This window comes from Crotalus tigris, unplaced genomic scaffold (assembly GCF_016545835.1).
Source record: "Crotalus tigris isolate CLP2741 ecotype Arizona unplaced genomic scaffold, ASM1654583v1 scf7180000018354.2857554, whole genome shotgun sequence".
In the NCBI taxonomy this organism is placed as follows: Eukaryota; Metazoa; Chordata; class Lepidosauria; order Squamata; family Viperidae; genus Crotalus; species Crotalus tigris.
Genome location: NW_024096961.1, coordinates 260686 through 386931, shown reverse-complemented (window position 1 = coordinate 386931; position 126246 = coordinate 260686). Strand labels below are relative to the sequence as shown.

General features: G+C 39.1%; 2 protein-coding genes and 1 long non-coding RNA gene across 4 annotated transcripts; 2 read left to right on the top strand and 1 right to left on the bottom strand.

The window, feature by feature from the left end:
• Positions 1 to 13844: 13844 nt before the first annotated feature.
• LOC120311350 lies at positions 13845 to 81169 on the bottom strand. The gene is made up of 4 exons (XR_005557595.1): positions 81036 to 81169; positions 72761 to 72867; positions 16900 to 17126; positions 13845 to 13946 (listed from the first exon to the last, which is right to left on the bottom strand). It is a non-coding gene; the product is annotated as an uncharacterized LOC120311350 (long non-coding RNA).
• Positions 31465 to 36866, top strand: LOC120311349 (insulin-like). The gene is made up of 3 exons (XM_039350721.1): positions 31465 to 31576; positions 34476 to 34678; positions 36642 to 36866. Exons 1-3 carry the CDS (start codon positions 31515 to 31517, stop codon positions 36767 to 36769), a joined length of 393 nt encoding a protein of 130 aa, XP_039206655.1. The 5' UTR covers positions 31465 to 31514; the 3' UTR covers positions 36770 to 36866.
• Positions 81137 to 98423, top strand: IGF2 (insulin like growth factor 2). 2 transcript variants are annotated; one of them, XM_039350719.1, is made up of 4 exons: positions 81137 to 81454; positions 90280 to 90436; positions 95312 to 95472; positions 97414 to 98423. In XM_039350719.1, exons 1-4 carry the CDS (start codon positions 81362 to 81364, stop codon positions 97651 to 97653), a joined length of 651 nt encoding a protein of 216 aa, XP_039206653.1. In that variant the 5' UTR covers positions 81137 to 81361; the 3' UTR covers positions 97654 to 98423. The 2 variants fall into 2 exon arrangements, with proteins under 2 accessions (XP_039206653.1, XP_039206654.1); XM_039350720.1 differs by lacking the exon at positions 81137 to 81454 and adding an exon at positions 84215 to 85071.
• Positions 98424 to 126246: the final 27823 nt, after the last annotated feature.

Genomic DNA, 126246 nt, shown 5'->3' with positions numbered 1-126246 from the left:
GTAAGTGGGTGTTTGTTTCTGTATGGTTAGCTACTTGTCACACTGCCTGGCTTACAGTTGTGTTCTGTATCTATGACTATTCAGGCTATTTCTAAACAGAGGTCTAGAACTCTTCTATAAGAGCATTCACTCTAGGTCCCAAAGTGACCTCACTGACATGACACAGGTGTGGAAGAAGAGTGTAGTGTGAAGCAGAAGAGAGCAACTGGTAACAAGAAAGCTCCACAGTACTGCAAAAGTGTAATTGTGCTTAGTGAGTGATTTTAGCTGCACTACCTGGAAGTAACCCATGAAATAGTGCTGAATAGTGTTGAAATAATGCCACTATCCTATCAATGGTTAAAAAGTATGGTTAAATCCCTTTGTTGGCAGAGGAGGCAGAGAATTTGTAATTCATTGATGAAAGAACCAGCAGTATATATCTGACACAATGTGACTATTGGTTTAATTCAATCTTCAGTGCTACGCTGATCATTAAACATAGGTTTGATGTTCTTTCAAAAGACCATTAAATATGCGTGTCTAGCCCAGTGGTTCTCAACCTGTGGGTCGGGACCCCATTTGGGGTCGAACGGCCATTTCATGGGGGTCGCCAAACCACGCTGTCCGCCATTTTTTTCCCTTTTCCCTAGCTGTCCTACTCCCTCTTATTGGTGGCCACACCCACTTGGGGGTCACTACAACATGGGGAACTGTATTATGGGGTCACAGCATTAGAAAGGTTGAGAACCACTGGTCTAGCCTGTCCACATAATGCTTTAAAAAAAAAAAGCTGCAGAAAGCACCAGTAAGGCATTACATGGGTATTAACATTTGTGTCTCTGTGAAAATCAGGCACCTGCTTTTTCCCACAATCTAAGCCTCTATGGAAGGAAGTGCCAGAGGAGAAAGGTGCATTTATAGAAGCCCAAAGATGCCAATAAAATCTCTTCCATGATTGTCTCAGTAACTACATTGTTAATGAAACACATTAGATCAGGGGTCCCTCAACCCCCGGTCCATGGACTGATATCGGGCTGTGGCACACCAGAAACTGGGCTGCGCAAACAAGTGAAGCCCCATCCATGGGATGCAGGCAGCACACGAAACCACACCCCCTCCAGTACACAGAAAAACCTTTCTCCATGGAATTGGTCCCTGGTGCCCAAAAGGTTGGGGGCCATTGCATTAGATAACCCATAACCCATCAGAAGAAGATGGAGAACACTTTTTTTTAAAAAAATGAAAACAGCTAGATGACTTTAAATTGCCTTAGCTGAGCGCTGGGGATGAGACTAAGGCAATAGCATAAAAATGATACACATATTGCTGGGATAAGGGAGAACATAAGTATGAACCTTTAGTAGCGTATAGAAAAACAGTCAAATGAATGTTGAATATTTGAAAACAGATAGTAAAAATATAAAAATAAGACCCGGGAAGATTGGTGATCCTTGTTTTCCAAAATGTTTTCATCACATTTCATTTAGATCTATTAATGTACCACAAAACATATTTGGGCTTCACTAATAGTTGTAAAGGATGTGTAATGAGCATGCAGTAGGCTTAGTAAGTGGGACAGGAGGAATGAGTGGAATGAGAAAACAGGCACTGAGGGACCATAGGCATACAAATATACTTTAGGATGCAGGCAGATTATTTGTTCAAATCAAAATGTTCAAATGCATGGCTGTCTTAATATGCATTCCAAATAGATCTTTCAGTCCAATTGCAGCTTGTGTGAAAAAGCCAGCCTAAGGAAAAGTGGCTCCCATTTCTTACATAAAATACATGTGTGCAGTGTGTGGACATGTGCTTTTGTGAATACACAAGAATAGACCTAAGCCTTCATCAAGAATTTACTCCAAGCCAAGTTTGTCTTTGAAAATAAATAACACAGATTCACATGATTATTTTTTTGGAGAGGGGGATGGAGGAGTTGAATGAACGTTGTACTTCATAATCTTTTCTTTAAATGGGCCAGCTGTTAAATCAGTTTCTCTAGGTGCAAGAAGTAGAAGTGTCAGTTTGTTAGGAAATTGCTATTTTTATAAGAGATCAAGAAAACAGGAAAGATTAAGCACATGCACTTAGATACATATGTGAAGAGATTTTTCAGCCCACTCATATTGTTTAAAAGGGGATTAGAGAGCTCAGATGGGGAGGCTTGAGTTTAAGAGACTGCAGAGTTAATGCTGGAAGTAATAAACATCTGCATGTCTTACAATAGGCTCAGCAGAATGCCTCTGAGGGATATTTTGAAACCTGCATACAATTAAGTGACCCAACAGCACAGCACAGTAGAGATCTTGTTTAACTTTTGCAGAACAAACCCCTAACGCTGCAGGGTTATTCAGGGCCTCCTAAAGGTTGACTGTGCATCAGTAAGAGGGAGTTACAAAGCTGGAGAGATAGAGTGAAAAAAACGATATGCGTGCTTCAATGGATTTATCCATCAGTTTTCTGTTCCCCTTTTCCTTTGGAGGAAGACTTCCCAAAATATATAATTATGAGCAGCAAAGTACTTCTAGAAATCTTGAGGTGGAATGATGGGCCCTCGTTAAGGACCCACCTCTTGGATTCATTCCCACAGATGGCAGAAACCACCTTCTTAATTACAGAAGTGTCAACTTAGCTGCTTTGCAGCCTTGGGAAAGTTAGGGCATCTCTACAGAATGGCTTGGTACCTGTTCAGGTCCATCCTCAGGAATGTAAAATTTCATAATTGCTTCTTTTTGATTTTCTGATTCCTCACAATTTTCCTGCAACTGGGAAAAAAATGGCATATATATATATTTTTACAATGCCACAGTTTTTCTGTGCTTATAAGCAATATATTCCCTCCCTCCCCCCCAAAAATCCTGGGTTCTAATAAGCCACTTTTTATCTTTAGCAACTGTTAAATGCAGTAAAGGAACAGTAATAAGGTAAATTGGATGTTTCCTTTTTCCTGCAGTAGCTTCCATTGCAGCAACATAGACATTTATTACTTTTTTTACACTGAATGGGGATGAAAGAATCTTTGTTAAACTGGAATCTACAATGGCTCAAGAGATGGGCTATAGAACAAACACCATTCTCCATACTTTCCTACTGGTCATCCAGAAGAAACACTGATTTGGATTAGGTGTGTTTTTGGTCAACTGAAATAACCACAAGCCAGTTGCAATTTATTTATCATATTTATGGAGAATATGAACATGGCCATAGTAGACAGAGGTACACTCAGTTTGTGGCCTGGTAGAATGCTTGCCCACAAATCAGAAGTTATGAGTAATGTATACACGTAAAATCTTTCTTATGAGCAGAAACACACCAAGGAAATATATGGTGGCCAGCAGCTCAGTTTGGCATGCCGAGGAGTTCTTTGAGAAATCAGAGAGAGGCACAGGATGAATCATGCATTATAATACAAGTCCTGTATTGGACATATTTATGTCTGATGTTGGAATGCGAGTATGAAAGAGTGGCATTTGTGTTATCATGTCACCACAGTGTGTCATCACATTTTCATCTTTGTGACTAGCCAGCTATGAAATCAGGCATAAATATTTTCTGTTGTTCTTGGAATAAGATGTCTTTCCTATATCCCTATTGATTGGTCTTGTCCATTCTGTATCTGTTACTGTATAGGACTCATAGTACTACTAGAAATTGTATCTACTGAACATAGGCAGTTTTGTTCCAAGAAGGATCTCTATCACCATTACTCATCAGATCTGGGCTGCAAAAATCCAGGGAATCAATACATGGTAATAGTGGGTTGAAGTTTTCTGTATCGTTCTGCAGCCAACTGGTTTTCCTGATTTTTGCAGCCCAGATTTAATGGAGGTTTTTAATCATTTGGGCTTTTTCACTTTGATTCTGCTTCCATTTTTCATTCAGATTGGTTAAGTTGTCCCAAAGGTGCTGGACTTTGTTTTTTCTTTGAAGATGTTTTACTTCTCATCCAAGAAGCTTCTTCAGAACTGGATGGGAAGCAAAACAAAGGAAAAACAAAGTCCAGCTGCCTTTTGAAAAAAAAAAAAAAGCATCTTTGGGAAAACCATGACCTGGATGATTAAGAATCTCCAAAGAGATTGGTTAAGTTGTTCCAGCATTTCATGCATTATTGAACCAGGTTCCACATCTCTTTGAGAACTCATGTTAAGTGGGTTAGACAACAACTCTCATCAACCCTAGTTAGCTGATGAACCCCACAGCTTTCTTCGATCCTGGCTTGGTAAACCTGTTCCAGACCCTGGAACTAAGTCCAGCAATTGTACAACACAATTAAAATTTTAAATACATTTTCATTCTTAAACGTGCTTGCTTAGATGGAGGTGATGGAAATCATTGTTACTTTAGTGTAATGTTCATTAGAGCCATTAGGGAAAGAGAAATAAGGCAAGCCTTAATCAAAACATTGCTTAAATGTTGGGGGAGTTATAACACATTTCAACAGCAACTGAAAAACCTGAGGCACGGGAGTTCAAGGTTACCTTCCAGATTCTCTCCTCTAAATGCTTATCATTGTTTAGAAACTTGAAGCTGCTTGCTGATGCTTTGGAGTTTTATATTTATCGGTAATATCTCTACCCTAGAGAGAGGGGCAGGTGAGTTATTCAGGAAGAGTAGCAGCCCAAGCAAAATAACATGAAAGGGGGAAAGCAAAGAAGGGACAAAGTATTTTCCAAACTGGCAGTGTCTGTCTCACTCATGAAAACATCCCAACCACAAAAATCTCTGCATTTTTTTGCATGTGCAAGCTAAAATAAAAATATCAGTTAACATGTGCCCTGTATGCTTTGAGCAAGAACACAAGACCAGTGATGGCAGGAAGAGGCAAAGAAGGAAATGTTAACAATGCATTTGCTCGCCTGGATTGTGAAATACTCTGTCCTCCAACTCACCACAATCTCCAGTAAGCCATGCAAGCCAAAAAGTCCTGTAGTAACTTTTTAAAGTGAGTCTAACAATGCTCTTTCTTGTTGCTCCCTCTGAAGGAAGGGCAAACTGACAAGCCATGCCACTCTTTTACTGCAGTGGTAAGTAGTGCTTCAGTGGTCTATCTCTCATTGGCAAGGATAGACAGGTCCCCTTTTGTCACATGTTAGAGCAGTGATGGACAACCTTTTAGAGACCGAGTGCCCAAACTGCAACCCAAAACCCACTTATGTATTGTTGGGTGCCAGGTGGGCGTGGCCCACTGGGTGGGCGTGGCCACAATGGTAATGGCAGACTGGGTGGGACTGAAAAAATTCAATCAATCAATTTCAACTTTGCGAGATCTTTTTTTTCCTGCAAGAAGTTGAAATTGATTGATTGAACCTTTTTTTTTTTGCACACAGCAGCGGAGGCCTATAAAACCCAGCTGAATGCCTAGGACTCGGGCGATGGCGCACGTGCCCACAGAGAGGGCTCTGCGTGCCACCTGTGGCACACGTGCCATAGGTTCGCTACCACAGTGTTAGAGTCTACCTACACGCAGGAGTTTTTATGTTGAATTCTGAAACTGGATGGTACAGTGCTAGGAGGTGATTTGCACCAATGTGAGATTGGTAGAAGACGTTTATAACAATGGCACATGCAGGATGGGCTCAAGAGTTTTTGTTGCCTGAGACAGTTTGCACTTTTTTTCTATTTCATTCTCTACCATACGTATACAGGTAGCCCTCGACTTACAACAGTTCATTTAGTGACTATTCAAACTTACAATGGCATTGAAAAAACTTATAACTTATAACCATTTTTCACACCAATGACCATTGCAACATCCCCATGGTCACATGATTTACATTTGAATGCTTGACAACTGGTTCATATTTTTAGATGGTTGCATTGTCCCGGGGTCATGTGACCATCTTTTGTGACCTTCTGACAAGCAAAGTCAAATGGGGAAGCCAGATTCACTAACAACCATGTCGTTAATTTAACAACTGCAATAATTCCAGAAAAGTCATAAAATGGGCAAGTGTGGTAAGAAAAGTCATAAAATGGGACAAAACTCACTTAACAAATTTCTCACTTACCAACATAAATTCTGGGCTCGATTATAGTTGTAAGTCGGGGACTACTTGTATCACAACACACCCAAACACACTCACACACACATACACAGATGTATAGAGTGGCTAAATTACATTGAGATGAGGCATGGGGAAGGAAGAAGTTGGATTTCTATATTGAATGCTTTCACCAACAAATGCAAACCACAATTATTAATTAAAAAAACCAATTATGCGACAATTTCAACAAGGCAGAATAAGATGCAATTTCATAATCCAGTGGTTCTCAACCTTTTTAATGCTGTGACCCCCAACCAGTCGTAAGTCGAGGACTACTCAACTGGTGCAGCACCGTTTGCAGAATGGGACTTTTGGTGGGCTCAGCAGGGCAGAGACAGCCTGGACAATTCCTATGGGCTTCTGAAAGCCAATAGAATTAGACTCTATTCAAGAGAGTCTATTCTATTGGCTTTCAAAAGCCAACAGAATAAAAGGGAGTAGCACAGCTAAGGAAAAGAGGAAAAAAATGGTGGACTGTGTTGTTTGGTGACCCCCGTGAAATGGTCGTTCGACCCCAAATGGGGTCCCAACCCACAGGTTGAGAACCACTGTCATAATCAAACAAACTGATGGAGGGGGCATTATGAAAGAATACATCAAAGAAGCCAAGGGGTATCTCTTCCAAGATCTGTCCTCAGATCCCATAGCAACATATCACAAAGAACTCTACAATGAAATGAAAATAAATCCCAACTACATCTATATTGAAAAACCCCAAGAGCCCCTGGTAGGCATTTTCCCAAAATATGCAAACCAGATAATCTGGGTCAGCTTATTGTCTCAGGCACTGGAACTGATAGGACTACAATATCAGTTTATGTGGGATCTGTTCTCCCAGCACTCCCAGATTGGGAGGGAGACACCATAGACTTTCTAAGAAATATGAAATTCATTAGTGGATTCCCTAACAACTCTATTTTAGCTACATTAGATGTTGAGGCAATGTCCATTAACATCTTCCTTCAAATCATAGCCTTCAAACCATCAGGAATATCATCACTTGCCACACAACAAGATGGTGTAACTTTGTTACTTACTCATGGTTACAAGATGGTGTAACTTTGAACTTACTCATAACTAGCTTGCCTTTGACATCAACATACACTTACAAAATGATCACACAGCCATAGGCACACTCGATGTTCCGAAGTATGCCAATATCTTCATAGCTGACCTAGAACAATGGTTTCGCTATTCTTACCCCTGAAGCCACTTCTTTCATTATTGACATTTTCATCATTTAGACCTATGAAAAAGAATATATCATCAATGTGGCCTCAGATATCTACAAAACAGGTCCACTGAACTGATCTTTTGGTAGAACTACACAAAGGACAAATGAACACCATGTAATGCAGGAAAACTACAGATTGTCATGCACACTACAGCTAGAAATCAAATCTATTGTCTATACTCAACAAATCTATTGTCTGTGATTAGCTCTAAACTATACTGCATTCATACTGGCCCACTTGACGGAACTGCTCAACTGAGGCAATTAACCCAGGTATTCAGGAGACTGTACTATATAGTCAGTGAGATCAATAGACAAACCAATAGAAGCAATAAATTCTCAGGGAGTAATTATTAAAATGCAGATTAAAAAAACAGAATAACAAGAAACCACTGGCTAACATCTACTGCTCAAATGACTCTAATGTTTTAATGATAAACTACATAACTCATACTGAACAATGACACTGCACTTTCTCAGCCCCGTTTTTGCATACAAACACGTAACGTGAAGCAGATTCTCAGAAACAAGAAGAAACAACAGAACAATGATGCTCACATGGAAATAAGAACCTGTATCAAACCTAGATGTCTACTCAGCCTCCACATTTGTACCACAGTACCATCCACAGCTTCAAACAGAAGATTAGAGATGTCCTCACATGCTCTTCTTCTCCCATTATTTGCTAACAGTGGCTTTCTGGATTCTATGCAGACAAACAGGCCAAACATTATAAAAAATATTAATTGACTTCAGGATTCAAAGCACGAACAAAGTAATAGCAGAATGTTTTAACCTCCCAAGATGCTCTATTCTACAAATTTTCCATTCTCCATTAAAGATTTCAAAGTAACCATTTTAGGAAAGTCATCAGCATGACAAGGAAAGAAATTATTGAACTTATATACATCAGATATTTTCAGATAATTTCAGAAGGTCTCAACAAACACAATTGGCTGCAACACTTTACAGTTCAATTCCTAAATCAAGAGGCACTTGTAGTTTGTTCCATATGTAATCTGCATTCCCTACCTTCTTTTCCTTCTTCATTTCATCCCAAATTAAATCCCATATCAATTTAGCCATTCCATGCAAATGACAAAGTGAGTTATAAATAATAAAAGCTTATGCCTTTTAATAAATTGTGTTAGTCTGAAAAGCTGCTATCATCTCTCTCTCTCTCTCTCTCTCTCTCTCTCTCTCTCTCTCTCTCTCTCTCTCTCTCTCTCTCTCTCTCTCCTACTTCAAGATAAACTTCATGACACATACTATATGTTGAGCTTTCCTTAATGAACATTTCAATATTACATTCAATGAAAAACAGCATGGCCACAGTATTGGATATTGAGCTCATATTGCCCCTACTTCATTTGTGCTTGCATCTTTTTCACTTCCAGGTCCTGTTTCAGGGACTGGTTACAAATATGTTAGCTTAGGGATAGGTGATCTGCAAACTGTCCCTTCATTAACTTGCCTTCCACTGCCAGTCACGAATGGAAGAATTACTCAACCTTCTACCTGCATAGGTCATATAATCAGTGATAACAGAAGATATTCTTAGTGGAATGGCTACCAAACTGAGGAATTCAGAGAGATGAAGCTCATCCTGACATTTTAGACTGGTGAGCAAGATGGTATTTTGCCAGAGTTTTAACTTGAGGTGACCTTGCTTGTCATTACAATACTTGTAATACTGCAATTTTCTTTTAGTTCAAGTTGAGCTCTTGCCTTTTTGAATACAAGGGATTCCTATTGGGAAAAACATCATCCAGTTATTGTTCCTTTTGTTTGAATCCACATGCAGTCTCTTTGTCTCTTTGCAAGTATTTTCCTAGATTCTATGCAAATCTTACCAGGTCAAATTCAGGTTGATAGTTTTAGACTTTGTTAATGATATATTAACATGTCTTTAGGAATGTTTTTTCCTAAATGATACTTTTTGTACCACACCACACACACAACACAACATAAAGTACATCTACTGAAATGCTGCTGAAGTCTGTTTCTGAAGTTCTTCTCTAACAGGTGTAAGATTTTCTTCTCCCAGAAGCAAGATCTTCTCACTGGCAATTCTTCCTGATGGAAGCTTCTTTCAACAGGTGTCTACCAAATTCACTGTTGAGTTCCCTTAGACTGGCAGTCAATAATTTTATTACCAAATGTTTAAATATGTATCTTTAACTTTATCCTTTCAGAAAATATAGTTTTTTGATTAATCCTGGGAGACTTTTGTTGTTTTCATAGTCTTTATTTTTATTTTGTCCTACACAGCTTTAGGAATTATAAAAATACATCTGTAAAAATAACAGGAACTTCCGGTATGGGAAAAACATTTCTGACTTCCGTAATTTGAATCTAGCATAAGCAGGAAAATTTGAGTATGTCAAGAATTCTGGAGAAAATAAATAAATTGTTGATAGTTAAAATCAGCAGAGAAGTGAAATTTGGAATTGTAGGTTTGAATCATGATGTCTAACAACCCCACTGAGCCCATTCCCATCCTTGACAATTCTTTCTTATCACATGGGATTTAAAATGTAGAAATTTTCAAATTTAGCTTCTTTGGAAATCAACATATTCTGAGGAAAGCAGAACCTTCTGCAGACATTTATGTACTGAATTACAAGTGAGTAGGGCAGGTTTCCAAATGACTACACAAACCTACAAGAGACTTTCAGAGAGGCAATTAGAATAGATGATTTTAGATTCCAGACAGAATATTCTCCTTTACCCACTTACTGTACTTCAAAATACAGGGAGCTGGTTCTGTTGCATCTGAGCTACTCTGTTCCTTATTTTTTGAAGGAACTCTTCACCTTCTTCTTCTGAGTTATGCTTTGAAGATAACACTGAATGACTATAACCAGAGTTATTAATAGATTAGCAATATAATTTAAGCAATCCTGCTTTCATCCTATCAGTTATTGCATTATGTCAGCAATAACCTCATGCTGAAATTTATTTTAAAAAAACATAGGACTACTATCATCTCTACTATACAAAGCAGCTAATAACTTATCCCATTGGAAATACAGACAGCTAGGGAATCTTGAGATAATAGATTAAAAACAGGAGAGGCAATACATCCATCAATAGCACAGAAAATGGAGGAGAGACACTCTCTGGCCAAACAGGACAATTGCAGCAAGTCTTTTGTAACCATAACAGTACCTTGGGAAAATCTACTTCACCTTTCCATCTGGCAATTGATTGCATCAGATAGACACAAACCCATAGTAATTCCACAGATTCAGGCTCCAGTGGGCATAGTAACTTTTAAGAACAGGAAAATATTAATTAAAGCCATCATCACAATTTGATGATGTTAGTTTGCAGAAAGCCTCTCTGCTTCACGGGATGCAAATGACTAGAACTGGAGGGGGGAAAGATAATTTTTCTATGGGATAGTAACGAGATTAAGACAGACAACTGGAGATGTGTTAAAATTATATACTACTATATTAGAATAGTCACACCAAAATCATTCTCACCTTTCAGAAAAAAAAGCTGCTCTATTGTAAGATAAAAGTGATAAGGTAAGATAATGCTTACATGATGCAATTTTTATATAGCTGGATTTTTTTTTTTCAAATCAATTGTTGGTTGAGGCCAGAAATAAGTTGGTGCACAAGTTCATACTAAAATGCACTTTAAAATGCAACTCGTAAGCTTTGTTTTCAATTAATTCAGCTATGTTATCATTTTTTGTGATAAACAATTCTTTTATCCAAAAATAAAAGAAATGTCATGTTCCCATTACTCACTGACAAATTTATTGTTTTATAATTTATTCAAAACATGAGAGTTTCTGGACATTCATAGAGAAAATGGGTAGTTGTGTAGATTTGTAGATAAGGAATACGAGGTAGAATGATTTGGCATGGCCAAGGGATTGAATACTGAAAAGCTGCTATAGAACAAGGATGGGCAAATCTGTTTTGTGACTGAGACTGTTATATCTTTTCAGGGAGGTTTTCTGCAAAGCAGAGGGATCATAGTTTGTGAGACAATGCCATCACTCACAATGGGAGCACCTAACCTTTAAGAAACTTTAAGCTTCATAAGATTTGGGACTAAAGGATAAAAGGGCGCATTAAACTCACAGACATGCACGGTGTCTGTCCATTTAAATGCCTCTTACGTTTTCCCCTCCCCAAAGAAACTTAAACCACTGAAAACAGACAGTTTTATTCTTGAATTTCAGCAATGCAATCTGGGAGCAGCAAAATGGGAACTAGAAGATCCATGATGTACAGGTATTCCTGCTGTGGACAAAACTAAGCTAGCTGAGCCAATAAATGGATGTCAGGCATAAGGATATAAGACCATTCCTATTTCCACGAGTGACTTCTGCAAAGTGACAAAATGATATATTTTTCCCCTCCCCCCATTAATTGTTCCGAGAGACTGAAGACTATACACTAAGGATATTTTTGTGTGTGTGTGCCATAAGCTCTTCCTGGCAGATTAAGACAAACAGTGGACAATCATAATGAGTTTACTGATGTGAGTGCATGAGATTTTTTTTGCTTTTTAAGAAAAAGGCATAAGAAGGGGAAAAAAGGGTGTTGGTCTGAAGGGAATGAGATTGGGGAAAGAAACTCTTGGCATGGTTTTGGCTCTGGGGCTGTTTTTTTTTTTTTAAAAAAAAATCTCTGAACTCTGAGCTTTCAGGAATCAAGTGTGTTGGAGCTCGATAAGGTTTGAAAAATGTTGGCCCTGAGGAATGATCAGAAACAGGATACAGATTCTGCTACCGCTATTATGGATTTCTATTTATCCTCAAAGCATTTATGGCAACCGATCAAGTAAAGCACAATGTTATTTTTGGCTGAAACCTCCAGGACTATTTTAGCATATGTGTGGACTTGGGCAAAGACTACAAATCTGTAGTCAGCCTGTTAGTAACAGACAGAAAGAAGAAACATGATTCACAGAATCAGAAGGAGATTGTCTTATATCAGCTATGAACATATACAGCCTCAGCCTTCCATAGTCTATGCTCTCCATAGATGTGTTAATCACATTGGTTATACTTGAGGGAAATGATAGCTGAAGTTATTTGAACTGGGTCAGGATGGTAACATCTGAACAAAGCAGAGCAACAGGTTATTTATTTATTTATTAAATTTATATTCCACCCATCCTGCTGATTGGGGTGATTCTGGGCACCTAACTTCATGAGCAGCTGGGAAGAGGAAGGAATGAGGGAGCTCAGTTAATTTTATTTTATTGTACTTCTTATGTAATAGAATAGTCAATTGTGAATGGTCTAAAGAGAGACAACACATCTCCCAATAGAGAGGGCAAGTGGGTAAATAAATTTTATATATGCAAATTTAGACTGAAAATCAGGCTTGTCAGATGCTATATTTTTTCTATCCTGCTCTATGGAGTAGAGAGTTGGTCTCTGACAGAAAGCTACCTGAAGAGACTAGAAGCATTTGAAATGTGGATTTACAGGCAACTGTTACGTATAAGCTGGGTTGACAAGATCAGAAATGAGGAGGTGATAAGCCGCCAAGGGAAATCAGCAAACAATTAAAAAATGAAAATTAGAATATTTCGGACATGTGATGCGACACCCAGAAAAATACGACATACTCCATTTAATCCTCCAGGGAAAGATTGAAGGCAAATGAGGTCCAGGCAGAAGAAATGGCTTCAAAATCTAAGGGACTGGTTTGGACAAAACTCAGCAGCACTTTTTCGTGCGGCTGCTGATAAAAACAGGATCGCCAACATGATCGCCAATGTCCAATAACGGATATGGCACAAGAAGAAGAAGAATATACAAATTTGTGCATTTAATTATTATCATTAAAAGAGATTTGTAATACATTATCATGGAGGGGAAAGACTGTCCCTGCTGTGTAGCTTGCTAGCCAGATAACAAGTAACATTAAAGGCCCCAAATCTCTCCCCTGATAGTTCTTTATCTGAATACCTGACTTCAGCTGGACAGCCTTTCCAAGAGCAGATGTCCATCAGCAAAGAGTTGTACAACTGGACACATGGGCAGTCTGTTATATCATCAGAGAAAAACAGACTGAGCAGCAGATTTGCAGCCAATGGCTATTTAGACAAAAGTATTGACTTTAGCCACATGGCATTAGTTAAAACTTGGATCTAATTAAGCTTATTTTATAATATAGGCATGAGTGCATGTACATTTTAGTTCTGTCATTGAGTGTTGGACCAATTGGAGGTGATTTAAGCTTCAGGAAGTTTGTCATCCACCTCTTATCCACTTAATCCCTATCAATGTTCATTGTATCATTCATGGGCCCATACATGGTAATGATTTTTTTTTCTTAATTTATGTAATTTTCAAACTGAACCTGATTTCTAATGGCACATGTAACTATAAAGCTAAACATACCTAGCTTTTGTAACCATGCCTCATAGGTTTTCTGTCATCATTTCTTATCATCAGGTGGCTCTCTTCTGAAGTCTAGTTTCTGCATGCCCCCTTAAGTGTGGTGCTCCAAACTTGACACAATACACTAGGGCAGAGCATTGTAAAAGTGTTACTTCCCATTATTTGTATGCAGTGGTTCTACTAATGCAGTCAAGATTGCATTGGCTTTTATAGTTGCTGTATTGCATGATCAGATGGTGGTCCGTTAGTACTTCTTCATCAACCTCATGTTACCAAGCCAGCTCTCCTTAATGCAGAAAGATCTCTGTAAAGTAAGGATTGTATAACATGGGTAGCCTGTTACATTATTCCCCCCCCCCAAAAAAAACCAGATTGAACAACAGATTGGGAGCCAATAGCTGTGTAGACAAAACATCTTTTGGAGAAATTTTCTGACAGTGAGAACAATCAACCAATGTAACAACTTGCCTTCAGAAGCTGTGGGAGCTTCATCACTGAAGGCTTTCAAGAAGAGACTGGACTGCCATCTATCAGAAATGGTGAAGGATCTCCTGCTTGGGTGGGGGGTTGGACTAGTTGACCTGCAAGGTCCCTTCTAACTCTGTTATTCTATTATTCTATACTCAGATTCAGAAGATCATAGCCCATAGAAATAATTTTGAATTGTGATTTTTGTCTTCTATGTATTAGCCTATCCACATCTTGATATCTGCAAATTTGACAAATATCCCTTCAAATCTATCCTCTAAGTTTTACACTGCTACTGAATAATTCTGAATAATTTTACACTGCTGTTGAATAATGTTGGGCTAAGAATGGAACTGTGGAGGGCTCCTTTTATTATCCCCCCCCCCAAATAGTGCAGAGTCATTTAGAGGCACACTTTGGGTGTGGTACTTCAAAAGGCTGCAAATCAACTGGATTGGAGCATTATCTTGTCTACATTTCTCTATCTTTTCTATATGATTATATTATCATGAGAAACATTGTGAAATGCTTTCTTCAGATCATGATGGCATTACCTTGGCCTACTACACTCTTTCCTCAATAGAGATAACTCTTTAATCTGACATGATATATTCTTGAGAAATCAGTATCCTGGACTCTGGTAGCAGTGGCCTATTTTTTCTAAATGTTCATAAACATGATTAGTGTTTATTATCTCAAATCAATAGTTAAGTCTTACTTTAGATTTTGAAAGAAAAGGAATAATTTTTAGTTCTTGGCATTTCTTCTTTTTCCATTCTTTGATCGACTTCTTTTTTTAAGAGTTAAGATAAAAGTGTTCAGTACAAGGAGCTGGAATAAACAAGACTGCATAGAGCAGTGTTTCTCAACCTTGACAATTTTAAGGCATGTGGACTTCAATTCCCAGAATTCCACAGCCAGCATTGCTGGCTGTGGAAGTCCACATGCCTTAAAATTGTCAAGGTTGAGAAACACTGGCATGGAGATTTCATTGGGGATAGAAATTCTGTCATGTTGGAATGTATTTTGAAAAATGAAATGATCACAAGTTCTGCTTTGATTTCAGATAGATAGTCTTTTATAGTGAAAGTCTCTAAATTTTAGCAAGGCCATTTACAATATTTGAATAATAATATGCATATGTATGCTTGAAAGCCTTTACAATCTCTTGACGAGTCTTATTTTCAGAGAAACATGGTATAGTCTGTGTACTGGAAAAAACTTGGAGGTCACCTTTGTTATATATTTGTTCTATGAAATTTTTGGTTATTTTTAAACCTTAATCTTTTATTCCCTTTCCCTTTTATCATTTTATGTTACTTTATATTTTAATATTTTTTTTCTGAAATTTAATAAAAATATAGAGAGGGAGAAAAAGAATAGCACTAATCTATAGTTTTACCTCACTTTGTTAAAATTATATGAAACAAATTATTTATAAAGAGTTTTGAGTGATGTTAAACATGGTATTCTTAATGGGATGCCTTCATTTCTGCAGAATATAGTTGTCTAAAATGTTTATATTTTTTCTTAAGATCAGATATGCATTAATATATATTCCCAAGTGCTTATTTTCTCTCTTTCTTAATCTTGGTTGATTTCTATTTTTGTTTATTTTTGTTGTTTTGCCTTCTAATTTTATCAGTTAAAAATACAAATTAAACACATTAAAAATAGAGATAGATTTTAACTGTTTTCCCCCCTTTGGGGGGGGGGGGGGCTTTGAGTCAGGGTTGACTTCTCATAACTGCCTGGACATGTCCCCACTTGGCAAGTTTTTGGATCGCCATTACCTCCTTTCTAGAGTGGAGAAAATGACTGGGTCAAAGTCACCCAATTGGCTTTGTGCCTAAGGCAGGACTAGAACTCAGGATCTCCTTATTTCTAACCTTATACCTTAACCACTGCACCAGATCAGCTTTTTAAAGAAAAGCGGGACTATGGGGTTTTTGTTTTATAAAAAATAAATTTTATTATCCTTGTTCTTCAAAAAATAAGGGTGTCTACTATTATGATCATTTTCCTGTTGGTTCAATTGAAAGCCAGTGTGATACAGTGGTTAAAGTGCTGGATTAGGAATGGGGAAATGCAGGTTTTATTTTTCCCTCAGGCATAGAAATCACTGCATGGTAGTTGTTTCTTCCTAGTCCTAGTCAGCATAAGCTTCTGTGACAAATTGCTGATAAACAGTCCTCCTTGTCACATCATGCATTGATAAGCTTTGCTGTAAGAACTAGATGAGCCCAGTGCAAAACAAGTGGATCCTTTAGTGGACAAACACAAAGAAGACTGACTGATGGGCAAATTCACAGAACTGTGAAATCACCCATGTTTCAGGAGAGTTGACTAAAAAAAAAATAAAAATAAAAAAACCCTGTAAAAATAATTAACTTAAAAGTCAGTTACATAATGCATTTGCTAAGCTAATGAAATGATTGCTGCCCATTTTATTTCCTTCCTTACTTTTTCACCGCTCATCAGACAGGAAACTGCCACGTTTGCACTAAAATACAAGCTGAGCGCTCTCATTTTTTTATCCTGAGTATTCAGAGATACCTAAAATTGCATATCTTTCTTCCGATCAGACAGATCTGAATTATCTGTCTGTCACTGAATTATCAGTGATCCTTCATCAGATCTTAGATTGCAGAATGCAAGCCTTGAAAATCCATCAGGAGCAAGATCAACAGCAAACACTGAGGCAGTTTCATAAATGGCATTTATTCTAAAACAAGCCAATTAAATAGAAATAAAAAGGATTGGAGCTTTGGAAAGGGATGCAAACACACCTGGAAAAGCTGATAGTGTCGTCATCTGCTGGAAAGCTTTCTTGCCTTATTATCGTAGATACACCAACAAAAAATGAGGAAGGGAGAGCTTGAGTAGAGTACATGTAAGAGATAAGAAAGAATGGAGGTCTGGGAAAGAAAACATGAGCAGTATGGATCCTAAGCAATGTGTTTTTCCAGAAATCCCCGGGAGCCATCAGAGTTTTGCAGGAACAGCATTTCGGCATCTGTGGCCAAGGACAACAAAACACAATCATTTCTGCCACTGAGCCAATCAAGTCTCCAACATCAATGAGATCCACCTAGATTCATGCAAGGGCTCATGGTGATCTTCAAGGTCTATTTGTAAATAGCCCAAGGAGGAATTAAAGTGCCACAGAAAAACTATTGTACAGCACACACCAAGCCAAGTGATCAGAAACGATATCTAAGGGATTCTGGATTGTTTCCTCATTGCTGGTTATAGTATTAGTCTTAGTTAAGTGGTCAGAGAATTCAGCCCTCTAGTTTTACTTCTCAAGAAGAAACATACACCTACATAATGACTTGTTAGAATTTCTTACCACTAGACATCTTTAAATGATTTATATCATTTGAAGGCTTCTTCTAAGGTATTTTAATTTCAAGCAGTATCAACTTTGGGAAAACAGGGATTGGGTTACCAAAATATATATATTTAAAGTACTTTCCAGTTCTTTGCTATTAACTCAGGTCATTGTTTTGGACAGCATGTAATAAAAGGGTGAGAAATGCTGGATCATCTAATTTGTTCCTAATGCATTTCAACATTTAGAAACAGAGTAAAGCCTTTGAAAGACAGAAAACCAAGTCCCCACTGCGAATGGTTGTGCTCCACATTACTATTGTGTGTCTCAGAGAGGAGTGGTGAATAAAAATGTGGCTTGCTGGACTTTCAGAGGCATAAGAAGATTCTAACCCTGGTGTTTCCACAGCAGGCCCGACCTCTGCAAAAATGTGAATTCCAATTGAATCTGAGTTCTGCCCCATTCCTGTATAAGCCTTCCCCTCATCCAAACCTCCTCGGTAAGAGTATATGAGGATACTAATGGCCTGTCAAATCTAGTAAGCTTGTTGGCCAAAGGTCTCTCCCATCACTTTAAAGTTTTTTTAACTGGAGATACAATGATAAAACTGTTGGCAAAGTGGGTGCACTGTCCCTGAGTGATGAGCCATCTCCCCAAGCAAACATGAGAATGGTTACAATAGCATATCTGTTTTGTAAACTAACTGGTGGAATATGTAGATAAAATTACTCGGTCATGCTGACTTCCTTCAACTTTCTCAGATGACCTTTGCAGGAGAGCTAAAGGTCACGCTTTTGCCAAACAAAGTTTTGGTTATCAGCCACTACTAAGAAGTGTTATCCAGCATTTGGAGAGTGTTTTGAATTAATAAGAATAAGTGGAGCAATCTCATCAGTACCCCCTTCTCCCACAGCCTGATGCATTTTAAATATTCAAGGATTTCATGCAAATGCTAAACCTGAAATCTACATGTTCTCTGGAGGAGATACAGAACAAGTAAACTCTTTAGGTAATTTGCAATGGTCTTTGATTCCCACAGTAGCTACTTGTACTTTGGTCTTCTACTTTAAATTATCCCCTGAAAGTAAAGAAGCAAGAAGGAAAGATGTCTACTTTGTAGTAGATCCCAGCTGTGAATGTTCAAGCTTTTATATAAATAAATAAGAAAGAAAGCACAAAAGCAAGCTTAAAGGCTAAAGGTGTCATTATTTGCCAGCAGATAACTTATAGCATGAAAAGTAGGTTTTATGATAGGGAATATCATAAACTCTTCTATTTTTGCTGGTAATAGAAATGTGCTCCTTCTAATTTTTAAGGCAGTCCACTTTTCAAACTGCTACTTTAGTTGAAGTCTTAACAACAGCTTGCTGAGCAGGTATGAATAACAGAATTTGAAGGATCTTGGAGGTCTTCTAGTCCAACCCTTTCTCAGGCAGGAGACCCTATAAATGGCTGTCCAGTCTCTTCTTAAAAACTTTCAGTGTTGGCGCATTCACCACTTCTGGAGGCAGGTTGTTCCACTGGTTAATTATTCTAACTGTCAGAAATTTTCCCCTTAGTTCTACATTACTTCTCTCCTTGATTAGTTTCCATCCATTGCTTCTTGTCCTGCCTTCAGGTGCTTTGGAGAATAGCTTGACTCCCTCTTTTTTGTGGCAGCCCCTGAGATATTGGAACACTGCTATCATGTCATCCCTCCTCCTTCTCTCCATTAAACTAGGCATACCCAATTCAAGCAACTGTTCCTTATATGTTTTAGTTTCCAGCCCCCTAATCATCTCCATTGCTCTTCTCTGCACTCTTTCCAGAATTTCAACATCTTTTTTACATTGCAGTATTCCAAGTGTGGTCTTATGAAATGTTTAGTGCCATGCTTCACAAAGCGTAACTAGCTGACATCTTTAAATGAGGGTCTTAAGACACCAGGCAATTCCTTTTGTTTACTTACAAATGCTACCTGTTTTCAATTATTCATATCATCCAAGACACGCTACCACTGCTTAGGTCTGCCTCCAATTAGAAAGCAGCCCTGATCTGAAGTAGGAAAGTAAGAGGAGGCACTATTGATCCAGTATCTATATCAGGAGTCTTCAAATTTGGCCCTTTTATGATTTGTGGATTTCAACTCCCAGAATTCCTCAGCCAGGCATGCTGGCTGAGGAATTCTGGGAGTTGAAGTCCACAAGTCATAAAAGGGCCATGTTTGAAGACCCCTGTTCTATATTGATCCCTCTAGAAAAGCAGAAGGGTCCAAACCTATCCTTGGGCCTCCAACATACTCCTCTGTAGAAATGGAACTTGATAATCTTCCTTTTCCAATTAAGATTTAAGCATGTGAGTCTACTCTCGATCATAATCTTTTTCCTGTGTCTGTGCCAAACTATTAATATTGCCATTATTTCTCTCACTTCCTTCCTGTTGTCTCAGAATCTTTAATGCAGAGCACAACTGAGGGTTGTTTTGATATAATGCCTTTTTATATTACAGGTGCCATCGGAAGTGGCAGAGCAACAGGATGAGCAAAAGGAGCAGCCATTATATCCTTAGCAAGTCTACTTCCCATCAAGTCTGTGACATTAGGAAAGCTTTTTCAATGCCAAAATCTATTAAAGTACTCCATCAGACATCCTGTGGTTGCTACAAAGGAATTAAAATGCAGAAGGGTCTGTAGGACTATCCAGGAAAGGAATTAGATAGCTGTTTTAAAATCCCTGCCATTATTTATGATGCCCAGATGTTTGCCGGAAAACAAGTTCTGTGAACAATATTTTGGGCAGAATTCACTGCAAGGGTGCACTTTTGAGTTTTAAAGTAAAGGAGAGGGGGGCACCAATTGACCGCCTTGTTTCGGAGACCTTAGCAGTAATAATTTACTGAAAACTGCTAGGAAGTACAAAATCCTTAATTATTATTCATTTTATTTATTTATTAAATTTATATGCCACCCATCTCACTATCAAGAGTGACTTATCATGGTCTAAGGTCTGAGGCTGATACCTCCAAAAACAATAGTTGGTTTCTATTCATTTTACAGGCTTAACAAATGAATGTTCTTTAAAGTTTCCCTTTTAAAATAGCCCTTGGTTCCATTACTGAAATGAAACTAATAGAGTTAATTTCCTCATGAATGATTTATAATCTAATTTCTGCCATCATTCAATGATCCTTGTACCGATGGAGAAGTAACAAAGGCAGCCCAGCAATGGATGAATGTTGCTAGAGACAATACAAGGACTAGCTAGAGAAAGGCCAAAGAGGGCAAGGGAAGTTTTAGGATTTAGGAACTGGACTGTGCTGTGTGAAGACTGAGAGAATATCTGATTCCATCTGAAAGTAATTTAGGATGACTAAAGGAAAAGAAGATAAGGATCTCTACAAAACTGGCACATACTAATTTGTCTCTACTACTGTGTATTTGGAGCATTTAAAATTTAATTTGAATAGAATTATCATAAGCCTCACACACAGTAGAGAAAATTGCAAACAAATGATTGACATTTGTGCTCATCCCACAATCTCAGGACCGGTATTGGAAGTTCAACATTTTCCCCATCTTAAAATTCTTTATCTTTACATCAGACTTAGTCTGGTCAGTTTCTCAAAGAACCTCTCTAAAATAGAACCCAGGCTATTTTGTAGAAAAGTGATCATTAGGCAACCCTTCACAGAGGGAAATTGTTCTTCTTAGGCAGAGCTTGGTTGTCACTGGGAAGCTGATGTGTATCTATTGCCTTCCTTGCCACTTTGGCATTTTCATCCAGAAAAGATAGCAAAACTAGAAGCATAAATGCAATCAGGAATGGAGGGAACATAGAATGGCTTTAGGCGTCAAAGCTTTATTCTCTTTGTGCTTGTGGAACTGCATGGATATATCTATCATTGCTTATCATCTAACCCAGGGGTAGGCAACCTTGGCTCTTTTATGACTTGTGGACTTCAACTCACAGGAATTCTGGGAATTGAAGTCCACGAGTCATAAAAGAGCCAAGGTTGTCTACCCCTGATCTAACCCATAATGATAGCTATGAATGAACCAATAGATGACCTTTGTTGGTAATAGGCCTCATCCAGAAGAATTTTCACTTACAAGGTAACTCAGCTGAACAGCACACACCTTTCTTTTTGTTAGGAATTGCTCTACTCAAAGACTGTGCAACATCCAAGTTAAATTGACTTTGATCCAATTAAGTAACACCTAAGCCTAATATGCAACAATGTCCTTCTTTCCATAAAAGCTCTGTAAAACAATTCAGTCTTAATGTCCCCCCCAAAAAAGGATATTGGATCAGCCACCATATAAAATTATGGAGATAAGCTGTTCCATGAGGGCTCCTTGGTGCTCTCTGAGCTTGGTTGTTTTCTTGCAGGTGTTTCATTGCCCAGACTAGGTAACATCATTAGTGCTAGTAGAGAGTAGGGCTTGCTCACAATTTCATTTCTAGTGCCTTGCCCTGTCAGTGTTGGTGGGAAAGGTCTTGGTGGTTCTTTGGTTGGGTGTTTACTGTTACTTCTACCCAGACTTGTGAGAATGTTATAGTTATCAGAACATTGGGATCAACAAAAATTTCTCCACAAATATGTACGCAGGATATTGTAGAAAAACATTCTGGTAAACGATGAGGGATGGTAGGAATTGTAGTTCAGTTTTAGTACCACTGAAAAACTGATTCATCTAACACTACAAAAGTGTCAGACGTTCTGTGTACAGGCACTGGCGAAGTTGGTGGGGCTCTGAATCCTGAATGGTTGACCACATATTTATCAAACAACTGAAATGTTTTTCATAAATGCTGTTTGAACTTTGATGGTTGATTGATAAAACTGTTTATCAAATATAAGATCCTAGACAAAAGGGAAAAAGTAGCATCATAGCAATAATCCTTCAAACAAAATTGAGCCAGATAAATCATCACTGTCAATATAATGAGAAATGCCAGACTCTGGGCAATTCTCCTCTTTGAATAGCTGACTTTCTAGAAAAAAAGGCTAAACAATTTTGGTGCTATGCCAAAGACACAGGATGGACATGCATCAACTGTTGTCTTGAGGTTAACATTTGTTAAATTTCAAATATGTACACGCAATCAAAAATTAACTATATAAGTATTACAAATTATTTTTTTAAAAAGAGCCCTGGTTGCATATAGATTTTCTCTTGCTTATGCTTACATAACTGGCTGGTTATCCAAACTTATCTAGAATGTTTATCCTGAAGAAATAATATTTGCCAACGTGGACAAGAACTGTTAGACTGTTCATTTCCTCAGGGCAGTCATTGATCATAGCTTGAACATTAATTTTTATCTCTAAACCAGGAGTAAGCACCTTGTTTTGAGGCCAGAGGCTAAACTATAAAAACCAGGGTTTCTAACCTCCAACACATCAGACAATAATGCAGTGATCTCATTGGAAAGTAGAGCTAAACTTTGTATAGGCTGGGAGTGATGGAATGGCCAGCCAAATAAATACATGAAGCTTGAGGGGAAGTTAATGGTTGGTTATTTTTCACTAAATCAAAGCATGATCCTGTCCATTAGCAACCTTCCACCAAATTTCAATGGTGTAACATTGCGGGGTTCCAAGATCCACATGCAGAGGAAAGGGCTACAACTGTAGGGCTACAACTTCTCCAGCCTTTCCTTAAAGAGTTTGAAGAAATAATTTTCAAATACATTTCTGCAAGAGGACAAGTAATGGGCAATGCATACAATTGCAGTTAGACTTCTTGCATAGAAGGAATTTCAAGAAGACAAATGGAAAATCAGCCATTTACCCAAAATCAACCATTGCCATGGAAAATACCTATGTTAATTCTTAAGTGCTAGTGCCAATTTTAGTATCAATGAATTCTTAATGTCTTAATATCCTTAAAACAAACTAAACTGGTTTCTAAATTGAGAAGCTTTTTTTCATGAATATTCCCTTTCTCTTTCCCCACATAAATATCATTAATTCTTTAAGGTAAAAATGAAGTTTCCTTTGAGTTTGACTTCTGGTAATTTCATGCACACAACAAGGTGTTTTTCTTAGTAAGAGCATGGAAATAGTTTGTCATTGCTTTCTTTGGGAGATTTTTCAACTTCCAGCCCAGTCTGAAAGGTCTGGTGGTCTCCCATCCAAGTATTAATTAAGACCAATCTTGCTTGCTATCCAAACCTCAAAAAGATAAACCCGAGACTGAAACATTTTCTTAGATTACCTCTTCCTTCTTCCAGTTCATTTTTATAATGACAACAAAAAGAGCTCTTCCTCTGTAGAATTACATAACAATAATTGTATTTATTTATTTAGAAAATTTATTTGCTGCCCATCTTATATCCAATAACTCGGAGCAGCTTGCAGCATAAAACATTAAAGAAGAAAAGACATTAAAATCAACAGTCATGGCACACAGCAGATAAAATCATTCACAATTACAAACCACTAAAACCAGATGGAGAAGGTAGGAATTGGACACACACAGGGGGTGGGAAGGTGGAATTAGGTTTTAATTAATCAACCACTTCCAGCATGAAGTTCCCCCATTGAGTCACCCAGCTATCCATCAGACCAAGTGTTGAGGCTTTTTCGAAATGTCAGGAGGGTGGGAGCCAATCTCATCTCAGGGAGTAAGATGTTCTAGAGAGGCAGAAGCCATGGCAGTGAAGGCTCTTCTCCTGGAACCTGCCAACCGAAATTCCTTGGCTGATGGGATCTGCAGCATCCCCTCTCTGCCATCATAGGCGGTTCCCTAAGTATGATGGACGTCTTGTAAAATTTGCAGTGGTGGTGCAGTGATTAGAATGCGGTACTGCAGGCTACTTCTGCTGACTACTGGCTGCCAGCAGAACTGCCAGGTGGCAGTTTGAGTCTCACCAGCTGAAGGTTGACTCAGACTTCCATGCTTCTGAGGTAGGTAAAATGAGGACCATATGCTGAGTCTGTAAACTGTTTAGAGAGGGCTGTAAAGAACTGTGAAGCGGTATATAAGCCTAAGTTCTATTGCTATTATGACTGTGCAAATCCTTCAAAAGAAATACTTCAAAATGCAAGGGAACATATATAAGTGCCTCTTTCCAAATTATTAAATAAGCCATGTCTTTTTCCAAACTTACAGAAGCTGTTCCTGGCTGTTTCCACATGCCTTTTTTTTCCCCCAATGAAGCAAAGTGACTAAGCATATGCATGCATGTACAAACTCCCCCCCCACACACAAACAATGACCAGAAGTAGCTGTCGATGCAGCTGTGCAATTCTGCAGAAAGATGCAGTTGCTTTAACAAACCAGAAAGACATCCTTTCATTTGAATTCCTGCCCATTCTGAAACAGCTCTTTGCTAGGATTTACCCTGCCTGTCCTGGATATTCAGTTATGTGGTTGAAATGGAGAGAGTCTAGAACAGGGTTTTTCAACCAGTAGTATGGGTGCCACCTGTGGTACATTGGCACCTGGCAGGTGGTACATGACCATCCTAGAAAAGTGGTAGCAGGGGAGGGGAATGAGCTGAACCGGTGGCAGCACTGCACAGGTCTGAGCGAGAGATGGCTGGAGTTGCAGGGCTGTCAGGGCTCAGTGGAAGCGCCAGAATCAGTGCCAGGCTCCAGCTGGAGCTTGGTGCTGATCCTGGTGCTTCTGCTGAGCCCTGAAGAAGCACCAATCAGCTGGAAAGCAGCACTGATCCTGGTACTTCTGCTGAGCCCAGAAGAAGCGCCGATTAGCTGGAATGTTGCAGCATCTCCAGGGTCTTGTGATTTACATTCAGATGCTTGGCAACTGATTCATATTTATGACAATCACAGTGTCCCATGTGAAGTGACCAAAACCTGCTGCAACCACCCCACAGACAGGGGGGGGGGAAATAAAAACCAAACACCCCCCACCCCCCCACCGCCAATCCTCAACAGAAATGCTCACAACCATGAAAACCTCGGACAGGAGGAAGAGCGCTGCCGGGTGGGCAGGCAGGTGTCTTGCTCGGCTGTGGCTTGGGCACTTTTTTCAGTGCCATTGTAACTTTGAACAGTCACTAAGTGAACTGTTGTAAGTCGAGGACTACCTGTACTTTATCACTTTTTTCTTTCTTTTTTTTTTTGGTCATCAAGTTTTTGACACCTTGCTAGATGACTGGTGGTACTCGGATGTTGCCATATCCTAAAACTGGTACAATGGGTGAAATTGTTGAAAAGCCCTGGTCTAGAATATCTTGGGTGACTCTGTATCTGCTTTTCAAATTGTAAAAAAGAGCTGTTGCTCTTGAAAAGGAAATGATAAAACTGAAAGCTGTTCGTTTTTGAGAAATTCTTAATGTAGCAAATCTGTGATCCAGATGCCTGTGATGCCTGATTACATGGTCTTTGCTGGATTAGTAGTAGTTTATTTTATAAAGAGCAATCAAGTCTGGAGAAGCAATGTTTCACTTTTCTCATTGCTGGTGGGAAACCGTCTGAGCTCATAGGTCATACTAGAAATGTAGTTGAATGTGGAAATGTGGGATAATGTTTCAATTCTTATATGTAGTTCACTTATTTAAATTGGGCGAAGTGTCTCTTAGCCTTGTGTAACCTACTGTATTTCAAAAGCTTGTTGGGAGTGCAGATCATTTCTGTCCGGCAGTTCCAATGTAATTAAGCCCTGCGCCACTGCATCCCTTTCCATTACTAAGCATGGCAGTTGCTAAGTGAGTCATGCCAAATTTTGCCCCTTTTTTCCATGGTTGTTAAACAAATGACTACAGTCATTGAGTGAATCATGCAGTCATTAAGTGAATCTGGCTTCTCCCATTGACTTCGCTTGTCTTGGAAGGTGACAAATGACTATCACATGATCCTAGGACATTGCAACCACTGTAAATATATGCTGGTTGCTAAGTGCCCCAATTTTGATCACGTGACTGCGGGGAGCCTGAAATGATTGTAAGTGTGAGGATTGGTTGTAAGTCACTTCGTTCGGTGCTGTCGTAACTTCAAATGGTTGTTAAAGGAATGGTTGTAAGTTGAGGACTCCCTGTATGCCATTCTAAGCAACCTGAAGAAACAATGAAATTAAAAAAGAAGAAGATAAATTTAATCATCCTCACATGGGCAAGCTGCTGGGAGGAATGAATTTAGGCAAATAAGGTACTCAGACTCAAGCTTCTGTTTCATTTTCTTGTCTTGCAACAAACAGTATTGCTTCTTTCTTCCTAGCAGGATTTCTGGGTCCTTGGCAGCCAGATTACAGGCAGAAAATCAATATGGGAAGCTTCAACTTTCATTTGCTGATAACTGTAGCTGGAGAGCTACATGCTTTTCCTTCTGCATCCTCCTGTGAACAGCTTTACAGAGATCAAAGTATTCCATTGTAAGTAATTGTATAGCATATCTACCCTTCATTCCAGGCAAATGCTAAACTGGCGTTTTGCTGAGCTTGGCTTCAATCCTACCTGTGTGCTCACTTTTAAATTGCCATTTAGAAGATTGTGCCACAAAAATCTTAAAAAATGAAAAGAAATGATGCAAAGTGAGGTTGGCCTGTTTTCCAACCCAGAGATCTTGCTCTTTATTTTAAAGCCAGAAATAGTAATAAAAGGGGGGCACTGCACCTTTATTCCTGTTCTGTGTGTCGTGCTCATTGATCACAATTTCTTTCTTCCTATTTGTTCTAACAAGTAAGATTTTACCAACAGTGAAGACAGGGATGGGGCAGGAGGTCTCCTTTTTAGTTATTTTAGATATTTCAAAACCCTGCTACCTGGGATCTCTACGTAGCTTGGCACCTGGCACCTCTTTTTCCAGGATCTAGTTAATATATTCTTGCAGATGCTTTATCCATCCAGTTTGGACCAAATTAACCCCTTAAACAAATGGCATATGTGTGTGTGTGTGTGTGTATTATGTCTTTGGTTATTCGGGTTTTCTCCCGCGTAAAATTGGAAGTTTTTTTACATGGGAGAAAACCCGAATAACCAAAGACCTACATACAAACACCCGCAAAAACCTCAGAAAACAAATATATATATGTATATATATGTATGTATATATACGGTATATATATAGATTTAAAGAGGTGGTTTTCTAGGCCGTATCACAATATAAACATGTCTAAAAATTCCTGATTTAGAGGTATCAGTGTTATAACAATGAAAACCTAGACAAGGAAGAACAGGGGGAAAAACGTTCTTTGCAATGCTGTAATCATTGATTCTGGGCTATTTTTATTATTTTGTGGTCAAGCTTCCAGCCACTTCCCTTCACCCACTACAGGTAGTCCTCGGCTTACAACAGTTCAATTAGTGACCATGCAAAGTTACAACTGAAAAAATGTGACTTATGACCATTTTTCACCCTTATGACTGTTGCAGTATCTCCGGGGTCACATGATTTACATTTTGATGCTTAAAAACTGGTTTGTATTTATGACGGTTGCAGAGTCCTGGCGTCATGGGATCTGCTTTTGCAAACTTCTGATAAGCAAAATTAATGAGGAAGCCGGATTCACTTAATAACCGGATTACTAACTTACCAGCTGCAGTGATTCACTTAACAACTGTAATTAAGAAAGGTCGTAAAGTGGGGCAAAATTCACTTTAAAAAATTCTCATTTAGCAACATAAATTCTGGGCCCAATTGTGGTCGTAAGTTGAGGACTGCCTGTACTTTTTAGACCAGTTCAGCTGGGGTGTTAGAAAAGGGCAAATATTCCTTTTGGCCCTCTTTTCTGTCCCCAAGGAGGGCTTCAGCAGAACCACTTCACCTCAGTCCCCTTGGAGCGCATCTGCTTGCCTTTTCTTCTAACTTTGCTACTGTTTCCTTTTCTGCCAAAGAGGCTTAGTAGCAAGAAACAAACCAAGATTTCTGTTTTCCAAGGCTTTTTGGATTCCTTCCTTGGACTGCTGTTCCCTAATTTACAAACAGTCAAATGGTCAGTCCTCACCCAGCCCCCCCCCCCACTTGCCATTTTGCCCAAGGACAGCTTTTTTGCAACTCAGTCCTATTCTTGATGATCTCAGGAAGGCTAAGATAAGCAAAATCTTAAGAGGACAAATCAGCACAATTAGCATTTATTCTGGGCTTTCATTTGATTTGTGTTTTACTCTTTAGTTTGAAACTTGATAAATTGCTAATTTACTAATCCATCCCCGCCCCTTGCTAAAATAATTTGAATTTGTTGTATTTATCTAGCTATTTTCTGTGTAATTTACTTGCATATTCTGTTTCTCTGTACTGTCCCTGTGTCAGGGAAAAAAAGCCCTCTTTTATTTTTTTTTATTGTGTGGGGTAACTGGGTTTATTTAATTCAACAGAATCCACTTTAGACCACTGTTTATTGCTTCCTTAGTCAATATGTATTAGGAGATGGTTCTGTGGAATTCTGAGCTATGGTCTTGAACATATCTGGTAACACTCAAGGCTCAGAAACATGTAAATATGCCAGTGTCATAAGATCCTAATGCCTGCAAATAATCAAAACAACCTAGAATAGTACCGAGGGTGTCTTAAATTGGATTAAGAAGAGTTGAGAGGTAGAAAGACTGATCATCTAACAGCATCTCCAGTGCCATGTCTAGCAGAGTCTTATGGGAAGTCAGTTAATGAAATCCATTTGACACATGGTAAGCCAGTCTTGGGTAGTTTTCATTTATTTCATTTATTAGATTTTAAAATCCTGCCTTTATTATTTTTATAAGTAACTCAACACAGAGAACTTACCTAATACTCCCTCTTCTTATTTTCCTTACCACAACAACACTGAGAAATGAGTTGGGTTGAGAGAGAGTGACTGGCCCAAAGTCACCCAGTGTCTTTCATATTGAAGACAGAACTAGAACTCACAGTCTCCTGGTTTCTAGACCAGCACCTTCACCACTATACCAAACTGGTTTTTTTTTTAATCAGGCTTCCAAGACTTTTTCCAACTCTATGATTTTCTGGTCATTAAAGTGCGTGTTCTGACTCTTGTTATTTTGTTCATCATCCACATTTTGCTTTTCTCCTGATCTCTGGCACACACTTGTCTTAGTCCACCTACCAATAGTGTGCTGTGGCACGTCCGTGCACTTCGGCTTGGGGCATGCCTTATGGGGCTTCCCTCGTTCAGCCACGGGGCAGAATCCGGGCTGATTCTCGACAGCTCAGCTGAGCATTTGGGTAGGTTGTACGTACTTTATTAGTATTCATTAAATAGTTTGCTAAGCTAATTATCCACCATGATCACTGGGAAGTTTCATTTGCTGGCAAACCTGGAAAAAGGTTATACGGCTAGTTCTTGACTTACAGCGGTTTGTTTAGTGATCATTCGAAGTTACAACAGCACTGGAGATAGTGACTTATGACCATTTTTCGCACTTGCGACCATTCTGATCACGGTCACGTGATCAAAATTCAAACGCTTGGCAACTGACTCATACTTCTGATGGTTGCAGTGTTCTGGAGTCATGTGATCCCTTTTGCAACCTTCTGACAAGCAAAGTCAATAGAGAAGCCAGATTCACTTAACTTAAGTTAGTGTTACTAACTTAACCTCTGCAGTGATTCTCTTAACAACTGTGGCAAGAAAGGAATGGAAATCTGGGTCTCAATTGTGGCTCAATATAGGACTACCTATATTCCATTCAAACATGGATTCTGCTTATTCTTGGTTTCTGTATCTCAATGGCAACTTTCCAATCCTTCTGTCCCCTTGCATGTGTGTGTGTATATATATATATATATATATATATATATATATATATATATATATATATATATATATATATATATATATATATATATATATATATATATATATATATATATATATATATATTTGTTTTCTGAGGTTTTCGCGGGTATTTGTATATATATATATATATATTAACTTGCCCATCTTTGATTCCCCAACCTTATTCTTCAACATGTCATAAAATATTTTCCTAGCTTCCCTGTAATATAAGTTGATCTCATTAATCCCAAAACGAAGGAGATATCTTGCTTTCAACACCTACTGAGGGAAAATACATTGTTCTGCCTTTGTTCAAACACTCCCTTGTTTTGAACCTGGAGAGTTGCTGTCCTTGTGTGACTTTTTCAAATATAAACCAGACATCCCTGATACTTTAGTTGAGAACATATTTCCAAATGGATAACTGCTTTATTCATTTTTCTTTCTCCTTATGTGATGGCAACAGTTGTCACAGTTTAAGGTTGTGTAGTGTAAAGAAGTTATTCATTAGATCTGGCATGAATTGCTCATCACTCAGCTTCACTGGAGAAGTTGTGATGTTATGAGAAAAAAATAGTTCCTCATTTTTCATTTTCTCCACACCATTTATAATTTGATCTAGTTCTACCATATCTGTGCATAATTCTTCTCTGATGAAAAAGATCTAGATGTTGTCACTTTCCTTGCTCCGGAGACAAATTCCTTGTGTGCCCAATCATACCTGGACAATATTTCTATTCTATTCTATTCTATTCTATTCTATTCTATTCTATTCTATTCTATTCTATTCTATTCTATTCTATTCTCAATTCCAATTCTAATTCTATTCTCATAAAGGGGCAAGAAATCCTGACACTGGAGCCTCATGACATAAAGTTGTATTATAACCTTGAGTGATTGCACGACCTGCTCCCCACACGTTTTCTTTCAAGGAAATGTGGCCTTGGTTATCCCTTGCTATAAGTATTTTTTTTTCCACATTAACACCTGGCAAGAGTAGCATCTTGTCAACAACTTTGTCCTATCACTAGTTGATTAGATTAGCTGAATGTGTTAACTTGTTTGCTGTTCCTTAATTTTGCCCTTCAGAAGCAGCTGGTGAGATGGACAGCATGGTGGTCATCCCAATCAAAGCATTGCCAATTGTCCAGCATTAGTGTAACTGGACAAGTTTAATAGCCCTATTATCTCTCCTGCTAAAAGGGTCACAACAACTCAAGGCAGAGATTCAGTGAAGCAAACACAGGTTACTGGTGAAATGAGATGGAAACAACAAGCTGTTGTTACTATTTCCCCCCCTCATCTTTAAGACTTAATGTGCTTAAATCAGCAAAAATAAATAAATAAATAAATAAATCACCATGTTGATCTAGTAAAATCTTGTCTCTCTGGATTATAAATATGGCAAGGAGATGAGACGGGAGTTACATATTCCCCTTAACTCTGAGCATCCTTGCACTGTCATCTTGGTTTGGTAAGTCTGCTCTATTTTGCCCTCAAAAGTTTGGAATTCAAATAGGCATGCAATGTATTTCCATGAATGCATGGAGTTCAGAGAGATTCTGTGGCTTTCAATATGGAACTGAGCTGAGAATTTTTGAAGTTTGTGAGCATATTCAGAGTTCTTGGGATCTGGAAAAAATAGGTACTTTCCAGTGATGCTAGGATAGGAAATGGAGGAAGGGAAAGAAATTGATCTTTTAATGATAGGGCTTATAGAACTAATCATAGCACACTGAGGGAAGAATGAGTTTTATAAATTGATTTGCTTTGTACTTGCTGTTAGTTCTGCATTATCCAAGCAGGAACTCTTACAGAACTCCAGCAAAATGAACTTTGGTTTCTGTATATTCCTCACTTCTTAGACTCTCAACCAATCCATAATCCAAATCCTTGGTTTAAATCTCACCTTTGCCATTCATTTACGCATTAGTGCTTTATTTGTAACAAAATTAGAACATTTATAACTGGAAGTGTTGTTTCTTTCTTGCCTTCCACTCCCCATTTTCTCTCAGCCTTCAGATCAAATCTTTATTGGGGTCATAGAACCAGCAATGGAGGGTGGGATGTAGACCTTAAAGAGCATAGAGGAGCAGCCTTAATTCTTAATGTTAAATTTTAGTTTGAATCAAATTCCATTTCTCCCCCTCAGCTTTTATTAAAAGTAGCCAATGTGAACCTGTTATGACTGTGTTCTGCTGTTGGGTGGCTGAGCACTTCTACACAGGCTTTGGCACTGCTCCTGGACTATCCCAGTGTTGCTTAGATTGGATAGCTGAGCTGATGTGCATGAATTAGGAGTTTTCCCATTTACTTTTTAGAGTGGTAGAACTGGAATGGTGTGGAGAATTCATGCCTTGTCCCACCTCCCACTTCCTATCTCTTTACTTCTCTCACTTCCTCACAGTAAGTGAGCAAATGCTATCACTAGTGCCTTTCAACAGACTTAAATAGATAAACCCACTCTTATCAGCCCTCCTTTGTTGAATATGTTTTGTTTTATTCAAAAGGATTAACAAGGATCTTTGGTGAGAAGTAGTGGGTGGGGTCTACTTTAATGGCTGTTTTTCCCACAGTATTAATAATCACCCAGATGGTGTTCTTTGCAACAGAAAGTTACTAGCTTTGAGACCTGACAGGTAAGGCATTTTCCAGGATTTTCATTTTTTCTCTCTCTCTGAAAATATTGGCAGTGTTGAAGTGTTTTCAGAGTTTTTTTATGATGTGGGACAGCTTACTTAATTCGATACATGTGGTATGAGTGATTTACTGTATAATATGTTAGTAAATGACTAGTTAATTTATCCACTAGGAACTTTGTGGAATTTGTAGTCTTATTTTATGTGGAATGAGGTCTAGGATTCTACCTCATTCTCAATATTGCGCCTATATTTTTATACCTATCTTCAAAATTGCTATGGTTTAAAAAAGTTTGATGTTATTTCTCTCTATTAACGTTCCTATTTCATCCCGGTCCTTGGGAAGAAACTTGGATTAGGGTTACCACATCTAGACTGCAAAAAAGAGATAGAAAACTTTTTAACTTTTTTGTGCCATCAACTGGTTGGCCAGATTTTTGCAGCCCAGATTTGGCAACTATCAATCCTTTTGATTTTTAACTTTTTTTTTCTACCTGGCTTCTTTTACTGATGTATTGCACTTTTTAATATATGGTTTTACGTTTTTCTGCTTTTAACTGTACACTGTTCAGAGTCACTCTGGGAATTAGATGGGCAGTATCTAAATTTGATAAACAAATAAATAAATGAGTGAAGAGCACTTCGCTCAGTATGCTTATAACCTAGTTCTCTTTAAAAAAAAAAACTTTATGATGCATAGCAAAAAGTCCCTGTGCTATCTGAAAGTCAACACTTTTCATTTTCTCCCACAAGAAGAGCCTTGTGAGGTAGGTAGGACTGAGAGGGTGTGACTGGCCCAAGGTCACCTAGCCAGCTTTCATGCCTAAGGCAGGACTAGCACTGTCCTGTCTATATAGATTCTCAATCATCCAGGTCATGGTTGTCCGAAGGTGCTTTTCAAAAGGCAACTGGACTTTTTTGGGGAGTTTTTGTCCTTGAAAATGTTTCACTTCTCAGCTAAAAAGCTGAAGAATTGAACTGAAGCTTCTTGGTGAAGTGAATTGTTTTCAAGGAAAATAAACCAAGAAAGTCCAGTTATCCCAATTATCTCCTGTTATCCCAATTGTCTAACCTTAACCACTAGAAAAAACTGACTATCTCACCCATGTTTTATCTTCATAAAATCAGATAGTTGGAAGGGGCTACTTAGACTATCAAGACCAACATCCATGCTCAGTCCATGACAGAGGACTATCCAGTCACTACTTAAATATATTCAGCTCACTATCTCCCTGCGGAATTAATCCCTTCCACCATCCAATATCTCTTACCTTGGAATTCTCCCACAATTCCAACACAGGCTGTTTTTCTACATCTTAATGCAAGTTTGTAAAATATTTCATGCACTTCTTTAAGATCATGTCATTGAATTTAAACTATGAAATAAATATGTCATAGCCAATAGCATTTTACCACTAAAGCTTGCCCACATCATATAAGGGAGGGCATAGCAAGTAACTCTTCAGTAGAGAAAACCCACAACCATTCAAGCAACATGCAAGAGGGCAAGTTCATTGGGCTGTGAATGGGAAGTAAAAGGGGAAAGGGAAAGAAATTGTACCCCTTTGTAGTTGCTAGGATGTTGTTCCTTATGCACCAGTCTACCCTATAACATGAAGTGGCTGGGCAATTGTCCAGAGACAGCTGCAGCATGGAAAAATAGGGAAGGTGGCAATCAATGTTATCCTTTTTTATTCTAAAGCTATGTTTTTGTTGGATTCTTCCTTTCCAAAGTTTCAGCTACATCACCATGGCTCTTTGGATCCGTTCCCTACCTCTCCTGTTGCTGCTGGCTGTTTCAGCTCCTACAATTAGCCAAGCTGCTCCCAACCAGCGTCTATGTGGCTCTCATCTAGTGGAGGCCCTTTTCCTTATATGTGGAGAGCGGGGCTTCTACTATTCTCCCAGGTCCCGACGGAACATGGAACAACCATTAGGTAACTTCTTTCTAATTTCCTAAAATGCCCTGTCTGTAGTATGACCTGGTGAATTTGTTTATAACTCACCCCCTGGTAGACAGATGGTCTTAACTAGTAAGAAAAATAGATAAGGGTGCTTATATATCAAGGATTGCTTTTGAAAACATTAGTTCCCCCATCCAGTCAGAACACGAGAGGGCCTACTTTTTAGTAGCCCCCAGACAATGAAACAAGCTGTCTCCAGAGAAGCTCTGCTCCAACCCTCCCTACCTTCCAGGAAGCACTGAAATAATTTAGTTTCAATGAGATCTTGACTCATAGGGTGGCTGTTGGCAACCCTCTGGTTCACCATTATTGCTGCCTATTTCAGTTGGGTTATTTTAATGTCTTTTTCTTGTTGCGATCCTTTCTGAGTCTTGATTGATTGGGGCAATCTATAAATATGGTAAATAGGGAAATATACATCCAGAATCTGGCAAACACTGCTCATAGACAACTTTAATTACCCAGCAAAATAATTCAGGAGAGGAGGCTATGAAAGCAAACTTCCCAAATTAGTTCTTCAATGAGTAAAAAATGGCATTTGGCTTCTTTCTTTCTCTCAGCCTTTCCCCTTCTAGATGTATTGGGATACAACTCCCATAGACATGGTTGGGGATTGTGGTAGGACACTGCTGACCAATGCATTGAAATGGGTTTGAAGTTAGGAAATGCTATTCCCTCTGTTTTAGCCAGATTGATTCTTGATTATTCCATTGTTAAATGGAGAATGGAATAGAGTGATATCCAAGATGCATACATCTCCTAAGTGGCATTTTCCATTTTTTGTCAGTGAGGCATCCTCCTGTTCATGGTCGATTGTTGCCAACTTGACAGCAATTCTCCTGTTATTTTTGGTAGCCTGGAAATAATATAGTGCTACTATGGCAATAATAATGTAACTTAACTGTTTTCCTGAAAAGTCAGTAGACAGACCAAGAAGCATCCCTGAATCAAAAGTTCCACAAGGAGTTTGCCAAGTGCTGCCAAAACCAATGCATCCTGCTGGGGAAAAAATATGCATCATATTTCTCATTTCAAATGCAGAGAAGAAGCCTAGTTCCTTCTTTACACTTCTTTTTTATGCAAACCATCTTGACTTATTACTTGTAGGCACAACATGCTAAAAAGAAAGCAGACTGTCATGTAGCATGTAAGATGAGAAACACGTCGATTATTCAAGACCCTCATACTACTGTACATTTTTATTTGTTTGGAGATAGCAAGCTAGGACAGTGATGAATCTGGGAGTTTATCCGTGGCAGTGATGAATGGAAAATAACAGCCCCATCCAACCCTGGAGATATACTCAGTTTCCCGATCTGTAAAATACTAATCCATAGTCTTTCCACCTTGTTACTATTTAGCTTTGCTTTATTGTTGCTAGCTAATCTCAGTTGAAAGTGTGCAGTGTGGAACCAGGATCTAAAACACCCAGCTCAGTTTCAGTTAACTGACTCAGAATACAATAATCTAGTACCAGGACAATCTGATAGCCATAGCAGGGACAAGGCAGGTATATCCCACAAAAATTCCCCATACATTTATCACACAGGAGAATAGGGAAGTTCCTTTAACATTAACTTTTGTTCAGCTAGGAGAAGGATGAAACTGTCAAAAATAATCAATAATATTCAACCGAAACTCAGCCCAGTGGTGGGATTCAGCCAGTTTGCACCACTTCAGCAGAACCGGTAGCTATTTTTTTGTTGCCCAGACTCAGAATGGACTTCCAGAAGTGGCATCCACACAGAGAACTGGTTGTTCACATATTTGAATCCCACCACTGACTCAGCCCCAAATGCAGCTGTGGGTGGGAAAGGCAGAGACATTATAGCATCAGTTGGGGATGCCAAATGGAAACAGAAAGTCCAAATGAATATACCTTCTGTTGAAAACACTTCAAAGGTCCATCTAATGTTGGTCTTCTCTTATTTGGTAGTGAATGGTCCTTTATCGAATGAGGTGGAAGTACCACGCCAAGAATTTCAGAAAACCAAGAGAGGAATTGTGGAGCAATGCTGTGAAAACACCTGCTCTCTCTATGAGCTAGAGAACTATTGCAACTAGAAGAAAGAAACTGGTCCATGCAGGAATAGAGAAAAAAAAGCACTTTTGCTACTGCACCTTTTTAAGTCATTAAATAAAAAAACCCTATATGAATCTATTTAAACAGTTTTTGCAGTGTTTTGTCTATGTTGCATGCTCTCTTTATGTTTGATTTGTTTTTAAATTATTTATGGGTTCATATCTTTCTTTCATTGGATTTTAAAGTTCAGAAGAAGGTAGTGGTTGCCCAGCTGAGAGATTGCTTGCTGGCTTCCAACATAGATATGGAGTACTCCTGTCTGCAAGAATTTTTCTATTCATTTCAGTTAGTAGATTTGATCTTCCCTTTTATGGGGAATGAAAAAAAAAAAATCCTCACACCAGAAGTGTCTGGATCTCCAGATAAAGATATTTTTGATCCTCAATTTTCAAGAAGAGGGAAAGGGACCTTTTATGGGAAGTTATACTTGGTATTGTTTTAAAGTAACGAGATTTCTGCACAATGAATGTCTTCCAGGTTTCTATAAACTATTACTTTAAATGTTCCATCACAAGATGTCCGACAACACACACTCAGATCCCAAAGGTACCAATATCCCTTGCTGTCCTGGAAGCTAATAGTAACAGGAAACTAGATGGATTAACCATTTGCTCATTTACATGAAGGAGAACTTGCCTTTGTGTATAACCTGAGGTAACATTTCCAATGACAATTACTCAGATACATCTGGCCAATCTGGATGCTTAAAGTGATTAGACAAAGACAATACCAACAGCTGTCAGGCAGTTTTAGTTACATTCCTAGCATATTCCAAACACACAAATACCACAGGGATGAGTATGTTATTGATGTTAGGAAAGCAAAGTTTTAAAATTGGTCTGATGATGATCACATAAGAATATGTGGGGCAGCTGCAGTTTAATAACATTCTCAAAGCCACTAAATACCTTTCTAAGCATACTTGTCATTCACGTTGCTAATTTAATCCTGTTGGCCAAAATAATAAATATTTCAACCTCATAGTAGTTTTCAAAAGTCAATAAAGGCACAGGGGAGGACACCCTTTGCTTTCTAAAATGTATTTGGCAACCAAAAATTGGTTGGGGAACAAGGGAAGAAACCAAAAGCAAAGGTATAGTAGCATCAGTGTATCCATGTGTTCCTGATAAAATGGAATGATATATCATAGAATAACAAAAAGAAAGACAGGTTCATTACTCTGAGCATTCAGAATGATTTATGCACCAAAGAAAAAAGTGTAATTGTAATGTCTCTTGCTTTTTTTCTTTTTGGTGGATTGGGAGTTGAAGAGATCTAAAAAGATGGCAAGTTCTAAGAGTCAACATGGACATTCCTGTGTATCTCCATGTTGCAATTTAGTGTCTTCCAACAAAGCCTCAAGTGGTCCATGTATTGATTTTTAGCACATGCCTACATTCCTGTGATAATTGTTCATCTTTCAAACATACACCCAAGTAGAAAGCCAAGCTATCGGCCTCCCCCATTGCATTTTTGTCTTTTTGCGGTTGGCAATTGACTCCACTCTGTCTGGAGAAGGTAAGCTGAACCAGGGACACCCTTTTGGCTAGGAATAAAGACCAAAAAACAACAAAAAAGTCAATTCTTTGCAGTTCCAAGTCTTTGTTATTAATCTTGGTCCAGTAGAGTCACCTTCAGTCTTGACAAATTACATACCATTCATCCTAAGGCTACCTAAGCACTTGCATTTCTTTCATGTTTGGCTAATTCTGTATACGTAGATCTCTAAGCAATTAAAATTTTCTGTGTATTAGTACCAAAACATAAGGGGAAAATCATAATTTTAGCCTGATCTATTGATCTGGGTGTAATTACAAGAATTTTTTAAAAATATAATTGTTTTTGTCAAATATAAAGGATGTATATTTCAGAAATTTTTAAACTTAGCTGCATTTGTTCTCTTTTTCAGCCCTCTCCCCATCCTGTAATGAGGTACAAGAGAACAGTTTAGCATTCCAGGCAGGTATTAAGAGCCCAAAAGTTTATTTTACGTACTTCAGCTCAAACAATATTGATAACTTGGCACCAGTTACTTCTGACAGTGCTGGAATCTGAACTGCTTGAATAGCAATGAAAGTACTCTATTCATTTTACTGGTGTACAGAGCAAAGAGCCAAATGCATTGCAATGATGGGAGGAGGTAGTAAATGGTCACATGGATCTTTATCCTACTTGCATCTGCATTGCTTGGTTTTGGTTGCCAGACCTCACTGGGCACGTGCGCTTCATTCAGTTCCTTTACTGCTAAACCACTTGGAGATTTCAAACCTAAGGAAGCCAATAAGAAGTACTTTCCTCCAGAGGACACTGGGATTCTGTGAGAAAAAGCACTAAGTGGTACAGTGTATCAGTTAAAGGATGGGGGGGGGGAGTACTTCCTCTGAAACTGCTGAGTAGGTTTTGTCTCTGAAGAGAGAGGAAAGAAGTATAGATTAATCTGATGGAAATGGAAAGGATGAAATAGTTGTTGCCAGCTAGCATTCCCCCATTTAGGGAGAGATGCCAGGAAATATTTTGTTTTGTTCAGCTACTGTAAAGTTCATAGATTCCTTCCTGGGTAACGTGCCTTGTAAAATGGAATGCTCAAATACTTCATCTCAAAAGGAGACTCCTGGAATACAAGACGCCCACTGAATTATCTGGGCTTGATATCATGCAGAGCCACCAAAGGTTTCATTCAAAACGGTTGATGGGTATTTTGTTCCTTTTCAGTTTTCCCAGGTAGGGAGCTATATAAACGTTTTATGACATGACTGAGATGTCTGTCCCTCTCATGAAATATATCATGCATTGCACTATTTTCGAGAGCTCTGCAAAGTATTCATAAAGATGGTGGCAACACATTGAAGGACATACAAAGCATTTCTTTTCGTCCTTTTAAAGCAGCCGTGTCATTTGTAGGCCTCAAACAAGTGCTTAAGTAGCTACTCATGGTTCTCTCCACAAACTTTTTGTGCCTTTTGAGCACTATCAAATTAATTGCAAAATGATGGGGCTGTAACTTTGACTTGTGGAATGATCCAATGTTGAGCTACATGAGATGATGCAGATGCAAAAACAAACTATATGTACCAGGATAACCTGGAAATTGGACCAGGATAACCTGGAAAAAAGGAGTTAGGTTTTCTCTTTGCACTTTTAGTTGAAATCTATTTTAGGGCTTGCAGTACAGTTGTCATTGTTTCTTACCTATGAATGATTTGAAATTATGGCACTGATTTTCAACCTACTGCAATGATATATTCAGTCAGGAATTTATGATCCCATGAAGGGTATTAAGAGGCTGCAATAGATCTCTTTGCAACGAGTTGACGTGCCCTGCTTTAACTGCTTTAATCTGTAGATGTAGATATGGTCAAATAAAAACATGGAAGGAAAATGAATGGGTAGCAATCAGAATCCAGGTTTCTATTAGTTGTAAGATACACATGACTTTTAACATTACAACCTGCTTCACTGGGATTTAGAACATTAGATATTTATGATTGCCCTATGCTCCTGTTGTAAATACAGATGCTATACTGACTTAATTCTTTTAAGTACACTGAACAACAAGTGCTGCTACACAAATGAAGACAAGTTTGGCCCATGGTATTTGGGGTCTGAGACAAAGGATAAAACGACTTCTCCTATTCATTTTAGAACTGTTGAGTGATAATAGAATCCTGCTTAATGCTTCAGCAACTAAGCTGGCTATGCTGGACCAGCTGCAGCACATTCCAAATTCAATCCTGATCACTACAACTCATTAATATACCCTGGTTCCAGCAAACATTTCATTCTAGTAATAGGTCAACCTTATTCATGGAGATGCATGAATATATAAACTTCTGCTATTTATAATCTCTCCTAACTTATTACTTTACAGTCTCCATAATTTTCAGGCATTGTGACAAAAGAATTATGGGATTTGAAGACCAAAATAGCTGGAGACCAGCAGGTTAGAGAAGACTGATTAATGTTATATTTGCACTGAACTGGGGATAGGAAGCATGGCTTGCAAGTTACTCTTATTTATTTTTTTTGTAATATTACTATTTTGCTAGCTACAGGTTTCCCCCCCTCTGATACTCATTCTATAGTTGTTAAACTTATGCAAGCCCTAAAAGAAAAAAAAATGCTGGGGAATTTTGGGAGGGCTGACTTTCAGATAAATCAACAGGCACATAGAGATAAGTAATATTTATACCACTCAAAAGAAAAAAATGAAAAAGCTAAAAAGGAAACAAGAAGAGCATAACACTTCTTCACCAGCAATTAACACCTAGATAAATGGGTTAATACTAGACCAATGGTCAAGCAGAAAATAAGGAACTACCAACTCAGACAAATAGTAAACAATAGCCTAATTAAGAAAGCAATCAAAGATGTAACCATTGAAGATGTTACCTAGTTGGGTAATGAAACAGCTGCACTAAGTAAGCCCAGAAAGCTCAATCAGCCCATGTCTTCATTTTGCTTAGTTTTTCTCTCACATCCATAATATTTTTTCCATTTCATTTCATTTCAGGTTTCTTATCAGTTATAGATAAGCTATTAGTTCTTTATTAAGGCCCTACAACACTTCATATCTGATTCTAAAAAGATGCTTCCTTGTGAGCCAAGGTGTGAACATTGTATCTATTTGTGCTTCTTTAAATCAAGCACATCTTTTCTCAGGTTTGTGTGGTAGCTGAAGAGGGTGGTCATGTTATCCTAGGAAAAACATGGATGCTTTGATGAATTGCTGACAGATGCTATGTTTGTGCTCCAGCACTTTCTGAAACACTTCTTTGGAATCAAATCTGAAGTGCTGCTTTGCCCTGTTCTTTATATATAAACCTCTGATCTTGTAGCTTGGGTTTTCTTCTTGCCATAGCAGGTGGAAAAATATATCATGGTTTTATTTGTATGACATTCATTTACAGAAGAAATAGACAGACATATATGTGAAGAAAACTATCTTATAATGAAATGTCTGCAAGAAAACAACCAAGCTCAAAGAATATCGAAGAATCCACATACAAAATATTGAATTTGATGTATTACTTCTTACATTTCTCAAAATTAGAGCCTATTTTTACTCATGTCTGAATTTACTCACTTCTGAATAAGTAGTCTTCATCTTGAATATGTATACATATTTTGTGCATGAGTGTTCATACCAAAGTATGGAGTTTCACGAGCAAAGCTGCCTGTAATCTGCAGATTCCATCTTAGTTTTTATATCCTCCATCTTCTTCTTCCAACAAAATGTGGGTGAAAGACACAACAATATTTCTATCACATTCAACACCGAGACTAAAGGAATGTGCAGGAATGTTTTAGAAGGCCGGAGGTTCCCTCCATCATCTTTGAACATACATAATGTGGCTGTAAATCAATGTGTTTGTATCTTTTCTTTGTGCTACTTCTCTTTGCTATTTGAAGGGACAATCGCCACATTATTATTACCGCATATAACACTGTAATGAAGTACTCAGAGATGAGAAATGAAGGAAAATATTATAACAACAACAAATCTCCCACTCAGTTTTTTTTTAAAAAAATTATAATATGCCAAAAGTGTTCTTCCTCTTCAGAATACCTTCTGTTTCTCCGCATTCAGAGGATATTTTAGAAAAATGAGGTATTCTTTTCTTTGTATTGTAAAGTGAGATTCTACCAAGGAGGCTTATTACTAGTGCTGTTGTTTTTCTGTTACATTTCTTTCCACCCTTCTGTGCCCTTTGTTGCTGCCCATGTTTCCTGATCTGAAAAAGCATTGTTGAAGGAGTTCCCTTGTGTGGTGTTCTCTTGAGACATCACTAAAACTTGGGAAAGTAGAGAAGCTGGTAAACTCATTTATCACATAACCCTTTAAAATGGTATTTAAAAAAAATAATAGATCCCAAATAATTGTTTCTCTAGTGGAGAAATCAGAGGTTACACACTCCCCACTGTGGCTTGTGCTCTGCAATTTAACCACTTTGTGTATCTTTAAAGGGAAAAAAAGATTCAAATTTACATCATTTAGGCCTCTGCCCACAGAGATGCTTGATTAAAACATCACAGTAGACAATCCAGTATTTTCAAGTTTGTGTTTATTATTTCTAAACTTTGATCAGATTAATTGTAATTAATGGAAATTTGAACTCAACAGCAAAGTATTTGGATGAGAGAAGCTTGTCTGCCTTCTCCTTATAATGATGATTCACATCACAGGAGAAGATCATCATACAGGACAGAAAAAATACTATAGATATGGCTTTTGGAAGTGATATTCCCCCAGATGAAGTGGACCTGTGAATCCCACAAGTTTTATTACAATTAGCTGGGTATGAGAAACTTGCTACATTTTTCTTAAAGGTGGAAAACATCCTTCTCAGCCAAATCTGCAAGCAAGTACAATTTCAATTATAAAATTAGGATAGAGATTCATATTCTAGATCAAGGGTGACAAACTGCTGGCCCGCGGGCCGGATGCATCATGAAGAAACCGTGCCCACCCCATTGCCGGCAATGGGGAAAAAGCTCCAATACATCACACAACTTCACGTGATGTCGTGAGTTTGATATGTCTGTTCTAGATGATTACTGCACTAATAATCAGTAATAACATAAACATCAAACAACTTTCCCATCTCAGTGTTTACACATACCCAAGTTTAGGAATCCAATTTTAAATTGTGGCCAATCTTAGTTAAATGGTAAAATACAGCTAGTTCTAAAATGTTTTATCAGAGCATTATTTCCTTTATTAAATAATAGCTTCACTGAAATGAGAAAATAGTTGCTGTCTAGAGTAATGATGTGGTACACCAAACAAAAAGATTGCAAGTGTCTTATATTGATGATAATCATCTTTTCTGCTACGTCTTGAGAGGAGAAAGGATCTTGACCAAGCATAGCTGTGAGGTTATGTTAAAGGATACATCATGGCAATAAAAATGATGATATTGTATTGTCAGAGAAAGCCCAGCAGTCTTGCTTAGAGTGACCTGCTCCCTATTGGAAAGCAAGGGTCAACAAAAGTTGCCTATCTGTGTAGCTGATAGAATTGTTCAAATCTGCTTAAATCTGAACACTCAATGAGTATATTCTGATTTGATGACAAAGGGATCCATTCAATCTTGAGAACTCAGAAGAAGTGGATTGGCTGTTAAAGAGTAGCACACCTGGCTCCTTTAGAAATTTGGGAGGTGGGGGTTGGGCATGACTAGCTGGATCAGAAAAATTGTCAGTGCTTCTTGTTGAAAGAGAGGGGTGTTAACTACCTTCAAAGAGATAGTAATAAGATTAGTTTTGTCATCTCTCATAGATTACTGTTATATATTCTGTATGGGGCTGCCCTTGAAATCTACTCAAAAGTGGCACTTTATAAAATGTAGCAACCTGCTTGTTTGCAAATGACAGCTCTTATTTACATATAACACTGGTGCTGTGGGTATAATTCAGTGCTATTTAAAATTACCTCCAGGACAACCTGTTTTAGTAGAACATAGTCCACAAATAATGCACTGAAAGTTTTTAAATTCTTATCCAAAACTGATTCAAGGAGAGCCAGTAGCCAATGCTTCTCATTCGCCCCAAACGTTTGGAATAGCATCTCATGGAGATCATATAACTTTTTCCCACCTGGTATTTAGGAAAGTGATAAAAGGAGAACTATTTGAAAGAAATTTAATGTTTGATGTGCTTGTTAGTTGAGAACTAATTATAACTACAATAATAGTAATGACTTATGTTATATATTATACATTATTATAAGGCAAGGTTGTTGTCATTTTTCATTGTAAACTCCCAAGAGTTCTTAGGAAATAGAGTAGTGTAAAAAAACTAACTAAATAAAATATATTATGACTATGATTTCTTTTTGTTAATGTACGTTGCAATGTGCAATATTCAGTTATTACTCAATGTAATTTTTCTGTCTTTCTTTTTTGAAGGTATGTATCTCAGGATGGGAACCCCACACTTTTCATCATGCAATGGAGATTCCAAAACAGAAGTATGTAGAACATTCAGTTATCTCCAATCTGAGATTGCTAATGCCTTTGCATGTTCCTATGAAACCATAGAGTTTCTGGCCATTAGCTCCTAACTGATGAGAATTCCAACTTGTCCTGGCTTCCAGGAGTTTCTCTCTCATCATGAATTGAAATCTCCATAGCACCCTGCCATTGTTCCCCTGTTCATTTTGGTTGGTCCAGTGGGAGGCTTTGCTGCTTCCCTGCACAATTCTTGGTGCTTACTCTCCCCCCCCCCATTGGGAAATGGAATGAATTGAGGGAAGAACAAGGAAGGAGTCAGGATAGTGATTCACTGCCACTCAACCTTTCTCACTGGTCAGTTAAAGGAGAAGTTGCCAACTAGAGGAGGAGGGAAGGTAAGGATACATGAGGAATGCTCCTTATTTTGGGACACTTAAGCTGATGACCATGTGAGAGGAAGGAAGAGAAGGACAGGAGAAATTCTCTGAGAGAGAGAGAGAGAGAGAGAGAGAGAGAGAGAGAGAGAGAGAGAGAGAGAGAGGGACTAATTTATTCTGACTCAGTACTGCTTTAAAGCTATTTTGTGGTGGCAGTAACACCAAGACAGCATGCCTGGGTAAAATATCTTGGCTTCGCTAATCTTAAAACAAATATGCCAAGGTCTCATGCCAGTGGCAGAGGGCAATTTGAAGGGAATGCAAATAAAGGCTTAAGTTCATTCATACTGTTTGCGCAGAGAGCTTGGAAGCTAATCTGGGGAGTAAGATTTGTTAGATGGAAAGCTTCAGGCTGAGGCATTGTTAGCATTGCCTAGAAAGGCCAGAAGTCCTGTTTTCCTCATCTGTATTTGCCAATGCCCACCAAAGGTAACTTCCTCAAGTTTCTAGGAAAATAGGTTGAATCATATTTACTGGTCCAAATACTGTATAGGAGTCTCTGTTGACTAATGCTGGTCCTGACAGTAGAGAGGTGGATGAAATCCAGGGTGGATAATAAAAACCTTCCATTCTGGACTTCTCCATTTGTAAAATTATTAAGGTTGGATGCATTTCCAGATAAGGCCATTGGTAAAAGAATGATCCCCAGAGCTATACCTAGAAAGGAAAAGGCAGGTTTCCAACTCTCTTTCAAATTTACTAATGTTAGCCTGTTGGATTTCAACTTGGACCAGAGAGAAATCACTTCAAATTCATCCCTAAGACTCAATTGGATAATTGCAAGATCAGCTGCTTTCTTCCATTTGGAATTACCCATTTTTAATTCAAATTAATTTCCTTTAAGGAAGCATGCAATAAAAAGTACCAGTTACTCTTCTGGTATTGTTTCTTCTCCTTAAAAGTTACTACTAACAGGAACCTCTCTGTGTCTGCAAGAAAACAGGCCATTGCAAATGACAATTTGGGTTTTGGTGGTGATTGCTTCCATCATAGTGTTACATAAGACGATACACTTTCAATTACTCTTGTCTGTTCTGGTGCTTCTTCTAACTTATTTCTTAAGAAAGCTTAAGAAAATTTCACAAGAAATGAGAAAGTAAGGTACTCTATGTTTTAGTTCAAATTAGTCAATTTGTTTTAAACAGTCTAATAAAAGCATATCACAGAATCCTGCAGGCTATAGTGCAGAATATCATTTAAGAATAGCAATATAAACATGTTGCTGCTTTAGGGAATTATGGCCATAGTGAAGGGTTGAGTTGGGATTCAGCTTCATTTGATGATCAGGTGTCATCCCTTCAAATCTACCCATTTCCTTCCTTAGAGAATAATTATTCACCAACAATGTTTCACCTCAGCAGTGATCAGTTGAAAACTCTGACAGGAGACAAACTTTTGGGAATTTTCTACCTGCTAGGGGGAAAAAAAAAAGAGAACTAGGAAGAGACCACCAATTTTTGTCAAGAGGAGGAAACCACAATTGTGGATATGCTGGTGAACCTCTTTTACTACCCCAGAAACTGAGAAAAGCAGCACAGAAGTTCCTCATGTTTGTCTGTCCCCATCAGCATGTGGTCTGGCAAGAAAGAAATTCCATCTTCTCTATTGCCCACAACTTCACAGACCAATTTGCCACGCTTAAGGAACAGAAATAACTGTTGTACACTATCCAGGTAGCTGGATGAGCATTATGAGATGAGGTCTGCAAAATGCTAGTGATTTGGTGGTGGCATTCTTATAGAATTAACTAGAAAATCCGAGGGAGAAAAGGTTGACTCCAAAGTGCATTGCACTTGTGACACACTCCTAGTCATTTGTCTGATAATAGCTTCTCCTTGTTCTATGCCACAATTGGGACATGTCAAGATTACATTGGACAGAAACTGTTGCAATAGCTCAGTCTGCAACATGAATGCTACAAAGCTGTTGGGATAAGGTTAGGGTTAGACATGGGCTGTTTTGCTCACCCCTTCTCCAACCTTCCTATGGCCTGTGTCCAAATACTGGAAGGATAGGATTCTAAAGTCCAAAGCCCATCAGAGAAAATGCTCTGCCAGCACTGTTTTTCTTTGAAATGATCAATGACCTCACTGCAGGACACTGAACATACATCTTGGGTGGCTGCAACACTTCTGTTCTCTTTGCATTTTTCAAATTACTCAACCACGTGGCTTCAGTAGCCTTCTTGAGAGGCTGTGTTGCAATTCAAGCAGCATCTCTTAATAATAGTGGCACTTGCTGCATTTTTTTTTCTTTCATAACTTTCCAGTTTCCCCTTTCAACCCCCCCCTTTCAGAATAGTATACTGGCTGTTCAGATTCTGTGATCCAAATAAACCCACATCAAGCCTCTTTGTGTAATATTACTTGTTTCTTATTAAAAGGTTAGATTTCCATCCTTTATCCTGAACTGCTCTTTCAGTTCTTTCCAAATCTGGAATAGTGTTCGAATTAATGGTTAACAAAATATGCTAATAGAAGAAAAGCATCTAGGTAAAAATTATAAGGATTAGAAAGATTTTAGGAGCAATAGACTCTAAGAAAAAAATTTTTTTTTTAATGGTGAGGTTTTGTTTCTTGTTTTTGTCTGTCACTGAGGTTTAGAAACTTGCTACATTGAAAATAAAAATTGGTAATCAGATCATGGGCATTAGATTACATTTTCTGTAAAACTTTACCTGTGGGCCATTTTAGAAGGTCAACAGTTCTCAGTTCTATGACAACAATTCTATTGTTAACACATACCTATATATAATCATCTTTTTGAGGAAATTGAGAGGTGTTACTGTCTTAACTTGATTGGTGTATTTGCAATTAATTGCTTAATGTAACCCTTTTGTTCCAATTGTTTCAATGCAACTCACTTCACAAATGTTTAGATAAAGCCTTTTATTCATCTTTTGATTATGCAAATGCATAGTAACAGCAGAGGGCCTATTCAGTTTGAAGATGAGTGCTAACAGCTTCGCCAAAAACAACATTTAGGGTATCCTATGCATCCCACTGAAAAAGGTCTGGCCACGAGGATTACAGCAACACATACATCTTATTATCCCAAATTATCAAAAGAGACAGACAATTCCTTCAACGAGTTACTCTGTTAAACTATCTGGATGGATTTTTTTTTTTAAAAAAATATGTCTCTAGTTTAAATTTGAATTCCCCTTTGAGGAATTCTTTAAAACTGCTCTGAACATACCTCAATCCAAGAAAATACAGTCTGCCTCCTCTAATAGAATAGCATCAGTTTATAGCACAGAACTGTTGAAAAATAAATTAGAGGCTTGTTTGAGAGGTTAGGCACGATCCCAGAAGGGAAGACCAAGACATTCTTGAATTGCCATCCAAGCTCCTACAAGGCTGTGCCCATCGTATCGCCTGAAAGATTTTGCCTTATCTGAGTCAGATTGTATGATTAGATTTATAAAGCATTTTCTACTCCAGAATGCACACATGGAATGACAACATTAGTGTTTGTCCACAGCATTTTCTCAGTCACGAAAATGTCTTATGCCAAGATGTCTTTTTTTCATAATAAAATCCTCTTCAGGATGTTATCTATGATGTGGAATAACCAGTCTTTAAGCAACCTGAGCAGATATTAAACAATTGTTACCCAGATCTTGCCCAGTTGCATGTAAGCATGGCATGGACATGCCCTAGCCATCCCTGATGTATCCTTAGTTCTGTGTCTAAGCAATATCTGAGGCAGGTTTTTTGGTCTTACTGTAGTGTTTTTCAACATAAGCAGCTAACAGTTACCAATATAATGCACTACCCATTTTTTTTTCAATGGAATTGCCAAGTAGCTCTTAGAATGTGGACTCTATTTGCCACTTTGTCAACACTGGGTGCCTGAAACTACAGTGTTTCAGATTGATTTTGAACATGAATGTACACTGCTTCTCCTCCAAAAGGTCATTAAACCTTTATTCAACAACAGCCTGAACAACAGGCATATTGTGTGTTGGAGGGAGGGGGGAGAAGATAAGATAAGATAACCTAGTCATTTTTTTACTGTGGGCACAACAGCACACATCAAAAAATGAAATTTAGTTGCCCGCTCCCAAAATGAAACACATACATGACACACACCTAAACATGCTATATATAACATATGTATAGACCCACACCCCTACATATGCGACCTGTTGCTTGGGCAGCTTCTAAACCTGGGAAACATATGGCAAAAGCAGCCCCAATAACAGTTCATAAGAACAGTGCAGGTGATTGTCCCACGAAGATGGAGAGGGGGGGAGGGAGAGAGAGAGAGAGAGAGGGAGGGAGGGAGGGAGGGAGGGAGAGAGAGAGAGAGAGAGATATGGTGCACTCATCTCAGAAATTTGGAGACTAAAAAGCCTCCTCTCCTCCTTCTCTTTCTGTATCTCTAAGGTCTGGCAGTTGATCCCCAGGCTGGGAGAAGTGACAGCTGAAACAGGGTATGTGTGACTGCTGATCGGTAGCTAAACTCATAGGGATATCTATCTGTCAAACCATCTCCAATCCCAATAGTGCTGTGACTGTCTGCTAGTTTTCCCACTGGTGCTGATGTTGAAAAGCAGGGATGAGGATGGCTTTGCCTGCATAAGAAAGTCCTGGTAAGACTTCATTCCAAACCCACCAATAAACTTCTCTCCAGAAATCCAGTGCACACTTAGCAGTTATCTTCAGAAGTTTAAGGACATGGCCCAGATAGATAAATAACATGTACTGATATAGAAAAAGTTATATATGTGCAGGAGACCAGCCAACAGTAGAGCACAGGGATCAAGCCTGCCCCTTCTTTCCTCCCTCCCTCCCTCCCTGACCTTTCTCTCTTGCCTTTTTTTGCATCAATGGATCTTTAACTGTCCTTCTCTTGGCTATGAAGATAGGCATCAGTGTTTGGGCAACTTTGTTCAAATTCTGTCCAATTTTAGATCCTGCTTTTCTACACTCTACACTCCATCCTTAGAGTTCCCTTGCCATAAGCCAGGACAGAAGTAATGGGGAATTAGTGATGGGGTCTGCAGATTGAGTACAGAAGATTACACCAAATATTCCTTGTGTAAAATTTATCACTCCAAAAATAGGTTGGATTTTAAAAGGCATAATAACCAAACATTTAGGCTGTTTCATATAGCAATAATAGAATGCCAAACTCTCACCGCTCTGAAAACCTGAAGTTTGGGTGAGGATCTCTTAATGATTAGTAAGCAGGCTTTGCTTTAAAGCTGGCCTAAAGTTGCCATTCCAGAGGCATCCAGTAGATGGAGGAGTTAACCAAAAAGAATTCTGTCTTGAAGACATTGCCCTAGTAAACTGCAATAGGATCTTCAATCTAACAACTGTGCCATAACCATTTTGAGTTTTGATCAGTAGCAAATGCGGAAGGACACAGCACAGGGATTTACTTGCCAGACAGAAATAAAAGCCATCCTTCATCAAAGGAAAAACATGTTGTTATTATTGTTTGGTTGTTTTTTAAAAGAGCACCCAAAAATCATAGGAAGGACCATGACTAGCCAGCTGGGTTCAATAGTTTGGATCTTGGGTTGATTCCAGCAGTGGTTTTGATTGTGCAATCATCCAGCCTCCAACATGACATTTTATAAAAAGGAGGGAATCCATTTATAACCCTCCCTTGTTTTCCCACTTTTAATCCATTCCACTTCCCAAGTTTTCTTCTGTCTTTTTCTCTCTTTTTTTCTGGTACTACAAAAAAAAAAAAAAAAAAAAAAAAAAAAAAAAACCCACTGAACATTGAACAGACTTATTTGATTGGCAGTGCCAGGAGCTGTCTGTCTGGAAGCACTCTTCTTAACATGTGCATAAATCCAGACTGGTGCCACTGTCTATGGATATGCTCCAGCAAAGCAATCTATTTGCAGGCTTGAAAAAAAAATAGTATAGTCTTCATGCAGGATATCAAACATCCTCTCTTCCTTTCTCTCTCTCCACCCTTAAATCTAGAATAAAGTACTGTGACATAAAGTAGCACCAATTAATCTTTGAAACTAGCAAAGGCTGAATAAGTTTGTAAGTAGGGAGGGGATATGTATAAGCAATGTGGCTATAGTAAAAAAAACTTCTGGAAAGGACAGTTCTGAGTGTCCTGTATGGAGGCCTATTATATTTCCTTGCACAATTGATGGTTAACCAATGTCAGAGCTGCATCTCTGCTGGGTCTGAGCATTCAGACTTTCTCTGCAGGCATGACTGATGCCTCCACTGGAGTGGGATACAATAAGGCATATTTGATCAAGATTCTTTACTCAGGCATTTACCAGACAAACCTTGGTAGACAAATCAGAGAGACAGACATAAAGGCTAGTAATTTCTACCTTAAGCATCCAGATGGTTAAGGCCAGACTTTCTTACACAGGTAGTGCTTGACTTACAATCACAAATTTCTGTTGTAAAGTGAGACATTTGTGAAGTGACTTTTGCCCCACTTTACGACCTTTCTTGCTACAGTTGTTAAGTGAATCACTGCAGCTGTCCTTGGGCAAAATGGCAAGCAGGGACGGGGGGGGGGGGGCAGGCTGAGGACTGACCATTTGACTGTTTGTAAATTAGAGAGCAGAAGTCGAAGGAACGAATCCAAAAAGCCTTGGAAAGCAGGGATCTTGGTTTGTTTCTTGCTACTAAGCCTTTTTGGCAGAAAAGGAAACAGTAGCAAAGTTAGAAGAAAAGGCAAGCAGATGCGCTCCAAGGGGACTGAGGTGAAGTGGTTCTGCTGAAGCCCTCCTTGGGGACAGAAAAGAGGGCTAAAAGGAATATTTGCCCTTTTCTAACACCCCAGCTGAACTGGTCTAAAAGGTACAGGCAGTCCTCAACTTACGACCACAATGGAGCCCAGAATTTATGTTGCTAAGTGAGAATTTTTTAAAGTGAATTTTGCCAGTTGTTAAGTGAATCAATCACTGCAGCTGGTAAGTTAGTAACCCGGTTTTTAAGTGAATCCGGTTTCCCCATTAATTTTGCTTGTCAGAAAGTCACAGGAGGGGATCACATGACCTTGGGACATAGCAACGGTCATAAGTATGAACCGTTGCCAAGCATCTGAATTCTGATCATGTGATCAGGGGGATGCTGCAAAGGCCATAACTGTGAAAAAGGGTCACAAGGCACATTTTTTCAGTGCCATTGTAACTTCGAATGGTCACTAAATGAACTGTTTTAAGTTGAGGTCTACCTGTAATTGCCTCATGGTCAGATGGGTGGAGGAAGAACCAGATGGCAATTTGCATAGCAGTTGGACATAAATGGCACCTATTGATATAGCACCCAAAAGATATGTGTGGCACGAACACCAAGCTAATTTGCTGTTTGGTCTAGTGCAGGGGTAGGCAACCTTGGCTCTTTTATGACTCGTGGCTGGCTCAGGAATTCTGGGAATTGAAGTCCACGAGTCATAAAAGAGCCAAGGTTGCCTACCCCTGGTAGTGATTAAGGCACCAGGCTAGGAATCAGGAGACTGTGAGTTCTAGTCCTGCCTTAGCCATGAAAGTGACTGGGTGACTTTGGGCCAGTTGCTTTCTTTCAACTCAGCTCACCTCACAAGGTTGTTGTGGCGGGAAAAATAGAAGGAAGGGGTATTAGTGATGTTCGTCACCTTGAGTTATTTATAAAAATAATACAAGAAGGGTAAAAAGAATTCTAATAATAGTATTTTTTTTCAAATATGATTATATTTAATAAGGCCAAGGGATGTCCATAGCAAGGGTTCCAAAAATGTCAAGATGGCTGCCATGACTGCAACCAAAGTTCTACCCCTTTTCTCTATATATGGGTTACAGCAACTGTTGCAAAGCCTTTTTGCAATTGAACAACATATGAATCACAGAAATAAAGATACCTGCAGGCCACAGTTATAACAGTTCTTCTTCACAGCATTAACACCTCTTCCTAATCCCTTCAGAAAAGTTGAACCTGCTGGTTGTTTTCCCTTTCAATTCAGAAGGCTGAAACTTCCATGGTCCAATCTGACTTCCCTTCAAATAATCAACAAGAACCTGCAAAAAAAAAAAAAAAAAAAAAAAAGAAGAAGAAGAAGAAGAAGAAGAAGAAGAAGAAGAAGAAGAAGAAGAAGAAGAAGAAGAAGAAGAAGAAGAAGAAGAGTAGAGTAGAGTAGTAGTAGTAGTAGTAGTAGTAGTAGTAGTAGTAGTTTTGGAGTAAATCTGCTAGCGTAGGAGCAACTACCCCCTCCCCTTTATCTTAACTAAGGAAAAAAACATAAATTATTAGCCTTCTCCCTAATTCATATTTTCAGGATGTGTTGTGCATGTCTAGTCATTAAATGTAACATTTCACTTCAGGAAAGGATGAATTTAACAGGCAAAATGAATGAGAAGCCTTCCTAGAAGTCTGCTTTAGATCAGAAGTTTTAAAAAATGGATGTGGCTTGGAGAAGAAAAAGAGAGCCACAAATCTTAAAAATGATTGGTCTTCCTGTGCCAGGCTCAAAGCAGCTTGACTAAGGAAAAGGGAATGAATAATATATAAGCTGGGCTATAAGTGACATCTTAATTCTGCCCTATTAGATTTTGCAAAAGAAGATACTTTCTTGGAGGCGGAAAAACCTTTAAGATAGGAAGTAGATGAGTGGGCCTTCTTCAGCTTTACATCATATCCTGAACTTTGCAAGATCCATTTGATTACAGGCAGTGATGGTGGGCATGGGAACTGTGTGCCAAGAGAAGAATGTGCTGTAGAAAATAATGAGGCCTTTCCATTCTTTTTCACCAACCTTAAAAATTAGGGTCAGCAGGCAGGACAACATCTTGTGAGACACCTAATCTAGGCTGAAGAAAGAGATGATTCATTCTGGGCAACAACAAGGATGATAACCTCTATTTTTCTGCTAATCTGGTGGGTACAAGGTGACCTGAAAAGACAAAAGTCTATGATCTGCTGATTAGGATTAGGCTGGAAACACAATGATCCTTCACCTCTTTGCTCTTCTGCACATCCTTTGTCACTTCAGCCAGTAAACATCTTTATCATTTGTTCTTCACTGAGAAAGTAAATTTGTTACTGTATTGGCCCTCAGCACAGATCAAAAACAGCAAAAAAAAAAAAGCAAAACTGTACCCTGGAGGTGTCTGTAAAACAATCGTTTTGCGCACAAGGCCGTATTAAATGCTAGCACCAAGGACAAAGGGCAAAAAGAGTAACTAGCAACAACCTGAAAAATGAAGGGATTTACGCACAAGTCGGCAGAGTACTTTAGATAAAGGATACAGCAGATTTCGGAGTTTAATAAACAGAATACAGACAACACTTCATATCAGTTTGCAGAAGCACATTCTGTGACCTCAAACTTTGACAGCAAGCAATTTTTGTAAGAAACGGATTTGGTAAATAATAAACATATCATACAAAGTAACACTGCATCCCTTTTGTGAAAATGTGCCTTGGGCTTTGGATTTTTTTAAAATTGATTGCTCCCAGTGAACTTATTTTTAAAATAAAGGAAATCTGAATGCACATATATGGTAAGTCACTGAAACAATCTGATCAAGGCTTTTTTTTTTTTTTAAAGGTCACATCTAGAGAACTTAGCATCTGTGAAAGTTAGAGGAACAGATGGTAATGTCAAGGAGAAAATCACCTTCACCAAAATCTAAACATCCTACAGAGAGGCCTGGAAAAAATGTGATGTTTTGGAGAGAATAGGTAACTCCCTGACAATTTATTCACTGTTGAAAATATTGCTTAAAGCTACACCTAGACAGGATTGCACTCCAATTTGTGTATTCACAGTGACCCACAAATGGAGACTGTATTCCATAAATTCACGTGGTGGTTAATCATACATAGTCAATGTCTTGCAACCTGAACATTTCATCTCTAGCCATCATTTTTATTTTATAAGCTTTTAAGGGCAATCCAAGAAGTGGTTCCTAGATATAGAGAGAACTCCTTCTAATATAAATGGATTTTTATTCTTAAATAAGTAGCCCACATGGTCACAACTTTCTATTATGCTAGAGGTGAAGCAAGAGAAGAAAATAAACACAAGAACTAATCTCAGAATGGGATTTAGACCTCAATTTTTAGGTCCATCCAGCATAAGCAAAAAACAAGAATATAAGAAAATCCTCTTAGCTGGAAGACCTATATATCAAATATCAGTTTTGAAGTGTGGATATATGTATATGTTAGTCTGTATACATATTAAGAAATGAGAATACAGTTCAAAGTTTCCAGGACACCAATGGCAGCACTTCAGTCTTTCATCTGCTTTCATGCATTTCTGGAGAAATGAAGAGCTATAATGCTCATTCTAAAGGAAAAGACACATCTAAAATAGGTGAAAAAACACAGTGAAAGTCCATGCAAGATAATAGAATCAGATACAATTCATTCTGTAGCTGCTTCATCTTTCATGAGAAAACACACAAGTTTTTTCCCGCAAAGAACCATGTCTGTGTGCATGTAACCTATTATAAAGAAATAGAATAGAATAGAATAGAATAGAATAGAATAGAGCTGAAATGGACCTTGGAGGTCTTCTAGTCCAGCCCCCTTCCACAAGCAGGAGAACCTATACCATCTCAGACAGGTGAATGTCTAGCCTCTTTTTAAAAATCTCCAGTGATGGAGCGCCCACGATTTCTGGGGGCAAGCCATTCCACTGGTTAATTGTCCTCACTGTCAGGAAGTTTCTCCTTAATTCCAGGTTGTTTCTCTCTTTGAGCAGTTTCCAACCATTATTTCTTGTCCTGCCCTCTGGTGCTTTGGTGAATAATGTGACCCCCTCTTCTTTGTGGCAGCCCCTCAAATACTGGAATACTGCTATCATGTCTCACCTATTTCTTCTTTTCTTTAGACTAGCCAAACCCAAGTCCTGCAGTTGTTCTTCGTATGTTTTAGTCTCCAGGCCTTTGATCATCTTAGTTGTTCTTCTCTGAATTTTTTCCAAACTCTCAACATCTTTTTGTGATATGGTGACCAAAATTGGCTGCAGTATTCCAGGTGTGGTCTTACTAGGGTTTTATAAAGCGGTACTAATACCCTACGTGATCTTGATTCTATGCCTCTGTTTATACAACCCAGGATTGTACTAGCTTTTTTGGCTGCTGCTGCATACTGCTGGTTCATGGTTCAGTGATCGTCCAGTAGGATTCCAAGGTCCCTCTCATCATTACTGTTTTTAAGCCAGGTCTTGTCCAATATGTACTTGTACCTTTGATTTTTCCTGCCTAAATGTAAGACCTTGCTTTTCTCCACATTGAAACTCATTTTCGTGGATAGGGCCCACCGTTCAAGTTTGTCAAGATCTTTTTGGATCCTGAGTTTGTCTTCTGGGGTTTTGGCTACTCCTGCTAGTTTGGTGTCCAACATAATCGCTAATGTCCGAGAACGGATATGGCACAAGAAGAAGAAGAAGTCATTGATGATGATATTGAAGAGTACTGGGCCTCAGATGGGACCTTGTGGTACCCCACTGTTTACTTCTCTCCATGTGGTTCTTTTTGTGTGAAGTACACATAGAAAGTTCAGTTGTGCAAAATTTAGCTTCTTAAAGGGATAGATATAGAAACAGATGAGTTGGGAGCTTTTCCAAGGACACCAAGCTGAAAGAGAGAACCACTTTGCTGTAGTGGCCAAGGAGCTAGGCTAGAAACCAGGAAGAAAGCAAGTTGTAGTCAAGCATGAAGCCAAATGGGTGATTCTGGGTCAGTCGACCTTTCAAAGTCCTAGGAAGGAGGCAACCAATGGCAAGCCACTTATGAAAACCCTGCCAAGAAAATTGCAGGGATTTGTCCAGGTAGCTGCCAAGAGTCAACACTGATTTGAAGGCACACACACATGCACACAAGCTGAGAGGTTCACAAAGCTGAGCTTTTGAAGCACTGTTTGTGATGAATGGGAGGTGGACAAGGGGGATTTTTTTAAAAGTAGGTCTTATTTGCAGGTCAGCATGCATAGGATGGCATCCAACATGTCTTAACTTTTAATGTTAGCTGAGCAGAGACTGACGAGAGCTCTGTCTTTAAATTTGAGCTAGAGTGAAAACATCACCTTGCCTCAGCAGGTCTAACAATTGCTTTGGTGTTAACTTCAAAGAAGCCCTTCCATTGCAAAACAGGCTCCTATTCATTCAAATCTTTCTAGTTTGCATTGGAGGTATTGTAATCTAATGGGTACACATCATTAAGCCTCAACTTTTAGTTATTCTTCTTCAAGGTTTTAGAAAAAAATAATAACCAATGATTAGTTAACTTACTAGATAACCACCAGACAGCTTTCCCTTTGATGCTACCTAGTGGATATCCAGTTTTTCGCAGTCCAAATCTGGTAGTCTTATTTATTATTGATTTTCCCCAGGATATGGAAATAGTGCAACATGACAAATTAACTCTTTTTTTAAAAAAAGCAACAATTAAGTGCCAGATTTGCCATTGGAAAACTGAAGTATATCTTTCTTTGGATCAAGGAAACTTAGAACTATAAGAAACATTGTTACTGTATCTGAAAAACCGACGCAGTAGCTAATAAGCTTGAAGAATTCCTTCGTTAAAAATTGTTTACTTATATTTTGTTTCTGTTTTCCTAGGTATGGTAATACTCTAATACATTACCTCCAACAACACGTATATTTTCCTGAACAGAAATATTAGCCATTAAAATCAAATCATGTTATTATACCGTAAAGTATATCCTCTAAATTATAAAAATTGGTGAAGCATGACATTAAATTTCAAATTTAAAAGAAAAAAAATTAAATCTTTAAACATCCAGATAAAATATTAGCTTATTTCCGGGAAGTTCAGCAGTAGAATGCTTCATTCTGGCCCTGGCAAATTAAGGGGTACTGTGGATGTTCTGTCTTGGTGCCTGTAGAATATAGAAGTTTCAGTAGAGAACAATAGGCTTCAGTTGAACCCTGGCAAGACTGAGTGGCTTTGGCTTTTTAGGGCTTTCTGAACCTACAACTTTACCACCATGTTTTGCTTCTCATCCAAGAAGCTTCTTCAGCTATGACTGGATGGTGGGAAAGAAAAACAAATCAGTCCAGTTGCCTCGTGAAAAAGCACCTTTGGGATAACTATGACCTGGATGACTGAGAATCTCCACATGACATTTTGAAAGACACATATTATACCTCTGCTCCATGAGCTGCATTGGTTACAAGTTCGCTTTCAAGTCCAATTCTGTTATCTGAGGGACAATCTCTTCCCAATTATAGCTATCTGTCCCATCAGGTCTGACAGGAGAGACATGTTGAAGATCCCATCTGTGAAGGGGTTTCATCTGAAGGGACCTAGGAAGTAAGCTTCTTCTGGTTTGGGATCCCACTCTCTGGAACATCATCTCTCCCAAGGTGAGGTTAGTCCCATCCTGTATGGCCTTCTAGAAACCCCTCATTTTTTTCTTTTTCTTTCAGTAACATGGGGATCCGTGGTAATAGGGACCTCCCCATGTTGGCTGCATTATATGTGTAATGTCTTCACACCTGTGGTCTTGCTTTATTCCTATTTCTCATTTTTGATCGGTTTTATAGAATATTTTAATTGTGGGTTTTTTATTCTATGCCAGCCAAAGTCATTCTGTGTGAGATGGCAGGCCATATAAAGTTGACAAATAAATAAATGATCAGCTCTGAAGACCAGAGGTGATTCTGTGAAAGAGAAGAAAAAGATAAAAAGAGTTTGAATTTGAGAATATCAGTTCATTCCAACTCCAAAAGGGAGGGGAAGATCCTATATTTTCCTCAGTGTTCAGGGTTTAGATCATCTATTACCATAGGCCTATTGAGACTGTTCTGGGCTTTTCATTTTCCAATAGCTGCTATTTTCTTAGCAGTTCCTGGAAAAGGAAACACATTTTCTTATGGGAAGAAAAAGGATTTTTGATGTTAGGAGTGAAGATCCTGGGAAAAAGAAAGAAATTAACCAAAGGAAAACTAAAGTACTATAGTATTAATGGCTAAGACGTTGGATTGCAATCAAGGGATCAAATTTATACCTCAACTTACAACAGTTCATTTAGTGACCATCCAAAGTTACAACAGCACTGAAAAAAGTGACTTATGGCCATTTTTCACACTTACGACCTTTGTAGCATCCCCATGATCACATGATCAAAATGAGATGCTTGGCAACTGACTCATACTTATGACTGTTGCTGTGTCCTTTGGAACATTTCGACAAGCAAAATTAATGGGGAAACCAGATTCACTTATCAACCATGTTGCTAACTTATCAACTGTAGCAAGAAAGCTCATAAAATGGGGCAAAACTCATTTAACAAATGTTCTCACTTGACAACAGAAATGTTGGGCTCAATTGTGGTCATAAGTCATACCTGCATTTCCAAAGACCACAAACCTCACCAGATTACCTTAGACCGGTTCTTCTCTCTCATCCCAATGCAGAATGGTGTTTTCTTGTGGGGATAAAATGGAAATAAAATATCCTGAGCTTTCAGAAGAAAGGAGATATGTAGAGGAAGAAGACAAGCAACAACATATTTTAAAGAATCATTTTGGAGCACCTTCAGGATTTCTTGGCATTATTTGGAAGTCAAAAGAATAGTTTGCCTTTATGATTAAATGTGGAATTGGATTAAATGCAAGTTCCTCTAATCTGGACACAATGGGGGGAAAAGGGATTCTTTGAAGAACAAGAAAGTCACCATCCTTACAATTTCTCAAATTAAACCAAGAATGTTTCAGACTGAGGAGAACAGTCATAGTGGCAGTTTCTACTGGTCCTTCTTTTCATCTGTTATCCCTAATGAGTGGTGGCAGCTGAAAAGTTAGCCCCTAAAAATGTACAGTTTCAAATGTAATGTTTGAAATATTTAAACATGTACATATGCATATTTTATAGGTATCTGTTTGACTTATTGTAACTTTTATTCTAATGAAAGACCTCCCAAAGGTGCTTTTTCATGAGGCAACTGGACTTCTTTTTTTCTCATTGAAGACGTTTCGCTTCTCATCCAAGAAGCTTCTTCAGCTCTGACTGGGTGTTCCTTCCATTCCCCACCATCCAGTCAGAGCTGAAGAAGCCTCATGAAAAAGCATCTTTGGGACAACCATGACTGGATGACTGAGAATCTCCATAGACATTTAATGAAAGACCTGAGAAACTATAGGGACAATGTTTATTAGTTTCCTAGGACTTCCAAGTAATATTTTATCATATCAATATTAGACTTTGGTTTTTAGATTCAATTTTGCCATATCCTGCAACAATTGTTTCCAGTTTCTTCTTAATAAATTATTCTAAATCCTCAGTAAAAATGATCTCTTGGTTCTTTTTAAATTTAAAATGTTTTGGACATTTTGCTGTGGAAAAGCAAGGAAAAGTACTCTGAATCTGAGCTTAACCTGATTCTAAATAACTCCAAGCATTTGCCCAACTAATAAAATGCTGTTTAGAGTGAGAGATAGGTCTTGAAATTTTGGACCCACTGCCAATAGCTCTCATGACCTCTGAAAGTTCACTGACATCACCGCTGCTGTGTCTGCCAGTTGCCTCCATCTTTTGTCCAGGCTGTGGGCTGGTTGCCCTTTGTTATTCAGTAGCACTAGCAACCTTCATTCAGACATGGCCACCTTCCTCTAGGCAGATGGGTAAGCTAATCAGCAGTATAACAGGGTGATGAAAGGAAGATGAGAAGAATAGCTGCTATCTGTGTTGGGCACCCATCATTGAGGAGCTGATTGCATAGGGAGTCCATTATGTAAGGTCACAGGTAGAGGAAGAAGCTGGCTGTAGCTGCATGAGTGCCAGTGGGTCTGTGGGGATATGGGGGTGGGGGGTGAGACAAGGCAAGGCAAGGTGACAAAATCTATCAATGCAGAGATCCAGATGGCCCTGGGAGAGGAAATTGGTAGCAGCCGGCAATGAAATGCAAAAGATGCTTTGTAACAGACTTCTGCAAAGCTTAAGATAAGGAAAGTGGCCATTCACAGCAGAAGTAACATCCCATAATACAATCAGATGATAAGTTAACACAATCATCTCACTTTGAATGATTGAATTGCCACCAATTACTGCCAGGGTGAATGGTCATTTTGTTTATATTATGTTTTATATAGAACTAAGAAACTTTTACATTTCTGGGCTTCTTTTTTTCCTTCCCAGACCTTTATGCAGAGTTACTTGCCAACTGATATGCAAATGATAACTAGTCCATGAAGATTAATTTTACATTTATAACGTAGTTTTATACACATCGACTCAGAAATAAATGCCACTCTGTTCTTACCTTTATGGTAGGTTTTTGCTTATATGGTTTTCAGGTTAATTTCACTACAAAATTCTGGGGTGTTAATAGCCAAACTAGAATACATATTTGAAATAGCAAAATCATCACATTTCCTTGAAAAAATGGCAGTGGTGTTTTGAAAATAATATTTAATTCAGAGGTCAGTCAATTTATTTCTAAGTAAGCATGCATAGAATTTCAGCCTGATTCTTGAAATCAGTGAAGGGTTCCTTATTAATGTTCCATTATCATCTTTTTTAATTACAGTCCAAGACTAATCCAAAAATTTAATCACATTATAATAGTTTAATATGAACAAATCTTGAAAATTCCCTATCTAGATCACATTGGCATCAACTGCCATGAGGATGACCTTATCGAATTATATATTTTTATATCTCAATATGTTGCATTATTTTATCTGATTTTATTTGATATGGACATTAGTCTAATCAGGAAACAATAAATTAAACTATTGGCAAATCTGAATATTATACACCCTTATCACTAAGGTCCAAAATGTAGGAATTAAAATGTGATTTCAGGACACCTGGCAAAAAAATGCTTCTAGGTGGCTGAGCAGTCTTCCTATTAGAGGGTAAATTAATTGACAGAACAGTTCTGCCTAGAGTTTTCACCTTAGAAAAACATGTTCTAGGATTTTTGACTTCACTGGAAGAGCTATGGCATTACCTAAGTTCTACCAAAATTTCTTAAAACCTATCTTCCATAAATGTTGAAGGGAGAGGTGTAATGTAACTAATTTCACTGTTAAATATTTCAGTCATTTATGTATGCAACATTTTAGTCCATATTTGTTGGAAATCACAGATTTTGGCTCACACAGTATATTGCTGGTGGAACTGAATCACTACTGTAATGATATTTTAAGATCAGAGTTTGGAAAATATTTAGAAGTAAACTATAGCATATTAGCACTGAAAATAAAGAAGAGTGATAAATGGATCTACTATAGAGTATTTAGAATAATTCCTTTATTACTAGTAGATACACAGCTTCAATGACTTACAGACGTCAATCCAAATTTTGCAATTGGCTAAATCTTTGTATAAAAAAAGGTATTGTGTAAATTGCCAATTGGATCAAGACCATATATATATAAATTAAAAATGCAACTTGTATTGCATATATGTCAAACTTTTGTTGCAATCAAAATGTGATTCTAGCCAGTTGCAAATCCTCCTTCTAAATACAGCAGCATAATAAAGGGCAGCCCTATATGTAGAGCTACCAGTTTTGTGCTGTGATTCACTTCGGTGTTGGACTCTAATGCTAAGACATCACTAGTCCTGACTGTGAACCAAGCGATGGCAAGAGACAAATAGAAGTCTCTTGTATTACTGTAAATGGGATTGTAAAAGTCACATGCACCTCAAAAGTATCATTCCCCATGTCACTCTGTGATGAAATCCAACAATGTATTTCTATGACTGAACACAATTTCTGCTTAGGGAATGGGGGAGAACCAGTGGCGGGATTCAGCCAGTTCGCACCACTTTGGCAGAACCGAGAGCTAATTTTTTGTTGCCCAGGCCCAGAATGAACTTCCGGAAGTGGCATCTACACAGAGAATCGGTTGTTCACATATTTGAATCCCACCACTGGGAAGCACTATTTTTCCCTCTCACTGCAGTCAGTACTTTCAAGGTCTGAGAATGATAATGATTGTAGTCTGCATAACTTGACATGAATATATGGTTGTTAAGGTAAGCCATCACTTGTTTATTTTGTCACAACAGAAAATCTAATACAAGTAGTCCTTGACATGGCCCCAGTTGGGATCAGAATTTCCCTTGCTAAGCAAGGCAGTTAAGTGAGATATGCCTGATTTTATGACCTTTTTTTTGCCATAGTTGTTAAGGGAATCCTTGCATTGTTGAGTGAATCATGTGATCATTAAGTGAATCCAGCTTCCCCCATTGACTTTGCTTGTTGGAAGCTGTCTGGAAGGTTGCAAATGGTGATTACATGACCTCGGGATGCTGCCACCATTGTAAACACATGCTGATTCCCATGTGCCCAAATCTGGATCATGTGACATTGGGGATGATGCAACAGTCATTAAGTGTGAGGACCAGTTTTTTTCAGTGCTATTGTAATTTTGAACAGTCATTGAATGAATGGTTGTAAGTTAAGGACTACTTTACTTGTAGACAGCCATAATTGTTCTTATCTGTACCTCCAAGTTTCTTTTTGTGTATCCAAAGTTTACTGAAAACATTTCTTTTAAATGCTTTAGAAATGTTATTCACGCTCCTGTTATTTTTGTTTCTTAGTATGGAGTGGGCTTCTCTTTTCATTACTTTCAAGGACTGTGAATCACTCAGCCTAAACATTAAGGGGTGACTGTTAAAGGACGGATTCCACAGCATATCATTTGTACAGAGAGATTTTCTTTTTTATGAAGAACAGCTTCAGTCTTCTTTGTGTGTAGATTTAAGTTTATCTTTTCTTACATCATAGTTTTCTTTTAAGCTGTTGGGATACTGGATTACGAGAGGAATTCCACCTTTGCTTTTCAGATAGCATGGTTATGATATCACCCACATTCTTTTCTATGCCCCGCACCCTGAATTCTCACTCTTCAGTCCTCCACCCAGTTCAAAATCTCATTTTCCATTTTACCCTTTCAGTCCCAAACTGACGCTCAACGGTTGCTTTTATTCTTCCACACCAAAACTCAGTAGATCATTACAGTATATCCAACACTGTACTTCTATTTTATTTGGTTTATGTAGATGCTGAGAAGGAAAGGAAGCAGGGAAAACCAGGTCTTTCTCAATCAAGATCTATATTTAAAATGTTCAGTATCAGTTCATCAATCCAGCCACTTTCTCACAGACAACTGGCATTGGAAAGGCAGCCATCTTTAATGTTATTAGTCTTTGGAAAGATACATGTGCCAAGATGCCTCAAGCCATCCTTTCTGTGACAACAATTCAATCCATTGAATTCATATAAAATTACTGGATATGTTTTTAAGATTGTCAGTGTGCCATTCATTTAGGACAGAAGTCCCCAACCTTTTGGGCACCAGGACCGGTTCTGTGGAGACAGGTTTTTCCACAGACCGGAGAGTGCGTGGTTTTGTGTGCTGCCTGCATCCTGCAGATGGGGCTTTGCTTGTTTGTGCAGACCGGTTGCTGGCATGCACCAGCCCAGTACTGGTCCATGGACCAGGGATTGGGGACCCCTGACTTAGGATGAAGCTCAAATAAACTAGGGTCCACAAAAGATCCATGCAAGAGTCTAGGAATGCATCTATAAGGAAATTCTCCCATAAGTTGGAAGTCAAAGAATTATATTCAGTTTTTAAAGAATTATAAAATAGCTATTAGACAGATGTTACAGTTGTTTCTTCAGAATACTTTCCCCTGGAAACTGAATCACTGTACAGTCTTCCAAAGAAACTGTGACATCCGATAACAATATTATATTGTTGCCTTAGTTATGAGGCCGAGATAAATCCAACACCTGTCATTTCACTATCTCCAGCTTTTTAATAAATAACATCTTCAGCTTTGTATGTGGGAGGAGCTCCCTCAAAACATCTGGTAAAACTCTTCTTCATCTTTAAAAGCACTCTTGCCTAACATTATAATAATTTAAAACCACCTGGAGAGAAACTCATATACAGAATCTTCTCATGATTATCAGAGACTCTTCTATGGCCACACTGTTTGCTGAGAATCTAGATTGGATCCGCCTTAAACATCTTGGCCCCAACATAGACGTGATGACCTAATCCCTGAATTTCATGCTATAGAGCAGTGTTGTTTTCAACTTTAGCAACTTTAAGATGTGTGAACTCTAACTCCCTAAATTCCCCAGCCAGACTTCTGGGGATTGAAATTCATATAACTTAACAATGGCAAATTTGAAAAATACTGCTAGAGTAGGACACTTTTATGCAAGAATAGGATGCTATTCCTATCACTTTCCTACCTACTATATATTGTATTAAGGCCAGGGAAATCTGCCAGAATGCCATCTGTGGTAAATAGGCATTTTGTCCTTAGGCCTCTACTCCTGAAGATACAGCCTTTAATGGTTCATTGAATTCCAACTCAGACTAGACAGAAAGAACAAGGCAGGAGGAGTATGGCCTTTAAAATCCAATAAATATTCTGGTTTGTTGGTAACTACATCAATGAAGAACCCCAAGTGATATAAAAATACCTAAAGGTCAAATAGATTGTACATATAACTATCTAAGACTAAAAATAACCACAGGCTGGTATTTGAAGACAATGGAATAGAAAGGAAAGAGATAGAAGATGCAAGTCAGGGTAATACTTGAATGGATCTTCTTGAACACATTGAAATGCACCGTCCTAACACAAAATTTTGAAAGGGTAAAATATTTTATAGACAGAAAATTGAATAAAATAAGAAAGTTAAGCCATAGGCCATTGCTTTGAGCTCTTTACTCAAACACAGCTAAGAAATTTAATTTTCATTAAGAATATAATGCTTCACTAACAAAGGCACTAACATGGTGAGTGCAGTGGTCGGCAACCTGGGGACTTCAACTCCAGAATTCCTGAGCCAGCATGGCATGAATTCCTCAGGAATCCTGGGAATTGAAGTCCACAGGTCGTAAAGGGGCCATTGTTGCCCATCCCCCACTCCAGATTAACGTTTCTGCCATTTCCATTTAGGAGCATTATAAAAGAAGCAGCTTAACTTTAAAAGGCAAAACTGACTCAATAAGAGTTATATTACTTTTCAAGCAATTAATATTTTGCTTAGCAGACTTTTAAAAAATGATATGAAAAAAACAAGGAATGTAGTAGAAAGAAGATAGTCAAATGCAAGTGAGATAATGCTCTGGGAACCATTAAAACAATCTATTCTTGGAGAAGCACCAAAAAGCAGTTGTTCTTATTGAACCAAAATCTAATCTTCTCAAATGAATTTGACTTTTGATTTTGTGGCTGCTTACAACCACCATTCACTTCATTGTTGCTGGTTTCCCCTATTCCACTCCATCTTCCAACATCTTCTTAAAAACAAAGTCATTACTAAAAGCCAACATGGGTTTGTCAAAAATAGATCATGCCAGACAAATCTTATTGCATTCTTTGACCAAGTGACAAAATTAGTGGATAAGAGGAATGCTGTGGACATAATTTACTTGGACTTCAGTAAGGCATTTGATAAAGTAGATCACAACCTACTACTTGACAAGATAGAAAAATGTGGGGTAGACAGAACCACCACCAGATGGATCCGTAGCTGGCTGACCGGCCGTAATCAGCGAGTGGTCCTCAATGGAACTGCATCTATATGGAGGGAAGTGTGTAGTGGGGTGCCCCAGGGCTCTGTTCTGGGCCCAGTACTCTTCAACATCTTCATCAACGATTTGGATGAAGGGATAGATGGGGAACTTATCAAATTTGCAGATGACACCAAGCTGGCAGGAATAGCCAACACTCCAGAAGACAGGCTCCAGATACAGAAGGATCTGGACAGACTTGAACACTGGGCACTAACTAACAAAATGAAATTCAATGGTGAAAAAAGCAAGGTTCGACATTTAGGCAAGAAAAACCAAATGCACAAGTACAGCATAGGTGGCACCATGCTCAATAGTAGTAACTGTGAGAGGGACCTCGGAGTCCTAGTAGACAATCACCTAAATATGAGCCAGCAGTGTGCTGCAGCTGCCAAAAAGGCCAACACAGTGCTAGGCTGCATTAACAGAGGGATAGAATCAAGATCAAGTGAAGTATTAATACCACTCTTCAATGCCTTGGTAAGGCCACACTTGGAATACTGCATCCAGTTTTGGTCACCACGATGTAAAAAAGATGTTGAGACTCTAGAAAGCGTACAGAGAAGAGCAACAAAGATGATTAGGGGACTGGAGGCTAAAACATATAAGGAACGGTTGCGAGAATTGGGTATGTCTAGTTTAAAGAAGAGAAGGACAAGTGGGGACATGATAGCAGTATTCCAATATCTCAGGGGCTGCCATAAAGAAGAGGGAATTAAGCTATTTTCCAAAGCACCTGAAGGAAGGACAAGAAGCAACGGGTGGAAACTAATCAAGGAGAGAAGCAACCTAGAACTAAGGAGAAACTTCCTGACAGTGAGAACAATTAATCAGTGGAACAGCTTGCCTCCAGAAGCAGTAAATGCTCCAACACTGGAAGTTTTTAAGAAGAGACTGGACAGCCATTTTTCCGAAATGGTGTAGGGTTTCCTGCCCGAGCAGGGGGTTGGACTAGATGACCTCCAAGGTCCCTTCCAACTTTACTATTATTATATTATTATCTTGCCAATCAAGGATATACAAAAAATGTGGTCGCATCAGGTAGCTAATCCAAGTTATCTACAAAGTGCAACATTGTTAGGGTGGTAAGCATTCTGGTTTCCATGTAATTGGGCCAATGCTCTGTTTTGCCCTGTGGCCTGGGGCAATCCTTTCGTGAGTGTCAACATGGAAAAAAAGGTATCTGTTCCCCACCTCAGCCACCAGCTCATTTTCCTTCTCTGACACTTGTGCCCTGTGAACAGCTTCTTCTTTTGCAAGAGGCTGTGAAAAATTATCCATGAGGGTGATTTCCACAGCTTTCCAAAATTTTAGCATAGGTCTCCTTCCCTTCCCTCCCCACCTCCTCCCATTACTCTGCTCCGCTTGCTCAATCCAGCAGAGTGAATTAATCGCTTTCTCTAAATGAAGGCCAGGGATGTCAGGGCCCACCACATATGGATTGCTTAAATTGCTTCACATGGGGGCTGTCTCTGTGTGGTAAGCCATTCATGTGGATCTTGTCACTACGAATGGCTCAAGAAGAGAGAGAGAAAGAAACCTGCAAGGATAGAAATAATTCAATCTGCATGGTGAGTCGCTACGCACAATCTGTTCACAGCATGTTGGTGACAGACCGAGTTATTTAAAAATATATTTCCCTCGCCCACTAAGATGGGAAATGACACTGCCCAGCCTTACCCAAATTGGATCCCTATTACAAGTCCTAGAATTCCCAGTCATTATCTGGTGGCTGTCGGGATGGAGAAGGTTCTACTAATCTCTGAAAGTTAAGATTTCCCCATAACTTAACACTATATCTTATTATGAAGCAATGAAACTTGGTTACACTAATTATATCCAGCTACTAGTATTATGTAGTTAAAATAAAAGTCTTCTAAAGGTGATGAACAGTTCTTGAAGTTACCTCACAGGCAAAGTCTTTTGTACTGAAACACAGCCTCCCTTCTTTCATTTTATTCAGCAAACCACTTAATGAGCGCTATAAGCTACATAAACAGGTATGCCTATAACATATAACATGATGCAGATATTAAACAGTAGTTGTCCCCAACTTCCAGAATTTATTTATTTATTTATTTACAGTATTTATATGCCGCCCAATCCCAAAGGACTCAGGGCGGCGTACAAAGTTAAAAACAATGATAAAACAGTAAAATAAAGCAGTCATACCACAGTCATACCGCGAGTCCGATCATATCCCGCCCCCCCCGGGGACATCAGCCCCAGGCCTGCCGGAACAGGAGGGTTTTAACAGCCTTCTTAAAGGCCGGCAGGGTGGGAGTTGTTCGAACCTCGGGGGGAAGTTGATTCCACCAGGTCGGAGCCACCACAGAAGAAGGCCCTTCCCCGAGGGCCCGCCAGCCGACACTGTCTGGCCGACGGGACCCGAAGGAGGCCCACTCTATGGGACCTCACCGGTCTCTGGGAACTATGTGGCAGAATGCGGTCCTGTAAGTAACCTGGCCCTATGCTATGAAGGGCTTTAAAGGTGATAACCAACACCTTGAATTGCGTCCGGAGACCCACAGGAAGCCAGTGCAGCTCGCGGGGGATAGGTGACACGTGGGCGTACCTCGGCGCGCTCACAATCGCTCTCGCGGCTGCGTTCTGAACCAACTGCAGCCTCCGAACGCTCTTCAAGGGTAGCCCCATGTAGAGCGCGTTACAGTAATCCAGTCTTGAGGTGACAAGGGCATGAGTGACATTCTTCCTCTTCCTGATCATAAAAGAATCTTTAACAACCCATACACCCTGCAAAATAATCTTAGCATAATTGAAGGTCCCTGAATGTCAGGCATGTAAGCATTCCAGAAAATGTTTGGCATAAACAAACAAACAAAACCCATCCTTGCCTTAATTACACTTTCTTTGTTTCTTCTGGTCCCATTCTGGTCCCAGCAATGTAAGAGCTTCATAAAAAATAGTGGAATTACCTTTTGCTAAAGTGTAGGTGGTCAAGCGGCATGATTCAGCTCAGCCAAAGACTACAAAAACATTTTTAAAACTGGAGAAGAAAACACCTTTTAAAGTTTCTCAAATAGGGCAACTTATTTGTGTTCCCTCTTTATAATTTGAAAAAGAAAAACATTTGTGCAATAATAGAGAAGGGTTTAATTATCAACATGAACATTTAAAAAATTAATTCACCATAAAATGTGGGCACAAACCCACATAATTAATGCTGCCAAAGGCAATATCCAAAATAACACTTTGACACATGCACACAACCACAGTCCACTTAACTCCTCAAGTATCCTTAGGAAGTTGACTTATGCGATAGTCCTGGTTGTAGCTTTGTTTCTATTTTATATTTCAGGTTTTTAAAAATATAATGAATTTAAGAACTGGGTCTTTGAAAGAAAGTGCACTTTTATACAGAGGGAAACAGCTAAAAAAATGCTGGGCACACTGAGTACACCCTTCCTTCCATATCCCTGCATGGCTCCCTAACAATCCTGAGATCCCTAATCTTTTCCCCTCAATGCCACAGATACTTTTTCTGGATGTAAAGTCCACGGAGATAGGCAATAATCTTCACTTGCCAAGTGAAGATATCTTTGATTGAGAATCAAATAAACCAACAGAGTGAACCAAGGGGCCTCTGAGGAGATTATTCTGTCAAGGGCTTACCAAATCTTGGCACCATCATTAAGCAATATGCACACATGGTGCTAAAACACAATATGTTTGGTCTTGGCTATGTGCAATAGGAGAATTCCTCTATTGTTTCTTTCTGACACATCTCATGAACTCCCAAAGAAAATTCATTATGACTTAGGCAGGTTATGGGATAGTAGACATGAGGCTATGCGTACTTCGAAGGTGATTGGAACACTTTGGATGTTGTGTAGTATAAATATAGCCCTTCTTCGATCCTCATTAAAATCAAGTTGTCTTAATGAAGAGAGGGGCTGGTCTCACACTTGCGAACCATTGAAACAATTCTTCAAAACATTTTCAGAGCATGCTCACCTCTTCTAGAACTGTTTTTTTTTTCTTACAGCGATAAGCATGTATGCTCCAAGATGACTGAAATAACTATAAACAAATCACTTATTTCTAATGACACCAATGCCATTTGGCTAAAGCAATTCAGTTACCTTGAATCTGAATGAAGCCCTTAATGGCATAGGTGCCGATTACCTGATCAATCACCTCATCCCGCTAGGACAAGCACATTCTACTTGAGCAGGCGGAGAGGGCCCAGCTTGGATCCAGTCAGTCAAAGAACTCTGACTATTGGGATCCAGAAGAAGAGCCTTCTCTGCTACAGTGCCCACTTCTAGGAGCCTCTTACTGTACCTGCCCCCACCCTCCTACCTCTCTACAAAGAACCTAAACACCGGGCTTTGCAGGTCCAAATGCGGGAGTTCCATGCTGAAGGTGGCTGCTAGATTAATGGCAGACTCCACCTCCCCACCTATGCTCTCTGCTTTCCACCCATCCATCTTTTTGGTCATCATATTGATGTATTCTCATTGTGCTCTTTTTTCATTGTTTATTTTATTGTTCTACGATCTTACTTCTCTTTTGTTTACACTCTTGATGACATTTCTTCTTTTTTATTGTTGCAAGCCGCTTAGAGTAACCCCACAGCAAGATGGGAGGGGTAAATAAATTTAACAAGCAAACAAACTAACAACAACAACAACAACAACAACAACAACAACAATAATAATAATAATAATAATAATAAACTTATGCTTCTTTTCTCAGCTGAGTTCTCAGCTACCTGTTTCCAATAGCGTGATGACCAGGCTGAACCTGAAGGCAGAGTCAAACACATCATCAGTTTGGAATCCTTGCACAGCCACAAGAGGATCTAAGTCTAATCCCTCCCCATGAATTTTGTTGACTCTTATCTAGCACCAATTTGTCTTGACTGTTAGCAGATCAGATTATTGTTAATAGGTAGCAAGTAATAAGCTTTTAATGCTTTGAACTCAACTCTTGTTCCTGGTTACCTATGCCTGACATCTCCATTTCCATTGCTTAATATTTCTTACAGATAGTCCTTGCTTAATGACCAGTCACTTAGTAATCATTCAAAACTACAGTGTAGCCTCCCCCAGTCAAACAGTATTATAACCTGGTTCTGGAGTTCAGATGGCTGCACGCCCCCACATGGTCACATGACTGCATTTTGGGTGCTTGGCAAACAGCTCACTGGGTCATGGCTGGTTGCACTATTCTGCAGTCATATGACATGATTTATGTTTTTTGATGGAAACAACCAAGGAATGCATTGATTTGTTTAATGACCACATTGTTTGCTTAAGGACTATTACAAAAACTGCCACAAAATCAGCGGAGAAAAAAACAGTGAAATTGTAGTTGTTGACCAACAGCTGTGGTCTTCCCATCTTGGCTATTACTATGGGCAAACAGTGTTTTATTTATTTTTTTAAAATGGGAAAACAAATCATCCCCTTTCATCTATTATGTTTCTATTCTGTGGGGTCCTTGGAACTCTCTGAACTTGATGGTTTACTCAACACTGGAAGTTTTTAAGAAGAGACTGGACAGCCATTTGTCTGAAATGGTATAGGGTTTTCTGCAGGGGGTTGGACTAGATAACCTCCAAGGTCCCTTCCAACTTTATTATTATTATTATTGTTGTTGTTGTTATTATTATTATTGTTACTACTACTACTACTACTACTACTACTACTACTACTACTACTACACTAGGTAACCTCATCAGAGCTAGTTCTGTTCTCTGAACACATCTCTTTTCAAATTATTTTCCAGCATCATTATAAGACTTTACTGGGGAAAGTAATCAGGTTGAAGTTGTAGATATAATAATAATCTTTGCCTCCTTGAATAGACAGAGAGCAAGTTTCCAATCTAAACTCATTCATTCCACAAGATTCAAACAACCATACTCCTGGTTTGCAAACCTCCTACTACTAGCAGAATACATTCTCCTGTTGCAATATTCTGGGGATGCATTTTAGGGTTCAGTTTTAGGAAAAGTGACTGATGCCTTGGGCTGTTAAGCTTCATTATTACCCCACACATTACAGTAACACATAACATTGGAAGAAAATATTTTACAGATACATACCTGAAATTCCAGAGCTCTTCAGAGGTATTTCATCTTAGCCAACATGTTCTGCTTTTAAAAAGCCATTAATTGCACAATCCAGATGTATCTTTAGCTACTCCACCCACCTTTTATGGCAAAAAACAAAAAAGAATACATATATTTTGTATGTCTTCCATAAAATGTATCACAGTCTAACAAACATAATCTCTCATGGATTTGTGAAACATTAATCACATTATTCTCTGAACCCCTTTGTGAATAAATAGATTGCAGCAAATACTGTAAATGTCATACTCCAGCAGAGCTATGCTATACAGATATAACTAGTTCTCTTGAGGGACAGCATCATTTTCTTTCTCCTTTTGAAAAGTCAGTTGCACAAGAAATTAGATTTCTTGTTTTTATTTTTTTTTCACTGCTAAGACTAAGGTTGTATGCTGAGCCGAGGTGGCGCAGCAGTTAGGATGCAGTACTGCAGTACTACCACTTTAGCTGACTGTGTTCAGCAGGTCAGTGGTTCAAATCTCACCGGCTCAAGGTTGACTCAACCTTCCATCCTTCCAGGGTAGGTAAAATGAGGACCCAGATTGTTGGGGGCAATGTAAATATATATATATACATTGCTTACTGGTGTACACCTCTTAGAGAGTGCTTGCACTTAAAGCGGTATATAAGTCTCATAAATAAATAAATAAATATGTCCATTCATGTCTAGTTATTTAACTATTCTTGAAACTTCAACATTTACTAATTCTTCAAATTCAGATCTGACCTTCTTCTAAGGAGCACCATAGAGCATCTCTTAACCATCTGCCTGTAATCATTCCGAAATCCAGGTATACCCTAAAATGTTGACAATGGCTTGTGAGCTGCATCCTGAGTTGCTGTTCTAAAATCAGACTGAAGGAGAGCAACCATATGAATTGTAATATTCTCATTTAAGTTAAATTTGAATCCAAGGCACGCCCAGCCCAGCTACTTACTGCATGTGGAAACCAGCATGTCTGTCAAAGATAATCGTCAACTGTAACCACCAATGTTGCTATATAAATGTTTTTTTCCAAAGCCAAACTGTGCAGTTGAGACATAGCAAGCATTGATCCACATTTTCAGATTTGGGGTGGTTTAATAAGAGCAGAAAGACCCAAACTGATCTGATGTATCTCTTAGCTTACCATTTTCTATTCTGACTTCTGTTATTAGTCTCTGAAGCAAGGAACATTTTCAACCATGTTACCAACCTATTCTAGCCAAGAAATCAGGGACTCAGCTTGCAACCTTTTGCATGAAAAAGACATACTTTACCTTTATGCTGAGGAGCTTACTTTATATGCCCATGGTTTGCCTTAAAAAGTGTCTTTTTATTTCTTGAGACATACCTGAAATATATTTTTGGGAGAACAATTTATCTAAACATATCCTTTTTTATTCTTTCTAACCCTGTGGTTGAAAGAAATGAGGCAAAGACGACTTGAACTCATAAGCAGTAGAAAGTAGCACTAGGCAAGGGGGGGGGGAGCTCAGAATGTTGGTGATTACTCCATTCTAAGCACCATTCTGTTGGCCAATGACCAGAGCTGAGTATAGGCAGCCTACTTATGCTTCACCATGCATGCATTTACACCCATGTACCCAAATTCAATATGAGGGAGAGCAGAACCCTCCAACACACACATAGTTATCTACAGACAACACATATGCCAGAGGTCCAATTAATCCCTCAGAACAAAGTTCTTGTGCAAAGACATACTCACCAGAGAGAGAGGGAAAGAGAGGGGGACAGGTAGTGGCATCTTATTTCATTACACAAAAGGAAATGCAGATACCTCTTACAGTAATTACGGATAGGGAATCCCAGAAGCTTATGACCTACATACTTTCCCTACTGTCTTTAAACAAGGACTTTATTTCATCCTCATTCATTTCTTGGTACCTTATGTTACATTCTTATAGGGCTTTTTTCCTGCTTGTAATGTAATGGGTAGATCAGGGTAGGTAAATTAATGTACTTTAAAATTTAGCTCTAGTAAGGAGCTAAATTAAGTCCAGTAAGGATGGCCAATGACAATAGGAGTTTATAGTCCAAAATATCTAGAAGGGACTAATTTATCTAATCCTAGACTAGATGCAACATAATGTATTGCAATAATGTTGGAATGCAACATAATGTATTGCAATAATTAAAAGGAATGGGCATTGACTTATGACCCACTGGATCAGTGTTTCTCAACCTTGACAATTTTAAGGCATGTGGACTTCAACTCCCAGAATTCCACAGCCAGCAATGCTGGCTGTGGAATTCTGGGAGTTGAAGTCCACATGCCTTAAAATTGTCAAGGTTGAGAAACACTGCGCTAGATGTTGCTGAACTATAACTTCCCAGTCAGCACCAATCAATGCTAATAGTTCAGTAAAATCTGGAGAGTAGGGGCTTTACCACCTCTCTTTAAACAACATTAAAGAATTGGAGCTGGGCACACATGTAAGGGAAAAATAATATTTAAAAATTATTTATTAGTATAAATACGTATACACTTTGTTAAGCTTGGACCATTATGCTATATTTATAACCAAAATGGTAGAAAAATCAGATTGCTTTCCCCTTAAACCCAGTTTTTTCCCCCATGGGTGCCGAAGGCTAAGTAATTTAGCAATCACTGCTTATGTGAGTGGAGAGAGACTCTAATTTTTGTGGCGTTGTATAATTTTGTAAACTTGGTTTCCAAACTTCCTTGATTTTTTTTTAGAAAAATAAACCACACTTCCTTATTTTTATTGTTGAAACCATTTGAACCATTTTGACCAGATGGTTAAATGTAAAAAAGCATTCTTAACCCGATTTTCAGTTTTTGTTTCTAAGTTTTCAATTTATTCCTGCCCAGGCTAATATATCTCTTTAAGTGAAGGAACAAGAGCTTATCCCTTTTGATCAATCCCCTTTTTTTCCCCTCTCTTTTTGTGCCTTTTCTTTTTTTCTTCACATAATGCTCTATTTACTTGCACTCTAGGAAAACTAAGCTGCAATTAAGATCAAAGCAACATACACAAGTAGACTCAATAACAACTTATGAGGCTAGATAGATGTCAGTAGCTGATTCTAGAGACCTTTCAGTGCTGTCTGATTTCACGTGTCTTGAAAATTAATGTTTCTTGCTCAGTGCCCTCTTTCATATCACTTGTTTAGTTGCCTGGTTATGTGTAAACACTTTGTTTTTCTTTGGACAGAACCAATCCTCTATTATGTATCCAACGTCTGTAAGAAATTGCTTATAATGTAGGGGTAGACAAACAGTTTGGGATGTTGAGCACATTTGAAATATTATTATCATGATAGTTATGAGTATGGCTGTTCATAATGCATTTATTTAACTCTCCTAACTCCCAATACTCTCTATTATTTTAATTTTATCTATGGCAGTCAAACTTCCAAACTGCTCAACATATAATGACAGCCTATAATGGGGACTTTGCTCTTCTCCTGATTATGGCAAATGGAGCACAAGTATATCTGTAATCTAGATAAGACGTTTATAATATTTGAGGTTTTATATTTCATAGTTTGTATTTTTACCTCCTGTGTTTTTATTGAAACATGACATAAACATGCCATATGATAAATAATCCAAACAAAGCACTGAGCTGTTGCCAGTTATCATTTTTATACTAGCCAACCCAATGAAGAATGTGTGAATGTGTGTGTGTGTGTGTGTGTGTGTGTATGTGTATGTATATATATAGGTTCAAATGTCCTTGTCTCTCCATCAGCAAGATAATTCTCTAAAAAGTAATGTGAGTAAAATGGAAGTTTTCTGGGGAGGGACGGAAAGGGAAGAGAAACCAGCAACAGAAAGGGTGAAAATGGGCTAGATATGGAGGAGGCAGTACAGGAAAATAATACCCAAAAACACTTCCCTATGGGAAACTGTGTAGAATTGTGTCTATTGCTCAGTTTTTAAATCTCTTCCCTCTTGGTCACATAACTAGAATGGAGCAAATGCAGCACCTCCTGAGCTTTTCAATGAATACACACACCATACACCACACACATTACACAGATGCAGAGGAAAAAAAATGCAAATACATATAGAATGCATATACAGTATATCCTTCTTGGTAACTCCAACAAAAAGGTAAAGGTTTCCCCTTGATTGACTCAAGGGGGCGGTGCTCATCTTCGATTCTCAGCCAAGGGAGCCTGCCTTGTCTGAGAGATGTTTCCCTCAGCATGTGGCCAGTACAAATGTACAAAATGCAGTAATCTTTCCATCAAAGTGGTACCTATCTATCTACTCGCATTCGCATCCTTTTGAATTGCTAGATTGGCAGGAGCTGGGACAAGTAATGGGTCTCAAATCCAGGCTGTCGGCTTTCTAGCTGACAAGCTCAGCATCTCAACCGCTGAATCATCACGCCCCCTTAAGACCATCATACCCACACTCAAACAGAGGCAACACATGTTGACCCTAAGATTGGGCCAACAAATGCAACACTTTTATCACAAAGAATGAAATACAGATCCCTTTCCCGGTTTCCCCTATCTTGTTATTCTTTCCAATGCAAAAGAATGTTGGAAAGAAATTATATAAACAGGATTTGGAGGCTGTCTGTCTCTGTGACTGTCTGTCCATCAGCAGAATTATAGTCCAGAATTGGACCAAACCAGAAAAGAAAGATCAAACTTGAAAATGAGCCAGATTGAACTAGGTGCTGCAGAGAGAGAGAGAGAGAGAGAGAGAGAGAGAGAGAGAGAGAGAGAGAGAGAGAGAGAGAGAGAGAGAGAGAGAGAGAGAGAGAAAAGAAACCAAACCAAAACTTTTATAGTGCCTCTTTCTGGGAGAGAGAATAAGGTAGAAAACTGAAATGTTGCCAATTTTTTTCATTCTAAACCCCGCCTTTTTCTTGGTCACATGACCCAGAATGGAGCTACTTTAAGAGGTTGGAAAAACTTCCAGAAGCTGAGCTCTGTATTCCCTAACTCAGAGGTAGGCAACCTTGGCTCTTTTATGACTCGTGGACTTCAACTCCCAGAATTCCTGAGCCAGCCATGCTGGCTCAGGAATTCTGGGAGTTGAAGTCCACGAGTCATAAAAGAGTCAAGGTTGCCTACCCCTGCCCTAACTGGTCATGTTCTAAAAGTGCTAGAAACTGATGGGTTTGCCTGACAGCTTTTCTATTTAATTTTGGTTAATTAAAAGAATCATTAAAAAAAATAATAATCAGGTGAGCCAGAGAACTAAGCTAGTATCAAGAGAAATGACTTTGGGGCTATTGGAATCAATCAACACCTCATTTGCTGCCATTGGGATAATGAGTAGAAGAGTATAAAATCAACACACTGTCTAAACCAGGGATAGGCAACCTTGGCTCTTTTATGACTCGTGGACTTCAACTCCCAGAATTCCTGAGCCAGCATGACTCAGCTTGGAAACCTCTCCCTTTCCCCTCAGCATGGCTGGCTCAGGAATTCTGGGAGTTGAAGTTCACGAGTCATAAAAGAGCCAAGGTTGCCTACCCCTGGTTCTAAACCAACCTTCTCCAAGCTAAAAATGTTGTTCTTCGCAATATAAGTTGTCAATACTGGCATAGTAACACTATCCAGGGATGACGAAAGCCCAAGGAGCAGAAGGTTGCTCCAAAGGGAGCCATTTACAACAACTTAGAATACTCTGAGAGACCCTTTCTTGAAGTAGTTTTTGTCATCTCTGTATACTTGTATATATGCATGTATATATGATGCTATTTTGTTCTGTCCCAGAAGATAAATGTTTAGGAGGTTCAGTCTCTTTTTTCCCCACAAATGTATTTCATTGAAGGGAGGAAGAATTCAGCTTTAGCATAGGTAAAGTTCCTCTTTAAAATAGAATTTATGTGTAAATATCAATAAAAGAATAAAAGTGTAAGATGGGACTTCAAAAAGAATGAATTTTTTTTTTAAAGAAAGTTGGCTTTTCTTCCCTATTCCAGATATTAGGTCTTATTCCTGATTATATTTACATCTTTTGAAGTTTGCTACCATTTTATCACAGAGGAGTAAGCAAGGAGAAAACCAAAGTTTTGATGCAGATACTGGAGATGCTATGTCAGCTCTGTTGCCTCTCACTTACTTCTTGATTATCTGGTCTCTCAGATATAGGTTCCAAAGAGAATGAAAATGGCTAACAGGTAAGTGTTTATACTACAAAACAGATGCTCCCCTGACTTTTGCATTGCTGTGCATTCATTTATGCAACTTTGTCTTCTGATCTGCAGCAACAGCCTTATGATGAACAACTATTACCATGAATCCAGATTCCCGCTAACACTGAAAATAACTTTAAATAGGTCAAAGAGCGCCACTGTCTGATAAAAATGTTTTATCAGTCCCAGATCAGAATCAGGAATTTCATATGGAAAAGCTTGTTTACAAGGGAATGCAACATGGAATGGATCCTTGGGGATCAATGACATCTCTCAAGTTTAATAAAACCATAGCACCTTCTCGCTTATTCACTCTCTCTGTTTTTGTTTTTTTTTGTAACAACGTTACTGGGATTATAAAGATCCATATGGATAGCCAATCATAAAGTTAATTTAGATCAGATTTCCCCACCCTACCTGGAGCTGCATCAATATATAAGCTATACATGAATGCTGAGTTATTCAACAGGGCTAACTGATTAAAGTTTTGTAGACACTAAAGATTTAACCATATAATAAATGTGGTTAATAATTCCAGTTTTGCTACTCCGAAATAACTACAAATCTAAAACGCTGCTGCTGTACTTTTAAACGGCAAGGGTAAAAAAATTACTGGGCTCCCAAAATAGGTACGTGGGTTCTTATTTATTTCAGTTAAATCTTGTTTCAGAGAGACAGAGACATAAAGACTGCAGGATAGGCAACCCTTAGCCTATTTTGAAAAAGCCAAAGATCTCTTTACAATCCTAAGGATAAAACTTTATCCCTTTAATATTATCATTGTTCAGACGGGGATGGAAAAACAGGATAGCTAATACATGGACAGCTTTTGGTAAGATCAGGTCCTCCTGTTCTATTGAACTACAACATCCATCACCCTTGGCCAACATGTTTTGGGAAATTGTAGTTGATCACATCTAGAAAGCACCAATTTGAAAATCCACTTAATGTTGGACTAGATGGCATCCCATTACTTATCCCTGAGAGCCAGGATATTATTTTGACTGTTGACAACAAGTTTGCCTTCTGTTCTCTTGATAATCTTGCTTTAAATAAATATTTATTCAGGTCACTTCTTTTAATCTGGGAGTGGAAAATTTGTGACTTCCCACATACAGCTTCCCATCTCACTCACTGTTGGGCATATAGGATGGGTCACTGAGAGCTATAATTCAGTATCATCTGGAGATTCACAGATTCCCCATCTCTACACGATGCCTTGTTTAAGACTGTCACAGATAGGATGGAGTTTGGTGAACGGTAGCCACCCTGTAACTTGTCATTAACAGTGTACTTTGAGTACTGTAGATTTGGAAAACAGGGACTTATCCCCGATGAGCTTGTCCTCAATTAGCAATTCAGAGGTGCTTTATAAAGGTAGCTCCCCTGAACACTGCATTTGCTCTCCTAGCTGTAGGAGGGCGGGATTTTCAGAGGTCTTTGCACACATCAGCCTGTTCCAGAGTAGGATGATGGTGCAGCTTTCATCTAGTGGCATCTAGTTCAGTTCACTCAATTTGCAAACACTCAGTGAAATTATAGCCTAATTAATTTCCCTTTCTATCTACCTTCTGTCTTCATTGACAGGGAAGCAAAAAAAACGGGACTGGAGAAACTAAGACAGGACCTCTCCAGGTCTCCTTGACCTGAGCTTTGAAGACATTAATCACAGGATTAATTCAACCACTGAGAGCAAAGGCAAGTATTCACTAAACATTGGGTTGCCTGAAGATCGTGGCATTTTCTAATCCCAATAAACAAAGTGGTGGGATTTATTTTAATGAAGAATGTATGTTAAAGTATGTGTGTGTGTGTGTATTTATATATATATATATATTCTGAGATTTATATATATATATATCTTGCACTTAAAAAGCAATATTAACTGCTTGGGGGGTGTCCATCTTCCTCATTTTCCCTTCCTTTCTTTGTGCATATATGGGGGGGGGAGGTAATTTTGAGATGAGGCAATAGCCCAAAAGCATACTATTGATTTTTTTTGTTTTTGCTCCAAATGGGAAATCTCAAGAGAGGGTAAAATGGGAGGAGGTTGGGGGGGGGAGGAAGAGAGACAGAGAGGGTTAGATAACCTCTGCAATTTTATTGGCTGACTTACCTTGAAGCCTGTAAGTTTGAGCATGCCCATTGGATGGGCGTATAAAAGAAGGGGCAGTGAGCGCATCGGTCTGTCTTCTCAGTGGAGCAGTTCATTGAAAGTATAGCTGCTACTAGCGGAGCTGAACCCACCAGCCCTGCCTCTGGAAACGAGATCCAAGCAAGAAGACAGCAAAGTAAACTATCCAGCTACCTACGCACGCACGCACGCACATACACACATACACACACACACACACACACACACACACAAACGCACAGAAAAAAGATAAGAGGGACTCACTAACACCAAATAGAACCAGAAAAATCAGCCAAGTCAGAGTCACCATGTCAAGAGCAGAGGATGAACGCTGCAGCAGCAACCCAGGCTTGCTCCAAACCTCAACGCCAGAAGTTGAAAACAGCCTTGGCAGTTCAAAGGTAAGGAAGAAAAACAAACCCTCTTGGATCTCTCTCTCTCTCTCTCTCTCTCTCTCTCTCTCTCTCTCTCTCTCTTTCGGAGAGGAGGCGAAGTGAGGGAACTGGGTGGTGCGTTCAAGCGGCTTTTGGCGACGGCGCTGGCGGCAGCGGCAAGCATCAGAACGGCTCTCCCAGAGCGAGGGGTCCGGGCGCTTAGGTCGCGCTGCGGGACTGGCTCCCTTTCGGCTTTGCGTGCATGAGTTCAAGGCAGGACGCCGCCTGTAAAAACGCAACAAAGCTGTTAACTCCGTTCGGGCCGGAGAGAGAAGAGCGAAAGAGAAAAAAAAATCTGGCTCTCCTTTTGAGCTCTGCTTAAAAAAACCAGCGACAAAGATCCTCCACTTGCCTCCTAAGAGACTTTTCTCTCTCCTTCTCTCTCTCTCCCCCCCCCCGTTTTTTCCCCCCGAAAGGGCTCCCCTACTTTCAGCACTCCGCCTCCGGGAAAAAAAAAAAAACAACAAGCCGGGGTTGTTCTGTTTTGCTTTTTATTTATTTTTTTTGCACACCTTTTGTCAGTCCCTCCTCTGTCCCCCACTTCTCCCGGTAAAGTCTGTGCGAAATTATTTGCCGAACAGGATCGCTTGCAGAAGCGGTCGGCAAATGGAGCGCCGGCTTCTTCAACCAGCTCCTCGCTTTGATTTTATTATTATTGTGGGGCTTTTTTTATTGTTACGATAGTTATTTTCTTGCCCCCTTTGCGGGGCAGAGTGGGCGAAGGGGGGGGGGAAGAAAAAACTTTTTTTTTTTTAGTTCTTCGTTCTGCGATGCAGATAAGTTGACACTAGAGGGACCCCGAGGGTTTGATCAGAATGCTCTGGGTTATTTTTATTTATTTATTTATTTATTGAGTTTTGCGATGATGGTGGCGCTTTTCTGCTTTTTACAGTACAGGTTAGGCGAGCGGGCGGAGGGAGAGATGCACACGCTCCTGGCTTGTGTAGCCAAGAGGTTGTATGAACGTTCCTACCCAGAAGGAAGAAATGGGTGTGTGTGTGCGCGCGGGGGGAGAGTGAGTGTAGGGGAAAACAATCGATATAAAAAGCCCCGATGAATGAGATGCATTGTAGTTCCTGAATGTTAGAAGAGGAAGCGGTGGGCAGAAGTTGTGGGCGCCTTTTCCCGCCTTGAGGTGCCTTTAAAGCAAAGCTAATCAACGACCTTCTAGCTAGCCCGGGGATACTTTTGACTGCCGAAAAGTATATCCTAAAGAGCCGGTAGCTCTTGTGACGTGTGCCGCGGTGGGAAGTCTGGAGCAGGAAATCCAAAGGTGTGCTTTGTTCTTGCCGCTAGGGGTTGAACTGCGAAAGAACTGTAGGTGAAGTCGGTAAATGTCCGGTGCGCGATTTGGATACTTGCTTGGTTTGCCTGCCCGTTTAAGGACACGCAAGGTCATGTTCTGAATGTTACGTTTATATATTTGGCATCACTTCTCTCTGCTTTCCTTAAGCTGCTTAGAGGAGAAAGCTTCTGAAGATTGCTGCGTTGTTGCAAAGAACACATCGTTCTTAAGGCTCTGGTGGCTATTAGAGTTAGAAACGCTATCGCGTGTTAGATCAATGAGGAGTGAAAACGGATCAAAGCAGGACAATAAGCCAAGAACTTGAGTGAGAAGAAAGGTCTGGCAAGAGGGTCTCCTACTTCGTGTGGCCTTATTAGGATAACTGTTATTACTATTATAGTTCCCCTGTTTTCTCTTCCAGTTTTCTTTTCTTTAGAGGAATTGTTTGGAGAAGCTTAAAAAAGTTTTAGCACTGGGTAGAGCCATAGGGATTGGAACGCAGAAGGAAGCTGTGGTTTTCTACAGCTTTCAGTGTGTCTGAATCAGCCAGTCATAGATCAACCCAGTTTCTAAGGCTCAGTTTTAAAACAAACAAACAAACAAAAAGACAAGACTGTTAAACTGGGTAGCATGAAAAGATGCTTGGGACTTGAGAATGATGCTTTAAGCCTCCCAGCTGATGCTCCTGAGCTATATAGCATATTACTGTTTATAACACGGTGCTGTGCAAACTACTAGCTTCTGTAGAAAACAGGGATATAATATAGTTGCTTTACTTGAGGATGTGTTTCTCTCTCCCCCCCCCTCCCCTGCTCTGGCACAAAAAGTTGTAGCGCTCCCCTGCTCTGGCACAAAAAGTTGTAGCGGAGAAAGAGCTGAGCCGGGTTGCCATGCAAAGGGGAAGCAGTGAAAAGGGACTCCCCTTGTTGTTGTTGGAGCCTTTATGGAAAGCTGTGCAGCTAAAGCCTTTACTTTACTGCCTTTCAAGAGGAAAACTGTTTACCTGTGCAGTCTCTGTCGACAAGGTCATTCAATATAAGAGTTGTCATTCTCGCTCCTGGAGTGATCTTGATCAGCAACATCCCAGGGAAATCAGTGAAACCTTTGGTATTCTTCTATTATGCAGCTAAATGCACACGGGTCCTGGATGGTTTAAAAGGTCTTCTTCTTCTTCTTCTTCTTCTTCTTCTTCTTCTTCTTCTTCTTCTTCTTCTTCTTCTTCTTCTTCTTCTTCTTCTTCTTCTTCTTCTTCTTCTTCTTCTTCTTCTTCTTCTTCTTCTTCTCTTCTTCTTCTTCTTCTTCTTCTTCTTCTTCTTCTTCTTCTTCTTCTTCTTCTTCTTCTTCTTCTTCTTCTTCTTCTTCTTCTTCTTCTTCTTCCTGAGCCCATTTGGGAGAGGGGGGTTTCGCTGCAGTGAGGGCAAGCTGCATGCTACTCTCCTGTTAAAATTCATAATGGCAACTTAGACTAGCTCATTTATCCCACAAGGTCATTTCAAAGCAAGTGCCTACTTCATTAGCTGTGTACAGGAGAGGAGGAGGTCCTGAAATAAGATGCTTTTAAACAAGCAGAGATAGCCAAGGGACTGTTTTGTTAAATGAAGCTGGAAAAGAATATGCTCCATATTAGCAGGAAATGCAACAAACACAAATGTGGTTTTGGATGAAGTCTGTGTCCACTTCAGTCACCTTAATTCTCCCTGTAACTGAATGATGTAATACTGTTGTCTGTAGCTTTGAGTTACTTCAGGGCTTGGAAACAAATGCAGAAGACCGAGAACAAGCTGTGAATTTGGGAGATTAAAACTGATCAGTTCAGCTGGCTGAAGACATTTAGATTTTCTTTTTTCCCCGTCTTCTGCCAGATGTTTTTCAAAAGTGAAGCAAATTTGTTTTATTATTTCTTTTTAAAACTTGTGAATATAGTCTTACTTCTTTCTTTAAAAGGCCTCCTGGAGTGGATCCTCAAAGTTCAAGCAGTTTCTTATACTCTGACGGAATGAGTAAACAGGACCAGCTCTCCCTTCTTCTGCCCTTCTGTCTATCCTTTCTTTCCCCCAGTCTAAAGGCTTAACTGATACCAATGTCCTTTTGGAGTGGTTAAGGGAATTGAGTGAACATAGACTGTATTTGTTACCAGGACAAAGGGCAAGAGAAAGAATGTCCTTTCATTTAAGTGTCTTGGCTGTCTGGAAAACTTAGAAAATGACTGTGAAGGCAAAGCAATGGCACTAAACAGCAAAAAATGGATCTTTTTGCAGTCTTTCTACAGGGTGGTCTGGCTTGCTTCTGTGTGTGCAAGGTAAGAGAGCTAGGCAAAATCCTTTTACGTACTTGCCTTTTCATTTATGCACTCCCAATTATGAACACATTTATTTATGGTTGGGATTTTGAATAGTCTTGAAGAACTCACCTAAATTCATGGTTGCAGCACCCCACCTGAAAGATAAGCTAAATAGATCAGCTCCTGCATCAATTTTCCTCAATCTGGAACTCCTTGATGTGTTGGGCAGCACATACCAGAATTCACTGCTGGCATGACACCTGCTAGCTAGGTGAACACTGTCCCACAATTTTGGGGCAGGACCTACTTTCATCTCTTTGTGGTAGGTTTAGAGAGCACTTACCAGCTCAGCTGAAATAAATCCACCAAACATTTAGCATAGCTGCTCCTTAACTGGAGAAATGTGAGCTCATTAATATATGAGTTAAAAATTGCTCTGTTTGATTGGTTTACGACTACGTATATTTGCATAAGGAAAAAAAAGTTTTCCCTTTTTTAGAAGATCCAGGCCTGTTTCACAAGAGACACTACAGCAGCAATGATAAATCAGCTTCTCCTGATTGGTCTTCTGCTTTTTGCTTTTGGAGAGTGTGCTTATACTGCGAATTTTAATCTCATGAAGTTTCAATGAGTTTGGAAAGACTGCCTGGACAAGTCCCTGCAGTTTTTTTGGCAACATTTTCAAAAGTGGTTGACCACTGCCTCCTTCCTAGGGCTAAGGGAGGCAGTGGCCCAAAGTCACCCAATTGGCTTTGTGCCTAAAGTGGGACTAGAACCACAGTCTTCTGGTTTTTAGCCTGCTGCCTTAACCCCACTAGACCAAGCTGGCTTTTAGAATATTGTGGACAGAATACTGGCTGATGGTTGAATTTCTGGGCTCGAGGAGAGGTGAGAAGATAAGACTGCAGGGAAGGGGAATAAAACAACATAATTGGAAAGTTGTAATCACACTAAAGTACACCACACTAAAACATGTTGCTGCCTATTCCATGTGTATGTCTATGTAAGATGGCAGAAGATAGTATACTGTGAATTCTTAGCCAATAGTTCTATAAAAAGCTGAGTGGAGGGACACATAACCTTCAGGGTAGAGATGGTAAACAGTGATTTAGAATACTTCATCCACGCTCTGTCACCTACAACTCATTCTTCCCTTCCATTTTTCTCCCAGTAGGGTGGGGAAACTCTCTTCAGGAGATTACCATCAGAAATTAGCTGGACAAACACACATGGAGAAAGTACCTACCTGCTGATTCAACCATCATAATTTGCACTTTTTTAAATCAGTTATGACCTAGAACAACTTATATTTGTGCTTGCTTTTCAAATGTGCAAGAATTTAATATCACTGGGGAGATTGTCAATTCTGGTTCCTCTGGAGGTGCCTGAAGATGTGCATGTCTATGTATATCAAACTTTGGTGGTGTTAAAATGTAACTGTCTAAACCAGGGGTAGGCAACCTTGGCTCTTTTATGACTCGTGGACTCCCCAACTCCCAGAATTCTGGGAGTTGAAGTCCATGAGTCATAAAAGAGCCAAGGTAGCCTACCTCTTGTCTAAACCCTAACTATTTAAAATTTATGTTACATATCTACATTCTCATGAGGCAAATAGATGCCCCCATGCTCATTTTTAATTATTTGAATGGCTTAAACACATTAATATGAAGAGATATGTGTAGACCAAGTCTAGACCACTTGATATTCCAATCCATTGACTTCCTTAGAGTGAGAGAAATTCCCAAAGATTATATGCATTTGTTTTCTGAAGCACTGAGGTTAAGGCATCTATTCAATTTCCTAAAAAGCAGCCCTATCTGTCATGCTGATCTTGGATGGACATGGAACATGTTTAGTTACATCTTGCAGTAACTCCCTAGTTTCCCAAAATGCCAGAACAGCACCTGCTGGAAGTAAAATATGGACTTGGATTTGATTTCCTAAATCAGTATCCTGATGGGACCATGTAATAACAACTTCCTTAGCAAAATATTTGAAGGACATCACATTAAGAAAACTGTCTTTCACTTCTGTGGTATATTATGAGCTGACTACAAACAGGCCCCATTGCAGCATTGACTGCTAAACCTCCTACTAAGCTTCTCTTATCTCTACTACTGCATTGTCTTGTCTTCAGTGGAGTAAAGATGCCAGGTTGGTTGTTTGTTTGCAGAAGATTCATCTGGGGGAGGGGAAAAAAAAGGAATTCAGCACTAAGCAATTAAAAAGCTCTCCTTTTTTGGCCTTGTTTCCTACCATATTACATTGACCTCTAATGATAATTGGGAGGGGGGGCAGACTCAAAATAAGGAGTAGGTTTTTAAGTGGGAGGGAGAGCTCACAGAATAAAAAGTAGATTGTGCATTGGGTTCCAGAGGCATCCATTGGGGGATGGATATCCACTATGTTTCAGAACTGTTATATTATTTTACTTGTAGATGTAAATTGAAATAGGTTGTAACTTATTATTTCATTTAAGAGGAGGCAGCTTTGTATTACACTGTGTCTGTAAAGAGTAGCCATATATCAAAACTGTTATGAATAAGTAAATTTTAATAAATAATTTTGTCAAATAGCAGAAAAAAATATTTATATGTGCTAACTATGGGTCAACATTTTTAAAAAGAAAAAAAAATGAGAATAGATTCTAACATAGAACTGGAAGAATATCTAATTCCCATTGCTGACAATAGTGTCCTAAAACTATCTAACTTCTGATCCAAAGTTTGGGTGGGCAATTACAGCATAAGAGTGGGTTGGGATTAGCTGTGGCTGCACTTTCTGGCTGCCTTTGTAAAAATACCATAGGCTTCATCTTCAAAGAAAAGAAGGAGCTGAAGAAAAATAGAATTGGTTGTGAGGACTGTAGTAGTGGCACTAAAGAGCTTTAATTTGAAGCCACCTCTTTCCTCAATGATCACTTTCATTTGACAAGTCAGAAAAAGGTCTGTGTGATTATCTTTCAAGAGCAGTGCCAACATTCTGCTATAATGGGGCATCTATCTGTATATTTTTGGCAGACGAATATGTGCCACATCACCTCTTGTTTGAATAACCCTATAGGCAGGTGAGAAGAGAGATGGAGTAATAGATCTCACAAGGGGAGGTGTCCAGTAACTATCAACTTTTGACACAGAGATAGATTTCCCAGATTTGAGTCCTCCTGGAAAAATGAAGTTTGTGTGTGTACACATACACACATAGATTTTGCCAAATATATAAAAATTAAGCAATCTTTTATGAGAAATCAGCAGGGACAGGGTCAATGACAAAGTGGTTAAACTAACATTTGAGTCTTGCCAGGAGGCAAAAGTTAATAGGGGATGGGCTTCCTGATCATAAATTTTAACCAGCACATGTTGCATTATTTAGCAGTCTAAATACTTATATGCCTATGTGATCATATGCAAATGATCTTATTAAATGATCTTAGGCAGCTGATTAGTCATGTTTGTCACATTTTCACAGCATTTTTTAATTGTTAAGAGCATTACTGATTAGTACTAGCTTATTGAATTCTTTGGACATATCTCTGTAGACTTGGAACCTGTTTGCTGGATGAATCAGAAAACACAAGACAATACTTGGAAGCTGTGTATCTAATTAGCATTTCCTCTGATAGCATTAGCCTTTACCTGCACATACAGGATTGGGCTGCTGACATGTCACCATTAGCCCTTGAAAAAGCAAGTGGAGATGGATGTTGAGATGTATTTGAATATTAGTGTTTGAATACTACATCCATTAGGAGATGGATGTTTTTATTGTACCATTGAATTTTGCTCTATGGGGAGAGTTTAACTCCTTCCTTCCTTCCTTCCTTCCTTCCTTCCTTCCTTCCTTCCTTCCTTCCTTCCTTCCTTCCTTCCTTCCTTCCTTCCTTCCTTCCTTTTTCTTTCTCCCGAACAGCCTCCATTTAGCAATGCAGTAAACTTCTTAGAAAAGCAACATAGGTAGATTATTTGGTTCTAAGCCAATGGAAGAAAATAAATTGAATCTATATTAATCAATATTAACACACAGAGAGACACACACAGACACACAGACACACACACACACATTCTGGGAGTTGAAGTCCACACATCTTACAGTGTTGCTGAGGAACACTGCACCAAAGACTTAACATACCATAAGTTACTGGAAAGCTAGTATTCCATGATAGATAGAATGGATTAATGGATAGAAAGCTGGCCTTAAACTCTGCCGAGGGTCACGTTAGAAAGCCAGGAATAGATTGAACTAGATCACTGGGATTTTTTCCAACTCAATGAAAGGTCATCCCATCTGCTTGATGTGGTTCTGATGTAGTAGTTAGAGAGCTGGTATGTTTTCTTTTAAAACAGTAATGCTGATCTGATTTAAAGCTGTCCAGAAAAACTGTCTAGATACAGAGCCACAGCACTTTGGCAATTAGCAGATTCACCAATTTTCATTTTGTATAGTGATGCAACATTCTTGTAAAAGGCAGAGTAAATCTTCCTTATTCTTTCACATGCAGCAGGTCTTTTCTAAAATTATATCTGCCAGTTTAATTTATGTGTTTTAACAAAATATAGTGCTTTGAATGATTGTAGTTAGGTTTTGAAACTAAAAATTAATCACAACAGAATTGCTGACATTTTTCATCAGGGGTAGAGAAACTTCTTTTCACACAGACTCCAGCTCATGACTTTACTTGGGCTCAAAGAGGAATTGAGAAGTTTATAATTTTGCTTTCATCTTCACCTCATCTTCCATAGAAATGCAGGAAGCTGTTTCCATCTTTGCTGACCTACATCTGGATTTGAAAATAATGAAACAGGCTTAGTATTTTGATTTCTATTACTTGAAGCAAAAGCAGAGAGAAGCTGCAGGGAGTTTTACCTGCTTTTTTTTTTAGTGTGTGTTGTGGTATTCAGAAGATACATTTGAAAAAAATATTTCTTTATGCCAGTGTTTCTCAACCTTGACAACTTTAAGGCATGTGAACTTCAACTCCCAGAATTCCACAGCCAGCATTGCTGGCTGTGGAATTCTGGGAGTTGAAGTCCACTGCCTTAAAATTGTCAAGGTTGAGAAACACTGCTTTATGCTTACAGATTTCTATAATTTTTAAGCCTGTTGTCCAAGCACTGTGTACTTGATCCATGTCTGCCTTGCTATGACTGGTCTGACAAACCCTGTTAGTTTAGAGGTCACTTATAGGAGCAGCTTTTAACATGATGGATTTTTCTCTTTCATATACAGAAAATGTGCATCTCCCGGCGGATATTGCTGCTTATGCTCACCTTCCTGGCATATACGATTGATTCCGTCTCTGCATACAGTCCTGCTGAAACTCTTTGTGGTGGAGAGCTGGTGGATACACTACAGTTTGTCTGTGGGGACAGAGGCTTTTATTTCAGTAAGTATTGGGGGGGGGGGGAGTGAAATGAGTTCAGCTTGGAAAAGTGCCAATATATCCATGCATAACAATACACGGTGTTTTGGAAATTTATACATGAAACAGCATCTCAGGAGGCCTCACCTTAGCTATATATGCTATGATAGCTTTTGTGTATTGCTGGTGGGTGGCTGGGCCTGAACTGAAAATCCATGTAATCTGGCAGATGTGATTAAGCTCTAGTTCCTATGAATCCCAGCCAGAATGGCCAGTGATAAGAAAAGCTAAATGTGGTCTAAGACTTCTTTTGTACCTGAATAATATCAGACTGCTTGGTTCAAAATCTTGTATTCTACATCTGCATGATCATACAATCACAAAATGCAAATAGTTCTATATTCCTCTTATAGAATTTGAATTGCTTACAGCAGTGCTTTTTTTGAAAAAAAAAAAAAAAGGTGTTGGAATTCACCCATGCCATACAACCCGCCTTGCCTACCCTACAAGTTTCCATCCAAAAAAGGTGCCGGAACTCCGTTCTGGGCGTTCTATGACAAAAAAAGCCCTGGCTTACAGCCAGAATTAAATAAACACTCTGCAATCCTTTATCTACTTACTGGCCAACCAACACCCTTAACTTCATTCAGACATGCTGCAAGGTAGTCATGAATACTGAAAGTCCATCTCAGACCATGTGAAAACTACTGTTGACAACACCTTAATTAAATAATACCCATTAATAAGTAAGAAACCATCCATAGTGGTGTTATCAGGAGAAGCAGTACATAAAATCTTCCTTAATTATTAGGCCTTATCTAATTTCATTTGTATCTAAAATAGTGCTTTGGGGAATGGCAACTAACTAGGATTTGGAAGTTTTACTTTCAGGAGATTTAGATTTTCACATAAAATTCTGACCACTGTGCCCCAAAGACTTCAGTGTAGAGAAAGAAAATATATGATAGTATTAGTCTTTGTTGCTATGAAGGAAACATTCTTGCAAAATTTTAAATCTTTGAAGACAGAATTCATTACTTGGGTTGTGTAAATCTCTAAAAATCTTTTCAATTTGATCCACTATATTACTAGTTGGTATCCTGGTGGATTGTTGTATGGGTTCAATCCATAGAGAGTGGTTGCAGCATATGGGGACTTTGTAATTTAATTGTTAACACAAATTGCTGAAATATTTTTTAAAATGCTAGTCGCCTTTCCTTCCTTCCTTCCTTCCTTCCTTCCTTCCTTCCTTCCTTCCTTCCTTCCTTCCTTCCTTCCTTCCTTCCTTTCATTCATTCATTTTATAGGGCCACCTATCTCACAAAATGTGAATCTAATACTCTGGCATGTACATATCCTTGGTATCCTTTTTTAAAAATATGCCTGTGTTTTAATTTTTCCTCAAGGAAATACATGCTTATTTGATCGACAGGGGAGAATTCTAAACCTTTTGCTCATTAGAATTTATTTACACCTCTATTACATCACCCTTCTCCAACCAGATATTCTTTCCAGGCATGTTGGGGTTATATCATCCAAAATTCTCACCCAGTGTGAACTTGGCTCACATTGGCTGGGATCCTGGGAAATATAATCCCCCAAATCTGGACAGGATCAAATTGGGGACGATTATTCTGCAAAGCATCCAATTCCTTGTCCTGGTTGTCCTGTCATATTGCGTCTGGCATCCTGAGTTGTCCTGGTCCCTGCTTCCCATATTGTAGGTGGTCTGAATCCTCTTCTGAAAATACTTTTAAAGGGAAGTTGCTTCTTAGTCTCTTTAATCTTCAGCTCTGTCCAAAACCACCAAAGGTCAAGACCCCAGCTGGGGCAATTCATCATCACTCTATTGAAGTCAGACCCGTAAGCTTTAGTTCTCTCTTTAGATTCTCCAATGGGGGTGGGGGAAGGCTGGCAGTAGTTCTGAAGAAGGGATGTTGAGCTAAAAATACTCCCGCTTAGGAAGTAGTTAATCAGCAACATGCCCAATAAATGTGTTTTCTAAGCATTTCTGGCAGAAGAGGAAGAGGAAGAAGTGGAAGGTGGCATTAAGGGAGATCCAGTAATAGTGATTCGTGTTCTTATACTAGTATCAGTGTGTTCTTATACTAGTATCAGTGAAGGACACAAGATGGAGTGTTTAAAGGTAGGCATAGTAGCCAATATTTGAGAGGTCTGATTCCAGCTCTTGGGGGATTTTTGAATCAGAGCAAAAAGCCAGTCTGACATAGGTAAATGAAGCTTGAATCTCTGTGTAAATCAGGAAGAGATGAGGGTGAGGGAGAGCTGAGCGAGAGTCCAGGCATCTGACTTCTGTAAACAAGGGCTCCTGTTTCTTCCTTTCTAACAGCTGATAAGAACTTAGCTCTTTCCAGCCACTTACGCTGACAAAGCACATTCTCTCCTTTCTCTCTCTCTTTTCTCTGCATCCCTCAGAATAATACTAGGAAAAATAAGGGGGTGGGTGGTGGTGGAAGGGAAGCTATTTTGGGGGAGGGGTTTGGAACAATGGATGCTGCTGCCCAGCCACTCGACAAAGGCCCTCTTGTTGGTGCCCACATTCCTTTGTCAGGAGAAGAGAGGATTGTTTACACCCAAAGTGTTCTTACGCTTGATTTGGTGCTTGATTGATCCGATGGAAGTGGTACTCAGGAGAGTGTGTATGAAGGAGGCACAAGCTGTGGAATATTTTTGTGTTATTCAGAAGTATGGCACACGCGGGGCCCTGTACACAGCACATGAACATTCCCTCTTATCCCTCATATATACGCTTGGGGATGTACAAGTGCATCTGAACTTTGACCCCAGACTTAGCCACCAATATTTATCCTCCTTGCAATTTCTGTTTAGGAAAAGAGAGAAAGAAAGAAAAAGCTAAATTGGGAAGGGGAACTAAGAAAGAAAAAGGAAGAAACTAAATTGAAGAGAGGAACTCTTATCAGTGTCAAGCCACAGCAGCCACATGTCTTGTCTTTTGCTATGGCTGTCTGTCTTTGTTGATGAACATGATCCTTGGCCCTTACCTGAGATGGTGCTCAGAGGATAACAGTGTTTATTAGACACTGATAAATAAACATGAGACTTATTATCAACTCTGATTCTCGGCAGTATCTAGTTAGGGGGGCTACTTGTGAGGAGATCCATGACATCTCTTCAAAAGGAAAAAAAAGTTGTCATTGTGCAACAGGAACTAGCAAAAAATAATGTTTGTGCAAATCCCAAAGGCAGCAATATATTTAATCAATAGTATAGTGCATATCAGGAGAGAATCAGAAGATCCTGGTTAAGGTGTCATGATGATCACTCTCTTCTTTGTTTCAGTTACTATCTCCAATTATAGGGATGAGAAGTTATACTACTACTACTACTACTACTACTACTACTACTACTACTACTACTAAAAATATTACATAATGGTGGTTTATGTAAAATTTCCTTGTCAGTTTACCTTTTGTTAGCAACAACACCTCACAGTTTGCTTATGAAGGCATTTATCAGCATTCTGGAAAAAACACAGCTCTCAGCTGAGCATTTGTTCCTGTTTTTAAATAGAATTGTATTTTCTTTCAGGAGAGTAGCATATAATTTAGAACATAGGTTTTTTTTTGTTTGTTTCTTTTTAGAAGATCACACATCAAATTGCCAGCTGTTTTGAAGTGGGTAGTGAAAGCTGTCCAGTTGCTAACAAATAGCGTATACTTGGGGAATAACTTAGAAAGAAAAAAATCACAGATGAGTAAAGGAGTTTGTTTTCATCCTAAAAAGATAGAGCTGTGACTAACAGAAAGCAGATTGGCATTTCATACATTTTTCTCCTGGATTATGTATCCCAAGCCTTGTTTTGATTACTTGCATTCAAATAAACTTGCTTTTAAATTACTGAGTTCAGTAAGCTTAGCTTACCTTAAATTTATTAAAACCCTATTTCCAAACTAGAGTTCTGAATCAAGATTTTTCTGGACTGTCGTATTTAAAGGAACTTCCATGAAACTTTCTGTTCCACCATTGCAACACATATAATAGTGGCTTGAAAATTGACCAGACCAAAACAGTGGGGTCAGAGAAAAAAAATTATGGGGTAATGACAGTAATTTTGCCTCTTCATAGATGGAGAGGCTGTGTTGTACTTGTTTGAAGGAACAAAAAGTTTAGAATACAATCCCTGCAGCACCTATCAGCCAGATTAAAAGGAAGTAGCATCAGATAAACAACCAGGGAAGAAACAATACCCTGATCTAGAACGATGGTGTGTGGGGGGGCATTATATACACAAACAGTCAGCGATTCTACTTTGTCTTGTACTGATTATCCTAGCATGGTAACGAAATGTTTGTAAGAAAACAACCAAATTGGATCTGAACAATGCATATTGTCATATATAAGTAAAATATTTAAGGTAGAGCTAAATATCTCCTCTCAAATAATTTGATGAGTGATACATTAGCATGAAACCAAAGCAGTTGCCATTAGAATGGAATTATCTGATTTTTTAAAAATCTAAACTAGGCTTGTACTAACAAGTGAAATAAAATTTATTCTACACCAGCTCCAAGTGAATTGTATTCTTTCCCAACCTGGCATCTTATTTATGGGTTGAAAATAATTTACATCATTAGTTGACTGGTATAGATGAAAATAATAGTGCAGTGGCACCGGTTGTAATTGAAAATTTGTTTTGGTGAGTTGCAAATTGGGTAAACCGAGAGCAGCTTGATTCATTTCTGCACTCCTGCTACCTTACCATCAAATGTGGAATTTGCAAAGCTCTAAATGGACCATGTGGGTGCTGCTGATTTTAAAAGAAAGAAACAAAACACATTGATCTATTTCTCCATTGTTTATCTTAAATACTTAAATGTGTGGCATCACTTATTTTCAATTGAACTTTTGTGTCAACAGGTAGGCCTGTGGGTAGAAACAGAGGAAGACTCAATCGTGGCATTGTGGAGGAGTGCTGCTTCCGGAGTTGTGACCTGAATCTTTTGGAAACTTACTGCGCAAAATCTGTCAAATCAGAACGGGACCTCTCTTCATCTCTTGTTTTACCAGCACTAAACAAGGTTGGTAAAGATCCTATCTGAGTAATCAGATACATTTTTGAAAGAAAAAAAAATCCCATGGGACTACAGAACCCTTATCTTCAGTATTTGCTGCTTTTGCAGGTATAGCAAAATAATATTATCCATGTACAGATAACATCTTCTCCCTAAGCAACTGTTTCTTAAAAGAGAGTCCAGAGATGGGGGTGGCTAGGGAGGAATGACAATGAATGGTAAAGTACAATATGTCCACTGCTTGTCCAAAAATGGAAGTTGTAAAGTCTGCTCAAGTTACCTATTTGCTTGGCAGAACATTGCAGGATATTGAGTATCATGCTCAAAGTGAATTGGGCATGTTGATAATAGCAATCCTATTCATGCTTATTTAAAAGAGAGCATCATGCAACACAGTGTAAATACATTGCAAATAAGCACACCAGCAGAATTGCATTGCCAGGATAACGTCAGACAGGTACGGGAGACTTTGTTAAGCAGTCTTGTAAATGGGACCTACAACAAAGTACCAGGTAATCAGGCATACTGTCTTCCACGTTGCCTGTTTCCATCTCTCCTCTGTACAGGTTGACTTTATTTACCACTCATGATAGTCTTCCATGGGTACTGAGCGTGCTCAGTTCTCAGTAGGCTGTTTTGGTGAAGCTTTTACCTTTCAGGGATGTCCACTGAGGAGAATTAGAAAAGTCAAGTTGGAGACTGTGACGAAAACCTTTTGTTGACATGCATTGCACATCTGGTGAATATATGCAGGCTTTGATAACACAGTTACAGCCACCATCTTGACCTTTTGACCCCCCTCCTGGAGATGCTCCTTTTACTTTTAGCTTTTTCCCTGCTACTTCTGTCTTTATGACAAAATGTAGGGTTCTTCCTGTTTTGCCAAGACAGCTCCTATTTCCAATCTCCATTCTGCTTTTGCTGAACTAAACCTCCTACATGGGGAATGAGGTCACTATTATATATACCAGCCTGCCTCAAGCTGGTGCTCTTCAGATAGTCTGACTGTATAAGGAGACCTTAAATCCAATACACACGTGAGGAAAACTGATGAGTAAGATTTTCAGTATAGCTGAAATCCTCACTTACTTAATGTCCCATTTAGCAACTGTTCAAAAGTATGACAGTCTAAAAAAAAAAGCTTTGAGATCAATCTTTATATTTATGACCATTGCAGAGTCCTATAGTCACATGATCACTATTCAGATGCTTTGCAACCAATACACCTCATGTACAACTGCCGTAACATCCTGCAGTCACATAACATCCTGCAGTCACACAAATCACCATTTCTGTGCTTTGCAACTGATCTGTGACAAGCAGAAGTAATAGAGAAGGCAGAAGTAAAATCACAAGTCACAACTGAAGGGGAAATAAGCCTGTCGCAGTCACATGATTTTCCATTTAGCAACTGCATCACTTAGCAACAGAGTTGCCAGTTTCAATTGTGGTCACTAAGCAAGAACTATAAATCTTGTATGATGCCTGACTTTCAAGTGCATGCAATTGATTTGACTCAAAAATGCAGTACAATGAAATGTGGATAAACTATCCAATTTTATCAGATGCCCTTGGATACCTGTGGTATAAAAAACTTTTCCCAGTGTTTTCAGGAGACAAAGGCATAAAGAAAGGGAGATCTGAAGGAAAGTCATTACAGGTGTCAATAAGCAGGGGTAGGCAACCTTGGCTCTTTTATGACTCGTGGACTTCAACTCCCAGAATTCCTGAGCCAGCTGGCTCAGGAATTCTGGGAGTTGAAGTCCACGAGTCATAAAAGAGCCAAGGTTGCCTACCTCTGCCCCAGAAGAATGCATTCTCTGTTGTTTCAGTTCTGTCTGCTTAGCCATGTGACATCACAGCCCAGTGACAGTCCGTATCCTTTCGGTTTGTCATGGCAAGCAATAAACTGATCCTCCTTTGCTCTTCTCTCCTCGTTTCTCTCAGGATATCTTCCAAAAGCCTTCCCATGCCAAGTACTCAAAATACGACATTTGGCAGAAGAAGAGCTCACAGCGCCTTCAGCGAGGGGTTCCCAATGTCCTCCGGGCCCGCAGGTATCGATGGCAAACTGAAGGGCTGCAGGAATCTGAAGAGTCCAAGAACCATCGCCCATTGGTTGTCCTGCCGACACAGACACCTCTGCCTGTGCACACCACCTCAGAAACGTCAGGCAGCCAGAAGTGAACTGTGCTGAACTATTTTGCAGAAGTGACTATTATTATTTTTCCCAGTCTCATGGGAGGTGTTTTCAAGGTCCGGCCCCAGCCTTTTCTCTCTTGCAGACCAAGTCAGAGGGGGGAGAGCAAATGTCCTTTCCCACCAAGGAACAACAGAAAAAGTGGCACAGGAACACCAAATGATTGGGATTATGACATCAGTGGTGGCAGCAACATTTTTGTGGCATTGTCTTTATAATTATTATTTTTTTTTAATCTATTGGTTGGCTTTGTACTTTCCTACCCAGTATTTTCAGCTTGAACTTAACAGGGACAGCTAAGGCACTTGAACTATATAATAACAGACTTGCCTTTCAGTCCATATACTAACCAATGAAGACAGAGCGAGAGAAGATCATGGTATTAAAAGAAGGCCAAATTCCTTATTTCAACTGACAGTAAAAAGAAAAAAAAGGGAAACAAAATCTGAAGTTTTAAAGGTTGGCCTAACCTTTACCCCATTTTATGTGTTTTATAAGTCACGATTGATATATTTGGGGGGGGGGGCTGCACATTTTAAAAGCTAGAAACAAAAAGATGAGGCCCATGACCTTTTTTTTTTTTTAAATTACACAGTTCAAAATGTACTTGCACCTTTTAGAAAAATCACCGATGAAGTGAAAGAGTTTGGGTGAACGTAAGTTCACTTTAATGGCGGAGGCGTCAGCATTGCACATTTGCCACAGATTTAGTTGAATTATATGAAATATATATTATATATATAACTTTTTTTTTTTTTTGGCAGAAAAGCACTATTTTTAACGGGACCATTTTGTGTGTGTCTAGTAACTGAAGAGGGATTGTAATGTTTAAATGTTGTTAATGGTGCTATTGTAAGTTGGAAGGGGAAAACAAACCCAGAAATTACAAGAGGGCAGGGTGGGAAGGACAAGATCTCGAAATATACTGAACTTGAAAATTTTTTAGCTTTTCGTTTTAGGAAAGTGTGATAAGTGTGTTCTTTTTTTTTTCTCTTCTGAACTATAGCTTGGTCATGACCATAAGAGCTAATTGCCACTCACATGTATACATACAATAGCACACACAGGCAGAATCACAGATACATCTATATTCATTTTTTTAGGTGAAAAAATATATTTTTAAAAATACTTTATTCAGTCTCTGTTATCCAAATCCTCTTACAACATGCCTTCTGCAAAGGCCTTTGCATGTATTGGAGAAGTAATCCATCATGGACCTACTAACTCTATTAAGTGTTTACCTTAGCTTCTGCAGAACAAGAGCTACTTTCCTCTTGGGCAGTTTGGTCATTTTCTGTTCTGTCTCCCTCAGACACCATTGCATCTGGTCAACGCGTAACTCTTCATACCTTTCAGGGCTTCCGAGAAGATAAACATCATGCCTAGATTTGCCTTCTTAGGATAGGTCGTTGAGTTAACAAACCTTCCTATTTGGTTGCTTTTTCTCCTTTTCCAAAGAGTAAGTGGTTGGAGAGACCTCTTGTGCATTAAACAGAACCATTTAGAACCACACTATGTTCTTCCAGTCATGTGGACGGAAAGGGGAAACACAAAGGTCTTGCAAGGAAGGAGAAAGAGGAGGTATGTAGTTGCAGTAGCCTTTTTGGCTCTAAGGGAGGCGTAGCCATTCTGCCTCCTCATTCTTGAGGTGTAAAAGAAGAACCTCAGGCTGAATGCATTATAAAAAAGTAACAGTGCAGTTGGTTAAATCCCATTCCTTGATTTGAGCAATGTGCAAACTGGTGGTTTTATAAAATTATCAGCTGTTTTAATCTTAGATTCATGAAGGGAGACCCCAGTAATCCTATTTTGTACACACAGTTGCTTAGAAAAAAAGGGACATCTAATTCATTCTGTACTGGCTTTGCTTTATATATATTTATATATATATATATATGTATATATATGCGCATTTAAAGAACCTAAAGATTATACTTGAATTGTATTCTTTTCCTTTTTAAATGTAGGGTTTGGGGCTTTTTTACACACGTTGTCAATTTTGAATTTTTTTTATCTTGCAATCTTGAGCCACGAGGCCTTGGCACGGCCCTGTAAAAAATCAACAGTAGTTCCCTTAAGTATGAAACAGAAAATAATTACTTTAATTCAAAAGTAAGTGGAAAGAGGGAGCAAAAGAATTTAAATTCTTAAAAAAGTTTTGTTTGCAAATGAGGGTTGTTTTTTTAACAAAATGAGCCCACTTTTATGCGTAAAATGTTCAGACAGGTGTATAAATGTTTTTTCATTGTATTCTCCCACCCCACCCCTATATTTAATATATCAGAAGAATGGAACAGGGAGAACTGCTTTTGTTTCAAGGGATAATAGTGATGAAAGAGAAAAGGGAATTTCTGTATAATCTGGGCTCTGTTTTTTTTTTTTTTTGATAATTCTTAAGAGAGTTATCCTTATATTGCAAAGCAATGGCATGCTGGCTTTGGGTTTATAGTGTATTAGTGAATAGGGTGTTCTTAAAACTTACCACTGAGAGTTTGTCAACTGGGGAATATCTTCACAGTTAGCAGGAAGACTCTGTATGCATACAGTTTTGGCACTTCCACATCTTGGAAGCTAGTTCTAGAAGACTGTACTTCAAGATAGCTTCTTTCCATCACTTTGTGTACTTAGGTACCTTAGTGTCAGATGCCTAGCTTTTAAGGATGCTTTACTAATATCTTCTCCCCAAAGGCACGTCAGATTTATTCCTAGTGACTAAATCTGAGCAAGGAGGCTTGAATACAAGAAAAAGCTGCATGTTGGACAGCATCTTGCTTGCTTGCTGAATTTCCAGCTACAGGCACTCTTGTAAGGCTTTGGTCCTATGCTTTTGCATTGGAACAAGCCCTATTAAACAGACTAACTGTTCAAACAAGTTGGACTGCCTATTATTTAAGCAAAAATAATAATAACAATATTGCTATCAGAGAAAGATGTGTTCTCTTCACAAGATATGCAACTACACCAAAGGGAACATTCAAATCACCTACGTGCCTTGGAAATACTGAGTTGAAAGTTGTTCAAGCTGGCTGAAGAGATTGTAAAATCTGTACTAAGGAATGCAATGTTTGAGCAGTAGGACAGATGAGGATGTCTTCTAGCTTTCTGTTGGAGGAATCAAAATATGACGAGGCTGGGGTTGTAATTGAGATACTTAACATGGACATTCTAGAGAAAAGGAACCCAGCTCAATCTGTTAGGAGTTACCTGTAAGAACATGTTTATTGTAACAACATAACTGATTCTAGGGGCAATTATAGTTTACATAAAAAATGTTATTGGTTATTTTCTTCTTGCATGATGGGAAAATCCACTTAAAAATGAAACATTACTGGAACACATAACTGGCCTGTTTTCTTCAACCCTCTGGTGCAAAGCCAGCACACTTGAGGGAAAGAGCACAGTTCCCCTAACTGGTCCCACTGTTTTACTTCATCCATTTCATTTGCAAAGGCTCAGTCTTTTTGGTGATGGACCTTGCTGCCTCTGCACTAAATGAAGGGAAGAATTATACTTGTTTTGTTTTTTTAGGGTTTTTTTTTGTGTCTCATTGTATGTATTATTGTCTGCTTAAGTTTTATATTGTGGGGAGGGTGTGGGGAAGGGGGGGAGATGGGGATTGATGTATCTTGAAATACTTCACTTGTGTGCACTCAATTTGCCCGGATTCTGCACCTATTGTACTTTTCATTCATACAGTATCAATAAAGCAATCAGTTATAATGTCTTTGTGAATGACTTTCTCTAAATATTGAACTACTGTATGTTTAATCTGCAGTTAGTCATTATCTAAAAAAGTATCTTTGAAGAAACCTATGGTTGGTTTAACTCTCCTGTGACTTTTCCACAGATTTTGATCTGCATATTTCAGTTGGTTAAACTTGTTTTGTGTGGTAAACTGACTGGGACCCAATTGACCTGCTAAGGCATAATACAGTTTGTTTCCCTTTGACATTTTGTGTCCTGTGATTCCAAACATTACCATTGGAATCACTTTAGGTGCTTTAGAACAATGAGTAAACTTTAGAACAATGCATGAATCTGGCCACTTTGATTAGCTTTGTACAGCAAACTGTGGTTAGGCAAACTGGGCTGTCCACCCAGTTGGTTTATTCATAGCTTTTTATTCCACAGACCATGATTAGCCAAATTATTATTTAGCATAATGTGAGCAAATGTAAATTTAAATGTTTCAAATTTTTCATGGCATCAGATGTTTTTACCATCAACTCCCAATAATAGATACCAATTAAAAAAAACCTTCAATGCATGAAAGTCCAGCTCAATTGTCTCCATTGAGTCTATTCCCCACTCCATTGTCTGGAGAGCAGTTGTGAGGCTTCATGAGAGATGACAAGCAGGCCTGAATAAAATCTATTCCCACAGTGAAGTGAGTTCAGTTCCGAGTAGACTGCAAAATAGCATGACTGGTTGCCATAAAGGTATAAACACCGACACATGAATATAGTAGCAAGGCAAAACCAAAATATATTTTTAAAGTCCACTTATTGTGATAAAGTCCTCTGAGATTGAGCATGGGGGTCAAGTTGTTTTGGCTGATCCCACAAAACTAAGCAGGCTTGGAGGTCGTTTAGTATTTGGATTGGACCCACTGAAGCCCCTGATTAGGCTCGGCTGGGTAGTGAAAGAAGCCACCCTGAAAATAAGAAAATAGCAAACCACTTCCAAATTGTGGCTGGGAAATTCCATGGATGTCCAGATAATCACCAAGAATATGGAGCATCTCAATGGCATTTGTGCTCTTCTTTATTTAAATCCCTCTGAGGTGAATGCACACCATGCATTCTTTTATTTCAGAATGATATTCAAATGATACTCCTGCATTGAAAATGTGGAATATTTGAAGAGTATATAATCAGGATTAAAATGAAAACATCTATGACACAGAAGAGATGGTATCCAGACAACAGCACAAGCTTGCCCATGGATTCCTGCAGAAGTAACCAGCTGTGCCCAAAATTTATATGCCATCCCATTAATGACCCAACTCAGTCCTCTAAGATCAGTAACAATGAAGGCCAGGTGCAGCATTTAAGGAGGTCAGAAGGCTAGGTTCCAGCCAATTTTAATGACTTGTTCAATATTTTAAGGAGTGTAAGCCTCTACCTATTTGAAAGAGTGTTTACAGATTTTAATTCCTATTAATTAATTTAATATATTTGCTATTATCATAGGGGGTTATGAATAAAAAAAATGACTTAGAAAAATAATACTTAAAACTGCTAATTTTGTCAAATTAATCATTTATTCTAAAAAGGTTTCTTAACCTCTTAAGGGATTTCAAGATAACCAGTAAAATATCATTTTATATATATAAATAAATACGAATCCCGGGCATATTTGTTCAATGATGCAATCTTCGATCTCCAGGAAGAGTATACTCCAGTTATTTTAACAATATCCTATACTCCATATCATTTTAACAATAAATAACTGGAGTATACTCTTCCCGGAGATCGAAGATTGCATCATTGTGTGTGTGTGTGTGTGTGTGTGTATGTGTATGTGTATGTATATGTATATATATAGGATATATATATATATATATATATATATATATATATATATATATATATATATATATATATATATATATATATATACCATTAATTTCTAATGTCTTTACATCCAAACTTTCTCTTATTTCTTTTAATAAGGGTTCTAATGAGACAATAATATGTGGCAGAGCATCACACACACATTTCAAGGAGTAATGGGAAGAAAAAGCAGATACCTGAGGAATGAAGAAGCTGACTGAAGAAATAAGCAGATAAGCAACACTTAATTGATTCATGTTGCACATGGTGAGATTTTGCTCAGCATCACAAACTATAAAACCTTGGAAAACAAGGGCAAACTGAATGCTTCTTACCCAGATAAAAGCTTTCCATTTTCTTTTAGCCACACAGGTGAGTATGAGTGATGAATGACGGGTATATAATACTGTGTGGATGCCTATCTTGTTAAACCAAAAAACGCAGGGCCCTCATTATCATTGTAAGATCTTAGCTGTCTTTTAACTGGAATACTAGATGAAAGTCAGGGATAAATATCTCACTAAGTAGTGACGTGTGTTTTCCTTGAGTAAATTCCCTCAGCTGATATAAGCTCTATGCCTAGCAATCTCAGCTGCTTGTGAACTAGATTAAAGCAAGTAGGAAGCATGTGGGAAGTGCGATGAAGAATGATTGTGAGCCAGATAAAAATGCCAGCAGCACTTGGATTTTGGAAAAAGTTAAGAGTTTACAATTTACAGTACTATAGCATTAAAAATTCCAGTTAAGTGAGGCATTATGCTATCCAATTTCTTGTCAAATGAGAGAATAGAATAGAATAGAATAGAATAGAATAGAATAGAATAGAATAGAATAGAATAGAATAGAATAGAGCTGGAAGGGATCTTGGCGGTCTTCTAGTCCAGCCCCCTGCTTAAGCAGTAGAACCTATACCAGTGATGGCGAACCTTTTAGAGACCGAGTGCCCAAAAACTGGCCCTGCCCCCGCTCCACCCCATGTACCGCCCATGCTTTACCCCACCCTGCCTGCCCACAGGGCCACTCACTGCCTCCAGGGCCCACTGTAGATCTCCCAGCAGCACCATGGCAGCCACGCCCTCTGCCCATGCTCCGCAGCATCAACTATGTGCGATGGGGCGTGAGGGCAGAGTCTTGTCTACGCTGCCTGGCTGCCATGTCCTTGACTGCAGGGCTCCACGTGGGCCACACTCGGGGATGACCCTTCTCCAGGAGGGCTGCTGGTGAGGAGAGTGTCATAGGAGGCAAGGGAGGCAAAGGAGGCAAGGCTGGGGCAATGGCATGTGTGCCCACAGAGAGAGCTCCAAGTGCCACCTCTGGCATCCATGCCATAGGTTTGCCACCACTGACCTATACCATCTCAGACAAGTGACTGTCTAGCCTCTTCTCCAGTGAAGGCAAGCTGTTCCACTGGTTAATTGTCCTCACCGTTAGGAACTTTCTCTTTAATTCCAGGTTGCTTCTCTCTTTGATCAGTTTCCAACCATTGTTTCTTGTCCTGCCCTCTGGTGCTTTGGAGAATAATTTGACCCCTTCTTCTTTGTGGCAGCCCCTCAAATACTGGAATACTGCTATCATGTCATATCATTTATTCCAGGGCTTTCCCTAGTTTTATCTTCTCAATAACATTTTAACTTTATCTTCTATTATTGATTTATTAATAGATGTTTATGTACTTATGGGAGCTTTGTTGCATTATTTTAACAGTTATTAATTCTAAAGAGTCACATCCTTCTACTTATAAAGGCATTCATAATATCCTTTAAAATCCCACCCTACCTTTTTTGCAATTTTTTGGTATAAAACTTACCCCATATATGTCAACCATAGGTAAGGAACTAAGCATTTTGTTTTCCAAAACTAGCACTTTATAGAGTCACTAGTCTCTTGCATCCAAACTACCCAACAGCAAGAGTTATAAGGTTGCCCTAGATCTTATATTAAATGTTTGATCCAAGGCAGTTTGAGTATGCATATGTATTAATAGGAAAGTCCAATAGAGAAAGAACAATTTTACAGCCTTATAAATGATAAGGTAACCACAAAAGAGAGCCATGAGCATTCTTCATAGTGTGAAAACAGGTGCACATTCTTTAGAGTGCAATCTACAGCTTTGATGTTTGAGAGGTGTCAATGCTCAAATTGTTATTCTAATAAGCAGATCTTGTACTTCACTCTAGAAGGGAGAAAGTTAAAGAAGCAGGGCACATCCTTCTTGCATGGCATATATTCTATATTCAGTTACAGACCATCAGGAACATACTGACTCTAAAATAAAGCATTCTGTTCGCCGGAATACAGTTGGAAATATTCTCAGATAGTCCTCTAATGCAGGGGTCCCCAACCTTGGCCACTTTAAGACCTGTGGACTTCAACTCCCAGAATATAATAATAATAATATAATATAATATTATATTATGTAATATAATAATAATTATAATATATAATATTAATATAATAATATATTATAATTATAATTATTATAAGAAAATAATAATAATAATAATAATAATAATAATAATAATAATAATAATAATAATAATAATAATAATAAAGTTGAGGACTACCAGTATTATATTGTGATTGTGATTGTGGCAATATAACGATCCTATGATTAAATCCTCATCTTTTATTCCCCTTTTATAATTTCCCCTAATTGAATTAGTAGCTCCAATACTCTGGGAATTTGCAATCCTAACTGCTATTCTTTTGGTCTTAGAAGTGTCACCTCCTATAACTCATTCTCCTGGGCCAAGGGTATGGATTTTTAACACTATTTCCATGAGGCAATATTCCAATTAACCATATTTCAAATATTGAGATGTATTTGGATATACTTGAGACAATGTAGTAATTTGTGTAATGTAAATCTTACTCTTTACAGTATTTCTCCATTCAGTGCAACCCTTCCCCCCTCTCCCTTCTTTTCCCACCAAGGCCTTCAGAAATGCCAATAGGATTGTTCTACAGATAAACCTGTCCTGGAATTGGATAGTGGTGAATACAGGTGGTCCTTGACTTACGGCCACAGTTGAGCCCAAAATTTGCCCCATTTTCTGACCTGTCTTGCCACATTTCTTAAGTGAATCACTGCACTAATTTAACAACTAATTGAGTAAATTAGTTGTTAAGAGAATCTGGCTTTCCTGTTGACTTTGCTTGTCAGAAGGTTATAAAAGGGGATCACATGATCCCAGGACACTGCAAGCGTCATAAATATGAACCAGTTGTCAATAATCCAAATGTAAATCATGTGACCGTGGGGATGGTGTAACGGTCTTAAGTGTGAAAAATGGTTATAAGTCACTTTTTTCAGTGCTGTTGTAACTTTGAACGGTTACTAAACAAACTGTTCTAAGTCGAGGACTACCTGTATAGACTTCTGCTGTTCCCCTCTGATTTTTTGCATAGTTATTAATATATACTATCCCTTCTCAACGTTCTTGCCTCCTAAGTTCTTATACCTCTGATTTGAATTTATTTTCAACTACCATTAGTTCCGAGAAACAGTTCTTTTTTTTTGGGGGGGGTCTCCTTATTAACCCCTTTCACACCCCCATTCTTTCTCTCTAATAGATCTATCTATCTATCTATCTATCTATCTATCTATCTATCTATCTATCTATCTATCTATCTATCTATCTATCAACTGCTTGCCTGCCTGCCTGCCTCTCTCTCTCCCAAAAAGAAAATGTGCTCCTTGGTTATCTATTTTATTATGTACTTTAATTGTATGGATCTGAAACTGATTTATCAAGCAGGCACATATTGCAGCTTTTGAACTATGGTTAAAGTAGCATTTTGCCCAAATGTCAAATGATGTGTTACGTTATTTATATCAGATATTCTCTCTCTCTCTCTCTCTCTCTCTCTCTCTCTCTCTCTCTCTCTCTCTCTCTCTCTCTCCCTCTCTCTCTCTCTCTCTCTCTCTCCATCCTCCCCCCCTTCCCTCTCTTTCAGTGCAGATGAATACTTTTCTTTCCATGTAAATTGGAGACTAATCTGAAGAGGAATGTTTAGTAATATGTTTTCCCACACATACAAACCTACACACAAGAATCAGACAAGGTTTTAAATTTATGCCTTTTCTGAAGAGTTTCAGCTGATCTAACCTGAATATTTGGATAGTGTCTTCAATGCAAAGTATGTTTATGTGTCCTAGCCTTTCTCATGATAGCTTTTTTAATACAACAATTTGAAAACCTAATAATAATTATAATGTTCTCTTCAATGCAACATTCCATGTCCTGAAAACTCATGCCGATCTCTGGGAATAAATTATTTAGCCAATTTAATGCAAACAATACTATATTCTGCTCTTCATGTAATTTCTATAATGTTTTGAACCATAAAGTTGTAATGACAATTAGCATTCTCCAGATATAATGATCTTCCATGCAGGTCTTGAAATTCTCTTTTCACTGGCTTAATTGTGGCCAAATTCCTTTCATGCTTTATTTGCAATATCAGCAATGTTTACTACAGTGGATGACAACTTGGAAATTTCTTCTTGTAGTGGTTTAATTGCTTTTGACCAATCATTAGCTAAGTCTTCTTCAACTCAGCAAACTCTCTCTAGGAGTGAGAAAGAGACAGAGTCATTACCTGCTTTGTGCTGCAAAATTTTCCTCACTATCATGATTGATTGCTCTTCCTCCTCTTGAGGTCTCCAAAGGAGGACATTTACTCTGTTTTTTTTCTTCTTAGAAAAACAGGATTGTGTAATCTTTATCAAATTAAAAAGAGAATAGCTGGGGCAGCTAAGACACCATCTCTATCGGTGACATCATAACTAAATATGTTCATGCAATCATAGAGTCAGGGGGCTGGAAGGGACCTTGGAGGTTTGTAGTCCAACCCCCTGCCCAAGGCAAGGGTCCTTATTCCATCCCAGACAAATAACTGTCCAATATTTTCTCCAGCATGCACAACTCCAGAAGGCAAGCTGTTCCATTGAATAATTGTTATGAATGAAATGTTACCCTCTTCAAGTGGTACAGAAGAGCATAGCCTCTTAGTTCTAGTCTTGTTGGAGAGGCTAGGAGAAAATAATGATTATTTCTGAACAAGTGAATGAAAAGCTGAAGTAAATGTCTAGAGCAGGGGTAGGCAAACTTGACTCTTTTATGACTCGTGGACTTCAACTCCCAGAATTCCCAAGCCAGCCATGCTAGCTCAGGAATTCTGGGAGTTGAAGTCCACGAGTCATAAAAGAGCCAAGGTTGCCTACCCCTGCCCTCGAGTGTTACCCAGTGCTCCAGTGCAGAATTCTGTTTAGTTAACAGACAGCTCCCTAAGAAAACACAAATACTGCCAGTTTTTAAAGCCAGTTTATTCTAAAACTCAGGAGCCTGTGAGTTTTAGTCTGGCCTTAGGCATAAAAGCCAGCTGGGTAACTTTAGGCCAATCATTCTCTTTCAACCAAACTCACGTCACAGGGTTGTTTTTGAGGGGAAAATAGGAGGAAGCTGCATTCCTCACCTTGAGTTATTTATAAAAATAATAAAGGCAGGGTATAAATAAATATAAATATTGGGGGTACGATGGCTCAGCAGTTAAAGATGCTGAACTTGTCAGTTGGAAAGCTGACAGCCCAGGTTTGAGACCTGAGTACCCTGCAATGGGGTGAGATCTCTTCTCCAGCATGATTGGATGGAGAACCCACGGATGGGTTGTCTTAATCTATCTGCTCCAATTAGACTAAGTCTGAAATTCAGTACCGCCCCCTCTGTGCCAACTGCACCCCAGTTTTAGACTTAGTCTCTTTGCTCTAAGACGCGTTTTTTCTTCGCTCCTGGAGCAGAATACTGTGTATTCCTATTTTATTTTATTCCCTTTAGCTTAGCGCTAACCATTTTTATTAATAGATTTGATAATTAAAAAAAAAAAAGAAAAAGAATTTTTTTTCCAGTGATCATCCCAACCTGTAGCCTAGCAGGCTGACAGGCTGACAAACCTCCCTTTGGGGGGGGGGGGAAACTTTCCCTTCCTCCCTTTGAGAGCCTTTCAGCTTCACAATCAGCTTGAAAATTGGATTCCCAGAAGCAAGAGAAATCTCCTACCAGGGGCCGTTCCTCTGCATCAGAGGCTCCGTTCTTCTAACCAGAGCCTGGAGGCCTTAGAGGCAGGGGTAAGCTTGCCAATTGACTGGGGGGCTCCGCAAGCGACGACGAGGCTCGTCAGGCCTGGAGGGAGCCTTTTCTAGGTCCCTCGGCCTCAGCAGACCGCCCCAGCAGCAGGAGAAAGTTTTTGGCACCGATCCAATTTTCGGAGCCTGGAGGCCTTACTAGGCCTCGGCTTGCCTCAGCCTCTCTCAGCTCACCTAATTCTGAGGCCTGGAGGCATTATCGGCCTCGGCCAGCCTCAGCGCCTCCCAGCTGATCATCCTAACACCCTCCGCTGCGCTAGGAGCCCAGGCGATTCTCAGTTCAGGCCTCCGCTGCGCTAAGAGCCCAGGCGATTCTCAGGAACGAGGGCTCATCGCAGTTTAGGCCTCAGGCCTCAAGGCCTCCTTGCTAACGGCTGTTTTTGGCGCGCAGAGCTTGCGGCCGCCATTTTGAATTACCTCCCGGCCGCCATTTGGGAACTTACAGAGACCCAGACTGCCTGCAGGATCATTCCAGAAGGCAGTTTTCTGACAAGTTGAGACAGAGGCCTCTAGATTGATCAACCTTATCACCGGACAAGTGTGATTGGATTGGGGAAGGCTAGCTCGTTCCGGAAGGACGCAGTGCCTACCAACCCCCCTCACCGGGCCTGATCATCTCTGCTGGGCTCCCTTAGTAAGCTATAATGCCGAGGGGGGGTCATTTTGCTGAGGTTGAGCCCAAAGCAGATTCATCATGGCAGAAAAATCTACCATCGCCGGCCAAGAGGAATCATCCTACTGAGGCAAGTGGAAAGAATAACTCCAAACGAGCCAAGTCACGCAGGGAAACCACTAATCCACAGAGGTTCCCCAGGTCAGACAGGCACAGCGGGAAGGCCCATTTTTGAACCCCTTTCCTCACATTGTGCCTCAGCCCCAAGGGCCTGGTCTCCCCCCCAGGGGAATTTCCCAGCTAGAATCAGCCACAAGGGCGGCCCCAGGGACAGGCTTGACTAGCCAGGATACCCTTTATTTGGGCCCTCAGGCCACATTCACCCCCACTGCAGCAGGGCTTCGCCCTCCTGAGAACCAGACTCTAAACCCGGACTACCTTCAGTCCATGATAGCCCAGGCTGTGGCTCAATTCATGGCTTTCAATGCCCAACAGCCACCCCCACAATCCATGTATCATTCCCAATCTCCAGATATCATGGATGAACCTTCATCAGATCAAGAATCAACAGGGGCTGAACCATCGGGCCTGATTATGTCAGAGGACGAAGGTATCACTTCATCTGATCCCACCCCTCCTGTCAGTCTCTTTGACTATTCACTTTAATTTCCTGCTAATCAGGGCCTGCACAACTGCAAACCTCTCTCAAGAGCAGGAGGGTCCACCTGCAACATCCAAGGGTCCCCATGCCATATATACCGAGCCCTCAGCCTCTCAGAATCATATCCCCTTTTTTCTCAATATGGTTCAAAAACATGGGAGAATTTAGGACCCCTCTCAAGTCCTGGTACCGTAGAGAAGACATTATTCAATGTTGCCCATTCCCTGACCTCCCTATTGGAGATTCCTGAGACTGATGAACCATTGAACTCATTGTTTCCAATGCTAACATCCTGGGGATATAGATGAGGCACTTAGGGCGAAGAATAAAATGATTGACTCCGCATTGCGTAGGTCCCATCTGGCATCAGTCTGGGCAACAAAGGCGGCAACATCCATGGTCTTCTTCACCAGGGCTTCAGTCCTTGGGTTATGTGAGCTCCAGGACATGATCCCTCCGGACCAGCTCAGAGCTCACCAAAATCTGGGTAAGTTAGTGGCTACATCCCAGTTCATAGCCAACGCTTCTCGGCACATGGCTAGATACACTGTCTGGACCATCGCTGCAGACATCTCAGCGCGAAGGCTCCCTTGGCCCAGGAATTGGCGAGCAGACACCAAGGCCAAGTGACGTCTGGCCTCTAAACCTTACACAGGTGGACATCTCTTTGGTAAGGCACTAGAACCATACTTAACTGAAGGTAAGGACAAACATAAAACTCTGGTTAACTCATGACACAGAACAATTACAGGAGACAGTCCTTTCGACCATCTCCATCCTGGGACTGGGCCCGGGCATCTCTCTATTCCTTTCAAGGATCGTTCAACATACAGAAGCAGACCACAGATCCAGGCCAAGCGGCCCCTTCGAGGCATGGGGGGGGGCGTTCCTCTAAATGAGGCAAGTGATCTCACAGTCTCACCTCCCTTAGGAGGCCGGCTGGCCCTTTATTCCAGCACTTGGGCAGCCACCACTGCAGATGCGTGGTGTTAGACACCGTCACCCAAGGTCTGAGACTAGAATTTGTTCTCAACCACCTGACAAATTCCGCTCTTGTCCTATTCCAACGAGCAGGTCCAGGGCTGATCTTATGCCATAGCTCATTATTACAAATACAAGCAATTGAACCAGTACCACAAGACCATGAAGGACGAAGGTTTTATTCAAACCTCTTCGTCATCCCTAAGACTTCGGGGGGCTGGAGGGCAATCTTAGACTTGAAAGGTCTAAACCTTACTTGAGGTATAAGAAGTTTAAGATGCAATCACTTCAATCAATCCTGGCCAGCATCAGGCAAGGTGACTCTCGTACCTCAATAGACCTAAATGTGGCATATTTGCACATTCCATTTATCTGACCACAGCAAATTCCTCAGATTCAGCTATGCCCAACGCCACTACCAGTACAGAGCCCTACCATTTGGCCTCTCATCGGCACTGAGGGTATTCACAAAGGTACTGGCGGTGTTCGCAGCTCACCTTAGACAAGTTCCAATCAGAATTCAATGCTATTTAGATGAATACTAATTCAGTCATCATCATTCCGAAACGCTCAGTCAGACCTCGCCCTAGCCATCAAGGTTTTTCAGGAGCACGGTTTTCTGTTAATTTCTAGAAAAGTCATACTATACCAACAACCCGGCTCCTCCATTTGGGCGCTGTTATAGACATGGACAATTGTACCTATCTCAGGACCGACGGAACTCTATTCAGACCCTTGTATGTCAGATCCGAAGGGACAGAGTAGGCACATTCGCCTCCCTATCACAGCTACTGGGGAAGACGGTCCTGCATGCAAATTGTGCCATGGGCACACCTCCAGGCCAGAGAATTACAGTGGCCTTTCCTTCCATTTCAGAGACTTCACACCAGCACATCCCACCAGAAGGTCCGAGTTCCACGACCGGTGTTGAACTCCCTTCGATGGTGGGACTCCCCGGCGCTGTCACGAGGAGCAGAATTCAAAGAACCAGACAGGATTACCATTACCACAGACACAAGCCTGCTTGGGTGGGGGGCATACCTCCACACGCACTGGGCTCAAGGTCGGTGGTCCAACAGGACCTAAAGAACAAGACAAACTGGCTGGAACTCAGAGCCATACATATGGCCCTAAAGAGATTCAGCGATATAGTACTGGGCCAACATGTCCTGATTTTAACCGACAGCATTACAGCCAAGGCCCATGTCAACAGACAAGGGGGGACAAGGTCCAGGCCTCTCATGCAGGAGGCCAAATTGCTGGGGTCCTGGGCAGAACTGAATCTTGCCTCCATCAGGGTGGAGCACATATCCAGAGTGACCAACCAGCAGGCGGACTCACTGAGCAGAGCAACCATGGACCATTCCGAATGGCAGCTGGATCCGAAGGTGTTCAGAGAGATCGTGGACAGGTTTGGTTCCTCAACCTTAACCTTTTGCCTCCCCCACCAACTCACAACTTCCCAGATTCCTTTCCAGGTTCCCATCTCCATAAGCGGAGGGAACAGATGCGCTCCGCAGTCCCTGGCCCAGGGAACTGCTCTATGCCTTCCCTCCTCTGCCGCTTCTTCCTGCCACAATCAGGAAGATCCTTCGCAAATGAGCAGAGGTCCTCCTGGTTGCGTCGCATTGGCCGAGACGCTCTTGGTTCGCCGACCTAATGGAGCTCTCCGCATCCCCTCCAGGGAAGGTCTCAGCAAATCGCATTTCCCTCATTCAGGGGGAACTATGCCAACCAGTCTCTCAAAGGCTCCAGTTAACCGTCTGGCACTTGAGAGGCAGGACTTAGGCTGAGACTCATATTCGTTGAAAGTCATAGCTATGATTCAGCAATCCAGGCGACCCTCGATGAATACAATATACGATGCCACGTGGAGAGGCTCCCATAATTGGTGTTCGGTTCAAAATTGACCTTTTGGCGGTTTCAACGCCAGTTATCTTGGAGTTCCTGAGGGATGGTCTAGACAAGGGGCCTTCTACAAGCACCATCCGCAGGCAGGTAGGAACACTTGCCACAGTTATTTCCTGTGGTAATGAATCCTTAACACATCACCCTATGATACGCTCCTTCCTAAAAGGAGCTAACAACGCCAGCCCATCAACTGTACATGGATACCCCTCATGGGATCTTCATCCGGTTTTATAGGCTCTTGTTTCACACCCTTTGAACCTATTGACACTTGTTTATTCAAACAGTTATCGATGAAGGTGGCACTTCCTGTTGCTGTAACTTCAACCAGAAGGATCTCTGGACTGGCTGCTCTTCAGTGAGGAAGGACCTGTGTACTTTCCATAAGGACAGGGTAACCCTTAGGCTAGACTCCTCCTCCGTGACTAAGGATAAGTCCTTGTATCATAGATCTCAGGAAATAGTTTTGCCAGACTTCTGTCCTAACCCATCTAATGACATAGAGGTTCAGTGGAAAAAATCGGATGTGCCCAGGGCTTTATGTTGTTATATACAGAGAACCTCATCCTTCCACAGAACAGAGGCTTTGTTTGTATCCTATCACCCTTCATCACTAGGTCAGAGGGTTTCTTCACCCACAATACACAGGTGGATTAGAGCTTGTATTTCTCTGGCATACCAGACTCAGTCACTGCGAGATCCCAGGCATATCACGGCCCATTCCAGCGGGGTGCAGCTACTACAGCTGCCTGGTCTACCCAGGCCTCCATAGAGGAAATTTGTAGAGCAGAAACATGGGCATCGCCCTCTTCCTTTGTCCGTCACTACATCTTCTACGGCTTCATTTGGCCGCAAGGTTCTAGAACACGCATTAACATCGAATGGGACCCAGGCCCAATCTAATTCCCCACCCTAGGGACACAGGCTTTGGTATGTCCCATCCGTGGGTTCTCCATCCAATCATGCTGGAGAAAGGGGCGTTGTCTTACCTGAACGCCTTTTCTCAGCATGATGATGGAGAATCCACTCCCTCCCATTAGGTCAGTTGGCCTGCTTCCCATATTGTTCAGACGCGTCGGACTAAAGTCTGAGTATCGCCTTAGCCTAAAACTGGGGTGCAGATGGCACAGAGGGGGCGGTACTAAATTTCAGACTTAGTCTAATTGGAGCAGATAGATTAAGACAACCCATCCGTGGATTCTCCATCATCATGCTGAGAAAAGGCGTTCAGGTAAGACAACACCCCTTTTTACCCGTCCCAGCTCCTGTCCAGATAGCAATTTGAAAGCATGCAAATGTGAGTAGATAAATAGGTAACACTTTGGTGGGAAGGCAACAATGTTCTTTGTGCCTCAGAAATGTCTTGGACAGTGCTGGCTCCCTCAGCTGAGAAATAAAGATGAGCACTGCCCCCTAGAGTTGGAAATGACTGGACAGGATAATCCTTTACCTTTACCTTTATAAATAAATAAAAAGTTTTCATTCATGTGCTATTGAAGGATTGTCATCATTCCACAATACAGAAAAGAAAAGGAAAAAAAGTGTGAAAAAAGAGAGAAAGAAATCCATCATTTGCTTTATCCAAGCAAATAAAGACAATTTTAATAGCTTATTATCATTTCCAAATACAATATAATCTCCCTTCACTCCATAGCTCATCTTTTAAGTGAAAAACAATATCCAAATGCTTCATCAATCATTCTTTAAAAGTAAAAGTCCAATAAAGGCAAAAATGGACATAACAACTTTTCTCTTTTAGCCCTGATCAAATAAGCCAACCTTACATTCCTTTACTAAATTATAAAAGATATTTTAACTCCTTCAAAAAAGTCCTAGTGTTACTTTTTGATCACCTATCTTTCAAGCAAAAATCGTTCAGAATTTCTTTTGTATATCTAATAAATAAATAAATAAATAAATGGCCTTCCATCTGTCATTTCTAACAAAGTCATTCAAAACTTAATAGAGCTCTTTTTGTATATCCAGTGAAAAATATCCAAGCCATATTTCTTTGTATATTCTTCATCTCCTTTAGAGAAGAAGTCATCCATTGGGTCCATATATCTGCTGATAATTTTCTCACCCTTGTTATTGCTTATTATATTCAAATCCCCTTTGAAAGTAATTTTAAAATTATCCATCAAATCATGCAACTTGTTCTTATTCTAACTTCAGTACATGTGCTCTGTCCATCTTATCAAGAAATTTGTCTATATTACCAAGAAGCTTTGGCAGACAAATATTCAAAAATTAGTGTTATAGATTTCTGCTCCATTTTCTCTATATTCTAGCTCCCTCTAGTGTCCAATTTTCAAGACCCCCTTATTATAAAAATAATCCCAAACAATCACTATTTTCCCATGAGAAAAAATATTTTAATTTATTCAAACCTATAATTCCAAATAATTTGAACGCTTAATCCACGGTTATCTTTCCAAAATCCACATTCTAGGCGCTCTCTCGCTGCATACTAAAAAAAAAAAAAATCATATAGTTCAAAAACTTTTAAAATTAAATATAAACCATCTTCTGCTAAGGAAAAGGGGACTTACCCAATGAATACAGTAATTCAAAGAGTCTTAATCTCTCCAGTACAATAAAAGAAATCCAAAAAATAATTAAGAAATGAGGGTTGGTCATACTTAATGTTCGGGAAAAGCTGCTCTATGAGTGTGAGCTTGATGAAATCCAAACTTAACCTCTCAACACACAAACTAACTGCACCACGATGCAAAAAAGATGCTGAGACTCTAGAAAAAGTACAGATAAGAGCAACAAGGATGATTAGGGGACTGGAGGCTAAAGCATATAAGGAATGGCTGCTGGAATTAGATATGTCTAGTTTAATGAAGAGAAGGATGAGGGGGGACATGATAGCAGTGTTCCAATATCTCAGGGGCTGCCACAAAGAAGAGGGAGTCAAGCTATTCTCCAAAGCACCTGAAGGCAGGACAAGAAGCAACAGGTGGAAACTAAGCAAGGAAAGAAGCAACCTAGAACTAAGGAGAAACTTCCTGACAGAACAATTAACCAGTGGAACAACCTGCCTCCAGAAGCAGTGAATGCTCCAACACTGGAAGTTTTCAACAAGAGACTGGACAGCCATTTGTCGGAAATGGTATAGGGTTTCCTGCCTGAGCATGGGGTTGGACTAGATGACCTCCAAGGTCCCTTCCAACTTTATTATTATTATTATTATTAAAATGTCAGTTTCTGCAATCTATTTACAAGGAGCAGCTATCTGGCATCATATAGATAATCTCAACAATTTCTCTTTCTTCTGGAGAGATTTTGCTGGTCTGGATCCAGCATCCAGCCATGATTCTCCCCTCAAACACCATCCCTCTGACAGTAGGACATCAGTTTGCCATGGTTTTCACAGGAAGTCTTCACAAGCAAACAGCTTTTGATGTTTTTACTTTTGTCTTGATGGAATTAGAATGCCTTAGAATCAGAATTCTCTTCTATATGTGCAATATCAAAGACGAGTTTTCAAAAAAAAAAGTTTTTTTGTTTTCTTTTACAAACTTGGTGGCATTTCTTGAGTTACAAGTTCATAAAAGCCATGCTCAATATTGAAATCTGTATCACTTTTAACATGAGTATGCAGAAACTATACAATTTTGGAGGGCGAATTATAGACTAGGTTATCACATTGTTTTTCTTGATGTTGAGTACCAAATAAGCTGAATCCTCAGAGAGACCCATGACCTAGGATCAAACTTCAGCCATGGAAGCTCACTGAGCATGTTGTATGTGATCGGAATAAGTTGTTGTCATGGAATATTGTGATCAAAATACTTTGCATAACTCCAGGGCTTTTTTTGTCACAGAATGTCCAGAATGGAGTTCCGGCACCTTTTCTGGATGGAACCTTGTAGGATAGGCAAGGCAGGTTGTATGACGTGTGTGAGTTCCGGCACCTTGTTTTGTTTTTACAAAAAAAGCACTACATAACTCTATGACAGAACATTTTGTTTCACACTGAAAGTTTTGCAAGATAAGAATCCACAATTCATGCATATGAAATTGACAGACCAACTATATGAAATATCTCTGCAATTTCCTCTCCCCCCCCCCAAGTCACCTTTCCATATTGAAAGGCTCAAGAAGAGTGGCAAAGGATAGTCTGGTTTTCATCCCAATGTAATCAATGTTGGTTACAAAGCTATGGAATTGTCAAAGCACATGAAGTATTAAGGGTTTTGATGCATGGTCTCCAGCAAACAGGACCCTGGGGGCAAGTTTTCTTTGACAACTGTTCTTATACTGCCAGTTAAAAGAACTATTGCATTCAACCATTTCTGGAATAATCTTTCTTGGAGTACTTCCAAACTTGGCCGTTTTAGCAGAACCCAATGATTGCATTTCTCCCACAAGCAGTAAATGTTTTTCCTTAAATGTTTTTAAAAACCCTAGTTAGTGTCAAAAAATGTATCCCTTGAGCTCCTGTAGCATATTACAACACCATACACATTTTCAGATGTGATATGGAAAAGTTTACTACGATGAGGCAACAACCAAAAGAACACTATTTATATGAGGCCATATAGTTCAAATTCACCACTTTGTAAAAAAGGGGAAAAAACTATTCTGATAAATGAATATTGAATAAATGAATAGACACACACACTGAAAGCTATAATGGTATAACTGATTAATCTTGAACAAAGACCATTTTATTGTTACAACTACCCTTTTAAAAAGCTATTTAGTACTCTACTTCTGTTTTTGGTTTTAGAGCATTCAAAGCTCTTTTGCATACATTGTAAGGAAGATCAGCATTATTAACGCCCTACTGTGGCTCATGAAGAAGATAAGGATGATATCTGAAAAATTCAAATAACTTTTTGGCAGGAGGATCAAAATATATTTCACACAATTGCTGTATACCTTGTCTTCCCTTGCACTTTGTGATGAAAGAAATTTTACTGAGATTGTGATGGCGGATAGATGATCAATATTTTCCCTTCCTCCCCCTGAAACGTGCTACTGGCCTTTCCCTGTCATGGAAGAAACTGCAGTGCTGACCATCACAGTTAGAGCTCTAAAAGACATTTCATTATGAAACTAGGTAACATCATTAGTGCTAGTCTAGCACTGATGATGTTACCTAGTGTGTTAATGTAATGTCTGCAAGAAATCAAACAAGCTCAGAGAGCACCAAGGACCCAACAGTTCAACCTTTAGCTACAAATATCCTCTACTATCAAATAGGCATTTAGCTATCAAGCCAATTGAGCTCTAAATAGATGGGTATATTTAATACATTCTTAGCTTAACCCCTCCTGTGGGGATAATATTATCCCAACCAATTAAAACAATGCAAGAATTATTAGTCACAGCTTGTGGAAAGCAAAAAGATCTATGCCTGTTTTCAGTGCATTTGGAGCCTAATGTAACAGGGGTATTCATTTTTAATGTAATGTAATGTAATTTTAATTTTTGTATGTATTCCTTTGTTTAATTTTAATTTACATTTTTAATGTTGTATTTTAAATTTGTGCAAACTACCAAAAATCTATTGAGTGGGTTAGGCTTAGGGCTACAGGCCTTGTAATAAATAAATTACTGAGATGATTAAGTCCTATCATATAAAGCCCTCTAGATTTTCTTTTAATGAAGCCTATCCAAAAAAATAAGAAAGGAAGAAAAGCGGTGAACATCCTATGATTTTCATATATGTTAGGGAGAAAAGATGTGTAAGAGATTATTCTGTAGTAAAATTGGCTTATCAGGGTTATATTCCCATAGTATTAGAACCAAACTTAGCACTATTATAAAGAACCGAGGTGGCGCAGTAATTAAAGTTCAGTATTACAGGCTAACTCTGCCCAAACATCCACAGTTTTATTCTGACTGGCGTAAAGTTGATTTAGTGATCGATCTTTCCAAGTTTGGTAAAATGAGGACCCAGATTGTTAAGGGCAATATGCTGACTCTGTAACCGCTCAGAGAGTGCTGTAATGGACAGAGGGAGATATGATGGGAACTTGGGAGAAGCAGCATACAGGGAAAGCTAAATCAATATTTGATACAAGTTCTGTCTTTCAACCCTAGTGTTCAACTCTATCGTCAAGACACCAGATCCTCAATAGCCCTGATCTCTGGGTCCTGCTATTATACTAAGGTGACCAACCGTCCTCCTTTAGGGAGGACAGTCCTCCTTTTGTAAGTTCTGTCCTCCCTCAAAAAATGTCCTCCTACATGTCCTCCTTTTCGATATTTGAAGACTAATCTGCAGGGCTTTTTTTAACCTCATAGAACGCTCAGAACGGTGTCCCAGCACCTTTTTTTGATGGTTTTTTTTTCAACTTTTGCATGAGCTGTGCTACTCCCACTATTGGCTTTTGAAAGCCAATAGGAATTGCTGCTGAGCGCACCAAAACACCCGGCTGGCAAACTTCGCACATGCAAGTTGTCTGTATTATTGTTGCAATGAATAAAATGTTTCTTTTATTTACGATATTTTTTTCTTCAATTTATTTGTGTCCTCCTTTTCATTGTAAAAAAGTTGGTCACCTTAATTATACTTCAGATTGGTATGTAATAAATCTTTCTTCAACCCTGATCTTATTGTAATTTGGCATGTAAAAATGAAAATAAGATAGGCTCAGAGGAGGACGGTGCTTTATGGAACATATTGCCACACATAGTAGAGGGACCTGAGGGCAAGACAAGAAGTAATGGGTGCGAGATCATTAAAGAGAGACCCAACCTAGAACTAAGGAAAAAATTCCTGACAGTGAAAACAATCAATGGAATGGCTTAAATTTAGGACTTGTGGGTGCTCTATCACTGGAGATTTTCAAGGAAAGACTGGACAGCCATTTGTCCAGATTTGTATAAGGTCTCGTGCTTGAGCAGGGGGTTGAACTAGTAAACCTCCAAGGTCCCTTCCAACTCTATTATTCCATATTCTAAATTTTGCATGCATACAAACAGTGTGCAGGATTACTAAGGATCATATAGGTCTTATCAGCATTAAATAGCATTGCAAATGATGTTACCATCTGTATTTTATATCCCCTTGTCAGTTAAATGACTAACATCTGTTCAACCCAGTAAGATTTAGAAAAAGCAGGTGGAGCTAATGAGACCATACAGTAGATAAAAAGAAATATGCATGACAAATTTAGGTCTACATTTTTAGTAGTATTTCACAGTTGGTTAGAGATATTCTAGTCATTTCATTCAGGGAGATGGTAAAGTTTTCCAATATACTCCACTCTGCTTCATTAGGGAGAAAGCATAATGTCAAAAATACCACACATATTAATTTCCTGATTATGGTGTAGGTGACCAGTAATATTCTAAGCAAAAAAATCAAGGACTGAAATTTTAGGGTTAAACAGAGAGTGAGCTATTTGGATTTTGTCCCTAAGTCTTACTTTGAAGACAAGGAATTCATATTGAGAAAATTTAAAAATAAATCCACTGGAGCTACCTGTGGTCCCATCAGGTAGGTGACAAGAAGTGGGAAGTTTACCTATATCAGAAGATAATTGATTGTATCCACAAGGGAGATCATTTATGGAAAAAAATGTGACCATGGGCAATTGGGGTATTAGCATGAGAAAGAACAATGGGAAAAGGATCAGATAGTCTCAGCTATGCCAAAGATGATGGGGAGATGGCATTTCTTAACCTTAAGTGGGACTTTCCCAGGTGATGGAATAATCATTCTTTTGTTTAATCTACTTTTAACTAAGTGTAAAATTAAGAATCTAATGGCTTACCTAGAGAAACAAAGAAAGCTTAAGGAAAATACCTATTTCTGTCTACTGAATGACACTATTCGTCAGGATGATATCCCTCCCAAATGACTCCATGATGTTTCCTTTCTGCCTCTCGGATTGGATCCATTCATCATATGCATTTGAATGATAGTATATGAATGAATATAACAAGCATTACATATTAAATAACCTTCAGAAACAGGCCCTAGAAAGAAATACTTTTCCAAGCTCAAAACTTTTATCTCATGAATCAGCAATTGACTGAAGAGATAGGAAGCAAAGGGTAGGGATGAATGGTCAGTTTTTACAATAGACAGAGGTAAACAGCAGGATGCACCAGCCTTCTGTATCGGGACCTGTGCTGCTACACATACTAATGGTTGACCTGGGAAGGACATGAAAAGTAGAGACACTAAATATGCAGGTGACTTAGTGCCAAAGCAGAGTGAAATATTTGAGAGACGGAATTATACATTAAAGTTAATTAAGCACATATGACATTTCAAAACTACCACTATAAGAACTAACAGATAGATCAGATGTTTGGTGCAGAATCATGTTGTGGTATTTTAGTTCACTCTTATTCTTTCATAAAGTAAAATCTTACATAACTAAAATATAACAGGTAGAAGTCTTTTCCTTAAATAACTAAGAAAAATATTCCATAGCTGACCACTGCAAAATGTTCTTTTGTTCAGTATTTATAAAGTCAAGTTTATGAAAGGTATTAAAACTGAGATTACTGTACAACTGTATATGGTGGATGATTTAAGAATCTGTGGGAAATTCTATCATTTAAAGGGTCATTCTGGGAAGTTGTAGTGGATTTGTATAAACCAGAACCCAAACTGAATAGATTTAAGAATTAATCCTGGCTTTTAAAGCAGATTGAGTCAAAATCTGAACCTTTCTTAAGCTTTATTAGTGGTAGAGAATTGTGAAAAATTCAGAGATACAACATGTCTGAAAAAATTATATAGATGTTTGGACGAGTTAACAGTAAAAGGAAACCAGGCCATCAAAGAACATGGTGGCTGGTCATCATCAAAGCTGACACCAGCCAGAGCATAGCAAAACTCAAAGAAATAGTGCAAGATCAGAAGATGTGGAGACACCTGGCCCATAGAATCACCAAAAGTTGGACACAGCTGATATCATCATCATCATCATCTCCCAGATATGTTACATAATTCAAACTGAGGAAGACCAAGAGGGAAAAGAACTACCAGCTACCAGCTCTAGCTTTGCAGGTTTAGTAAGACTCCCAAAGACAATGATCTATAAGAGAGATTTTGAAGTAGTAGAACATGTGATTGTTTAATATTCAGTGCTATTTGATAAGTCATCCTCTTAGAAATAGTACAATAATGTTTAAAAAAAATGTTTGGAAGAACCAGAGAGAGCACGCAGCTTTGGATGTTTACCTAGAAAAGGCTGACTGTTAAAATAGTCTAGTCTTTGCCAGGACATCTTCTTTTAAGATGCCTGCAGGGAAGGGTAAAAAGAATTAATCTGCAGTTGCCTCTGCAATCAAAGCCTCACCCAATTTTTATTACTGGGGCTTTAACCATCCAGCAATAGGTGCCATTTTAGGGTGTTTTTTTTTTTTTTTACCTCTTCTGAGGATGCCCTGTTTGATTTATCTAAAATCCACATCTGTCACATTGAATTTTCTATAATTTCAGGGCAAGTTGAGGAGAAAAATAAAGAAACCTTAAAATATTTTTTCCTCGTAACTTCCTCAGTCTGTATTATCTTTTTAAAAATTTGAAGATTTGGGAATATTTCAATAATATGCAATAACACCTGCATATTTAGTTATTTATTTATATCCCAACTTTATTATTTTTATATATAACTCAAGTTGGCATGCATGCACACAATACTCGCTCCTCCTCCTATTTTCTCCACAACAACAACCCTGTGAGGTGGGTGGACCTGAGAGAGAGTGAGTGGCCAAAGTCATCTGGACATCTCTCATGTCTAAGGCAGGACAAGAACTCACAGTCCTCTGGCTGCTAGCCTGGTGCCTTAACTATACAAACATTGTAGAAAAACACATTTCTTAAAAAAGGATTGCAATCATTGCAACCTAGTGCCTTAAGACTATCTCCATTGCATATAATTTCCATAATAATTATGAATAAATTAGAATAGGAAACATGTCTCTCTTTTCCTCCGGTCTGGAAAAGACATCTACTGTATGGAACCTGGCTTAAAGCTCATCCCTGGCGACACAGCAGCGTTTCCCAAGCTTGGAGGTGTACCTCCCTTGTGGAGTTGCAGATAAAGTCCGGGGGAGGTGTGGAAAAATCTTTCAATTGTATGTTGTTACAATAAACCTACCCTTTCCAAAGTTTTATTGCATTGTCTTCATTGCATGTGCTCGGTTTGGTATTTAGATTTTTAGGGAAGGTGTACACATTAAGAACACGTTAACAGGAGGTAGCAAAAAGTTTAAGAATGCCTGATACAGAGGTTTATTGGCTCTCTCTTTCAGCCCAACCTATTCCATAGAGCTATTGTTGGACAGAGTGAGCACTAGCTGAACTGATTGAGCTTCTGGAGGAAAAGGAAGATATAAATCTAACCCACAAACATTTTTAGTGATATCATCCTTTCAGAAGATTAAATAAAATTCCAGTCAATGACATTTTGGCAATTCCTTAGTATTTGGAATTAAAGTATAATGTATCCCTGAAATTATTATTTTCTAAAATAAACCACACCTTATTTTTTGAAACCCCATTAAGAAGAAGAACAACAGAAAAAGTTAAAGCAGTTGCTGATTTCAAGTGATACTCAAATGGGTACTATGGCAAATTATCTAAAAAATGATTTGCATTTGGATTTACATTTGCACATTAATTAGTCTGTAATAAATAAAACTTCTCAACTAGGATTGAACTAAATCTTTGGTCATTGTATTTGCATACCTCACGTAACCTTGTAAATTCCCAGATTTGGGAATCATAATGAAATTCTTGTAAGTTAATATTTGAAAAGTAACCGGTATTACTATCTACATAAAAACTACTAGATGTAGAGAAAATAACTCTCTTATACTAGCTGCTACCTACTTTCTTTTAGTTTTGCAAGGTAAAAGATTTGTTTCTGGGCCCCCTCTCTCTCTCTCTCTCTCTCTCTCTCTCTCTCTCAACTTGCTGGTGATGTTAAGTCTGATTTGATTAATCAATTTCTTTCACATAACTTGAACACATTTGATATTAAAACAAAAATAAATAATTAAACAAATCAATAAATAGGAGAAAATCTTTAGGACAAATTAGGAAATAATTTTGAATTGTCTTTCTAAAGGGAAGGGTGGAATTACACTGCTTTATTTGACTCTTGGGCTTTATAATTTCTTTTTTATTACTGTGCATATGTAGCTGTAGATCCTATTCTTAGAACCAGGAATCTAATCTTGAAATACATCTAAGAAACTGAACTCAACAATGACTTGTGCCAGTCAGGGAGTATTTTGGCCAAGTATCCTTGTTAACTGTAAAACAGAGACCCAGCTTTAGCACTTATACAAAAATAAAAGGAATGTTTTTGGGTGGAGATAGTGAATCAGCACTTAGATGTCCCACCCTCATGAATAATGCCCTTTCATTTTCCTTGAATTGTACATTGTGATAAGACCAGCTTGCTGGTTTGGTCTTTCAGTGCCATGAAAAAGTTAAGATGTGAGGTTTGACTTCCTGTCTTTTAATATATTTAATTAAAGCAAGCCTGCATTGGCCCAGGGCAATCAGTCTCCACCAAAATGTTTATTAAATTATTAGAAAGACTATTGTTAAAAAGATTAATCTTGTGCATTACTCATGGTTCCTATCCAATGTAATTAAAGGGATATGTGCAGCCAGGCTGGGCCAGATTAAAATGAGCAGCGGTCAAATGTCAAACTGTAGCCTAAGCATTCCAAGTTAGTATTGCTGTGATTTACCCAAGGCTGTTTACTTATATCAACTAAGAAAAGGATTATTTAAGCTGAGCTTAACTCCTGTTGACTTCATGGAAATATCCATTTAATTTTCTGGGTAAAGTCATTTAAGTGTGGTCATCTGCTGAGCTATAATACCAACACAATTGTCTAAGTGTTTCAGGCCCTCTAGGTTAGTTGTTGAGAAACATTAGTCTAAAGCTTGTATGCCGTGCCAGATTGAAAGTGAAGGACATCACTGTTCTGGCTAATATGTTTCGCCTGCATGATCCATGCTTCCCAAATGCCTAAATTCTACTACTATGAAGAACACAGTCAATGTCTTGCTCATGTTTTTTTGATTCACCTAATTTGATGCTGAAGAAGATTTGATTAGTAGGACAGATCATGAGATGAATTTGGTAGGTTCCTTTTGCCATACAGCAGAGGGTTGGCTGATCAACTAGAGGGAAATTGAAATATGGAAGGGAAAAGATAAATTCCTGAAAATTATCTTTATTCCTTTGTGAGTGAAAGGAGGTTCCACTGAATCCATGAAACATTTGCCGGAGGAAATATGCCAGTTGAATTTTAGGTAGGTAGAAGGAATCGGCAGTGGTCTCGAATGAAATAAGAGTGACACATTCTGGTCTCCACAGATTTCTTCTCCATATATTTGTAGATGGCTTTGGATTCTATAGAATCTGCTCCTGACTGGTAAGAAAAGAAACTAGTGTACTGGTTTATTGGTTGCATAATACCAGATCCCTTTGCTAACATTCTATATGTGTGTGTCATAGTGTACTAAAAAATACATAGAAAACCTCACAAACAATCATTATCTCCCACCATTACTCATCTGCAGAAAGGAAAGGTTATTCTTCTGTGCATGAAAAAGAAAAAAACAAAACAAAGAACAGGTCCATGCAGGCTGTCTCAATGTTTTTGACTTGTAAATCAGTGGGGATGAAGATGGAATAGACAAAAGGCTATTTGGATAAGGTTTCCTGGGGAAGAAGGCATCAGATCATAAATTTATTTTGAACACAT

Excerpts from the sequence above, each read along its gene's own strand:
- LOC120311349 (XM_039350721.1), top strand. The coding sequence starts at position 31,515 with ATGAGACGGGAGTTACATATTCCCCTTAACTCTGAGCATCCTTGCACT. Across the intron at positions 31,577-34,475 it reads TGCACTGTCATCTTGGTTTG|TTTCAGCTACATCACCATGG; the intron begins GTAAGTCTGCTC and ends TCCTTTCCAAAG. Across the intron at positions 34,679-36,641 it reads GAACATGGAACAACCATTAG|TGAATGGTCCTTTATCGAAT; the intron begins GTAACTTCTTTC and ends CTTATTTGGTAG.
- IGF2 (XM_039350719.1), top strand. The coding sequence starts at position 81,362 with ATGTCAAGAGCAGAGGATGAACGCTGCAGCAGCAACCCAGGCTTGCTC. Across the intron at positions 81,455-90,279 it reads ACAGCCTTGGCAGTTCAAAG|AAAATGTGCATCTCCCGGCG; the intron begins GTAAGGAAGAAA and ends TTTCATATACAG. Across the intron at positions 95,473-97,413 it reads TTTTACCAGCACTAAACAAG|GATATCTTCCAAAAGCCTTC; the intron begins GTTGGTAAAGAT and ends CGTTTCTCTCAG.